General features: G+C 45.1%; 2 protein-coding genes and 1 pseudogene across 4 annotated transcripts; 2 read left to right on the top strand and 1 right to left on the bottom strand.

Annotated features, from left to right (window-relative positions):
- Window positions 1-12,325, bottom strand: part of LOC127052367 (NACHT, LRR and PYD domains-containing protein 12-like) — a 22,103-nt pseudogene extending 9,778 nt beyond the window's left edge.
- A 17,981-nt stretch (window positions 12,326-30,306) lies between these two features.
- On the top strand, window positions 30,307-71,295 carry LOC127051013 (NACHT, LRR and PYD domains-containing protein 3-like). The gene is made up of 12 exons (XM_050952800.1): window positions 30,307-30,589; window positions 33,495-33,527; window positions 34,213-35,974; window positions 37,584-37,673; window positions 43,081-43,251; window positions 47,341-47,511; window positions 50,082-50,255; window positions 55,493-55,663; window positions 57,376-57,546; window positions 65,255-65,425; window positions 67,512-67,682; window positions 70,968-71,295. Exons 1-12 carry the CDS (start codon window positions 30,307-30,309, stop codon window positions 71,056-71,058), a joined length of 3,459 nt encoding a protein of 1,152 aa, XP_050808757.1. The 3' UTR covers window positions 71,059-71,295.
- Window positions 71,296-75,231: 3,936 nt separating this feature from the next.
- LOC127051017 (NACHT, LRR and PYD domains-containing protein 3-like) lies at window positions 75,232-139,622 on the top strand. Of its 3 annotated transcripts, XM_050952803.1 has the most exons (12): window positions 75,232-75,351; window positions 85,898-85,994; window positions 86,553-86,856; window positions 93,529-95,254; window positions 100,820-100,909; window positions 104,958-105,128; window positions 109,482-109,652; window positions 115,707-115,880; window positions 120,159-120,329; window positions 125,050-125,220; window positions 127,019-127,123; window positions 138,654-139,622. In XM_050952803.1, exons 3-12 carry the CDS (start codon window positions 86,574-86,576, stop codon window positions 138,736-138,738), a joined length of 3,147 nt encoding a protein of 1,048 aa, XP_050808760.1. In that variant the 5' UTR covers window positions 75,232-75,351; window positions 85,898-85,994; window positions 86,553-86,573; the 3' UTR covers window positions 138,739-139,622. The 3 variants fall into 3 exon arrangements, with proteins under 3 accessions (XP_050808760.1, XP_050808762.1, XP_050808763.1); XM_050952805.1 differs by lacking the exon at window positions 104,958-105,128; XM_050952806.1 differs by lacking the exon at window positions 125,050-125,220.
- Window positions 139,623-144,179: the final 4,557 nt, after the last annotated feature.

Genomic DNA, 144,179 nt, shown 5'->3' with positions numbered 1-144,179 from the left:
GGACATGGTGGTGGACAGGAAGTGATTGCAAGAGATTGGCTCTGAGCAAGGCTGATGTGATCCCTTGTGTACTGTTGTGAGCATTTGTGTGTGTGGATGTGCAGTGTGATGGAGTGGCAGGTAGCTATGCTGCTGCTGGCAAGGCCAACTTTCTCTAGCATAGATCTAGCCTCAGAGACTGCTAATCCATTCAGCACCCGGCAGAACAACTCGACAGCGAGACCCTGGCCATAGAATTCCTCATCAGAGGGGATCAGAGTGAGCCTTGGATTGGCCATGTTCAGAGCAAAATGCAAGACCATCTTTTTGCCAAAGTCCTTTCCAGTAAGACCACCAAGGTCAGCATGAGATGCAGACAGTGAGGGATGAGAGTGTAAGAAGAGGAGAAAGAGGGGGCTGGAAGTAAAAAGAGACAAGCTGCTATTCCCTTCTCCCACCTCTTCCCCCAAACAATCCCACAACACGAAACCCATCTATGAATTAAGGAGAAGTGAGATCACATCAGGATAGGTGGTTGTTACATGGATTGTTACTCAAGGATACTTACAGGGCTTAGATACCATGATGACAGACATCTTAAAATTCCATACAATGGACAGATCTTCTCTCTAGTCTCCGGAGTCTTTCCTGAGCTCCAACAATTTCTCCTGGCCACACTGCTTACCTCTGTCTCTCTCCCTCATCTCCTCGTATGGTAATTGGGTTAAATGTCATTGAACTGCTAAGGTGACCAATAGCTCTTATGCCAATTCCACACATATTAAATGGAAATTTAAACAAATTCCTAAGTAGTTAGAGGCAGTTGCAAACAGTAGCCATGGTACAGAGACTTGAACTGCTGTAGAATTTCCAGGATAACAGCAGTAACATGGGGATTTTAAAAAGGTTAGTTTCTTACTGTAGTTTCTTTAATTTACAGTTTGGATCCTCCAGTGCTTGGCAGAGCAGGTAAATACTCGATCACTTTGGTTGCCCCCTAAAATGAGAGAACAGAAATTTTCTGCGTTGTTCTCTGCAGACAGATTTTTATTTCCTGAACACTAAAATATCACCTTGGATGTTGTGATCATATACTACACATGAGCTATTTTGCAGTTTCAGTTCATTGCAAATCCCCCAATTAAAAAATGTATCTAGTACATGAAGATGGACCTTAAATGCACAGAGTCAAATAGAATAGGTTTTGCTAAGTGAATGCACCCATTCGTTTTCTGAACCTGTAGTACTCTTGGCCAGATTTACTGGAGATGCACTATCAAGCTATCAACCCCTGCCTCTACTCTGCCAACAATGCCAGCCTTCATTAAGCTTTAATCCAATTCTCTCTCAAATGTTTATCTTCATGTTTTCTCCCACGATGCCTGTATGCATGAGCAGAGCCCACTATAAAAATTCAGACATCCACTACGTTAATTTCCTCCAAATCCCACCTTGAAACTCACCTCTGCTATGAACTGTACAGAACACTCGTTAAATCCAGGCTCCTGGGGTGCTTTCCCCCTGCTTATTACCAATGCTCATTATACTAAACATTATTTCATTGTTACCCATAACAAATGAGAGGACAAGGTAGCTGTTTTTTCATGTGCAAAAACTAAGTTCTTCGGGGCAGGTGCTGTCTTTATTATACTGCTATTGCTTTGCACAATGTGGACCTTCTTTCTAATAGGAACATTCATTTGATTATATTTGAAGTATTCAGAGTATAAGAGTTCACTGGCTGCCTCTCTAGATATATACAATACACCCTCGCGATAATGCCCTTCATATTTCTGATCTTTCAGCTATAACTAACCCAGTCTCTGAATCCCAACTATTGTACAATGCTGTATTTGGGAAAAAAAAAAAAGGCTGTTGTATACACATGCACAATTTTTTTTAATCCAGCATCATATGTTGAACTCAAGAGTAGAAACTAAGGAGTGGGCCCCCACCTAGGCTCCCAGATCCCCAGCCCCACTTTAGCGGGGCTCACAGCCCAGAGCCCCAGCTGCTGCAGGGGCTGACAGTGGACAGTCCGAGCTCTGCAGCCCTGGCTGAATGCACCGAGGTCACCTAAAATCATAGAATCATAGAATATCAGGGTTGGAAGGGACCTCAGGAAATCATCTAGTCCAACCCCCTGCTCAAAGCAGGACCAATCCCCAGACAGATTATTACCCCAGTTCCCTAAATGGCCCTCCTGAGTTTAGCAGGACAATGCTCAAACCACTGAGCTATCCCCCCCGTCCCCAATTATGCTCTGTGGTTGACTCCTAGCCTTAGGTATCATTATGAATAATAATTAATTAATTAAGCTAATGCCTCTATCTAAGGCGACTTCATTAACTTACTCCAGCAGTTTATCTTTCCTTTTGATTGTCCTTTTGCTAGAACAACCCCTTGGCTATAACGAACAAAAGGCTTGGATCCCAACAGGTTCGTTATAGCGAGGATGTACTGTACTCAGGCAGCTAGCCCTCTCTGCCACTTGCCCTGCCACAGCTCAGCTTCGATTTGAATGTGTTAGCGCCATCAGAGCTAGCACGGGTATGGCTACTCAAGCTGGAAGTTACACCTCCTAGCTCCAGTGCAGACCTACTAAGGTACATCTACACCTGGAGCTAGGGGTGTGATTCCCAGCTCGCACAGACATACTCTTGCTAGCTCTCGTTAAGCCAGCAGGCTAAAAATAGTGTAGTCACAGTAGCACTGGCATATTTGTACTATCCTGAGTATAAACTCCCTGTGTCCCGTGGGTATGTACTCGGGCAGCTAGCCCGTGCCACTGTCCAGCAGCCTGTGCTATCACATCTACACTATGATGTTTAGCATGTTAGCTTAATGAGAGCTAGTGAGAGTATGTCTGAATCACATCCCTCACTCCAACTGCAGACGTAGCCTAAGTGAGGAGTTCTCTACCTTTCTTGGGAAATTTTTGACACAAAGCAAGCTCTCTTCCCCCACACAAATCCTTGGTCTCAGCTACACCTCTGTTCATATCCCATACATATAAGATTACAGCAAACATTCAAGTTGCTAAGAGGGCAAGTTGGACAAACAATCAGAAGAAGAAAGGAAGAACATTTTTTGTTAATGCAAACCCAAGAAAGCCTCCATAACTGTACCATAGCTTGCTGAAAGATTAGAATTGCTTTGTGGTGGGTCACTCAACCATTTATTATTTATCAAAACACAGGGGAAAATAATGTTTCATTGGTTAAAGAAAATTTGCATGTTTCTGAGCTCAAATACTTACTGACACAACCACTTTGGTAAGCTATGGAATTCTTCTTCCTCATGGTCTTCAAATCTAAATATACAGTAATGTATAAGAAGTGACTCCAGTTGATGATAATGTTTTACACAAAATGAAAGAATCATTTGATCCATTTGGGTAAATATTTTTTCCCATGTCTCTAAGTTAGTTAAATGTTCCAATGCATTTTTCACAAAGTTTTCTTCTTGGATCTCATACAAATAGTAAAATTCCTCTAGATAGTAACGTTGGTTAATATTTGATGGCAAGGATGAAATAACCCATGTCTTTAAAACTGGCTTAATTTCATGTGATATTTTACATCCAAGTTTTTCATCTTTATCCTTCATTCTGTTTTTATTTAAGAGACCAAACAAGAAGTGCACTGTAATTAAACAACTTGTAGACTGCCCATAGTGTATTAACAGCTCTTTTACGAATCACTGAATCTTTCATTGTTTCTTCATCCTCCTCTAGTACATAGAATAAAGCTGCAAAAAACTCCTGAAATGTTAAGGGAATAAAACTGTAGGCACATTCACAGTCAATGTCTTTTTGAAAAATGTTCTCGTTCAAAAAGAGGGGGAAAGAATCAGGAGTGAAAGTAACTTACAGGCTTACTGGTACTGCTGGAGTCCTGAGGGGGCGTGGCCTCATCCAGAAGAGGCGTGGCCTCTCAAGATTTAAAGGCCCTGGGGAACCAGCTGTGGCTGGGAGACCCAGAGGCTTTAACTTAACCAGGGGCTCCCAGCTGCAGAGGTGGCTGGGAGCCCCCCGGGGCTCAGGGGCAAATTAAAGGGCCCAGGTCTCTGGCTGCCAGGGGAACCTCAAGCTTTGCGGGGCTGGGGCAGGGATTTAAAGGGCCCAGAGCTCCTGCCGCTGAGGGAAGCCCGGAGCCCTTTAAATCCTGGCCCCAGCCCAGCCGCCAGAGCCATGGCTGGGATTCAAAGGGCTCAGGGCTGCCTGCAGCTGCAGGGAGCTTTGAGCCCTTTAAATCTCAGCCGCAGCCAGGATTTAAAGGGCTCTGGGCTGCCCGCAGCGGCGAGGAACTCTGAGCCCTATAAATCCCAGCCCCAGCCCAGCCGCTGGAGCCGCGGCTGGGATTTAAAGGGCTCTGGGCTGCCCGCAGCTGCAGGGAGCTTTGAGCCCTTTAAATCTCAGCTGCGGCCGGGATTTAAAGGGCTCAGGGCTGCCCGCAGCCGCAGGGAGCTCTGAGCCCTTTAAATCTTAGCCGCGGCCAGGATTTAAAGGGCTCAGGGCTGCCCGCAGCCGTGGGCAGCCCAGAGCCCTTTCAATCCCCACCGTTGAAGTCGATGCGGTCCAGCACGGCATACTGGCTCCTGCCGGTACACCGGACCAGACCGGACCGACTTACTTTCACCTCTGACTGTATGTATGTGTATGAATGTGTCACAAATAATACAGCTGCAGCCTGCCACCGACCAGCAGTGACCCCAGCAACGAGCCCCTGTGGGCAGCTGCTTGCAGAGAGCCAGCAGGTGCCGCTGGGCTGGGTCTGTCAAGGAGTAAGTAACCAAGGCAAAAACCACAGCCAGCCAGCCAGCCAGGGAGCCGAGGGTGGGGGGAAGGGGAAGTCATGGGTGAATGAAGGACAACTGGAATAGCTTTCATGAAATATACAAGATATTTAGAGAAAGTTTTGTCAGTTTCAGCCTCTGCACTCTGCAGGCAGGCAGGACAAAACAAAAAGAGATCTGAGATTGTACCCGATGTCCTAAGGACATTTCAGGTGTTTAAATCAATATATTAAGAGGGTGGATTGGAATGAAAACTACTATTTCTTTCAAAGGAGGCACAATAATTTCCCTGAATATTCAGTTTTCCCCTCCAATCTCTCTGTGATTTTGTCTATGGAGGCTATTTGCTTTCCCTGTGAAGCTTTAGTTGCTTTAGCAAAATTGCTTTGCCCAAAATAAACCCTAATCATCACGACACATCTTTCCACCATGTTCTCCATGTTTTTTGTGTTTGTTTTTTTTAAACAGTAACATTTCAAAGAGGATCTGCAAGCAGTTTGGACATCACAACCATGATCCTCTGCTGGGGAAGGAACGGGATAGATTTGAACTTAGAAATCGTTCCTGATTTTTATTGTGTTTAGGAGATCCCCTCATCCCGGGGGCAGAAAAGAACTGCCCCTGCCATAGTCACACCCACCCAACAATAACTGGGAGTGAAATTAACAAGGATGCCAGAAACAGCTTCTAACTCTGGGCACTGAACTGCACAGGGAACAGCTGAGTTTAAACTGTTCTTTTGCTGGCAGCAGCAGCAGGCATCCCAGCCACTGTCCCTACTGTAAGCTAGAGCCTAGAGGAAAACCTCTGCTGGGGGGAGGGGGAAATGGGGAGGAATGCAGAGCCTTGTTTGCAGCCTGGCTGGAGGAGGGGGAGAGAGGAGAGGAGAAACCAATGTGACAGTGAGTTTTCCCCTTCCACCTGCTTTTATTAGCTCTGGATTTAAGCTGTGCAGCCAAATGCTTGTATTTGTTGGGTATATTAGTATTGGAGAGATCCCCTCATCACCCAGGGGCAGAAAAGGATTGCCCCTGCTATGGTCAAACACACCCTCCCCTCGATCCCCTCCCCCCAGCCACTGTGAGTGAAATTAACAAGGATGCCAGAAACCTAGCCCTGGGGGCTGAACCATCAGAAAACAGCTGAGTTTAAACTATTCTTCTACAGGGAGCAGGCTTCTCTCTCCCTCCCTCAGTCAGTCTCCTTTTCTTACCCGTCCTCCGTACCGGCCTGTACCAGCTTACTTTCACCTCTGGAGAGAATCTACCTGATCCAAGCCATACTTTTTGATTTCCTCTTCCTCAAATAGTATCTTCTGCTTCCAGATTCCATCAACAGCCAAGGACCAAAGTCTCCTCAGGCTAGCTTGCATGTGTGGCTTTGAACTGCTGCTGGGAGACTGGACTAAACTGAAAAGATAGAGCAGGTACACTTCAGTGAGTGTTTTTGAAGTTTGTGCAAGATCTTTACCCCTTTCCATCTGTTATTTCAAAACCGTGCAGATGATCCAACATACAATGGGGACAAAGCACATGGTGAGGAGAATTTCATTTTCACATACAAAGTTAAAGGCTGCTGTTGCTTGTTTTTCATCTCTGAAGAATTTGTTGAACTATTCATCCCTGTCTTCCTTGGAAAATCCCAGGATCTCTACATAACGTGGATATTCCAAAAACTGCCTGAGTTCCTCCAGAGCAGTTGGTCTTGTAGTGATTATTAAGTAGCATTCAGAAAGAACTGTTTTCCTAAATAAACTGCTCAGTACGATTTCCACTGGCTTCTTCTCCCAGGGATCAGAACACAAGTTATCTTCTGGCTGATCAAAGGAAAATCTCAGTTCATCGAAACCATCAATTAAGAACAGAAGTTTTTCTGTATTTTCCAGAATGTGTCTAATTCGGCCACTATTATTGGGACAGTGTTTTAAAATCATGTCAGCCATGTTTCCCTGTTTAGTAAGAAGGTTCATTTCCCTACCATTTATGTAGAAAACATAGTCAAACTCCTGATAGAGTCTTCCACCTGCCCAGTCCAACATGATCTTCCTTGCTGTCATTATTTTCCCAGTCCCTGCAGCTCCCAGCAGCACAACAATTTGCGACGTTTGTCCATCTTCGTCAGGTTTAAATAAAGTATCCATAGTAACTGAAGAATGAGCTTGTTCACTCATGATGTCTGCATGTCTCCGTCTCACTGCCATTATTTCATGTTCTCTCTCCTTTTCATGACGATATTTGTTAAAAATAATCAGCTTTGTGTATCTGCTGTTTAGATTCACATTCTCACTAAGACGAGCGTTCCTGTCTTTTATTAGTTGGTACTTTTTTTTAATATGTTTTCTATACTTCACCTGTAGTCTAAGACAGTGACAGGATGCTTTAGAAATTCAGAATAAAGATATATCTACACAATAAAACTTTTAAACAATAGAATGATAGTACCTTAAATGTATTAAACCTCATCATAAAGGACCCCCAAAACTATTTAACTATAGCGTGATCCTGTAACCCTTGCTGAAATTGCCCATGTGAGTAAAGACTGTAGGAATCACTTCACCCACCCCTGAAATACAGCCACCTATAGAATGAACTGTGTTAACACTGCACAGTGTCCCTTGTAACAAATGAGGACACAAAGTAGGGAAGAATGTCACACCATTTAACACAGCAATGAGAATGCAGGTGGGAAGATTGTAAATGCACAAACTAGAGAAGTTGCTCAGGACACAGGGGATTTTAGGAAGTGCTATAACATCTACGACCATAAATGGGGATTTCCAATTTCTGCCTCCCTTAGACGATGGTACCCTGCAGCAGCGTAGGTCCTCCAACACCATCCTCGTGCAATGGTTCTGTACTGACTCATCGAGTAGAGTTCCAATTAATCACCAGCGCCATTCTCTGCAGCACCTGGAATTTTTCCTTGAGGTCCCCCATCCATTTCCTCACCTCCCATCCAGCTTTGCTTAGCTTGAGTGAGCTGAGATGATCGTCAGAGAGGTCATTTGTTATTCTACGAGTAGACAGAATTTAAGTGATCTGTTTTCATGCCTCTAATCATTGCTAATAACAAAACATTTTCTGTTAGAATATCACATACCTTCTGCAGATGTTCCTGGTGTCTGACTGGGACCCAAAGTTGAAAGAGAAATCGCATGTGAGCATCAGTGTAACAGTATCACAGAGTGTGTCATACAAGTGAGAAACCTGGAGATAAGTAATTCCTTCAGGGATCTGGGCTTTAATAAGCTTCCCCAGGAATCCCCAGGAGCAGACAGACAGAATTTCTTCACAGGCATTACTTCAGTGAACTCTGTTAATAATGGCCACCACATACCTTGCTCATTGTTTGGCCATTCTATGTAGCCATTAACACAGGCTTCACTGTCCCCTTTTCTTTAGATGTCTCACGTATTTAATGTGATGCACACACAAAGCTGTCCCCACCCATCCAGGCACTAAGGATAAACTCAGCACTGGTGACACCCTGATGCAGGAAAGCTATTTTTGACCTGTTGGGGTTGAGCAAGAACTGTTCTTAAGGCTGGCATGTTCTATTGATTCTCACCACAAAGGTGAATGTTTCTGAACAGTCTGGTAAAATTCCTTAGCATCAGTTTTGAGAAATCAGATACAAAGGGAAGTTTTTCTACTATAAGAAATTATTCAGCTGCTCATTTAGAACTTGGCAACAAAAACCAGCATGTTAAACAGGTATTTGTTCTCAGTGACACTATGTCCCTTTGCCATGTTTAGATATATTTCGTTTAGAAATAACAAAGGTGTAAGTGCATGCAAGTCATGCACAGTACCCAGTTCTCTAGGCTTGTGTAGATTTTTAAACAAATCATGCACAGAGGTGAAGAACTCTACGTAGATGCACTATAGGGCAACTAGATAATCATCCTAAGTAAAATATTGGCCAGATCCCAGGGTCTAGCTGAGCAAACTGAACTGTTCTAAGTTACACTAGCAGCACTGTACCAGGATTGCTGGAGTTCACTGCAACTCTAGCTATGCCCCTAAAATATGCTGTTGATGGCTATACCAGACCCTCTGAAGCGCCCTCCTGGAGGCCTTGTGGCCCTGCCACACCCCACCCCAGAAAAGGGCACTAGAGAGGGTCCTCTAAGCTGCCTAGAGTGGCTGTGTGGGAGACAGCCAATCAGGGATCAGCAGCCTAGTATAAGAAGAGCTGCAGGGGCAGAGGACATTTAGTTCCTTGCTGGAGCTGGAGATGTGTGACTGGCTGGTGGAGCTGCAGAACCTTGGACCGAGCAGTGCTGCCAAAAGCCAGGGAGAGTGAGAAAGGAGGAATCTGAGCTGGTTGCTGGGACTCCATTAGAAAGGCCCTGAGGTAAGGGTGAAGGTGACATGGGGAAGTGGCCCAGGGAATTAGAGAAGTGGTGTGACATAAAGGGAGATAGTGGATGGCTGCTATCTACAGGGTCCCTGGGCTGGGACCAGGAGTAATGGGCAGGCCTGGGTCCCTCTGTTAGCCACTGGGGGGGTGGCCTGGACATTGAGGCACCACAGAGGGGGAACTGAGCTGCAGTGGCCCAGCTGGAGAGCTGTGATGAGAAAGGCTGAAGACCTTGTCTCCAGGGAGGGAGCCCAGGGGCACTGCTCTATCGCGGAACAGGGATAAAGTGTGAGAGTGCAGGCATGTGCACTTGGCCAAAGAGGTGCTTGCGAGAGATGAGTGTGCCCCATCAATTAACCCTGTGCCAGGGCAGGAATGAGGTGACAGAACTGAGTAGATCAGAGAGATTCCCAGCTGCCTGCTTGAGGCAGCTTTGCACTGCCTAAACAGAGCAGCCAGAGGCATGGCCAAGATCTGGCCTGCTGTGTTTATATAATAAAAGTATTATGAACATGTCCCATGTCCATACATTATGAACCCCAGGGACAATAAGTCAGGAAATACAGCAAGAGATAAAGGGGCCCGTGACAGCAATCCTTAAAATGGGGAAATCCATAGATATGGCAGTAAGAGCAATGCTATTAATAGAGAATCTACCCAGTCCCCTACACTAGAAAAGAACTGTATCCTCGGCTACTTGGACATTTTCAGGCTTCCTTAGGCAGGGCTGGCACTTCCATTTAGGCGGCCTAGGCAATTGCCTAGGGTGCCAGGATTATTGGGGGGTGGCATTTTTCCAGGGGCGGGGGTGGCAGGCGGCTCTAGTGGACCTGCCGCAGGCGTGCCTGCAGAAGGTCCCTGGTCCCGCGGCTATGGTCCCGCGCGCTGGTCCCGCGGCTCAGGTGGACCTGCCACAGGCATTCCTGCGGACAGTCCGCTGCTCCCGCAGCTCCGGTGGACCTCCCACAGGCACGCCTGCGGCAGCTCCACTGGAGCCGCAGACCAGTGGACCGTCCACAGGAATGCTTGTGTCAGGTCCACCTGAGCCGCGGGACCAGTGCGCGGGGCGGCGAAAAGGCCGTGCACCTAGGGTGCTAAAAACACTAGCACCAGTCCTGTCCTTAGGATTTGGAACCTGTTCCCTTTCTTAGTTTGCTGTTGTTCCTTCTGCACCTGTTTCAGGGAATACTGAAGGAGAGAGGCTGAGATGTTGCAGTTACTATAGGTTTTCTTACCTTTCTCTGTGAGCTTCGCAGCAGCATCTCTCCTATTGATGTGGGTGAGAACACAAATAGCTACATTCACTGCACCATCCTCACAATAGAAGGTACACAGCAGATCCACAAGTTTAAACCGAGTGTTGGCCTCCTCCAGCTGACATCTGGGGATATTCTCTCTTCCATCATAATCAATATATGATAATCTGTGTTTAAACCTGTCAAACTCATCTGCCAAGAGGCTTTCCAGTATGTTTAGAAGGCTGTCTCTTAGATTCCTCTCTTTCGCCATCATTGAATATCATACATAATCTGAAAAATGTAGGAGATTAAAACTAAATTCTTCCTTCTTTAATCCCAGACCCAGCATAGCAAGTTTGTAAACAGGAGCTGCCACTCACCGGTATTGTAGGCACAGTACTCACTACTTTACCAGTCAGAGACAGACACCTGCAAGAAATGAAAAGGCAGCAAGAGGCAGATGAATTACTGAACCAAACCACTGCAAAGAGCTGGATAAAACTGACAAAGTCAGAAACTTCTGTGACTCATACTTGGTCATTTTCAGGGATCTTCAAGGTTAGTGAAGAAGGAAGATCAATACAAAACAATTAGAAGGGGGATTTTGACAGAGTCAAATCCTTGAGAGTGCATCTACAGTGCAAAATTATTTGGCAACATTTAGGTACATACATGAATAGCTACCCAGCATGGGTATCAATAGCAGGGTAGAGGGTGAGGCACAGATTAAGCCAGGAGAATAAAGAAACAGCTGAAGAGGGTGGGCCAGGGTAGATACCTCCCTGTTCTCTACCAGGCCAAGAGTTTTAGCAGTGTAGTGTCCCTCTGGCTCCCATTTCTGAAGCACTTCCTCACTGGTGGGAAAGCAGCAGGGAAAGGCTGCCAGCTCCCCACTGCTGGAGCCCTTCCCCTCCACAGTACCAGGGTCTGGCAGTGGGGAGCAGCAGAAGCCCCTCTGCCAGAGCCTTTCACTGGCATGTAGCTACACACTGCATGGTGAACATGATGTGCTTTTCAGTGTGGTACAGTAGAACCTCAGAATTACGAACTGGCCAGTAGGCAATCAGGCAGCATCAAAAACAGTACAGTGTTTAAACATAAACTACTAAAAAAAAAAAAGGGGGGAAAACAGCATTTTTCTTCTGCATAATGAAGTTTCAAAGCTTTATTAAGTCAACGTTCAGTTGTAGACGTTTGGAAGAACCACCGTAATGCTTTGTTCAGCGTTATGAACATTTCAGCGTTACAACAACCTCTGTTCCTGAAGTGTTGGTAACTCTGAGCTTCTCCTGTACATGCCGCCTATGCTAGTGTATAGTGTACGTAGCCAGGAGATCACAGTTGGGGTGACAGATTCTCAGGAAAAGGAGACTACACAGCAATGTACTAGCACACCTCGACTCTGCTTTGTGAGGGTGCTAGCAGGAATCAGCCATTGGAACCGCTGGCATCTTATTGCATTACCAGGTGGATCTCCAGTACACCCCAATCGCTACCCCATGACTGCACCTGTGAACAACACCCCACCTGTTCCCCACAGAGCCTCCAGCCTGTTCTCCAGATCCTTTGCCTGGTGTCAGGGTTGGGGAAAGGATCCCAGGTCCTAGCCACACACCTCTGCACAAACACCAACCCTGCCTGCTAGAGGCTGAGAGTTACCCCCGGAACAGACACCGCACCTAACAATAACATTACCATCATAAATAGCCCAGGCAAAACCAGACCCAGGTCAGGATCTCCCCCAGCACAGAGCAAAACAGCCCCTCCCCTCCCCATGCATGGCTAGACACACACCATCTCCACCTCTCGCCTGTGCTTGCAAGCCGTCTCCCCGCCTTGAGTCAGCCCAACCTGTCAAGGTGTAGGAGGAGCTCAGACTGCAGGTCAGTTACCTGGCTCGGTCCCTGCCAGCTCCAGGCTGGGCATGTGCAGGAGTGACCTGGCTCCAGCAGCTCCCTCCCAGCCCAGGGTTCATTTCTGTTTCTGTTCTCAGCTTCCCACTGGCCTCAGCCCACCCCCGCCTGCTCATTCTCTCAATCCCTTCCACGGCTCAGAGATATCTCTGGTCTTGGCTGCGGCTCAAGAGGGGGAGGGTGCCAGCCAGCCAGGGTGTGCAGAGTTTGGGGGCAGGGAGTGGAGATGGGAAGAGGATGGAGCTGTCCAACCACAGACAGATGTTCTTCCTGCATTCCTGAACGATGACCTTAGGACTTGACAGTTCAATAGATCCACCCTGACACAAGGCTGAAGGTGCTGGCAGCTTGCCCTGTCCTTCTCGGGGCTGTTTGGTGTTGGTATTTCGTCCCGGCTGTACACACTGGCGTGATGCTTAACAATAAGTTGGGGAAAAAAGTTTTATCATCCCTCTCCAGAAAGTTGTCCACATTCAGAGTGACCACTAGGAGGTATAAAAAGAGTTAAGAGTCTGTGTAAACCGGAAATTAATCCAGTCTTGCATTCACTCCAGCCATGGTGTGCTGGGTCTTTCTAATCTTGGGGAAGGGGCGGGAGTCCAGGGTGGTGGAGAATAGCGGCTGAGTAAGGAGGGAAAGGCAGGAGCTATAGAGGAGGAGGACAGGAGCTGGGGGTAGTGGGACAGGCAGGAGGTGAGAGAGTGGAGAGATAAGAGCAGAGGGGAACAAGGAGAGGCTGGGGGCATAGGGTCTGTAACCACTAAAGCACCAGCTCTCCAGAGCTAGAATGGAACCCATTAGCCCTGAGCCTCAATGTTCCTTTGCTGTCTGGCAAATAGCTGTGAAACCCACTGGCAAAGTGTGTGTCTCCATCCCTCGCTAGTGAGAAGGCCACATAGACAATAACAACCTTCTATTGCTACCCGTTACTTCATTAGCTCCAGAGGCTCTGTGCTGTGAATCTAAATATTCCAGCCCTGCTGATAACCCATGCATGGGGTCAATATGATTCCACATGGTAAAACTTTTGATTGTTCAGTTAAAAAAAAACACAACAATGTAGGAAACTACATTAAAAGGCAGATTCAGGTTAGAAAGTCAAGCAGTCAGAAGTTAGAAAATGCCAGACTTAAGGTTGCCCATGCAACCTCGATCAAGCCCCCTTGTGCTTATGCATTAGAATTAATTACATGATCACATGCTATTTTTGTCACAGGATCCCTGTCTCATTCAGTGCAAAGGATAGGTAGCTATTTAATTCTTTTTATCTTCATCATTCACTGGGTGGCCCCATCGTTCATTTACCTCACACCATCCAAACCCTGCTCTGAAGACAGAATGATTAATCTCCTCTTAGGTTTTTATATCATGCCCTCAGCATAGTATCTTTATTCTTCATTAGCATTAATGAATTAATCTTTACAGGACTCCTGGGAGGTGAGGTAAGATAGGATTATTACTCCATTATACATACGAGGAACATATATTAAAGCCCAACTTTTCAAAAGTGCCAACTAATTTTGGGTACCCAATTTGGGAAGCCTACGGCCTGGTTTCTTGGACTAGTTAACATTTTGAAGCACTTTATATGTTCAGAGCAGATCTCTCACTTCTGATATAGTTGTAAGTGCTCAGCACTTCTGCAAAGCAGACCTCAGCTATCTGAAGCTAAGTATACAGACAACAAGGAACAAATGATGGAAAGTTTAGAGTATGTGACTTGCTTTACATCACATAAGAATTCTGTGACTGAGACAGGGAGAACCCAATTCCCTAAGGCAGCATTCAACTGCCTTAGCCACAAGAGATCCTCCTTCCATTTCTTGCAAGTCTTCTTTCACTTCCTGCAATCCCCTGCCCTTTTCCGTAGAGACTGTCCTAACCAGATCAGCCACACCAACACCGGTTCATTCACCTGCACGTCCACCAATGTAATATACGCCATCATATGCCAGCAATGTCCCTCTGCTATGTACATCGGCCAAACTGGACAGTCTCTATGGAAAAGGATAAATTGACACAAATCAGGTATTAGGAATGGCAATATACAAAAACCTGTAGGAGAACACTTCAACCTCCCTGGCCACCCTATAGCAGATCTTAAGGTGGCCATCCTGCAGCAAAAAAACTTCAGGACCAGACTTCAAAGAGAAACTGCTGAGCTTCAGTTCATCTGCAAATTTGACACCATCAGCTCAGGATTAAACAAAGACTGTGAATGGCTTGCCAACTAGAAAACCAGTTTCTCCTCCCTTGGTTTTCACATCTCAACTGCTAGAACAGGGCCTCATCCTCCCTCATAGACTCATAGACTCTAGGACTGGAAGGGACCTCAAGAGGTCATCGAGTCCAGTCCCCTGCCCTCTTGGCAGGACCAAATACTGTCTAGACCATCCCTAATAGACATTTATCTAACCTACTCTTAAATATCTCCAGAGATGGAGATTCCACAACTTCCCTAGGCAATCTATTCCAGTGTTTAACTACTGGAATCCTCCCTGATTGAACTAACCTCGTTATCTCTAGCTTGCTTGCATATATATACCTGCCCCTGGAAATTTCCACTACATGCATCGTCGAAGTGGGTATTCACCCACGAAAGCTCATGCTCCAAAACTTCTGTTAGTCTATAAGGTGCCACAGGATTCTTTGCTGTTTTTATGTAATTAAAGACTGTATCGTAATGTATACACACTAGAAGGGTTTGTTGCACAGCCTAAATTCTGGCATTTTCTAACTTTTAAGTAATTGATTTTCATTGTTAATGGCCTTTTAAAGTAGTTTTTTGGATGCAACTATATTTATCCCTCCACTGTAAAGCCAGGCTGTTTAGCACTGTACCAGACTCCAAAAGTACAGGATTCTGAGGGAGATAAAACAATAACCAGTGCATTTTAGAAACATCTAAAAACTACCTGGGATGAGAATTAGCTGAACTTGGCAGCTGTTTGATGTCATCCGACTCACCATTCACAAGGCATTTCTAGCTCCTGCTGTGCTAATTACTTTTCAGAGAGCCATCTGATCATGCTGAGGGCGTCACTTTAGATTGTTTTATATCCACAGTGCCCTGCAATTACTGTACTCATTATACCAGAGCAAAGTAAGTGTACAGTGGGAGTAAAATGCTCCCCAGTCAGGATGGTGGCTTGTACATGCCCATATAAAGCTCCTAAGGGCTATTTCTCAGTCATTCATTCCCAGACAACAGCTGCTCAAACTCGGAGGCAAATCTTAATATGCAGCAATGTAAGTACATGGGACAGAAAGTAAACTGTGCACATTGGATGGAAACAAACCCTGGCAGACAGTGTACTTTGGTTTCACTCATCTGTTTCTGCATGTGATGTTATCTCAAACAAGGAGTAATTAAACCTCAAGAACAGAGTGGCTTTCTATTTTCTGAGTGATAAGCAACTATTTAGGCAGTGACACTGAGCATGTCATAAGAGATTTGGACATCAGGATGCACCAGTAGTAAAATCTCAGGCAAAACTGTGTGACTTCCAGCAAATGGCTCTACACACTCAGGGTGATATTCTGCTATCTTTACTCATGTTGATTTCAGTTGGGTTATACCACAGCTGTAAAGAATAATAATTGATTTGGCCACCAGCAGATAGGAGCCATAATCAAAAAGAAAAGAAAAAAGAAAATGGCTTCACAACCAAAAATAAAGACAAATGGTGACGAAATCAATGTAAAATAACTGAGTGCTCTTCCTGAATTTCCCACCAGACACCGCTGAGCTGCAATGCTTAACCGCAGTCAGATTCTATAATGAGAAGAAATTTATCTTGAGGACTACACTTTGAAGGATAGAGATTTAAAACGTATTAGGGCAAGTATGACCATTCTCTCAAAGGAACAATTATTTAAGAATGAAAGTGTTTCAGATACTCCATTTTTTCCTATCTACAGCCAAATCTATGCATTTAATACCCATGATGGGAAGGGTTTCCAGAGACCTTTTAAAAAAGTGGGAATTGTAATATCCTGGTTTTTAGGCTCTGAGCCTGAATTTTATAATGTAACCAGTTATTCTGGGTACCTTAGTTTCTGGGTGCCTAAATTTAACTTAAAAATTAGGTTCTTTTCAAGTATCTCCTGTTGGGCACCCAAAATTACCATTCGGTTCTGAAAATCTTAGCCTAAATGTTGGATTTCCAGCTTCTATATACAAAACACAGACATTGACAAGAAGGAAAAAATGTGGCCATGAGTTAAAATGGGGGAACACTGCAGAGAAATCTCTTATGTCCTAGATTTGGAAAAGACCTGCCACCACCTCCTCTGGGTGTTTCTATTGAAGTAACTCACTCTAAGGGTACATCTACACTACGGGATTATTCCGATTTTACATAAACTGGTTTTATAAAACAGATTGTATGAAGTCAAGTGCATGCGGCCACACTAAGCACATTAATTCGGCAGTGTGCGTCCATGGTCCGAGGCTAGCGTCGATTTCCGGAGCGTTGCACTGTGGGTAGCTATTCCGTAGCTATCCCATAGTTCCCGCAGTCTCCCCCGCCCCTTAGAATTCTGGGTTGAGAGCCCAGTGGCTGATGGGGCAAAAATCATTGTCGCGGGTGGTTCTGGGTAAATGTCGTCAGTCATTCCTTCCTCCGGGAAAGCAAGGGCAGACAATCATTTCGCGCCCTTTTTCCCTGGATTGCCCTGGCAGATGCCATAGCACGGCAACCATGGAGCCCGTTCAGCTTTTTTTTTTTTTTTAATAGTCACTGTATGTGTACTGGATGCCACAGACAGAGGCGATACTCCAGCGCTACACAGCAGCATTCATTTGCTTTTGCATGATAGCAGAGATGGTTAGCAGTCGTTCTGTATCGTCTGCTGCCGGTGTAAATTGGCAATGAGATGACGGTTATCTGTCCTTCTGTACTATCTATCTGCTGCTATCATGGGTGCCCCTGGCTGAGATCGGCTGGAGGCGCAAAGGCAAAACTGGGAATGACTCCCCGAGTTAATTCCTCCTTTATGGTTTCTAAAAATAGTCAGTCCTGCCTAGAATATGGGGCAAGTGTACTAGAGAACCAGTGTATCAGAGAGCATAGCTGCTCTGATGCCATTCATGGGGGGTGCCCCTGCAACAACCTCACTCATTGCTTCCCTCCTCCGCCAACCTTCCTGGGCTACCATGGCAGTGTCCCCCCCATTTGTGTCATGAAGTTATAAAGAATGCAGGAATAAGAAACAGTGACTTGTTAGTGAGATAAAATGAGAGGGAGGCAGCCTCCCGGTGCTATGACAGTCCAGGCAGGACATTAAGCGGTGCAGGGGAGAGGAGCCCAGCATGCCGCTGCTATGACAGCCCAGGCAGGACAGAATCTTTTCTTTACACAGGAAAGGGAGGGGGCTGATGGAGCTCAGCCCCCAGTTGCTATGATGAGGACGGTTACCAGCCATTCTGTACCATCTACTGGGAATGACTGAGAATCATTCCTATTTTCACCCAGGTGCCCCCGGCCAGCCTCACCTGAAGTTAGCCAGGAGCACTCACGGGTTGATAACAAGGACGGCTACCAGTCCTACTGCACCATCTGCCACCGAGCAGGAGAGAGGAGTGGATACTGCTCTTCACTGCTGCAGCATCGTGTCTACCAGTAGCATTCAGTAGACATAGGGTGACATTGAAAGGAGTCAAGAAATGATTTCTTTCCCTTTTCTTTCACGTGCGGGTGGGGGAGTAAATTGATGAGATATTCCCTGAACCACGCCAGACAATGTGTTTGAACCTACAGGTATTGGGAGCTCAACCAAGAATGTAAATACTTTTCGGAGACTGCTGGGGACTGGGGGATAGCTGGAGTCCTCAGTACCCCCTCCCTCCCTCCATGAGCATCCATTTGAGTCTCTGGCTTCCCGTTACACTTGTCACACAGCACTGTATAGCCTGGAGATTTTTTTTTCAAAAGCTTTGGCATTTCATCTTCTGTAACGGAACTTTGATAGAACAGATTTGTTTCCCCATACAGCAATCAGATCCAGTATCTCCCGTACGGTCCATGCTGGATCTCTTTTTGGATTTGGGACTGCATTGCCACCCATGCTGATCAGAGTTCCACGCTGGGCAAACAGGAAATGAAAATCAAAATTTCGCAGGGCTTTTCCTGTTTACCTGGCGGCTGCATCCGAGTTCAGATTGCTGTCCAGAGCGGTCACAGTGGTGCACTGTGGGATACCACCCGGAGGCCAATACCATCGATTTGCGGCCACACTAACCCTAATCCGATATGGTAATACCAATTTTAGCACTACTCCTCTCATCGGGGAGGAGTACAGAAACCTATTTAAAGAGCCCTTTACATCGATATAAAGGGCCTCATAGTGTGGACAGGTACAGCGTTAAATCAGTTTAACACTGCTAAAATCGGTTTAAACGCATAGTGTAGACTAGGCCTAAGGTGCTGTTCCAATGACATATCACTACCTCTTAAAAAATTTAAAGCAGTTCCGAGATTTACTAGAGACAGTGTAGAGGGAAGATTCTATTCACAGCATCTGATGGGACATCCATCCTCAGTTTGGTCTTTGAAATCAATGGATCCTGAGTGCCATCGGACCACTTGGTGATATTGCTGTGTCACCTTGTAAAAGGGAAGTGTGCGCTAGGGATAAACTCCTGCCCTCATTGAAGTCAAGGCAAAACTCCCATTGACTTGAGGGGGGCCAGGATTTCACCCTTGAAAACTCTAAGCTTGGGCCTAACATCCTGATTGCAACAATATTCCCCTTAGCCAAATGTTAGTAAAAGAACAATCTTACAGGAGCAGTCTCTTATAGAGCAATTCAGGTGGGAAAAAGAAAGAGAACTGCTACCAGTATAAGTCAGTATGTATGAATGTACGGTTCTGTGTCCTAAACAAATATTAGAGATACAGAACTAATTAGTAAAACATTAACACCGGGGCCCCTGGGCTTGGGGAAATATGTGTGTGGGGTTTGGGGTTTTTTTTGCTATTCACACAACAGACATAATATGAAGGATGGCATGGGCACAGTGTGGTCCAGATAATTATGTTCATTGAATATACACACCACACAAGGCTGTCTGGTTGGGTTCTGGCAGCTTCTAATGCATAGAACGCAGTGAGTGTCTCTAGAGGGTTCACATATTTTTAAAGGGATATTACACTATTATGTACTACATACTCCTCCTCCTTTGATGTACAGGATGTTAAAGTTACAAATACATTTCTGTCAAAACTGCTGTCAGTAAATATGCACTCTGTTACAAATTCAGTCTGAGAGGTAGTTTACGACTTCTCTCTGGATAACACAGGCATCACATGAGTATCTGGGACAGTTTCTGCTCTATCTGGTGCAGCCATATCAGCAACACCTTCCTGTTCTGTCATCGTAGGGTAATCTGTGTAGAAACAAACATGAGGCTCGCTGGTACTAGCACAAGGAGTTTAAATTCTCTCCACACTGGCACTGCTTTGTTAATTTCCTTAATTCAGCCACTATTCAGAAATTGTTTCATTTCCTCTTCAATTCTGTCTGTAAGTGCAGAAACGTTCTGCAATCCCCAGTAGCTTTGGGGATGGGGGATTTTATGGAATTTTCACAATCAGCAAATATTGTGTCTGTGGGTTTAATAGTAGCTGGCCTGCTGTGCAGCGGGTTACACGTTTGAGCCCCCATTACACTCAGTAAAAATGCCACCTTTTCCTCCTCAGTTTATATCATTGGCTATTATACAGTGTTCCAGTCTCTCTAGTCCTCTACTGATCCAGCAAACAAGTCCCTTTCCCACCAACGACCGGTCACTTTTAGCCTTTGTTTCTCCCTAAATAAGTAGTTTACTCTCAGCGCCAGTGGCTGCAGCTTTCTTTCTAGTTTCCCTTCCTTGAGGCCTTTGCAATCACATTCTGTCACTGCAGTCCTGGATTAGGACCCCATCCTGATCACCAGCTGTCTTTTGCTCTTCACACAACATACATAATACGAAGGAACCACATGAGCACAGAGTGGGGGCAAATACCTACACTGATAGAATATACATACCATGCAAGGCCTAGCTATGTGCAGCCTACTGTGGTTCTGGCTGCTTCTAAAATATAGAATACAGTGAGAAGCATTAGAAGGCTCACAAACTATTTAAAGAGATACTACCCTACTCCTGCAACACTACAGTTACATATACATGACTTGGGTGATCTGAACCAAACCTGTTGAGCAGGGCTACGAACCTCTTGTTCACCCCACTCCCTTTTACTGTTTCTTCTAATCCTCTTCCTCAGCACAAGGGCTAGTGGGGCTGTGCTGTCTGGGGCAGGAGGGACGGATAGATTCTGCTTCCTGCTGCCTGCCCCTGGATGATGTGTTGCCTCGAGCATCCATTTTAAAAAAAATAGCCTTTGCGTGATCGCGCTGGAGGAGCTCTCGAGTCTTCAAAGCCATCACTGGGGCAAAAATAGGCAACTTCTGCTGCTCAAGCCTCCTCCAGAGCCTGCCTCCCTCAGGCCTCAAACCTCCTCTGCTCCTCCTCAAAGGCCTCCATAGAGCCACCTTGCTTCCTTCAAATCCCTCCTTGAAACTCTCCTGGGCCATCATGCCTACAAAATCTCAATGGTCAGGCAGATGGTATGTTGTGATCACCTCTTCCACGCTGACCAGCTGGTTTTCTTTTGCTCCCCGTGTCTCTTGCTCTACACTTTTATGCTCTGAACTTCTTGGCCGGTGGCAAAAGAATAGCAAAAGAGGGTCATTGATGTTAAGTGATTTCTGGCTGAAATGAAATAGATGTAATTAAAGGACTGACTCCCAACCAGGACAACTGGTTTATCAGGGGAGATGTTTCCTTGGCAACAGAGTCATCTGGGAAGGGACAGCAGTCACCTTTTGAGGTTGAACAGAGAATCACCTGACAAAGAGGACTGGGAGTTATAAAAATGTCAGAAGCTGTTCTTTTTGGTTTCTTTTCTTGGGTCATTTTTCCCCAGCTCAAGAGAAGGGTGAAGTAACCCAGCATGTTGGAGCCAGGTAAGGCAGAGGACACTATCTTTCTGAACAGAGATGGTCCCCCAAGAACTCCCAAGGGAAGGGTCAGCTGCATTTAGGATGTTTGGTGTGTTCTATATGGTCTGTACTCTCTTGTGCTTTATCTGTTAAATAAAAGAGCAATGGTGTTAGAATCTGTTCTTTGTCTATGTGTGTTACAGGCTTTACACTTCCCTCATGCCTCTTGAGTTAAATTGTACTCCAGAAGGCTCACAGAGGGCATGTTTAAGCTATGGCGGAGTGTGAACGGTCAGCACTGAGCCCAGGACCAGCTAGACAGGGAGTTGCAACACTTCAGTGTACTAGGCAGTGGGTCTGAGCCCCAAGACTGTGCCTAGGGACCTCAAACACTGGGGCTATGTGGGTCCCAAGTCAGGCTCTGGAGGCTAAAAACATGTGGGGACCCAGCAGCTGGGTTCTCTCAGCACTGGCCGAGACAGGCTCTTGACTGGGACCTGCAACAAGGTAACACAAGATAGCTGTGAGCCAAAGCATGGAGGTATTGGTAAGCAAACATGGAGTCATCAAATCATGTTAACAAGGCCCAAGATGTTAAAAAACAGGAGCCTGAAGTGAGGTTCCCTCCAATAAGAGATCTGAGTTTCAAAAATGCTGAGCTCCCATTGACCTCAGCTGCTGACCTCAGAGACTAGACCAGAGTCTTCAAACCTCAACTGCCAGGTCCTTTTTAACTTCTAGGACATGAGATTTAAGATTTCTGCTAACCCTTCCCTAGGGTGTCGTTTCTCCCCCTTCTATTTTCTCTCTGTTCTTTTCCATCCTTTCTGTTTGCTCTATCAGCAGTTTCAGGCTTGGTCAATTTTGGGATTGGCTTGGTTCTATTATATGATTGCTGTAATCAGTTTGGAAGGCTAAAGCAGCCTGAGAATCCCTGCACTGGCGTGAGAGAGAACTAGTGGGAAATAACTAATGCAAACGTCAGCTGAAACTGGAGGAGTGAAGTGAAACCCAAAGGTCGAGTGACCGGTTTATGACCAAGTTGTCCATGTGTCCTGCTTGCAGCACTCTGGAGAAGCAAGATTCATAGAAGTTCCTGTTCTTTTCTATCATTTGCTTAGAGTTAGTAAATCATTAGAAAATAGGGTATTATAGAATCATAGAAATGTGGGGCTAGAAGGGACCTCCCAGCTTGGTGTCATCCACAAATAGTATAAGTATACTCTCCAATCCATTATCCAAGTTATTAATGAAAATACTGAATAATACCGGACCCAGGACAGACTCTTGCAGGACCTCACAAAATACACCCTCCCAGTTTGACAAATAATCATTGATATCCTTAAGTCTTGCCTTTCAACCCATTGTGCACACACCCTATAGTAATTTCAGCTAAACTGCATTTCCCTAATTTGCTTATGAGAATGTCATGTGGGACTGTGTCAAAAACCATACTAAAATCAAGATATCCCATCTACTGCTTTCACCTATCCACTAGGGGAGTAACCTGAAGGAAATTAGGTTGGTTTGGCATGATTTAGCATGGTCTGACATGATGACAAATCTATGCTGGCTGTGTCTTATAAACCTATTATCCTCTAGTGCTTACAAATTAATTGCTTAATCCTTTGTTCCAGTTCCCTGGGATCTTTGTTTCCCCTTTCAAAGATAGGTACTATGTTTCTTTCTTCAGTCCTCTGGGACCTTACCCATCCTCTAGGAATTTTCAAAGATATTTTCTAACAGTTCTTCAGCTACTTCCTTAAGTACACTATGATGGATTTCAGCAGGCCCTGCTGATTTGAATACATCTAACGTATCTAAATATTCTTTAACCCATTCTTTCCCTATTTTGGCTTGTCTCTTGCCCCTTTCTGAATATTAATTATGTTGAGTATCTAGTTACCTCTTTAGTGAAGACTCAAGCAAAATAGTTATTAAACACCTCAGTCTTCTTGATGTTCTCAGTTATTAACTTTCCTTCCTCACTAAGCAGAGGACCTACACTCAGAGCCGTCCCTAGGGTATGGTGAATCGGGGCCACTGCACTGGGCCCTGTGCTTTGAGGGCCCCCATGCTAATCATGAGGAGGTGGGCAGGGAGGTGAGGCAGAGGTGGTCGAGAGAGCGGGGTGAGGAGGTGAATGCGGAGACGAGCAGCAGGAAGCCGGGTGGGGGGGCGGTGAGGAGGAGCCCCCTTACCAGAACCTCCCCCCCAGTGTTTCCCACCGGCCAGCAGGCCCTGCCAGTCAGCACCTCCCCTTGCTCTCATGCCTTTCCCTGCCAGAGATCAGATTTTGCAGAGTCAGGAGGCTTTGAGAGGGATATAATGCACTCAGGGGAGGGGTTGGAACTGGGCGGGGAAGAGGCAGGGTTGGGGGCAAGAGGCGGTGGTGGGATGGGCGGAGTGGTGGTAGGAAGAAGCAGGGTGGGGATGGGGCCTTGGGGGAAGAGGTGGAGTCGGGGGCGGGGTCTGGGCAGAGCTGGGGAGAGTGCCCCCTGACAGATTAGAAACTCACGCCTATGTCCAGGGCCCCGCATCTCCCTAGGGATGGCCCTGCCTACACTTTCCTTCATTTTCTCTTGCTCCTAATGTAATTAAATAACCTCTTTTTGTTGGCTTTTATGTCCCTTGCTAACAAGACTTATTTTATGCCTTAGTCTTTCTGCTTTTGTCCCTACATGCTTGTGTTATTCTTTTGTACTCTTCCTCAGGAATTCATCCAGGTTTCCATGTTTTGCAGGATTCCTTTTTGATTTTCAGGTCATTATGGAGTTCCTGATGGAGCCATATTGGCCTCTTACTGTTCTTTTTATACTTCCTTTGCATCTGGATAGTTTGCAGTTGTGTGTTTTAATATTGTCTCCTTGAGAAACTGCCAGCTCTCCTGAATGTCTTTATCTCTTCGATTTTCTTTCCCTGGGACCATTCCTACCAGTTCTCTAAGTTTGTTAGTGTGCTTTTTTTTTTTAAACTAGTCCTTTATTCTGTGCTCTTACTCCTTCCTTTCCTTAAAATCATGAAATCTGTCATTTCATGATCACTTTCACCCAAATTTCCTTCAACCTTCAGATTCACAACCAGTTGCTCCCTTGTGGTCAGAATCAAGTCTAAAAATGGCTGTCTCCCTGGCTACTTCCTCAACTTTCTGAAACAAAAAGTTGTCCCTCGTACTCATGTTTTGCCATATTATTTTTCTAACAGATGTTTGGGTAGTTAAGGTTTCCTATTACTGCCAGATCTTGTGTTTTGGATGTTTCTATTGCTTGTTCTAGAAATGCCTCATCCACCTCGTCTTCCTGATTTGGTGGTTTATATTAAACCCCTATCATGTTATCACCTCTATTTTTTCCACTTTTACCTTCACCCAGAAACTTTCAACTGGTCTTCCCCTTACCTCCTTCCAGACCTCAGAACAATTGTATATGATCTTGCTGTATAATGCAACACCTCCTTCCCTTTTTCCTACAAATCTAAACTAAAAGTTTCAAGTTACTTTTTTCTGAAATGTTCTGGATTTTCCCCACTTGCTGTTTCATGAGTTTTTCTAGTAGGAAAACAAAATAAAGTGGTGGGGGAGGGGGAAGGAAGACCCAAGGCTACTTTTTCAAACCTTTTTGCTGTTTAACACAATAAGAAAGTGTGATGAAGTAAGTTTCCCCCCCACTTTTTCACATTTTCTTACTGTTTTCCAACCTTAGCAGCCTTTTGTATGACTATAAAAAGGTTGTACAGCAGTTTATGAAGTCTTGGATTTTAGCAATGTGTTGCAGAAAGAGGATAGAACTAGGTAAGAGCTGATAAGTTTAATATTGGTGCAGGTAGCGAGCATATAGATGTGTGGTTGTTGGCCTGTTGTTCTTAGCTCCTCAATGCTTGAGGACAATATTACAATTGAATAGAGCTACTTTAACTATTAAATGATTTTATGTGAGTGTATACATAATATATATAAAATTACTCTTTAAAAAAATTAGCAGCCAGCTAAACCTGTCATGGGTGGGTCATGGGCAGCCAGCCCTAGTAGTCAGAACCAAAGTCCGCAGTCACAAGACAGGAGACAAGAGATGGCTGGGCCGGGACACTGAGGCTGGGTTTCATAGGTTTCAGGTAAGCTATTGCCAGGAGACTGCTAGGTGTAGGCAGCGGCAGCTCCAAGCACCAGCACTCCAAGTGCGTGCCTGGGGCGGCAAGCCGCGGTGGGTAGCCTGCCGGTCCCTGCGAGGGAGGCAGTCAGTAGCTTTCAACGGCTTGCCTGAGGGAGGTCGGCCGGTCCCACGGATTTGGCGGTAATTTGGTGGCGGGTACGCCAAATCTGCGGGACCAGGACCTCCTGCAGACCTGCCGCCGAAGGCAGCCTGCCTCCTGTGCTTGGGGCAGCAAAAAAGCTAGAGCCACCCCTGGGTCGAGGGTTGGAACATGGCTGCTCCTCTGAACCTTGTGGACCTGGGTTCAGGCCCCATGCCAAATTCACACATACAAACCCCTACAAAACAGAGAACTCATCAGTGAAGGGAGGCTTCGTTGTACCATAAAATCCATACATCCCGTCAGCATCTCTCACAGTCAGACCCTGTCCCTCCCTAAGGGACTCGCTTCCACTACACACACATGGATGCCCAGTGAGACACAGAACTCCTCTCACTCTGTAATGCAACTGCTGAACCCCTCCCCTGTTGCCCATATGTGAGGGTACTCCTCAGTCTGTCTATGGAGGCTGGTAGGTTTGGGCCCATAAAGTTCAAAGATTAGTATAAAAAATTAAAAGAAGAATCAGATAGTTTAACATTTCTGTCTGAACCCAAGTCCGGGCAAAAATGAAATTAATTAAACAATATTCGATCCCTGTGGTGTAAGATGTAGTGTGTTGATATTGCTGTGTTGTCAAGGGAAGGCGAATTAGCGGGGAGTAAGTAGGTGGTACATACAATGGATGGTGTGGATATATTCAACTACTCAGTATGGAATGGTGCAGGAGGTGTCTGTCAATCTTAAGACATTTGCTCTGGAATGATGAAGTTCAGTGACCCTTTAAGGTGACTTCACTCTGCATTTTCATACTTCACAATATGTGTTTTAAATGAAACTTTCCTTCATAGGTTTAAAAGGGGAAAAAAATGGAAACACATTCAGTATTCTACTAATAAATTTTACCTTTAAAGTACTGATAGATATTTGCAACGGTAATTCCAGTTGCTGAACTTCTTTTTTTTTTTGTGACTAGGAAAGGGGCAGGGCTGAGTCTAATAATGACTGATTTTAAAGACACTGGAAATGCAGAGCCCATATATAGACTATGAGAGCACTCTCAGATTTCACCAGATTGCAGAGAACAGCTTTCCTCTACTTTAGCATGAAAAAGTTCTAAAAAAAAAAAAAAAAAAAAAAAATCAAGCTAAACAAGCTCTCTTCAGCACCTCAAGGTGAGTCCACAATACATAATATTTTTATTGATCTGTCATATTGCTGTTAGTCAGGTTCTCTGAAGAAATCCAGAGTTTTCTGTGCAGATAGAAAATGGACACACATATAGAGAGCTCTCTGGTCCCTTGTAGAGACAGAGGGGTGTATGTTCAAGATCATATTTTACTGATTTCTCTTGCATGAAAACCTGAAGGGAGAATGTGTGTCATTTGCTCTAGTTTCTGAATCTCTTGTCAGGTCTCTTGTGTTTGTGTGTGGGAAAGTGGCAGAAAGAGACCGGGGGGTGGGGGGGAGGGGAGCAACAGCTCCTTTTGTGTCTGCAAGTGGAAGTTAAAGCTGGGTGAAATATTTCAGCTGAAACCTTTTTTCACCAAAAAATGCAGATCAGTACTGGCCAAATCATTTTTCAAATTGATTTTGACAAATTTTTTTGGTCAGGGGAGGGAGAGAGGAAGCAAAAAATATTTTATTTTATTTTATTTTATTTTATTTTATTTATTTTGGAAAATTTGAAGTGGTTTGTTTAGGCATTTTGGAAACAAAATATTACAACTCTGCATTTAGAAATGTCTTGGTTTTTTAATTCCCATTGATTTTTATTTAAAAGGTTAAAAATGAAGTAAAAAAAGAAGGGTTTTGTTGCATCCAAAACAATTTTGTTTTGATTTTACAGAACTGCCACTACATGAAAAATCAATTATTTGCATCATCCCAAGTGGAGATGAGAGGGGATTTGAGAATCCCAGCTCCACAAGGGAAGGAGAAAGCATTGCCTACTTCACAGCATTTTTCTGTTTGTTGCCCCCAGTCCCACTTATGCCCTTCCACAGAGTTCAAGTTCTCTTATATGGTGAGGGAAAACAGTCCTGGGGTGGGCAGGAGAACTTTTGTGACATTCTTGTATCTTGATTAAAAAGCCTCCTTATTTTGGCCCACAAAATGCTGCCCTCTCTCAGCCACCATTTTGCAAGTGCTTATTGAATAATGACGTGGGGTTTGAACGTTTTCTATTAATATTTTTAGTGGATCAAGAAAATATATAATAATAAAAGCATCTTTGTGACTTTTTTATTGCAACATGTTTTTGGAAATAACACAAAAGAATAAAAGAAAGTTGATATGGGAGAGATAGGACATCATAATCAGAAAGGAAAAACATACAGTAAAAATTATGAAACAGAATAAGAAGTAGGCACCAGAAACAACAAGGAAGCCCAAATTACATCAGGAGAAGACTTTCATATCCATATATAGTTAAGCAAAGTGGTTAAATTCATCTGGTGGCTTCTGGGACATGGGGGATAGTTTTGTTCAGATGCTGAAAAGTGGAGCCAAATTGTTGAGAAATAACTAGGACCCTCATTTCCCTTTTATTAGTAAGATTCTTCATAAAACCAAATGAGCCTGCAGCATTGTTTAATCAAATAATTGTGTCTGGAGACTTGTTCTCTTACTAACATGCAGCTAAGGAGAATTTTGTTACTGTCGGGAGATTAGGCACAAGCTTGGAGTGGGAGTGAAATTCTGGCCCCATTCAAGTCAATGGGAATCTTGCCTTTGACTTCAATGGATCAGAGTTCGTCTGTGGTACATACTCCCCATCACAAGGTGGCACAGTAATATCATAAAGAAGTCCAGCTGCAATCTGGATCCAATGATTTCCAAGATTAAATCAAGGGTGGATATCTAAACATTTGCCACCTTCAGACACTTATCTGAACGGAACTCCCCCTCCCCCCACCCCAGCCCACCTCACCCCACCCCGCTGAGCTGCTTTATTTTAAGAGCTAATGAGGCACCCTTGGAACAGCAGCTTATACTGCATTACTTTCAGAGGAATGCATACAGAGGAAGTGGTGGCTCTTGTAGAAATCTGGGCTCACTCCTCCAGAGAGTTTGCTGAAGTTCTTTTCCCATTTTAATGTAATGCCGCTTTTTCTTTCCATACCAATGTTTGTGCTTTCTATGGAGAAACTGGAAATTACACAATTTAAGATAAGGTTTTCAAGAGTGACTCATAATTCTTGGTGTCCAGCCTGAAACACTGAAAACTGGGGATTTTTCAAGTGCCGAACACTCACCCTCTGAAAATCAGGCCCCTTCAAGGTGTCTCAATTTAGGCATCCCAAGTCACTAGTCACTAATGAAAATCTTGGCCTCAAAGCCAAAAATACAGGATACTACAATTTCCACATTGGTAAAAGGTCTCTAGAAACCCTTCACATCCTGACTATTATGTGCATAGATTCAACTGTAGACAGGGGACAATCGGGGTCGGAAATATTTCCATTCTTAAATACATGACTGTTCTGCTGAGAGAATGGTCACATTTGCCCTAATGGCTTTTTTTTTAAGCTGCTTTTCTTTCAAAGCTTGATCCTCCCTAGAACAAATGTCTCTCTCCCCCCTGTATAATCTGACTTTCTGTGATTAAGCGTTCCAGCACAACAGTGTCTGGGGAAGGGGGTGGGGGTAACTCAGGAAGAGCACTGAGGTTTGCTTAGATTTCTTAGGTTTGCTTAGGTTTTGCTTAGACTGTGGTTTTGCTTAGATTTCTTCACCATTTGTCTCAAATTTCGATTGTTAAACCATTTTCCTTTTTTTTTTCTGTTCATTTTTTATGGCTTCCTTTTGCTGATGGCCAAATTAATGATTCTTTTGCAGCTCTGCTGAAAATTCTATTTAAAAAACTGGCCTCCAATTTTGCCCCAATCAATTAGCGGCTCAGTTTTTGGGACTGCAAATAATCATGGGGTTAAATGTTGGCATTTAGAAGTCTCTCTGATTGGGGGGGCATCGTCAGCAAGTCAGTCAGCAAAGGGCACAGTAGTGCAAAGGAACCTGTTTGTGTGTAATGGTGGCCCCATCTGTCCCTTGGCAGGCTCGGGGCCCGTCTCCTGTTGTGTCTGCAATGATTTGTACCCACAAAACTGCACCTGCTGTGACTGATCACAGGTAGAAAAATTAAGGCTGTTTTTAAACCTGTGACCCTAAGTCTCTAGCTAATAGATTTGATGTAATTAGGTGCATGGGGATAATTCTTATTTAGTTAAGCATTTGTCATATTTTCAATCAGTGGCTTTTCAGGGATCTGACAGACTTTCCTTTGTTCATAAATTCAGTAGGAAGTTTCTAGAGATTTGGTGAACAACAGTTCACCCCCAAAACTTGGTTTAATTTTTAGAGCTATATTCTGTCCCCATTATTCACCCCGAGTATACCTTACCCACATGTAGTCCCACTGAAATCAACCTGAGTAAAGACGGCAGAATATGGCCTGGAACAACTGGGATGTAGTCACACGAGTCTGCCTGAGCATGGGTACAGCATGATGTCCAAACCTCTTATGACACAGTTATGGCCTGTCAGTTAGAGGAGTATGATTATCCCTATTTACAGATGGGAAAATAGAGGCACTGTAAACAAAGTAAGCTGTCCAGTGCTTCATTTGTGAGGAAAACAACTGAGGAGTTATGAGCCCCATGATTTACTCTCATTCGTAGACTACACTTCTGTCCTATACATGGGGAAAATTGCTGTTAAACCCTATTAATTATGAATAACAGGATTTTATTTTGTGTATTAGTTTCCTTTCCTGATACCCAGTGATGGAAAACAGAAGCAGCAGGATCAATGACCTGCTCATACATGCCCTCAACAACCTCTCTCAGGAAGAGTTCAAAGGATTTAAAGACAAATTATCACACTTTGACTTTGAGGGGAAAGGTACCATCCCCCGAGGTCGGCTGGAGAATGCTGATGCAATAGATACGAAGAACCTCCTGATGGCATTCTATGGTGGAGACGCTGCAGTAGATGTGGCCATAGAAGTTTTCAATCAAATCAGTCTCAGAGAAGCTGCTGCTAACCTCAGAGAAGAAAGAGAGAATGGTAAGAAACTTAAAGTTCCTAAAAAACCTGGGAGTCTCCCCAAGGAATCTGCCCTGGGGCAGCAGCAGCAGGAGAAGAAGGAGAAACAGACTGATAGCAGGAATGACACATTCTAAATCCCAGCAGGAAGCCAGGGGAGCTCAGAGCAGAGATGCCCAGAGTGGGCCAGATTCTCTAACCGCTCCACTGCCTTTTTTCCACTCAGTGGACACAAGGGGAGCAGAGTCAGCTGGTAACTCTCCCTCTGAGGAAATCCTCAGGGTGTAGAGCTAACAGAGCGGTGCAGGGGGAGTGTCCTGGACAGCGAGAGGTGTGGAGGCGGAGTGACTGGAATTCATCCCCACCTGGGGGACCATTCCTTGGGGACCAGTGGCAGCTGGTGTGAGTTAGAACATCCCCCAGGTGGCTCTAACCTGTTCTGGGGTTGGGACAGTGAATCAATGATCTGTAATTGGAAACTGATCACAGAAGAGACTCTGACCCAGCATATTCTCACTAAACAGCTGAACAGGACCTTTCTAGGATTCCAGGCAGGAACTTTGTCTTCAAGGCTATATTTAATTAAAGAAACAAATTTAGTAGAATACAACTTGTTGAGTAGCCAGCAAATCTAAGGAGCTGCAGTTTCAAAGGCCTCCAGCTGCTTTTCAATGTCCCACAAGAGAGCGAAGTCCAGTTCATGCAATCAGGGTGGTGCTAGCCTGGGGCATCTATGACACCACTTTCACAGTCCTCGAGACTTGTCTACACTTAAATTATATCAGATTAAGGAAGGTCTGAATTTAAATTGGAGTAGCTGTTTCCGAATAACTCCATGTGTAAGAGTCTGTGCTGCATAACTCCATGAATAAGAGTGCCTTTTTTTCAGTTTAGCTTAATCCACTTTCAACATATTTTAAGCTAACTGGGAGTAAGAGTTTCCACATATAGAGTTGTTATTCCAGAATAACTCCAGATGTAGACAACCCTTCAGACAATGGTTAATGAAGTGCATGGCTGCTTGTACAATCTCACATGTACAGTTTTAAGAGTATAGACCGGCACAGGTGTGTTTAGCTCAGTACCAAATCCCATCTTCAAAGTTAGGTCCTGTAGAATTAGTACGTCCTTTACTCAGTTTCCAGGTGTGGGGAAAAGTGGACCAGATTCAGTCAGTCCATTTGATGTCCAGATTTTTCCAGGCCTTTAAAGAACCAATTCTAAGCTGATGAGACTTGAAATAAGAAAAACATGTAAAGTGCCATTTTAGTTTTTACACCATGCTTGAAAACCTTTCATTTTTGTGTGTAGAGGCCTCTTCAGCACATGGTTTAAAAACCTTTGTCTCAGGCAGGTCTTAATTGACCAATCTTTTGGATGGGAGCCAAACACTCTAGCCAGCTGAGCAGCTATGGCCAGTATCCCACCCTTATATCAACCCTTAAACTGTCTTACATACAACGTACCTGTGACTTGGCTCTGTTTGAATCGTTTGGGGTCTTCTGGTCAGTTCCAGAGTTTCAAACCACAGCTGTGCCCAAGGGCTGGCCTCAGCCTTTGTCTCTGCACTGTCCTTGTGATGACATTCATAATCCATTAGCATGGCTGTGCAGTTCTCATGGCTTGATCGTGGTGTATCAAACACCGGTTGTGCCAAAGGCAGATGTGTTTCTTCGGTTCCCACCATCTCGCTCATATAACATCTCTTTACGAGCTGCTTGGCTATGGGTGGTGGCATGATCCAGTTCAAAGTGCCTCCATCTTTATCCCACAAGCCACTTCAAATGGCACATCATCTTTTTATACAATGGTTGGACAATGCTGCAAAAGCTGTCCCCTTGCACACAGCCTGTGGGTCCAAACTTTATCTCTGACTCATTGCCCGCAGACAAAAAGTATTGCAAAGGCTAGATACCTCCTAGAGTCATAGGGCTAAAAGGGACTGCCAGGGTCATCTAGTCTAACCCCTGTCAAGAGCTAAGAATGACCCTCACTCTTAGCACCTTCTGACAAGACTGACACTGTCAGAAAGAAAACCAGCGGTCTCCTTCTGAAGGGACAGTTTGTGAGCAGGGTGGCCTCTCAGGATGTGCAGGGCTTCTTTTGAAATGTTTTTTCTCTATCAGCCATAATATATTTTCAGTGTGTGCACACATGTATTCAATGTAATTTTTGTATTTTCTTTGTAGTTTTCAGAATAAGCCAAGTAAATAAAGAATGGTATATATTTTCTACTAAACTATTTAAGATATGTAGAAACTTAAGGAAGACCTTTGGTTTGCATTTCCTGCCCCATAATTACTAAACTATAGCTTCCCGTAATATTTCAAGGCTATTTTTATGTATTGAATCCATGTTTAACCCTTTTCATAACATTACTCTCCATTATTGAAAGCACAATAAAAGCCGATACACTTGTACTCCTATATATGGATACCTTAAATTTGGCAAGTGTTACAGTTTAACTGACAAAATAGGCACAGAGTGTGGTAAAAGCAGTCAAAAATGTCATCAACAGTTTTATAGAGAATAGTTTTAAACGAGGCTTGCATGTTGTCTCATAATTAATCAATTTTACTAAAAATATATAGATTATTTGTATCTTGGTTAGTAAATTAGCAGAGAAAAAGTAAAATGGCTATTTCTCACACAGCTAGATTTCTTTTAAGCTAGGACATGTGTTTATTTTCTATAAAATAATGTCCCAATTGTCTAAGCTCGTTAGGGTTGGTGCCATCTTTTTGTTCTGTTTGTACAGCGAGGTCCTGAGCCAAGGCTAGGGTTCTTAGATGCTATGTAGTATCATAGCTAATTAATTCTTACTCCTGCAGAGACCACTGACTGGATGAATTGCCCCATCTTCCTTAATTGCGTGACACACTGTGATTCTGTTACACTAACGTTCATCTGCAATTTTCTCTTTCAGCTTTATGTCCTAAACAAACACCCGGAAGACCAGGTATGTGACATTCTAAAAGAAAATTGTGTTGATTACAGATATTAGATCAGAGCAGCCAGATGTTTACCAGTAGAAATAAGAAATAACACCTCAGACTGTGTAGTCGGGGGAGGCAGTCAGATATCCCACACTTTCGGTTATCTGAACGCCCAGTTATCCAGCTGCCCAGTTATCCGAACATTTCAGATGTCCTGCAGGCCATTCAGATAAATAAAATTCTATTGTATGTGCATGGGAGGTCCTATAGCTTTTACTCACATGACTAATTTCAATGGGACAGGGCCGCCCAGAGGGTTCAGGGGCCTGGGACAAAGCTGGGGGAGCTGCAGTGCTTGTACTCACCCGGCTGCGGTCTGGCTCTTCGGCGGCATTTTGGCGGTGGGGGGCCCTTCAGTTGCTCCGCATCTTCAGCAGCCCTGAAGGGCCCCCCGCTGCCGAAATGCCACCGAAGACCCAGGGCCAGGGTCCAATTGCCCCACTTGCCCCCCCCTTCTGGGCAGCCCTGCAATGGGACTACTTATAATCAGGCCCATAGTTAATTGATTTGGGGATAGTTTATGCTGGAAGTTGCAGTATATGCTTAAAGTAGCATTATTATTGTTTAAACAGCTTAACTGTAACATTAGTGATAAGTCTTTTTTCTGAATTTCTGATTCCATATTTCTAATGCTTCACATCACCTTAGATTACAGGGTGAAATATAGAGAACACATACAAAACAAGTACAGAGTAATAAAAGACTTGAACTCTCGGCTTGGTGAGAATGTGACTCTAAACAGCAGATACACAAAGCTGATTATTGTAAAGAAACATTGTCACAAAAAGGAAAGAGAACATGAAATAATGACCTTGGGATGGAGACATGAAGAAATAATGACTAAGCTAGCTAGTTCTATCACCCTGGGTAATTTATTTAAATGTGATGAAGATGGACAAACACCACAAATTGTTGTGCTGCTGGGAGCGGCAGGGATTGGAAAAACCATGACAGCAAGAAAGATTATGTTTGACTGGGCATCTGGAGAGCTCTATAAGGAAAAGTTTGATTATGCTTTCTACATAAATTGTAGGGAAGTGAACTTTGGCAGTGAGCAAGGAAGAATTGCTGATTTAATTTTAAAGAATTGTCCTAATAAAAATGCACCAGTTGAAGAGATTTTGATAAATCCAGAGAAACTCCTGTTTATAATTGATGGTTTTGATGAACTGAGATTTTCCTTGGATCAGCCAGAAGACAGTCTGTGCTCTGATCCCTGTGAGAAGCAGCCAATGGAAATTACATTGAGCAGTTTAGTTCGGAAAACTGTTCTTCTTGAATCCTATGTAATAATCACTACGAGACCAACGGCTCTGGAGAAACTCAGACAGTGTTTGGAATGTGCACGTTATGCAGAGATCTTAGGGTTTTCTGCAGCTGAGAGGGAGGAATATTTCCACAATTTTTTTGGGAATGAAGAAAAAGCAAGAAAAGCCTTTAACTTTGTCAAAGAACATGAAATGCTCTTCACCTTGTGCTTTGTCCCCATTGCGTGCTGGATCATCTGCACGGTTCTGAAACAACAGATGGAAGCAGGTGAAGATCTTGCACAAACATCCAAAACAATCACTGGTGTGTATATGCTCTATCTTTTCAGTTTGTTAAAGGGTGACAGCAGCAATTCAAAGAAGCACACACCAGCTAACCTAAAGGGACTTTGTTCCTTGGCTGCAGATGGAATCTGGAGGCAGAAAATACTCTTTGGGGAAGAAGAAATCAAAAAGCACGGCTTAGATATATCTGACTCTCTCTTTCTGAATGAGAACATGTTTCAAAAAGATATTGACTGTGAGTGTGTCTACAGCTTCATTCACTTGAGTTTTCAAGAGTTTTTCGCAGCTTTGTTTTATGTGTTGGAGAAAGAAGAAACAACTGTGGAAGGTTCAGAAACTGCTATGAACAATGTGAAAAAATTGTTAGAAAACTATGGAAAATCTAGAAATTACTTAATGTTAACAGTGCGATTCCTGTTTGGTCTCTTAAATGAAGAGAGAATGGAGGACATGGAGAAAAAACTTAGCTGCAAAATTTCTCCCAAAATTAAACCAGAATTACTAGAGTGGGTTAAAACAAAACCAAAAATATCGTCCTTGTCCCTGGAGTCTGAGGAACTGTTCTTGGAGCCTGATGAGGAGTTCTCATCCTTTAAACGTAATGCTGAGATGATTTACCAGCTTGAGGAGTTTCACTGTTTGTATGAAATTCAAGAAGAGAGTTTTGTGCAAAGTGCACTAAATCACTTCACTGAGCTATATCTAGCTGAATATAATTTTACCAAAATGGATCAAGTGGCTCTTTCATTTTGTCTAAAAAACTGTCGTAAGCTGGAGACACTTTATTTAAATCTGTGCACGTTCGGATCTGAAGACCCGAATGAAGATTCCCTACGGCCACCCAAGCAGCCACGTTTGTAAGTAGTGTCTGAGATGGAAACATGCCTACATAATTTCTTAAGTAGAGAGAGAAGGTCATTTAAAACGGAAAGATGGCAACAGTATGAGTGACAAAAGTGTTACGGCTGAACTTCAGATCAGTGGGAGCATCTGGGCAGCCAGGTGACATGTCAATGGGGCATTAAGTACCAAAGCAGCTGATGATTTCAACAGTAAAACTGAAAGGACCTTGTGGAGGGGTGTGTGTGACTTTCTGTTCCCACAGATGGGTTTCCCACTTGTGCGCACTGCTGCCTCCTGTTTCCAAGGAGACCAGGATGATGGCACTGCTCTGGGGCTGCAGAGAGTCACCCTCTCAATCACATTAAAGTGTTCACTGAAAAGGCACAACTGCTGAAGCCAGGTGCCCAAATAGTGACATCCAGGGGAAGGCACAAAAGGGATCTTTAAAATCTAAGTTACCCAAGTTACTAATAAATGCAAGAGGGAAGGGTAAAACAAAAGCATCCTCACACACTTACCCTTTTCTTCACCTCATGTGGAGGGTAAACACTCTTTTCCTTCTCCACCCCTGTAGGCTCTCACCCCCACAGGGGTGCTTCTCCTGACCTAGGCCCAAAACTCCAGGAATGTCCCACTCCCTCCCTTGTCAATCTCTGTCTCAGTAAGGGGATTCACATCATAATCTTGTCTCCTGCCACAGAGATGGGACACCGGGAAAGGGTGCCGGAATCAGGAGAAGGACAATTCACTGAACATGTGCTAACTGATGACAGAAAAAAAATATCTGCCCCATATTATTAGTGCATGCTGCACTTTGCACAAAATAGGTGAGGGCAAGAGTGAGGTGATTATGGGTGGCTGGGAATAGGGAATGCAGAGAGGTTCTGTTGCTTCTGGATTCATGTCTTCAAGCTGGTGGACTTTTACTAGCCCTGAGAAAAACAGTGCAATGCTCGAGTCCATTTTAAGCCCTTCTGTTTTATAGCGGTTCTTATAACATGCTCATCACTATCATCTTAGGGATTGCCAGTAGTGCATTAAGACATGCGACACTATCAGGTGGTGGTTGTTCTCTCATCATCTCCCCAGAGGGAGAAGTGTGTGCAGCAGAGGTGAAAGTAACATAAAAGACTTACCGACTACGGGCCCCTGGAAGGGGCGGGACCTTAGGCAGAAGGGACGGGCCTGGGGGGTCAGCCTCTCCCAGCCAGCCCTTTCATGCTGCCCGGCCTGCACCATCTGGGGCTCTGGAAATGATTTAAAGCACCAGCAGCTGCCTCATTTGCTCTTCCCTGTTGGTGGCCCGGGGTGGGGAAGGGGGAAAGGGACAGTGACGTTAAAGCGCTTTAACTTCCGCTGTGTATGGGTCCACTTCTTACTGGTACACCATACTGGCCTGTACCGGCTCACTTTCACCTCTGATGTGCAGTGTCATGTTTTGTTTGTGTGTGTGTGTGCATGACCATGGGATGGCTCCCTTGTGACTCCCACTCACAGACTCATGGAGTAACTCATATGCAGTGTATGATTACGCCATCCAAGAGGATATTATCATGTTCAGGAAAGAGAATTAAAATCTGTTTCCAGAGATCAACATGGAAAATTTCTATTCTCTCTTTTTAGGGAACAGCATCAGGATGAGCCGACATGTTCGCATATTTACCTGCTCTGTCAAGCATTGAAGGAGCCAAACTGTAAATTAAAGAAACTAAAGTAAGAAGCTGTTTTTTGTCTTTAAAGGCCTCATATATTGTTGTTATCCCAGAAGTTCTACAGCACCGTAGCTCTCTTGACCCTGTCTGCTGTAGTGACTATATAGAATTGTTTAGGTGCTCAGGAATTTAAATTTCCATTTACCGTATACTCCCTATTGCCCAAATAGCTTGGGGGGGACATAGATTTTATATGGATAATTAGGAGTTTGGATAACGAAGAAGCAGGGGCATGTCCCCGCTCATTCACTCCCATGACAGTGGAGCTGTAGAGAGCTCCCTGCACTGCCTCATACACTGATCCCTATAGGAGTAAGGTGTGGTGGCTGGTGGTGTGGTCCTCAGAGTGTAGAGCAGAGAGCCCCAGCCAAGACTGCTCTCCCTTGCCAGCACCACAGCTTTCTTGCACAACACCGCCAGACCCGGGTCACCAGTGGGCAGGATTGAACTGGGGACCTTGGTGCATGAGCCTCTACAGCATGAGCTAAAAGCCAGCTTGCTGTTAACTAAGGCTGTAGAGCAAATTCATTTTATATCTCTCTCTAAGTGGTCTCGGTGACAGAGGATGGGACAGAACAGCACACCCAGGAGGTGTGTGGGTTACATTTGCACCTACAGGAATCACCTGCACGGAAGGCTACAGTTCTGGTGGGACAGAGCAGACTCCTAGTCCGGGTTCTCTGCTGTCACACACCACGGTGTAGGTGGTGCAACCTAGTGGTCCGAGCAGGAGTCTGGCCTAATGGTTGGAGCAGAATCATCCAGACTGACCTGATCTAGAACACAGGCCATCGAACTTCCTCTAGAGCATATCTTTTAGAAAAACATCCAATCTTGATTTTAAAATTGACAGTGAATGGAGAATCCACCATGACCCTTGCTAAATTGTTCCAATGGTTAATTACTTTCTCTTAACATATATGCCACATTTCCAGTCTGAATTTGTCTAGCTTCAGTGTCCAGCCATTGGATCCTATTGTAACTTTCTCTGCTAGATTGAAGAGCCCATTATAAAATATTTGTACCCCATGTAGGTACTTATAGACTGTAATCAAGTCATCCTTTAAACTTATCTTTGTTAAACTAAAATGATTGAGCTATAGGTAATAATTGGAGATATACCAATCTCCTAGAACTGGAAGGGACCTTGAAAGGTCATTGAGTCCAGCCCCCTGCCTTCACTAGCAGGACCAATTTTTGCCCCAGATCCCTAAGTGGCCCCCTTGAGGGCTGAACTCACAACCCTAGGTTTAGCAGGCCAATGCTCAAACCAGCTCTGTGAGGTTATCGCTATAAGGCAGGTTTTCTAATCCTTTAATCATTCTCATGGATCTTCTCTGAACCCTCTCCAATTTATCAATATCTTTCTTCAATTGTGGACACCAGAACTAGACACAATATTACAGAAGTGGTCACACAAGAGTCTCATACAGAGGTAAAATAACCTCTACAGTCCTGCTTGAGATTCCTCTTGATAGGCATCCAAGGATCACATTAGCTCTTTTAACCACAGCGTTGCACTGACAGATCATGTTCAGCTGATTATCAACCACAATCCCCTAATCTTTTTCAGAGTCATTGCTTCCAAGAACAAAGTCTCCCTTTCTATAAATATGATCTACATTCTTTGTTCTAGATGTATACATTTACATTTGGCCATATTAAAACATATATTTGTTTGCTTGCAACCATCTTACCAGGTGATCCACTGTGTATCAGTGACCTGTCCTCTTCATTATTTACCAATTCTCCCAATTTTTGTGTCATCTGCAAACTTTATCAGAAATGATTTTATGTTTTCTTCCAGGTCATTGATAAAAATGTTAAATAGCATAAGGCCAAGAACTGCTCCCCATGAGACCCCACTAGAAATACACCTCAATAATGACTCCTCATTTACAGTTACATTTTAAGACCTATCACTTAGCTAGTTTTTAATCCATTTAATGTGTGCAATGTTAATTTTGTATCATTCTAGTTTTTTAATCAAAATGTCTTGCAGTAGCAAGTGAAATGCCTTGCAGAAGCCTACGTGTATTACATCAGTACTGTTCCTTTATTAGTCAAATCTGTAATCTCATCATAAAGAGATATCAAATTAGTTTGGCAGGACATATTTTTCATAGAACCATACTGACTGTCATTAACTTTATTACCCTTCCATAAATCTTTATTAATCAAGTCCCATATCAGCCACTCCAGTAACTTGCCTGGGATCAGTGTCTGTCTGACAGGCCTATAGTTACTTGGATCATTCCATTTACCCTTTTTAAACATTGGCACAATACTATCTTTCTTCCAGCCTTCTGGAATTCCCAGCTGTTCCAAGACTTACTGAAAATCAACATTAATGGCCCAGTGAGCTCCTTAGTCAGCTCTTTAAAAGCTAGGTGAGCATGGGGGCATGGCTCAACCAGCAAACAAAATAGTGGTTTAATCTAGCTCTCCGCAATAAATGGGGAGAAATTAAAACAATTTAAGAAGATAAAAAGAACTAAGCCAACCTGAATCCACAGATCTGTGCCCTATATATGAATAACGCCTCTTGGAGCCAGTTTTAAAAAGAAGGCTGAAGAAAGCTGGACAGCTCCCAATCCCAGGGAGCAGACTCTGAGGGAGAATAGCCAACTACAGAATCCAGAGCCCTCAGCCTGCAGAATATATTAATAATTACTATGCAAATGGAGAGATGTTGAACTGGACCCTTGTTATCCTGTAAAGAGACAGAGGGTGAGTGCAATAAAACTAATTAAAATTGTACTATTGTCTCTGGGGGAGGAAGTGTGTCATTAGTGGCCATTTTGGAAAGGTCAGACAAATGAACAGGAAGTGTGGTGGCAGCCGTCTTGAGAGAGATGTAACAAGCAGGAAGGAAAGACAAGAAGAAGCTCTAGATGTCTAGGAAAGGAAAGATCTCCTCTTGTACAAACATGTGACTCCCCTAAAACAAAGATATGGCCACAAAAAGTAGTAATGGCCCTTCAGCAAACAAACTATGGAGGCAGGTGGAGAAGGACCAGTCACTAAGGCTGATCTGAAGGACCTGCTCTTAGAAATCAAAGAAATGAATGAGTAGGGTGACCAGATGTCCCATTTTTAAAGGGACAGTCCCATTTTTTGGGACTTTTACTTACTTATATAGGCACCTTTTACGCCCCCCTCCCCGCCCCCTATCCCATTTTTTCACAGTTGCTATCTGGTCACCCTATGAATAAGGAAATGAGGGAAGAGTAATGCAGGCTTACATTAAAGATATAAAATGAAATTAATGCTAAACTAACAGATGTGGAAATAGGATTAAATGAACAATCCAACAGAATTACTACTCTAGACTTAAGAATCCAAATAATTGAAAAAAGAGAACAAGAAATAGAATTGAAGCTGCAAGACATGGAAATTAAAGAATGCAGGAATAACTTAAGGATTAAAGGTTTTCCAAAGGAGAATGAAGGGAGAAATCTGCTGGACACATTGGTCAATATTTTTCATACCATTAAAACTAAGTAATAAAGATGCATTCATACCGAGAGGGCTCACAGATCTTTTTTTTCTGGGCCCTAAGCAGACTCCAGAACAGAGATGGGATTGTCCATCTACACTATTATCAAGACAAGGATAAAATACTGAGGGTTATGAGAAAGAGAGCTGAACCATTGATGATTCTTAATCAGCCCATACAAATGTTCCCAGATCTGGCAACTGCAACCTTTAGAAAGTGAAGAGAATATACTAGGTGTCCACATTTCTTGGAAAGAACAATATAAGATATGAGAAGTTTCCCATTTAGATTAACCTTTAGATGGAAGAGCAGATGTCTGTCTCAGATCCAAAAGAAAGGACACTAGTACTTATGAGTACAGGTGAATCAGCTCAAGAACAATCTGAAGGGGATCAAGGGCATCGGTCCCCCAGGTCGCCAAGAGTCAGTGAGATCAAAGAGAGCCTAAATAGCTTTAAAAGATGCATCATTAAGACAACTGAGCAGACATGAGAGGAGAAGAAAAAGTCCAGATCCCAAAGAACATGATCAATACTGTAAGACATACAATAAATAATGGATATTATATCCATGTGGTTATAATGAAAAAGGGTTAGAGTTAAATGGAAGCTGCATGCAGGATAGTTTACTCTGGGTGGATATAGTATCTGTAATGGTTATAACATTATAGATTTTTTTAATGTTGTGAATTATATTTATATTATATAAACAAAAGTTAATAACAAAATAGCAGGAGACCTAGGTCTGCCTTATTGAAGTAAGTTTGACTTTAAAGTACTCACAAACATTCCAAAATTTACATTAATTGCAAATGGGTCATCTATGGTGGAATATTTTAAGAATAAATGAACTCAAAGATAGCATTATAATCTCAGAATGCCCAGTGTTAAAAAGGTGTTTGATAAGATTATATAAGGCTTGGTTCTTGAAACATTAATGAAAGAAAGAAAAGAAAACCTTCCTCCAATAGGGAGCTAATGTGCAGTTTTATAGCCCCACAGCCCAAGCCCTGCCAGCCTGAGTCGGGTGATCAGGGCCAGCTGCAGCCGTGCCATGGGTCGTTTATTGCACTGTGGACATGCCCTGTAGGCCCAGCCTGTGAGACTTGTCCAGGGAAAGCTCTAGGCATTTTGCCACCCCAAGCATGGCAGGCAGGCTGCCGAAGCTGCGGGACCAGCAGACCCTCCACAGGCATGCTGCCAAAGGCAGCCTGCCTGCTGCCCTCGCGGCGACCAGCAGAGCGTCCCCAGGGGCTTGCTGCCCCAAGCACGCGCTTGGCGTGCTGATGCCTGGAGCTGCCCCTGGACTCGGCTTCCTAGGGAAATTCCAGCCTATTCTAGTCTATGGTCAAGTCCAGAGACAATGGGAGAGGGAGGGAGGACTCAAGAGCTGGCAAAATGGAACCCATCCTTTAGCCCTGAATGTTCAACACTAAGTATCCCATAGATGGAGGTTTGTTTGCTGAGCCCTAAGTAGAAATGATGGAACAGAGAGAAGAATGGGCTCCCCCTCCTCCTCCCCATTCACAGAACTGTAACATACCTTCCAGCAGTGTGTTCATTATTTCCCAGTGAGATTCCTTTTGCTTTTCCTTCCTTTCCCATCCTCTGATCCCTCACTGATAATAGTTTCTTTATTAGGGGGAACCTAAGTGTTTCTGCTCAGGGGATGGAGTTAGGGAACTTTGCCTTTGAATAACTTTTGTATGTGGAACAAAGGATCAGTGAGAGCTACAGGTGCATGTGGATTGAAACCCACAAATGGTCATATGATCCTCAGCATTCACTAGCACAATGCAGTGATTTTATTCCCAGAACAAAGGACTCTTTCTAGGGACACACTGGTACCCACTGAGGAACCGAACAGACAGAGGTGCTCATTTTCCTCTCTGTTTATCTGTCTCCTGCAGGCTTACTAACGGCCATCTCACGGACGCTTGTTATAGGGATCTCTCTTCTGCTCTTAGTACCAAACAGACCCTGACTGAGCTGGACCTGTCAATGAACAACCTGGGAGACTCGGGAGTGAGGTTGCTGTGTGAGGGACTGAACCATCCAACCTGCAAATTGCAGAAATTGGGGTGAGTATTTGCAGGTTTCTTTCTGTAAAGAACTCAGCAGGCCAGGACGATGGTGTGTGACATCAGCTCTTGTAGGAGCACGCAGAGGCTTGAGCATCAGGAGTGTCAGTGGCTCCCCACAGCCTGGTGGCTGATCATTTTTGGAGAATAGAAGATATAAATAAGGATGGTCCCAAACCGGAGCACTAATTCCAAACTCCCTAAAAGTGATCTTCACTGAAATGGATTTTTGAATAAAAATTGAAGCATAATCTCATTTTCTGAGGGAAAAGCCCATTTTAAACACCACTTTATGATCTTTAAAACAATTTTACATATTTTTGCATCTAAGCATCTAAGGCAGAGGTGTGAAACTCACTCAGGGAAGAGGGCTGATTTGTATGGTTAATTGTAGTTTGTGGGCCAGGGTATAAATACAATGTACTTCCTATGATCCACAATAGTCTCCTCCCCTGATAGCAACAATCAAGGGGACAATTTGGGCTTATGTAGTAACATTGTTTTGTTTATTATTTGTTCCACGCTTTCTTGCCACATCCTTTCTCAGTGAGAAAATCTGCTCCCCTTTAAGGCCACTGCATTTTTGCCCTTGGTTTCTCTTCCTACTTCATCCTTCTTTCTGTTTCTCTTCCTCTTGCTGGTGTTTGGGAGTTTGCTCTGTTCCATGTCTCTGCCTTTTCTTCTCTGTAGCAACTTCCAATCTGCAAGCTACTGGGTTTCACTCCCACCCCTGCCTTCCTCTTCCAGCCACCAAAATGATCAGTGATTTAAAGCCCATTGATGATGGTTCAGTGTCAATGTTCACTAAGTTGATACTCCAATCAGATTACCAGGCGACAGGAGAGTTCAGATCTCCGAGTTGTTGTTTCAGGCTGTGTGCCGACTTAGGTAAACATCATTTTAACAGTTACACTGGATTCACATTGAGAAGATGATCTCTGCTGCCATATAGGCTAGAAACTTATTTTGTTTAAATGGCAGCTTAGATTCTGGAGAATCTGAGAATGTCACATGGGCTGCATAAATATATCATGCATGTCAGATCCTCCGGCAGGCTGCATGCCTGGTGCCCTCAGTGTAAGGGGTTCCCAGGTTCCATGGTTGATCTGGGCAAGGTTAAGGAAGTAAAGGGGAAGCCAGTGTGGAGGAAGCTACCTAATGGGGAGGCACTGGCGCTTTACCAGGGGCGGCTCTAGACATTTTGCCGCCCCAAGCACGGTGGCATGCCGCGGGGGGCACTCTGCCGGTCGCTGGTCCCGCGGCTCCGGTAGACATCCCGCAGACTTGCCTGCGGACGGTCCGCTGGTCCCTCAGCTCCATTGAAGCCGCGGCACCAGCGGACTCTCTGCAGGCATGCCTCCGAAGGCATGCTGGGGCCTGGAGCCGCCCCTGGTCCTTTCCCCTTTCAGCTGACAAGGTCTTGGGAAGTTCTTACCCAGTATGATGAGTTGATTTCCTCTTGCTTTTAGATCTTGTTTTTCACAATAAAGCAAGACCCAATGAAAGGGACTTGAAGTGAGTTGTAGCTGGGACTTAATTTTTCCTCACTAGCTGGTGAGTCTGCCCATTGGCTACCACTGTGCCATAGGGAAAGAAGAAACCCTGTATTTGGAATACTCCCTTGGGAAAGGCCAAACTCAGCCTTTGGTGAGCAACATCCAGGCCTCAGTGGACAAGCCTACGCCTATGTCATGATTACAGGGCTAGCTACACCCTGTCCCCTTTCAGGTCTCTCTGAGTGCACCCACCCGGGCCTCTAGTCCTTGCTTCACTCTGGATGGAATCATGCAGCTTCCTCACTCTTAGACTAGGCCCAGGGTAGCAGTCGCCTTAGTGTCCATGGTGATTGCCCTGTGAGTTTGACTGGTTCAGCCAGTACCTGTGTATCCACTGCAATTATCCTGCAGGTCTGAGTGGGTTCGACACCTGCAATTCTTCCCTCCGGGAGTCTGTGACTAGTTAAACCCAGTGGCCAGAACAGCCTTCTGAGAACACAAGTATTGTTTATTTAATAAGAAGAAAGCCTTTTAGGGCAAAAAAGATTTCAAAGCAGCAGAGTCTACATGCATAGCTATCTTCCCCACCTATCACCCCACTCCGTCTCCGCTGGAGGTCCAGGCTGGTCAAGCTTCCTCAGACATGCTAGTAGATTCTGGGGTGTGACCCTCTGTTTCCCTTTGCCTTAGCTCTCGCTCACTATGTGTGTCTCCTTGAGGAAGCATGTCTCCCCTTAAACCCTTCTATGGTCCCCTAGTGTAAAAGTGGAATCTTGTGTCCCAGCAGGAGGGGGAGCCAGTAATACCCAGGCTAATAGTTCTAGCATTGTCCCTTGATGGGTGTGGTGTTAGGTGGTTATCTCAAGCAATCTCCCTCTTCCTGACAGCCCTGCTATTAAGCTGGCAGTACGAAGTTGGTCATGGCAAGTCAGCAGGAGCTAGAGGTGTAGGTGTTTTCTTCTGGAGGTGGGCAGATCTACTGGCGGAAAGTGTGCATTGCTTATTTGCACCTGCTCAAAGCATAGTCAGCCATGCACGCTGCAGGTCATTTTCATCCAGTATGGCCCTCCAGGCAGTTTTAGGAGTGATGGCATCTCGCTGAAGTTTTGGGGGATTTATATGAACCAACGTATATAAATTAGATGAGAATGTGTGGCTAAGGCAGCCACTAAAGATATGGGTGGCTGTGTTCAGCTCTGAAGCAACAAGATGTGCGGGCTGACTCCTGCCCCACACTGCTGCACAATATTCTGCTGGAGCAAACACTAGTGTCAGGACTGAAGTTTGCAGAACATTGGCCTCTGCTCCCCAGGAGGCACAGGAGGTGAACTTTTTTCCTTAAATGAGACTGGTATGTTAGCCTGCAGTCCAGTTTGAGTCCTAAATAAATGACAACTGGTTGGAAAGGAAGTGGATGATCCTCCACACAGAGCGTAAGAGGCTGATTAAGAAGCACTGGTCATGTGCTCCCTGATCAGTTTCCATGCTAAGGTCAGATCCTAGGCTGCTGTCAATCAGCAAAGCTCCACTAACTTCAAAGTAGCTTGTCTGATTTACGCCATCTCAGCATTCGGCCTTGCACTCACTGGAAATTCAGTCGAGGTTTCTTAAGGGAAGTCATTTGGCATCTATAAGTTTCTTCTTAACATTGTGCACTTGTATGTAACAGGTACAATACATCAGGGCTCAGTCATTCTATCCACCCTTTCAGTTCTTCCCAAATGCTCTGCAATTTAACTCCTAAGCTTCTGATCTCTCCCCAGCCACATTCCTTCCATATCATTTAATGAGTTCAACACACACAAATTTTCCACGAGCACCTTTAGGTCACTGTTTATTGCATTGTCTGCTCGGAGCTGTTAAAATTGCACTAACAAAACGGCACTACTCCCAGTGCAGCTGCTAGGGTGTTAAGAACAGACAGTGGCATTTCCCCTAAGAACAGGGCTAGGCATTCCAGTGGCTGAGACTCATGGCAGGCAGTCTGTCCCTGGTAGAAGTGCAATGGTGAAAGACGGTAACAGTTTTCATTGTAGGCCCAGCCTGTGAGACTGCCCTCCCTAGGGAAATTGAGGCCTCCTTTAGTGTGCAGCCAAGCCCAGGCAACACGGAGAGTGAGGAGGGACTTGAGATAAGGCAATACTCACCCCTCCCTGAATATTCAATACTGCGTACCCCATAGATGGCGGCTTGTTTGCGGAGTCCTAAGTAGAAATGATGCAGCAAGAGAGAGAAGAATGGACTGCCCCCATCCGCAAAACTGCAATAGACTTTCCAATGAGGTTCCTTTCCCTCTCTTTTTTCCCCTTCCTGTTCTATCAAGTGCAATAAAGCTTCTTTAGCAGGGGAAACCCAAATGTTTTTGCTCAGGAGATGGAGTTTGGGAACTTTGCCTTAGAAAAATGTTCATGTATGGAACACAGGACCAATGAAAGCTACAGATGCCCAGGACTGAAATTGACACCTGGTCATGTGGTCCTCAGCATACAATACTACAGCTCTGTAATCTTTATTCCCAAATTAAAGGAATCTTCCTAGAAACCCACTGAGACAGAAGCGCTCATTTCCCTCTCTGATTATTTGTCCCCTGCAGGCTTTCTAACTGCCATCTCACGGCCGTGTGTGGTGGGGATCTTTCCTCTCTTCTCAGCACCAAACCCACCCTGATGGAGCTTGATATAGGGGAAAACAACCTGGGGGATTCAGGTGTGCAGCAGCTGTGTGAGGGACTGAAACATCCACACAGCAAACTGCAGAAGCTGCGGTGAGTATTTCTAAGTGTCTCTTCTGAAAAGAACTCAGCAGGGTCTGGGGACCGTGTGTGGTGTCAGCTCTCTGCAGTACAGGGTGAGGCTGAAAGCCGAGCGTCCCTCCAGCCCCTGACATGTCAGTGGCTCCCAACATCCCGATGGCTCCTCGTGTTTGGAAAATGGAACATATAAAGAAAGATGAGCCCAAACTGGAGCCCTAGTTCAACCCTCCCCACCTGAAACTGAGGACTAAGTTGTAGTAATATTCACTAAAAATATAAGTCCAATAACGCTTAAAGCATGATCTCACTCCCTTTGATAACAACCAATTCTTACAATTATCTTTAAAACAACGTTATGTTTACTGTCATTTAAGATGAATGAAAGGACAAGAGGCCTTATAAAGCCTCAGAATCCGAAATCTCTCACAGCCCTGCCTAAGGGAGGGAGGGAGAGAGATTCTGTGTAAGCCCTGGTCTACACTCCGAGTTTAGGTAGAATTTAGCAGAGTTAGATCGATTTAACCCTGCACCCGTCCACATGACGAAGTCATTTTTGTCGACTTAAAGGGCTCTTAAAATCAATTTCTGTACTCCACCCCGACGAGGAGATTAGTGCTGAAATCGACCCTGCTGGGTTGAATTTGGGGTAATGTGGATGCAATTTGACCGTGTTGGCCTCCAGGAGCTATCCCAGAGTGTTCCATTGTGACTGCTCTGGACAGCACTCTCAACTCAGATGCACTGGCCAGGTTGACAGGAAAAGTCCCGTGAACTTTTGAATTTAATTTCCTGTTTGGCCACCATGGCAAGCTGATCAGCACAGATGACCATGGAGTCCCAGAATTGCAAAAGAGCTCTAGCATGGACCGAACAGGAGGTACTGGATCTGATCACTGTATGAGGAGACAAATCCGTGCTATCAGAACTCTGTTCCAAAAGACTAAATCATTAAGCACAGCCAGACACCAGGGTGGCTGGAAGAGCACAGCAGGATGTGCTGCACATCAGAGAAGCTTTGAAAACCAGTTTCACGACCAGGCTATACTGTGAAAGTTCTGTTTGTTTCTCCTTGATGAAAACTCACCCCCTTGGGTCACTCTACTTCCCTGTAAGCCAACTGCCCTCCTGTGATCTCTGCTTGCAGAAGCAATAAAATCATTGTTTCAAATTCATGCATTCTTTATTAATTCATCACACAAATGGGGGGATAACTTCCAAAGTAGCCCAGGAGGGGGTGGGAAGCACAGGGATGGGATAGTTTTAGGGGCACCTCCTACAATGGCATGCAGCTCATCATAGAAGCAGGATGTCTGGGGCTCTGACCCAGAGCAGCCATTTGCCTCTCTGGTTCTTTGGTAGGCTTGCCTGATATTCCAGGCAGGACTGAATCTCCATTAGATAAAACTTAAAGAAGGAAATGACCTGGAGTCACTCCTATTTATGTCCAGGTGCCTCCGACCAACCTCACTGAGGCTGGCCAGGAGCACCCATGTCTGCCCAGGAGCCCCTGACTGACCTCACCGAGGCTGGCCAGGAGGAACCTGGAGACAGCAGCAGACGGTACAATACAGCTGCTAACCATCTTCGCTAACTTGCAAAGGCAAAGAGCTGCTGCTGAGTAGCACTGCAGTACCCTGTCTGCCAGCAGCACCCAGGACACGTACGGTGACAGTGAGCTGAGTGGGCTCCATGCTCAACGCTAGCCTTGGTACTGTGGACTCACTCCGCTGACTTAATGGTCTTAAGTCAGGACACACACAATCAACTATATCAAATTGATTTCTAAAGAATCGACATATTAAATCAACCTAATTTTGTAGTGTAGACATACCCCAAGGGAGGCAGAATTCCTCCTGAACATCCTTTGCCTGCAGGGGAATTTGCCTGCAGCTAATCTCTTCCGGGAGCTGCACCATGTTCTTCTGTTTGTTCAGCTGGCTGTGCTGGCCAGTGAATCGTGGAACTTTATCATGTCCCCTTCTGCTCTGCTCTTGCCTGCTTTGGTGCTACTTTTGCCACCGCGGTGCGGAGAGAAGGGATCAGACCTTTTGCTCAGAGGAATGCAAGGGCTTTGGCTGTGCCCAGCCTCAGTGCAGGGTGCAAGGAGAGGGAGACTTCCTGTGCTTTTCCCTCCCCTTGAGCACCTTGAAATGACTTCATTTTTCCACTCCAGCTCTGAGTCTGCCCAGTGGCTTACAGCCTGCCACAGGGAAAGAGGAAACCCTGTATCTAGAATGCTCCTTTGGGAAAGACCAAACTCAGACTTCGGTGAGCAACATGCTCAATCCTGTATCACAGTTCCAGGGCTAGCTACACCTCTGTCCCCTTTCGGGCCTCTCTGGGTGCACCCACCTCAGGTCCCAGGCCTCCACCTCTCTCTGGTGGAATCATACAATTCTTCCACTCTTAGGCCCACTGAGAGCTAAAGCTGCATGTGGACTGAAATCCTCATGTGGTCCCCAGCATCCACTACTACAGCAGGGTGATTTTATTCCCAGAATACAAGACTCTTTCTAGAACCCCACTGAGGGAACTGGACAGAAATCAGTGCTCATTTCCCTCTCTGATCATGTTTCCCGCAGGTTGATGAATTGTGGTCTGACTGCTGGTTCCTGTGGGAATCTCTCCTCTGTTCTCAGGGCCAAACCGACCCTGACTGAGTTGGATCTTGCGCTGAACAACCTGGGAGAGGCAGGAGGAATGAAGCTGCTGTGTGAGGGACTGAAACATCCTGACTGCAAACTGCAGAAACTGAGGTGAGTATTCACACATCTTCCTGCTGGAAAGAACTCAGCAGGGTGTGCGGAAGATGTCAGGTCCATGAAGGAACATGGAGAGATTGAAAGCTGTGTGTCCCTCCAGCACCTGATGTCTCAGTGGCTCTCAATATCCCTATGGGCTGTTCTGATTGGAGAACAGAATTTATTAATAAAGATCGGTCCAAACTGGAGCAGTAGTTCAAACCCCCCTGAATTTGAGGATTGAGTGATTTCCACTCGCATGTATTTTTTTCAATAAAAATTGAAGCAGGGTCTTTTAAACACCTGTTTAGTCATCTTTAAACAATACTACATTTATTTTGATTTAAAATGAATAAAAACACAAGAGGTCCAAAGAGCTAGGGAGCCTAAATCTCTCTGCTATCTGCCTCAGGGGGAACTGTGGGAGGAATACTGTTTTAGAGAGGAAGAATTTTCCCTGCACATGCAATGCTGACAGACCCTGGTCCTCAGCGGGCAGGATCGAACGGGGGACCTCTGGAGCGCATGAGCCTCTACCTCATGAGCTAAAAGCCAATTGGCTGTTAAGCAGATGCATTAATTGCTTTCTCTTTAAGTGATCTCACAGTGCACTGGATGGGACAAAGCACCACACCCAGAAGGTGTTTGAGTTACATACTTCCCCTAGCTGAGGAAGCATGTCCTGAGCTTCAGAGATGTCCCAGCTGGAATCGCAGATGAGCCCCCACTTGCAGCACTGACAGACACCAGTTGCCAACAGGCAGGATTGAACTGGGGATCTCTGGAGCTTAGTGTATGAAACTCTACCAGCTGACTCTTAGCTAAGGCTATAGAGCAGAGTCATTTTCTCTCTCTCTCTAAGTGGTCCTGGTGCCCCTAGATGGGATAGAACACCACACCCAGGAGGTGTGTGGGTTACACACATCCTTTTCATACCAAGGGGTCCGGGATATTTGTCTGTAGCTAACCCTCTTCAAGAGCCACCATTTGTTCTTCTGTTTGCCCAGCTGCCTGTGTTGGCCAGTGCACTGTGGGATTTTATCATGGCCCCCTTCTGCTCTTCATTGGCTGCTTAGTTGTTTATTTTGCCCCTAAGGGCAAAGAAGGGATCAGACCTTGTGCTCAGGGGAGCGCGAGGCCTGCGACTGAGCAAGGAGAGAGAGAGGTTTCCTGTGCTGTCCCCTCTGTAGCCCGATCTATAGATTATAGAGGAAATATAAATATAATCCCCAGTTATCACTTTGAGGGTTGGCAGTTTTTTGTCCCAAGATCAGACCCAGTATTTATTCAAATCATTATATAATGGGAAACTCCGATGTGCACAGCTGCAACACTCACGCTACAGGAACTTCTCTGTATTTACAAATAGTTTATTAATACATTTAGCTCAGTCACAAACACCTCAGCTCAGGATACTACAGAGTATACATCTGCACATCCATATACTCACGCCATCCCTTGTAGGACAACCTGAAATGTGAGCCATCATAGAATCATAAAACTGGACCTCGAGAGGTCTTCTAGTTCAGTCCCCTGCACTCATGGCAGGACTAAGTATTATCTAGACCATCCCTGACAGATGTTTGTGTGACCTGCTCTTAAAAATCCCCAATGATGGAGATTCCACCAACTCCCTAGGCAATTTAGTCCAGTGCTTAACCTCTCTGACAGTTAGGAAGATTTTCCTAATGTCCAGCCAAAACCTCCTTTGCTGCAATTTAAATCCATTGCTTCTTGTCCTATCCTCAGAGGTTAAGAAGAACAATTTTTCTTCCTCCTCCTTGTAACAACCTTTTATGTACTTGAAAACTGTTAGCATGTCCTCTCTCAGTCTTCTCTTCTCCAGACTAAACAAACCCAGTTTTTTCAATCTTCCCTTTCTAGACCTTTAGTCATTTTTGTTGCTCTTCTCTGGACTTTCTCCAGTTTGTCCACATCTTTCCTGAAATATGGTGCCTAGCACTGGACACAATACACCAGGTGAGGCAGGTGGAAAAATACTCCTGCTAATACAGTCAAACCTCGCAATAACGTGCCCCGCCATAACGTGAAATTGCAAATAACGTGATCATAAGTTGGCTCCCCTTTAAGGCCTAATACCAATAGTCCCCAATGCCCTGGCGCCCACCGGGACATTGATGTGCCCCTGCCTAGTGCCCAGCAGGGGAAAGAAACTGCGGCCCCGCGCCTGCTAGGGACAAAGAACTCCGAGGCTGCAGGCGCCAGTGCTCTCTGTCCCCAGCAGGTGCAGGGCTGCGGCTTCTCTCTGGCTTCAAGAGGAGCCGCGGCCCCACACCTGCTGGGGACAGAGAACTCCAGGGCTGCGTGTTTCTAGTTACTAAGGTAGCAGTGGGTGGTGACTTCTGTCACGTGGCAGGCCATTATCACATTAATCCAAGTTGTGGGACTGGGCAGGGCCAGGAAATAGCAACCAGTTTCTCTCCAGCACTCCTTTGTGTCAGACCCTTAACACCTGGAGGCAGAAGTGAACTGAAAGCTTTCACTGAAAGAAGCCCCTTCAGTCTCTCACTCGGAAAGGGAATTTGGCAGAGATGGCTGCACTTCCAGATTTTCCTGGAAGCAAATGGAGTTTCAGAGAAACCAGTGGGAGTGACCTCCTCCATGCTGCTACAAGTGGGATTGGCAGTGGGAGCAGATGAATGACTCCCCCCCCATACCCCAGAATCCTATTGCTCAGTGACCTCTAACTGGGGTAGAGTGAGTTGCAGCATCACATCCATTTTCTGACACTGACAAACAGGTTTAGGGGGGCCTCTGACATGTTGCTTAAAGGAATTGCCAGGCCCAGCCTGGACACTGGAGGATGATCTGCTGCTGTGACCAAGAAATGGGCGGGGGGCTTGATTTTCTTGGATGGCAGTGGGAGCCTACTGATGGGCAGTTTGTATTGGTGCTCTGTAAGGCTTTGCCCTTTCTCATGAGATCTTCAGGTGAGTTGGAGACCAATCCATCTCAGCCTGGGGTAGCTGCATGAGCATTGGCTGCTGGATTTCAGATCACTGCTACATGTGAGGTTGGAAGTTTGCGACACATCCCAGTGGGAGCACTCAAACTGCTGTGATTAATCAGTCACAATTCTTTTAAAAAATACAGTGATCCAGGCAGCAGTATCTCTTGGGAAAGGCACTTCCGCAGCAGCAAGGTGACATGACTGACCAGTATGTATAGACTACAGGGCTGCCAAATGTAAGATATCTCATCTGACACTCGTTTGGCAACCCTGTCACTCCTGTCCTTACTGCAGATGGAATCCAGTGAAGGCAGGGATTGTAGTTTCTCTTGTCAGTCATTAGAGGTCACTGTTGCTTCATATTTTGGAAGCAGGCAAGGGCAGGGAAGTACTTGCGAAATGTTCCGTAACAGGTAACTTTGTCAAATTGATGATGAACACAGGGCCGCTGTGCCAGGTTATGAAATGTAAATGTTGTATTTGTGCTTTGCTTTTCCTTGGGGAAACATCTTGGTTTTCTGACCTTTAGGGTTTGCCCCTCCTGTTCCTGATGGGGCAGAGGAAACTTAACTGGTTTTCTGAACTTGGAGTATGAGCATGTGCCACTCCACGTTCTGAAAGACTGCGTGCTGGGCAGCAATTGAAGCTACCTGAACACAGGGCTCTGTAAGGGATCAGAGAGGCTGGTCTGGCATTTAAATCTGAACATGGACAGGCCCAGGCTTAGTCTGATCTCCCCTGGGAAAGAGCTCCCCAGCCAGAGCGAGCTGCTGAGAATGCTGTGCCTGTGCCCCTGGGAGTCTGACCTGGGCTTTGTTATCTATAGATCCCCTTGGCAGTGTAGTCAGGGTGGTGGATCACGGGTGGATGAACACTCTCTGTGGCAGCCTCACCATAAACTGTTATGAGTCTTGTAAATCAGGGCTACTGCTAGGGCTTGGAATGATATCCTGAAACTCCTGGGGGTTTTGTACAGCTTGAGGGCCATGGTGTGATATGCTCAGATAATTTGGCTGCTGCACATGGTCTGAGCTGGATTTTGCATGTGACATTTCCCTCCTGTCCCAGAAAAGGAATTCCGGTCTCAAACAGGGGGTTTCAGGAGTGACACCACTGTGTAGATGCTGAAACGTCCCAACTGTAAAATACAAGGATTAGCATCAGCAGCTACTGGCTTCCTTTGTAATTCCCTCCCCAGTCTTCGTTTCCCACACCAATCCATGTATATTTTCATCCATTGATAAATTGTGACTCCTTACATTACATGTCAGGGAGTTTATGGCCAGTGAACTTCCACACTAAGGGCCAGATCTTCTGCTGGTACAAATCAGTATAGCTCCACTGTCTTCTAAGTAGCTTCACTGATTTACATCAGCCATGGATCTGGCCTTGACCATCACTGGGAGTTCCTTTGAGCTTTCTTTAGGGAAGTCGTGAGGCACCTATCGGTCTCTCCCTAGCATTATGAGCCCATATGTAAAACAAACACTAGCTCTGGACTCATTTTATCCCACCTTTTAGCTCTTCCCAAATTCTGATGTCTCTACAGTAACTCCCATGATGCTGCTGTCACAGCAGTGGGGCTGCAATGGTGAAAGACTCACAATTTAATTGTAGGCCCAGCCTGTGAGAATGGGCTCCCTATGAAAATTCCAGCCTTTTTTAGTGTATGGTCAAATCTAGGGAAAATGGGACAGAGATGGGGGGACCTGACACTTAGCAAAACTGAGCCCATTCCTGAATTCTGAATGTTCAGAACTAAGTACTCTATAGAGGCTGGCTCCTTGGCTGAATCCTAAGTAGAAATGAGAGAGGGAAAGAGGACAACAGGCTTCCCACATTTCCTCTGGCCAGAGGCGGCTCTAGGCATTTTGCCGCCCCAAGCACGACAGGCAGGCTGCCTTTGGCAGCTTGCCTGCAGAGGGTGCGCTGAAGCCGTGGGACCAGTGGACCCTCCACAGGCATGCCGCTGAAGGCAGCCTGCCTGCCGCCCTCGCGGCGACTGGCAGAGCGCCCCCAGTGGCTTGCCGTCCCAAGCACATGCTTGGCGTGCTGGGGCCTGGAGCCGCCCCTGCCTCTGGCTCCTCCTTTAGTGTTTCTTCATTAGCAGAAGCTACAGTGCTTATGCTCAGGGGATTGAAATCCTCACATGGTCCTCAGCAACCACTGCTGCAGCTCTGTGATTTTATTCCCGGAATAAAGGAATCTTGCTATAAAAACCCACAGAGAGAACAGGACAGACAGAGGTGCTCATTTCCCTCTGTTTGCGTGTCTCCTGCAGGTTGATGGGTTGCCAGCTCACAGCTGCTTGTTGTGAGGATCTCTCCTCTGTTCTCAGTATCAATCAGACTCTGACCGAGTTGGAGCTGAGGGGGAACCTCCTTAGAGATTCAGGAGTGCAGCTGCTGTGCGAGGGACTGAAGCATGCAAACTGCAAACTGCAGAAACTGGGGTAAGTATTTACAGGTACCTTTTCTGTAAAGAACTCAGCAGGTTGTGTCGATGGTGGGACACTGTCAGCTCCTTGCGAGTACATGGTGAGGCTGACAGCTGAGTAACCCTGCAGTACCGGACCTGTCAGTGGTTCACAACATCTTGATGGACTGTCATGTTTGTAAACTTGAAGTTATAAAGAAAGATGGGCCCAAACTGGAGCTCTACCTCCAAACTCCTCCTCCTCCTCCTCCTCTCTGAACTTGAGGAATAGGTGTTTCACCTGTAATTGAATACATGGCTGGTAGTATCACCTATTGTTAAATTTGCCCGATACTTCCTATTGTAAGTCTCTCTTCAGTTGCTTATAAATTGGCTGAACTCTAACTGCTTGGGTGGAAATTTTCCATACCGGGTGTCTGCTTCAGGCTGAACTTTTTTAGTAAATTTAAGCTCAGCAGAGCAAATGCTCCAAAGAACCAGGTTAGGGTGAACATACATTTTTTTACCAGCCATTTTGCTGAAGAGATCTCGCCCCCCTGCCCATACGTTGGAGCAAGGACTCGACATTTAGCAAGGTGCAGCCTCTTTGTTAAATGTGCCTTTTGCTTTTCCTGTGAAAATCTTCCCAAACGGGCATCTCTGGGCCTTCTTATGCTCTGTCCCAAGCCTACAGACCAGCTTGAGTTATTTGCATCCTCCACAGAGGCTCAAGAGCTGTCCAGTTACACAGCAGGCTCTTATGTGTCCCAGCCGTATGTAGGCATCCCATGCCTGCCTTCCAGCAGGACCTAATAATTATGCAGGGACATTTGCTCTATGGCCATTCAGACTTGGGGAGCAGGGATAAAGCAAGAGGTTTGGGATAAAAGGCTGAGTTGATCTTGACAGAGGGGTCCTCTTTTTTTATTTGACAAATGGCCATGACCTTTTGTCCAAGGGGAGATCCCACCCTGCTGAAGGATTGTTGGGACTGGAACCTGCCTGGGTCTCCACAGAGGTGATGTGCGAGGGGGAGCATTTAAATCCTGTTATTGTTTTCTGTTTTCTCTGTATATTTTTGTCCTTAAATAATTGCACTCTGCTTGGAGAGAGCTGGTTGGTCACTAGTAAACCATTGTTATAGCCTTTGGAAAGAGAGCAAAGTCCAAGGGCTGCACTAATTCAGACCTTCTGGGGATAATCAGAGTGCAACTGCCAGCTGCCACAGCCTAAACCCCTGGTCAGACGGGAATGAGATACGGGTCCCTGCCCAGAGAAAGGCGACAGCTAGAACCCTGAGGGAGTTTTCCTTGAGCAAACTGCAGAGGGAATCAAAGGTGCAGTTACTCTAAAACTCGGACAGACGGGAGTACAAGGGCCATCCTGAATTCTGGTTGGTCAGTGGAAAGGACTACGGACAATGCTTAGAGTGGAAGTCTTTCCCTACCCCTTATTCCTCATTGATCAATGGCGGAGGGTTGGGGCTTGAAATGTCTGGCTCATTCCCAGGGTGGTCCAGTCCAGGTGAAGTGCAAGGAGCAGGGCTTATGCAGAAAGTCCCCCTCAACACTGGATTCTCATTAAACAAGAGGTGGGGCTTGGGGCAGGGTGTGAGGCAGGGCTTCTGGCCCATTCTCAATGCTGAGTGGTCAGGTAGAGAAATGGGTGAGCGGTGCCACCTGTCATAACAGCTGGGGCAAGCCCCATTCACGCTGTGATTGCTTATCTCTGCGTTTCTCTCTCCTGCAGATTGAAGAATTTCCTTCTCACGGATGCTTGCTGTGAGAATCTCGCGGCTGTTCTCAGCATCAGTAACAGCCTGACAGAGCTGGAGCTGGGTATTGACTATCTAAGAGATTCCGGAGTGCAGCTGCTGTGCGAGGGACTGAAACACCCGAACTGCAAACTGCAGAAACTGGGGTAAGTAACATTTGGCCTCCTCTTTGCGTTTACAGGTGTCCTTTGTGTAAAGCTCTTGGCAGGGTGTGTGGCTGGTGTCTGATATCTGCTCCCTGCAGCTACATGGAGATGCTGAGAGATTAGTGTCTCTCCAGCACCTGCGTCATTGGCTCCCAACGTGCACCGGACTGCCCTGCTTGGAAAATGGAAATTTTAAAGTAAAGCAGGGCATAGCCCCCTGGTAATTTGCAAATAAATAGATTATTTTTTTAAACAACTCTTACTAAAGTGCATTTGCTTTACAATAGTGCAGTCTTTCCCCTCAGCTAGCAGACTGTCTTGTAGAGAAGTTTAATGACTTTTGACACCGTGACATATTGATTTAAAATTTATTAAGGCAAAATTGGTTCCAGGAGCCTGAGAATTCTTAACCTCCCAATCTGAGCTGAACTGTCCAGAGTGGTGTCAGCTTCAGCCCTAGCCATGATAGCTCTTGCTTTGAAATTCACAGAGTTGAGGCGGAAGCTTCTCTCGGCTGAGAGGCACCACTAGTTTGGAGAAATACCCCTTGAAGTGCAGCCCTCTGGGAGTGGGGACGAGTGGTCACAGTAACAAACCAGGCAGGTTAGAACAGAGGCCAATGTTGGACTCATTATAAAACACAAAACCCTTTGGGGCAAGCTGTGGTTCCTCCCTTTTCTATTCCAGTACATGTCTGCCCGGTGGTTCTTCTTTCATGACTGAACTTCAAACCTGGTGTGGGGTGCTCCTGGGGAACTCCCGGGACTTTGAGCCAGATTTTCAGAATTACTCAGAACCCAGCAGCTCCGATTATTACTGTTCTGCCCATGTTTTCCAAAGACCTGCATGTTGGATGCTGAGATCTCTTGAAAAGCTGCAAAAGCACAAGCAGAGTGAACGGCAAAATCAGCCTCCCAGTTAAGGCCCATCATTGGAGTTTGGGGCTAGTGCCACTGACCCCTAATGCAGGGATCCTCATTCCCTCCCAAAAACATCAGATCCAAGCCTGGAGGGCTGAGCTGCTTCCATCCCAATCTCTCCCCTTCAGCCATCCAGGGAAGCCTCAGAGCTCTGCCTGTCTATGTGTAGATCGATGGGACTCAGCTCAGGGCTAGTTGATTTCTCCTTTCAGTCTCACCATCAGTGCCTCTTCCTTATCTTCACTCTTGAGGATAAGGTGCCACTCTCCACTACACAGCCTGCAGAAAAGAGAATCCACCAGCTGCTATCAAAACCCCTCCTCTCTGTAGGGAAAGAAGACATCTGTTAGTGGTTTTTCTTCCATTTCCCCCTTTCACTTTCCTTCCCTCCCCCTTGCTTTGGGAGCCTTCCGCTCAGGACACCTGCAGCCTCCTGTCTCCTTCTGAGGATCAAAACCTACGGATCACTGGTGCCTCTCATCTGTGTGGCCCTACAAAGAGTCCTGCCCCTTTTATCCCTCATAGGTTAGAAGAGGGTTGGGAATGAGTCTTTCACAGATGGTGTCATGGGGGGCAGTGATACCACATGGTCCGACAGCTCAGGAATGTGATGGTACCTCATCTGCCCCCAATTCAGCTCCATTTTAATTGCTTGGCTGAGCCTGGAACTATGACATTCCCACTTCACCAGGGGAAACATCTTTGGGTTTCAAACAATAAAATATACCTACATTACAACTGTCAGAAGCCCTGACTCTAAGCCCCAGGCTGGGCGAAGCTGCCATCTGTCAATGCCTCATCCTGGGGTATGGCTACACTTGCAGCTTTACAGCGCTGGGAGTTAAACCTGTCTTCGTACAGCTGAGTAGGGAAAGCGCTGCAGTCTGTCCACACTGACAGCTACCAGCGCACTGTCGTGGCCACATTTGCAGCATCTGCAGCGGCATTGGAAGCAGTGCATTGTAGGCAGCTATCCCAGCATTCAAGTGGCTGCAACGTGCTTTTCAAAAGCGGGGTGTGTGTGTATGTGTGTGGAGTGGAGTGTGACAGGGAGTGTGGGGGAGAGAGAGAGTGGATTTTTGGAGCTGACACTCTGTCAGCAGCTGCCTTGTAAGTTCCAACCCCCTCCCCCACCCCTCTCTCACTCACTGAAAGCAAACAACAGCTGATAAGCAGCCTCCCCGAAACAGACCCCCGCTCCCTCCCTCCTGCACGCCGTGCCACTTCTCTCCTCAAGCCCCCTCTCTTCAAGCAAACACTAGCTGTGGGCATTCCAAAGGGAGCCCCATTCCTGCCTCTGCTCATTCACTGCAAACAGTAGCTGCGTTTGTTTTTTTGATAAGCAGCTTCGGGAGCCCGGAGTTCACAACAAAATAAAGAGAGTCATCACGACAAAACAAAGAGAGTAATCTTTACTTAAAAGCATTATGGGAAGCTTCCGGAGGTCAGTCACAGCGTACTAAGATTATGCCCTGTTTACACTGGCACCCCAGCGCTGCAGCAGCAGTGCTATACTCTTTATTCCTCTCATCGAGGTGGAGTACAGCCAGCGCTGTAGCCAGGGAGATACAGCGCTGTATGGGCCTTGCCAGTGTGGACGGGGAGTAAGTTACAGCGCTGTAAAGCCACCACCAGCGCTGTAACTCTCAAGTGTAGCCAAAGCCCTGGTCTCTGATCTCCGAGTGAGTTCCCTCTTCCCTTTCACACTATGCTCCCATTTCACTGTCTCTTTCTTTCCTCTCATTCCCTCTCCCCCACCCCCCCCCAATGGGCTTGCTATAGGATACTGACCTTTCTGAAAGTGCATCAGCCCAACCCTTTGTCTTTCATATTCAGTGTAAAATTAACCTTTGGACACTACAGCTCCCTGATCCTCAAAACCACAGCTTGTCTGGTGGGCGATTCATAGGCCTCATGCATGAGGCCGGCTCCAGGGTTTTTGCTGTCCCAAGCAACGAAAAGAAAAAAAAAGCCGTGATCATGATCTGTAGCTCTACCTTGCCGCTTCAGTCTTTGGCAGTAATTCAGCGGTTGGTCCTTCGCTCCGAGAGGGAGTGAGGGACCTGCTGCCAAATTGCCACCGAAGACCCGGATGTGCCGCCCCTCACCGTTGGCTTCCCCAATCAGCTGCTTGCTAGGCTGGTGCCTGGAGCCGGCCCTGCTCATGCACTAGATTTGTATTGTTTGAGGTTTCAATTGGTTTTTTGAATGAGCGAACCACAAGCAATGCAATGTGTCCAACTAGCCATGGCTGAATGGACTCAGGCTTTGCCCTCCATACTGGCACTGTCTTACCCAAAAGTATTGGAGCTAAAACAGTGCATCTGTCCTCATGCATATAAATTAGAAGGCCAGAAGGGACCTTGTGACAGCTAGTCTGATCTGTATAACACAGGCCAGAGAACTTCTGTGAATTAATTTCTGTTTGAACTAGAGCGTCTCTTTTAGAGAAAAGGTTCAATCCAAACCCAACCACAAGAGGAATGGTCCCACAAACAAACCCTTAAAAACAAGAAACAATCCCATTTAAATATTGTCACCCCTCACACAACACATTCACCACTTCCACTGACTGACTCTGCTCCTTCGTAAGTCCAGCGCACACATCACATTCCTCACAACCGCACTATAATGTGAACCTTCACTCTGACCTTGGGAGCATGTGTGTCTGCTGGACACCTGTGCCTTCACATTTCAGAGGACGGCATCATTTGCAATGCAGGTCTGTCGCATCTTATGTGCATTTAACATGCACAATTTCAACTTTACGCGGTCAGCAAAAACAAAAACAAAAAAAGAGAAAAATAACAATTTTAATACTATACGTGTAGTGCAGGCGATTCTGCCTGCCATTACACTCAATGTAATTTTGACTATACGTGATTTTTGCTTTACGTGCTGACTGCGGAACATAACCCCAGTGTAAGATGCGACGGACCTGTAGCTGAGACAAAGCTAGTACCTTGGTTTCTCTCTCAGAGGAACTCCCAGGACTGTAGAGGGATGAGGATCCATTTGAATGGTGTGAGGGATGAGAGTTGGCTTGGTACTTATCTTCTGGCCTGTTCTCTGTGAGGCTGGGAGGGCAGGAGGTGCTGGCCTGCCTATGCTCCTCAGAGGCAGGAAGGAGCTGACTGCAACAGCTGGTTGTGAATTCCCCCCCACACACATACACGAAAATTCACAAAAATGGACATTTCTATGCACAAAGTCATTTTCCATTTAAAAAAAAGTTTCAGTGGAGAATTTTCAGCCAGCTCTGCTTGCTGCAGTACTGAGAGCTTCCAAAGCTGCTTTGCCCACTGGCAGCTCCGGTGCCAGATGGCCTGACTGGGACAGGGACTTCACAAGTTGAGCCACTGTTTCATTGTAGCCCTAACTCATGAGGGGGCTGTGCCCCATGTGTAGAGGACAACAGGGAGACCTGGCTTATCCTATACCACTCTCTAGTTTGGCTGCAGGCTCTTATCTACAGCTTGGGCATGCGGGCCCTTGAGGTCCTGGCTCTGAGAGAGCCGCACCATCAGAGCATTCATGGCTCCTCTTCTCTCCTCTCTCAGCCATGAACAGAGAGTTAAAGGAGGAAAGACGGACTGCCCTCAAAACGATCCCTGTTGTGGAAGAGATCTGTGGCCAGAGCAGATGCAAGACTGGCTCAGAAAACCCCCTGGCCAAAAGGGAGTCTGCTCATTGCTATTTTTATAATTTAATATAGTGTACTTCAGTTTAGAGTCATTTGTATGAGCCTCCAATGGAATCCAATTTAAAAAGATCTAGAGACTCTGACACAAAGAGGAGATTCCTGGTGTGCCAATTACCCAGGAGTGGAGGCAGAGAATTCTGGGAGCTCCACAAAGGGGTGGTTCTAGTCTCTGGCAGGCTGTCAAATTTTGGCCATCTCTAACCAGCAGGAAAAAAGGGAACACCCACAGTCCATGGGTGGGATGAGCTATCAGTCTGCCAGTTTTCTGTCCATTTCATATGTGTTATATTGATTTTTGTACAGTGTTATTTTTAATCAAAGTGCGATGTGCTAATCAAGTTTCTTGCAGAAGTCTAAGTACACTATCTCAGTAGTTGCCTTTATCAACCAGACTCAGAATCTCCAAGACTAGTGTCAGGTCTTGTCAAACAAACCCGTTTTCCATGAACTACATTGACTGCCATTATTGATACTCAATCCTTTACCTCTTTATTACTTGATCCATCTCTGCTGTTCCATTATTTTTTTCTGGGTTGATGGGAGGCCAAATGGACTATAATTCTCAGTTCTTTCCATTTGTCATTTTAAAATATCAGCATAGCATTAGCTTTCTTTCAGTCCTCTGGAACTTCCTCAGTTGCTCAAGATTTATTTAACATCAACAGTCCAGAAAGCTCCTCAGCCAATTATTATTGGGAAAAAAACTGGTGCAGTAAAGACCTTCTGATTTACAATTATTTAACTCTGAGATGTTGTTTAATCCTCTTTAGATAGCATTGGAACAGAAAATATGTTATCACCATTATGTGTTATGAATAAATCCTCCAGCTTCCTGGAAAAAAAATGGGTTTGTTTAGTTTGGAGAAGAGAAGACTGAGAGGGGACATGATAACAGTTTTCAAGTGCATAAAAGATTGTTGCAAGGAGAAGAGAGAAAAATTATTCTGCTTAACCTCTGAGGATATGACAAGAAGCAATGGACTTAAATTGCAGCAATTCCAGCAAGGGCAGGTTAGGTTGGACATTAGGAAATTTTTTCTATCTGTCAGGGTAGTTAAGCACTGGAATAAATTGACTAGGGAGGTTGTGGAATTGGAGACTTTTAAGAGCAAGTTAGTTCAGGGGTAGCCAACCTGAGCCTGAGAAGGAGCCAGAATTGACCAATGAACTTTGTCAAAGAGCCACAGTAAAATGTCAGCAGCCCCTCATCAGCAGAGCCAGGGTTGAGCAGTGAGCACATTGGAAAGTTGGCACCTGTAGTTCCAGCCCTGGAGTCAGTGCCTATACAAGGAGCCGCATATTAACTTCTGAAAAGCCACCCCTGGGTTAGACAAATACCAGTCAGGTATGGTCTTAGTCCTACCATGAGCGCAAGGGACTGGACTAGATGACTTCTTGAGGTCCCTTCTAGTCCTATGACTCTAATTCCTGTCAGCTACAAAACAAAAGTAGATATTTAATATTTCTGCCTTTTCTGCACCATTGTTGACAATTTTACTATCTCCATCTAGAAATGGACCTACACTATTGTTAGGATTACTTTTGTTCCAGATATATTAAAAAAAATTCTTTTAATTATTGTTAACCATATTGTCCGTAGATGCTTTTGCTGTTGAGACTTTTAGCTTCACTTATCAATTGCCTGCATGTCTTAATTTCTGATTTATATTAATTGCCATTAACCTGTCTTTTATCCTCTCCTATCCTTACTAAATAGGTTGTAGTCATTAATTTAAACATTCTAATCATGTGAATCCTCCCATAGGTTCTGGTAATACCAACTACGACAGAATTTCTCGTGTGAGCATTTCCAATTCCTCCTATTTATTACCCAGACTCCTATCAGTGGTACATAGAGAACTAAGGAATTTCCTTCATGTCATCTTGAGTGTCCCAGAATGACCCAGTAATATATTCTGTGGTCAATAACAGGATTCTTTTATATGTAGCAACTTCAAGGGTTCAGCCATGGAGGTTAACTACAGACTTCCCATAGCAATTCAATAGGCCAAGAAACACGCTCCCTTTAGAGGGAGTTTTTGATTGTGGAGGCTGCATACCAGCATGCAGTGAGATCATGTGTCCCAGGCCTGGAACCTTACAAGGAGCACAAGTCGGATTCACTGTGAATTCCTTCATTTTATAAGTATTGTGAACCCCACCTCTAGCCTTTGTAAGTGATTCTGATACAGGCAAGGGAAGAAAGTCATTCATTACAGACCCAGAAAGTCTCTTGGGAAACAGGGAACCCAGTTGTGCTAAACAGGTGGGCTGGGAGCGGGGTCTGTTCTGTTATCAGTAATATACGTAGCCTAGAGTTTGGCTGTGAGGAAAAAATGTCATCTGTCTTCCAGTTTGGAAGGGGTTTGGCTCCCACATGCCCTGGCTGATGGGGTACATGGTCACTGCAGGGTTAACCTGGGCTGTTACCAAGGTTTTAGCCCTAACTCCTTTACTGTCCACAGACAAAAGCTTTGACCCAGGTTTGGAAGTTCTGTAAGCCTTGTCTAGCTTATCTGACTAGGGCAGGGGTGCCCAAACGTGACTTGAGTGTGGCTTAGCAGTGTGGACACTCAACACCCATGCTTGGCTAACCTGGGTTCCCAGAACTAGACATTCAGAGCTGGGGTAACTGCAGTGATGATATAGGTGTAGTTTTAGGCACTGGGGAATGTTCTGGGGGAGGCAGAGGAGCTCACACAGCAGCTTTAGATTGAATTAGCATAAGCGGAAAGGAGCTTGAGTACAAGCACTGGGAAGGGGTTTGAACTATTACTCAGTGCCTGTTAGGATTCTTGAGCCCATTACAAACACCCCTGCAGTCTGCTGCCCTCCCTTCAGCTCATCTGAACATTCCCTTGTGGAACACAAGGGTGACTGACAGAGCCAGGGGCATGTGGACAGGAATCCACACAGGGGTTATGGGTGCCACCAGTCCCACAGCCTCCTGCTAGAGCCCTGTTACTGGTCTCTTCTGAATGAATCTTGCCTTTCCAGACGGACACTGACATGAGTGAAAGAATTGCCACAAACAGGAGGGAAATGATATCTCGTTTCCTTCTCTGTGTGTTTCTGTCTTCTGCAGGTTGTGGGGTTGTGATCTCACAGCTGATTGTTGTGGGGATCTCTCCTCTGCTCTCAGCACTAGCCAGTACTTGACAGAGCTGGAACTGGGGTATAATGAACTGGGAGATGCCGGAGTGCAGCTGCTGTGTGAAGGAGTGAAGCATCCAAACTGCAAACTGCAGAAACTAGGGTAAGTAGCAGCTGGTTTCTCTGTGCCTATTGACATTGTACTATTGTGATTTCAGCTCTTTTTCTACTAGAATCGCAGTACTACGATGAATGCATCAACAACCCTTAAAAAACACCTACTGTCTTCCCAAGGAGTCAGAAAGAGACCCACTGCTATGTAGATTTATCACCTCGTATTAGATGAGAAGTTGGATCACACAGCCACTCTACATGCACCATAAATGCAGTGTATTTTACTGAAGATCCTTCGACTAATTTACTCACTGTGTGTGAATGAGAACACAGTTATAGGAGACTTCACAATTTGACTAGAATAACCCTCTGTCATTCAAATCTTTTACCTTCATTGTAATAAACAAATCCTAGGACAAACCTACCAACCAAAGAAAGAGGAAGAAGAGAAGCAGGAAAGGACAAAAAGACAAAGAAATTCAGTAGAAATAATCATCAGCTGGGGACTGTCTATGGGAGCAGCCAGGGTACTTTGTCCTTCACCAAGCTCTTCCTCAGCCTGCCCCCTCTCTCTAGGCAGCAGTTCTCATCGAGGTTGACAGCACTGTAGGTCCCATTAGCTCACCCTGGAACTTCCACTCTAGCCAATGACTGACCAGTGTCAAACCTCCCATTCCTGAGCAAGTTCAAAGAGAAGCTAGGAAAAGGTCAACTACAAGCTCCACCTGACCGAAGCCAACTTTCCAACCCAGCACAGTCTAGATTCAGGCTAGGATATGGAATTGGTGCTGCTTTAATGGAACTGATGGATGCTCTTCTCCTGTCACTGGATAGAGAATAGAGAATGAAAGGCTTAAAGACTATGTGCTGCAAGAGGATTGTGCCACATCAACCACATCCAGAATGCCTGGATCATCTAACTGGCCCAAAGCTACAAAGATGGTCCCTGAGATGGAGCAATCGTGAAATGACACCTATCAAGGTGAAGGCCTGTCACAAGGCACTTCTCCAGCTGTCCAGTGTGCAGCTCTGCCCAGTTTTCACAGCCTCTCCATTACAAACACATAGTTTGTTACCTTTCCATCACATGTGCCTTTAATCCTCTGTTTTCAGACAGGGCAGTGTATAGCACAGTTACACACCAGGAGAAGCCTGCTCCACAGTTTCTCTCCTCCACCCAGGCCAGTTTACATAGCAGCAATGTTTTCATTTGCTTAAACTGAAGGGAACCAGAGTCCTGACAATAAATGAGCTTGTGACTTATTCCCCAGGTGTTTCCTTCTGTGTAGGGAGGGATTCCCTATCCCACTAGAAATACACCTACATCCTACCCACCCAGTTCTATTCTTGGCTGACCATCCCTTCATGGAAGACAGGGTAACTGCTATAACTGAGCACGCGGAAAGGAATCTACTCACTACCAAAGCATCCTGAGTAGCAACGGGCTACATGTCAAACCATTCAGAGAGTGAAGCTGGTGCACATACAGTGACTTGCTTACTGAGCAGAACATCTCGTGGTGAGCACGTGATCCAGTGGTCTGGGATCTGCAATGGCTGACAGCTGATCTATGGGTGGAGTTTAAGGTGTTGGTTTTGAGCCTATGAGTTATAAAGATCTAAATGGCCTGTTGGATCACTTCTTCCCATGCCGCTGCCATCAGCTTGGACACCTGAGTTGGATTCCCCCTTGTTGTAAAGGAGAGGGGCCACTGGCAGGGCGTTTTGGAACTTACTTCCCTCCTTGGCACAAAATTGCCTGAATCTGATGACCACTTGGGCATGTTGTAAAAGACATTTGTTGGATTAGGGTTTTGGGTTTGCTGAGGGTAACTAAGGGATGCCTCCCAGAGCAATGAAGGGATAGGAAAGAGGTTTTTTTTTTTGTGGCTGGCTGAGTTCCTGTTTGAATATTTATTTTAATGTTGTTGGAGTTTTGCTGTAGTGTTGATTATGCCTTAGGAGCTTGGGACTTTTTATAGGGGTATTTTGATGAGGTTTTAAATAGAAATAGCTGATTTGTCTCTAATGTCTCTGAATTCAGAATCTCTTTAGAGATACACACTGGTATCAAGGAGGGAAACACAAGTGTTGTAAACAAGTAGCCCTTTTCATTTCTGTATCTGTCTGCTGCAGGTTGGAGCATTGCAGTCTAACCGCTGCTTGTTGTGGTGATGTCTCCTCTGCGCTAAGCATGAACCAGCACCTGACCGAGCTAGATATAGGGAGAAACAAACTGGGAGATCCAGGAGTGAAGCTGTTGTGTCAGGGACTGAAACATCCTAACTGCAAACTACACAAAATAAGGTAAGTACCAGCTGGTTTCCTTTAGTCTGTGCCTGTTAACATGGTGGTGTTGTGAGTTACACTCCATTTACCAGGATCATAGTACCTTGCATGGAACCCAGCCATGGACCAGCATCACTCTGCTCCTGAGACAAAGAACAGAGACCCACTGACGTCTTCACTAGTCACATTTTGCTAGTTAAATAATTGAATAATGGAGTTGTGAATTCAACCTTCGACACTTGTTAAGCAGAGCATGGATTGGCATGGACTCCGCTGGCACAGGGTAATCCTTTGGTGGTGCGAAGCAGATATAGCCAACTCTGTGCCACTCAATCCTGCCTCAACTGAAGGGGTCTTCAGGAGCATGGAGGACCTATGTAAAGGGCAAGGTGGGCAGAACATGCTCCACCAGATCTTAGGCGGTCACAGCAGCTGGGGTAATTTTAGAGCAGCCCTGAGATGTCTCTCAGTTAAACCAGAGTTCATTCTGTCCCAGCATCAGCGTAGGGGAAAGGTCAATTAGAGCCTAGTTCTTCACTTCCAAATCACCTCAGTGGTGCTGAATATAAACTTGGTGCAGCTGGGGACAGAGCCTAGTGGCTTCTAGCAACCCCGAAATGCAGCATATCTTGATGTTACGAGCACAATGACTTTACTCACTAAGGCAATAATAACAACTCCATATATGCACACGCTGCCCTCAACTCCAGCTGTTACTCCTGCTCTCCCAGAAGGGCTGGAAAGAAAATAAAATGAATGCTCATTCTGTAACAGAGCAGCATTCTGTCACATAGAGCGATCTGATGAGCATATTACTGTATATTTCTCTAAACAAAAGCTCGCTGTTGGAATTGTTTTCTCTCTGCTATTTCCATACACCTGCTAAAACTTCCCAAATAAATAGTTTTAAAAATTGACCCACCCTGTTCTCCAAAACTGGCTGCAAACAAGAAATGTGAATAAATAACATCAACATAATGTGTTTACCCCTGCTCATCACCAGTCATGTCAGGCCCCATCCGCAGTGTCACCCCAGCTACTGATAACACAGCCCAGCCAGCAAATGTGTCATTGGGAGCCAGCTGTGGCCTGGCCCCTGGTGCCCCTTCTGGCCCATCCTTCTCATGGCAGATAATTAAGGGCCGGTCAGTGGCCTGAGCTCAGCCCCGTTATCTCTGATCTCCTTGGGGTCCCTCTGCATTGTCTTCCTGTGTCACCCAGCCTTAGCAATTGTCTCTCCCCTTCTGCTTTTAGGCTGCTACCCACCCTCTCTGGTGTACTGGTGCTGCTGCTCCCAGCCCCTGCCAGCCACAGCCTGAGTTACCATATGCCCCAGGGTTACCCTACACACCACCCAAGCTCCCCCCTACTCCTTGCCGCTCCAAACCCCTTGTAAGGATTAAGGGGCTATAGGGAGGTGGGATGGTGGGTCTGTGAGAAGTGAATGTACCAACTGGAGGCAGGAATGGGCAGGAGAGTGGAACTGTGGAGGCCAGACCCCTAATCTGGGCCTAGTATATGGGGAAAGGGGCTTTAAACATTCATTTGCAGTATAGGAGCCTCAGAGAGGTGTGAATGGCCCATTCTTCTCAATGGAGTGTTCTTAGCTGAATGAGAACAGCCCAGGGAGATGAAACAATAGGGATGAGGGGTGTGAACTGCTCCATCCATTTGGGTGGGTGTTCTCATTCTCCCTCCTGTGGTTTCAGCTCTTGTGGGCCTGTGCCATGCAGTCAGCAAGCCTGGTCTCAGCTCCCTATTCTGGTCTCATTTCATCTCTTGCTGTCTGTAGTCAGAGGTACTAATGCTTATGTAGTGCAGTAACCCTTGAAATATTTCTAAACTGGTCATTGGTCCTGTTCAATAGCTAAACTCAGGGGCAGGCCATGCTATCAATTTCATGAAGGCCAGAGCCTTAGATTTTTCCCTAGCACTGCACCACAAGAGTTACAAGCTCAGTTTACAGGGCTGCGTATCAGGAACCTCTTGACAAAATGACCCAACAACTTGCTTTTCTTTGATAACACTGAGTCCCATTGTTTAGGAAAGAGGGGAAGAGCTTGAGTCCTGATTCCATCACCCTAACGGCATACCAGAATCTTTCATCTTCCCTCTAGTTAATTAATGCTATTTTTCCTTGAACAATACTCCTACAATACTATGGGATTCTGCATGTAGAATTTAGAGCAACTTAAAATATTGCTCTTACACCAGAAATGTTGGTCTCTGGGCAAAACAAACCTCTGTAGAACATGAATAACATGTACATCACACGTTGGCTGAAAGCTGCCAATGGCAGGGCATTCCGCAGCCATGGGTGCTACTTTGATTCAAAAGCCACAGCAAGTCTTCTTGAGCCACCAGTTACTGCACAGCAGGATGCCAGCAAAGCTTCTGATTAGCAGTGGAGCCCTACATTTGCCACAGTCACTTTGGGCTGACCCAGGTTGAGGTTCCAAACTTTATCTTCAATAACTTCTTAAATATTGCTTCCCAAAGGGGCAGCGGGTGGGGTGCATTAGCTGAGAGAAATTGGTATAAATTTGGGGAGGGTCAGAGCCAAAGTTTGAGCCGCTGGTGTGGGGAAAAAAAGTTATAAAAAATGTCTGATTCTTCTATCTAATGACATTGTTGGAGGCCATATCTCAGGAACTTCTTTCTCAGATGACCCCAGATTTGAACCTCTAGCCCCTTCCTGCCCTGGCTCCCCATGACAGACAGTAATGTTCAAGACAATCCAAGTAAGCATGCGAGTGATAGAGCACTTAGAAAAGCCATCTGCAGCCCCACAACAGCAGCTGCAAACTCAACCCCTTCAAGGACTCTGTTACTGAAGCCTGTGGGGAGGGGGTGTGAGGAGCCCCTGCAGCAATGAGTGGGGAGATCAGGCTGCTTCCATGGAGAGATTCTATGTGCTGGATTTTGCAGCCCCTGCTCCCTGTGAGCACTGAGTAGCCCCACAGCAATAAATGGGACTGTCTGTGTCAGTAAGTGCTCCCCGCCCTGAGCAAGGGCTGCACAATCCAGCCCCTTATATGCAGAAAGAACATTGCTGTCCCTGTCCAGAGCTCACAGGGTGAGTGAGGTGTAGGGGGAGCAGGCCAGGCTACAAACTGCACCAGCACGTCTCCTCCCCTCCCCCAAAGAAAAGGTATCTGCTGGCGGTGAGCTCAGCAGGCTGGGCAGTGACAGTGACACAGATCCTGTGGGTGCAGCGCATGGTGCTTCATAGAGGCAGTGGCTCAAATTTTGTGTCTGCAGAGAGAATTAACACGTCCTTTTCCTTCCCTGTTTTCTCCACAGCTTGGGCTATCAGAGTGTAACTGAAGAAACACAGGAAGAGCTGGATGCTGTGAAAGACATAAAACCTGATCTGGTCATAGAGATATGGTAGGGCTGGTGAGAGAGAGCCACTGAACCAGCGAGGCTCTGACCTGGCTGCCCTGCCACTAGCTGAGGAAGTGGGCTGTGGGGAGGGGGACCCCTGCTCCTTTTAAGGAGGACCCCAGCAACATATTTCAGCATCTGTGGTAGGGGGCTGAGTAGAGATTGTCAGGCCCAGCCCTCTTGCCTGAGGGTGAGAGGCTCAGGAGTAGGAGCTGGATTTGCTCCATGCTTGGTCTGACCTCGGAGGGGGTAGTTGGTTTGTGGGGGGAGGGAGTGGGAGGGAGGATGCAGTTCAGGGCCCAAGCGAGGGATGTGGGATCATGGGAAATCTGATAACCTCCCTTTTCAGTCTCTCTACGTGCAGAAGGGAGACTCAAGAACCATCCTCGGATCCAGAGGGGAATTGTCACTCTGTTACAACAGCTCAGTCAGTGTTGTTTGTGTATTTATAATAGTATTGTAGTTTTACACAATTCCACAGCAACTGAGCTGGCATTTTCCATATTACATCTCCAGTGTTTTTGTCCTGGATGTACATTTCTGTGTCAGTTTTGTTGAGTCCAATAAAGATCATGAACCAAGAAATAATGCCATCCTTTAGAGTTTGTATTTCTTGCCATAGTTTCTGCTAATGCACAAGAATTCTCCAGGCCTAGGAGAGCCCTCATGGATGGTTCCTCAGACCCCTTTTCCCCCCATGGTTCCTCTTTCTTATCCATTATGATCAACACCTTCAGAAGCTTGTGCAGGCAAAATCAGAATGATTTTTAATTTTTCTGGGCTTTTGTCAGAAAGATGGTGTAGGTGACTCCTAAAAACCTTGAATGGCCAGTTGAGAGCAGAGATCAAAGGTGCAGGACAGGGAGAGGGTCAAGTTTATTGCCGAGTCTTGGCATTTTCAAAAGCCTTATAGTCCCATGTGCCCAAACAGAAGCTACTACTTTAGTGATACCTGAGGGCTTGGCTACACTCGAAATTCCAAAGCGCTCCCATGGCAGCGCTTTGAAGTGCGAGTGTGGTCGCGGCGCTGCAGGTACTCCACCTCCTTGTGGGGATTACCTTACAGCTGTGGGAGCTGTGCTCCCAGCTCTGGGGCACTGTTTACACTGGCACTTTACAGCGCTGTAACTTGCTGCGCTCAGGGGGGTGTTTTTTACCACCCCTGAGCAAGAAAGTTGCAGCGCTGTAAAGCACCAGTGTAGCCAAGGCCTTTAGCAACAACCTTCTACAGCAATAGTCCCTGTTCAACTAGCTCTCTCCCAATTCTGGCTGCTCTTTCACTGGCCATGTAATCATCCCTCTCTTCTCTTGCCCCCCCCCCCCCCCGGCCTGAACTACCCCCTTCAGCTGATGAATGGCTGAAGGATTCACTCTTGCTTTCCACAAAGTAATACCTAAAACAAGAGGCTGTCAGGAAGGTTTAAAATCAACGTAGTCGCTAGTTGTTGTTCCTTGTAGAAGTGCTTCGGCAGCAACTGCAGGCACTAATTAGAGCCAGAGTTAGATGATAGAGGGCAAAGAGCTTAAGTGTCTTTCACAGACACACCCTGCAGGGCATTTAACAAGTGTTTTAGGATCTGAAGGCAAACTATGACCTTCATAAACTTTAGAGAGTGTGTTTGTCCCAAGTCCATGTGTGAGAACACCCTCCTCTTTCTTCTTTTTTTTTCTCTTTCATGCTGCTTCATTACTTATAGCTGTAATTATTAAACAAACAGCCTTTTAAATGGCTTGCACCAGTATCAGTAAATACTTACTAGCAGACGGGCCATTCATGCCACTTCCTGAAGCTGTGCCAACCACTGTATCTTGGGGATGGAGAGGGCACCCCCAGGAAGACTGGCTGCCTCTTGAAGCAAGGCCAGTGAACTCTGGGAGAGAGGCTTGTCAAAGCTTTACTGGATTCTAAAGGCTGGGGCAGAGAACCTCTGCATTATCCATCACTGGACCGACACAAAGGAGTAGAGCTCTTGCAAGCTGAGAAAGTCGGGCCCTTCAGCCAAGGGGATTGAAGTCCCTGGGAACAGAACATTGGTGAGAAATTTGCTTAGGCAACAATCTTCCATTTAGAAAGACAAGGGAAACCTGTACATTATATTTCTTGAGGAAGGTCTTGACTGAGAACGAGAATGGTCTGGAAAGGAAAAGATTTGGTAAGAAATCAACCTTGAACCAAGACTGTAGCTTGCTGAGTTAAGCCATAGCCACTAGAAAGCGTATTTCGCTTTTGTTTGTTTGTAACCCTTTCTGCCTTTATTCCTTCTACTATTCATTGCTCAACTTGTGACTTTTGTTTAATAAACTGCTTTACTTTTAATGTAAACCAACCTAGTGCTGTGTTTGAACTGAAGTGGTTGCTAACTCCAATTAAAATGCTAAGCTGTGCGTTTTGTCTCTTTAGAGGAGCAAATGAATCTTGTTGTTCCTCCGAATGGTCCAGGAAAGGGCTGGACATTGCAGAGCAGATGGTTTGCGGGGAAATCGCAACTGGCAGTATGCTTGGGGTCACTCCTGCATAAGGTGATAGAGATGAGAGTGGGCAGGCTGCTGGGATCAGGATGCTCACCCGGGGCTGCATGCTACCCTAGACACGCAGGGGACTGCATGCTTGTCTGGCTGATGGTATCTGGGCTGTGAGCCACAGCGGCGGAGCACTTAAGGCACCCAGAGTTAGGGGGCAGGCAGTGACACAACCACTCATTGCTCTGGATTGCACCCCAGAATGTCATAGTGCAGAACTGGCTACTGTGCACCAATGGGTGGGTGATGTTTAAACAGTGGCCAGTCTCCTTCACAGCTAATTTAAGCCAATCACCATCATGAACAGCCCTCTGTGTAGTCCTCACCCTGCTGTGGATCCCACCCTGCACGTGATGGTTACAAAGGGTTTGATCAAGGCAGCTGCAGCGTGGGAAGCAAGTTCATTTGCTCTGTGTTGTACCATGATTGCTGCATTTTGTTTCCTTCAACTTTTATTAGGGAGGTAAGAACACAGTTTTATGGAGCTAAACTCTGCTGTCCGTTCCACCCATGTAAATCTGGAGTGACTGAAATCAGTGGGGTTAAAATAGTGTAAATTGGGAGTAACTGTGCTCAAAATATGACCCATTGACCAGAGTGCAGGGAGGTCATCGCCTCTTTTGAGGGAGTCTTGATAGTGGATTTTTGGTGCTATGTTATTTTGTTAATTTATTAATATTAATCACCAAACATTTTAATTGTTGTCCAAAACCAAGATAAAGACGTAGGTTTTACCTACAATAGTGAAGGAGCTCAACAGCAGAGTCATTTGAGAGCCTGTATGTATTAAAATGAGGCTGTTTCCTTTTCTTTTAAAGTGTTTGGGCAAAGCACAATTCCAGTGTCTCCCCACTCCTCAGCTGTCCCATGATGTCTGTAGAGGTTAGCCCCAAATGTTTAAACTTGGCCAATAGAAGTTAGGCACCTAAATCCATATTTTGGCACCTAATTAAAAGTGGCCTGACTTTTCAAAAGCCGTTCCCCGGTACTGTCAGCTACAAACATTCAAAAAGTCAGGAGTCAAGCCCCCCAAATCATGAGATTTTAAACAAGAAATACATTTGTGATTCTTTTCATTTGTCTTCTGTTTTCTGAGGCTTTAGGCTTCGCTGTGGTCACGTTTTCAGACTGTTCTCCACAACCAGGAGGGTTGAAAACATGTTTTATAAATGGAAGCTGAGAGTCTCCTGTAACTTCAGGACTCCAGGAGCTGAGGGTATAAGAAAAATACCAAATACCAGGAGACTCCCCGATTAAAATCTCTAGAGTTGGCAATACTGGTTCCCACTCACTTCAGAGTGACTTGTAAGTGCTCAGCGACTCTGCAAACCTGGGCACTTTTATTTCGGTACCTAATTCTTGCCACCACTGAACATTTTGGCCTAAATATCTGCAAGGGGTAAATGTGAGCAAATTAGATGAGAACAGTTTACAGTTCATGGCAGAACTTGCTGATCTCTGCAGAACTAGGTCATCTATATTGTTAATGTTCTCTTTTGCTGGACGTTTACTAGGCAGTTGTTTCAAGGGTAAGGCTTTTCGCTGCACTGTTTGTTCTGGCGCTGTAGGGAGAAAACAGTCCTGTGTCTTTAAACAGGGAAGGGGAGGAGAAAGGAGGCTAGTTCTGAACTGAGACAGAGGGACAGGAAATAGGCAAGGAAGTCCTGCCGGGGATTACATTTAGGGAGTGGAACTTCTGGAATTTTATCAGCTTGTGGGGATTTGCCCACTCGAGAGGAAGAAAAGCTGATTATCATCCCAACGCAGCCAGTGCTGTAGGGTGAGCTCAGCATGCAAAATATTTCACTTGGCTGAAATCATGTCAGAGCAGGTTTTTTTTTGTCTTATAAAGATCAGCAACCTCTCCTCTTGCGAGAAAGGGGTGGGGGAGGTGCATCTCTGCTGGGGTCTCTAGAGTCCCTCCTGCAGGGGAGCAGAGGAGGTCTCAGGACTGCAGTCTTTCCTAAGTGTCTGAACCACAAAGGAGAGGACTGGTCTGCCATTCCCTCTGCTTTCCTGCTGTCTGCTTTCAGCAGCTGCGTGTGAGGGAGATGGAAACTGAGGAGGAACTTGGGTGGGGCATGAGACAGGAGAGAGAGTGAGTGTGTGTGTGTGTGTGTGACAGAAATGAAGAGTGAGTCCGAGTATAAGGTACGGGCTATAGATCAGAACTGTCCCATGGGGAGGCACACACCCCTCCTGCCCCCTTCCATCATCAGGAACAGATGAGGAAACCACAGGAGCCACTAGCCTGCTGTAGGGCACAGAGTGGCCATGAGGGAGGCTGGGGGCTCTCTCCCTTTGCCAGGTGGAGACCCATTCCCAGTCCTACTTCAGCTGTTTTGAGACATCAGAGACTGGAACTGCTGAGGGCATCCTGTGGCTGTTCTTCCCCCAGGTTGCCCACAGGCTGTAAGAGGAGGAGGGTATCTTGGGCAGAGAAGGCAGATTTGGGAACTGGTGCTGAGGAGGGTGTTGCTAAGGAGGTTGTTTAGGGTGGAAGTAGAAACCAAAGAAGGAGCTAACCAAGGTGCCCTCCTTTTCCCCAATCCCAAATCTGGATTTAAAATGTCCTTTGCTGGAAATTCAGGCAGCTATGAGACAGAGATCCAAAACCCCCACAGGAAAATTACTCTGTGAATTACACAGCATAGATCACATGCCGTGACATCTATGGACACTGTAATATTAACAACTATTGAACAAAGTACACACCAGCCTTAACTTCTGTTTATCCCAGTTTGTTTACACACATTACAGTCAGTGCATGGACTACGTAAGACAGGATTTAAAAACAATTCATGTATATTTCAGCCATTTTGGGGTAGAGACTTTGGTTTATGTCTACGTCTCTGAGGCTCCACTGAAGGAGCTACGTTATGTTATGGCCGGTGACCATGTGTCACTGTTACTTGGGTTGTGTTTCTTGGTGTGCCAATGGGCAGGGCCGGCACTTCCATTAGGTGACCCTAGGTGGTCGCCTAGGGTGCCAGGATTCAGGGGGCAGCATTTTGTGCACTCCCCACAGGGTGTATGGGAGCTTCCGGTTCCGCTCCTGTCGCGCCGCCGAAGAAGGACTTCCTGCCGACGTGCTGCGGAAAACAGCGGCAGGCAATTGAGCAGCTCAGGGTTCTTCTTTGGCGGCGTGATGGGAGCGGAACCAGAAGCTCCCAAGCACCCCATGGGGAGCGCACAAAATGCTGCCCCCCGAATTCTGCCTAGGACGCCAGAAACCCTGGCGCCGCTCCTGCCAATGGGCTGCTGCTCTTGGGGGTGGGGAGTGGATCAAAGGGGGATGTTTTTTGGTTTCATAAATTCATAGACTTTTAAGGCCAGAGGGGACCATTAATCATCTGGTCTGACACCATTTGTTTGATTAAAGCAAATCTTCCAGAGAGGTCTCCAGCCTTGATCTGAAGACTGCAGGAGATGGAGAATCCACCACTTCATTTGGTAGCTTGTTCCAATGGTTAATCACCCTTGCTGTGAGACACTTGTGCCTTATTTCTAACTTGAATGTATCTGGCTTCAGTTTCCAACTGGTTCTTGCCATGATTTTGTCTGCTCTGTTATGCAAGTATTTTCTGTGTGGAGTCAACTTTGGGAGAGAGGGAGCTCTGTGGTCAGCCTGAGAGTTTGCTCTCTGCCGTGGACTTGGATTGAAGTCTGTTCTCTGGGAACTAGGTGTTGGTGCTGGGCTGAGATTCCTGGAAGAAGGGTTTGCCCCACCTTTTGTGTGACCATCTCATGCCAGGACTGGTATGCATGTGAAAATAAAACAAGTTACACTTAAAGTGCATCCAGATTTTGCATCACTGTCTTCTTCTCTATTTTAAACTGACCTGCAAGATCCTGGACATCTGCTACCTTTTAGCAGAGAGATGATGCTGGTATCTGAATTTGGACACTGGTGTCAGAAGTTGGAGCAAGAATAACAACATAAGTCTGGATTATATTTCAAATCCGCACATGAAGAGAAATCATTATGGACCATTACTGATTTAATCAGTTCAGTGACAAGGTTTGGGAGGAGAAATCCAGCCCCCAAATCAAGGTGCAAGGCTGCTGTGCAGCCCTCTGAATCTATGTACTGAGCTAGTCCACAGTCCACTCATAATCGTTGCACAAGGGCTACTCAATCAGCATGTACAAGGTTTAATGTAAGGGGGAATGGGAGGGAACTAAAAACAGAGGGCGGGCTCCCCCTTCTTGGCTGGTGAGCTGATTCTCCTCCTGTTTCAATATACTTTAGCTTCTGTACATCAGAATCTCTCAGAAGTTGGAATGTATATGCCTGCCTGGGATGGGTCTGCTAAACAAGAGACTGATTCCCATCTTCCCCTGCACATCCCCTTCCTCCTGGTTTGCAAGGAAACACCCAGAGGGAACTGCATACAGAGTGTTGCAGCAGAACATAGGGCATTGCTGTGAAGCAGGATGTGATTGTCACACGTGTAGCCGGGACAAGATCTGTGTGAGACGTATGGGGAAGACCAGAGGCTGAGCAAGGAGCTAGGGCAGATAGGTCCCAGTGGGAGATCCTGGCCTGAAAAGCTGCAGGTTTCTATTTGCTTGAATGGAGCCTGGGCTGCTGTGGGGAGGGCTCCCCAGGCACTAGGCCTGAAGAACCCTAAATCTAAAGTGGACTGTCCCAGGGACCCAAACAAGAACTACCATTGCTCACTTTGAACTATTCAAGCCTTTGTAGCTAGGGTATTTGTAGCCTTTCCCTTTCTTGCCAGCCCCGTAAAATACCCCTTCGCTTAGCCATGTGTCTGAGTGGATATCAGGACCCACCGGGGCTAGCACCTACAAGGCCCAGATGCTGAAGTGCCTACTGTTCTTGCCTCCAAGTTGTGGTACACCTGGCACGCAACTGGCCTTCAGTGGGTTGGAGTACCCCAGCGCTTAGCAGTTGTAATAACTACATGCTAGTGTAAACGTAGCCGGCTTTTAGGTGGAAAGTGCTGGAAGGCCAGGGCTATATTTTCTAGCTCCCTGTCTTTAAGGTTTGGAACGATGCTGAGAGGTCAGGAGGACACAGCTGGGATGAGCAGGATGTGGTCACAGTGGCATTTGATGCTTCTTGGAGATGCTCCAGCAGAGGGGCCTGTGAAAGTTCTTCATTTGTTTGCTGGAGCCTGAAAAAAGTTGGATAAAATGCTCCAGTTTGAAACAGCACCTGGTCTGGGAGTGTAACCCATCAATACAAACTTACTGTCCCTGCTACTGCCTCCCACCACAGAGCCCTCTTCATGGTGTGCCTATGTGTGGCTGTGGGAACTCAGCTAGCAGATGCCAGTGCAGGCTTAGCTGGGGCAGAAGGTAACTCTCCTCCTAGGAAAGCTCTTGGTCCTGAGATACGTTGGTGACACGTTGGGGGTATTTCTAATGGGGTTCTGCGGGGATCCATTCTAGGCCTGACGTTCAATATTTTCATCAATGACTTTGGAAGTGAATATAAAATCACTGCTGATCAATCTTTGGCCCATCTGCAAATTTTTAAAGTGGTGAATAATGATGAAGACAAGGCAGTCACACAGAGCGATCTGGGTTACTTGGTAAGCTACGTCCATTGAAGCAAAGGGCATTTTAATACAGCCAAATGCCAGTTCACACATTGTGGATCAAAGAGTGCAGCCATGCCTACAAAATGGGGGTGAAGGTCTGTATCCTGAAAGCAGTGACTCTGAGAAGGGTTTAGGGATCATAGAGAACAGGCAACTCCACTTGAGCTCCCAGGGCAGTGCTGTAGCAAAAAGGGCTAATGTGAGTCTTGGATGTCTGAACAGGGAGATGATTTTAACTCTGTTTGTGGTACTGGTGAGACTGATACTAGAATATTGTGCACAGTTCTGCTGTCCATACTTTTAAGAGGATGTTGAAAATTTGGAGAGGAGTCAGAGGGAGAGCCATAAAAATGATTTGAGGGTTCAGCGTATTTTGCTTAATTGAACAGATCAAGAGGTGACTTGATTATGGTGTTTAAAGTACCTTCATGGAGAGAAAATATCAGGCATTAAAGGACTCTAAACTAGCTCCAGAAAGCATAACAAAAACAAGTGGCTAGAAGTTAAAGCCAGACAAATTTAAAGGAGAAATAAGGCACACATTTCTAACAGGGAAGGCGAGTAACCATTGGAACAAGGTGATAAAGTTCCTTAACAGTAGGCCTCTATGGGCTCGGTTGGGGCCTGGGTCCAGTAGAACTCCCCAGGCTAGGGTTAGGGTTACCAAAGGTAGGGATTCCTTGGATCAGGTTAGGCCTGGGGCTGGTAGGACTCCCCAAGCTAGGGTTCTGGTTGCCATGGGAGGAGGTCCCTGGACTACAGTTAGGAATGCGGCTAGTAGGAATCCCCAGACTAGGGCTAAATTTACTACAGCTAGGGCTGTCTGGAGTAGGGTTCAGGCATCTATGTATAGGCCTCTCCAGGCTAGGTTTATGCTTGTGGTGAGTAGGGCTTCCCAAGCTAGGATTAGGGTGACCAAAAAGTAAGGCTCCCTGGAGTCAGTTTAGGCCTGGTGTTGGTAGGAATCTTGGTCTTAGGGTTAGGATGAACTAGTCTAGGGGTCCTTGGAATCAGCTAACACGTTAGACTGTTAGGGATCCTTGGTCTGGGTTAGGGTTATGAAAGGTAGGGCTCCCTGGGATAGCATTAGGGTAAATAACGGTAGACCTCGCCAGGCTAAATTTGGGCATGGGCCCAGTAGGGCTTTCCAGGCTACTAAGAGTAGGGATCCTTGGGCTAGGATTAGGTCTGGCGCCTGTAGGGCTTCCTGGGCTAGGGTTAGGGCTACTAACAGTAGGCATCTCCACAGTTGGTTTAGGTCTGTGGTCAGTAGGGCTGTCAGTGTTAGGGTTATATGGATTAGGGATTGGGTCCCATAGGGATCCTCTGGATAGGGTAAGATTAAAAAGCACCTGGCTCCCTAGATTATAGTTGGGGTTACTAAGTGGTTCCCCGGGGTAGGATTAGGTTCCTAAAGCTAAAGATCCCTGGGCTACCTTTAGGCCTTTGGCCAATAGGGATCGTCAATCTAGGGTTATGGTTACAAACAGTAGGCCTGTAAGGGTAGGTTAGGGCTGGAATCACCAGTGCTCCCCTGATTAGGGCTACTAAGGGTAGGGCTCTCTGTGCTAAGGTTTGACCTGTGGCTAATAGGTCTCTGCGGACTAGGTTTAGCATTACTAAGGGTTGGGCTCTGGGCTATTGTTAGGCTTAGAAAGAGTAGGTCTCTCTGGACCAGGGCTGATAGGGTTCCCCAGGCTAGAGCTGGGTTACAAGGGATAGGTTTCACTAGACCAGGGTTATTCCTGTGGCTGGTAGAGCTCCTCATGCTAGGGTTAGGCCTCGGTGGATAGCAGGGGGGCTGGGGTTTGGGTTAGAAAGGCTCCCAGAGCCAGACTTGGGCCTGGATCTAGTAGGGCTCTTCAGTTTAGTGTTACCAAGTATAAGGTTCTCTGGGCTAGGATTAGTTCTCAGACTGGTCGGGCTCCCTGAGCTAGGGTCAGGGACACAAAGTGTAGGGCTCCCCACTCTAGGGTTAGGCTTGGAGCCAGTCTGGCTCCCTGAGTTAGGTTTATGGTTGGAAAGGATAGGGCCTCCCAGCTGGGGTTAGGTCTGGGAGCTGTACGGTTTCCCGGGCTAGTGTTAAGGTTATGGGGATAGAGCTCTACGAGCTAACGTTAGGCCTCAGGCTGGTAGAGCATCCCATGATACGGTTAGGCTTATAAAGGGTACGGCTCCCCCAGCTAGGGTTAGGCCAGCATATGAGGTGGCAAAGTGCTTTATCTATCCAATTAGAGATGCCAATGACATGGGTTTGGGGTAAGCCCCTTCCTTCCCTCAGAGACAAGTGCCTAAGTCGGGCTTCAGGGAGGCGCCTAGCTCTGCTTAGAGATCCACAAATGGGAGACAGGCAGTTCAGGCACCTGAGATCTTTCTTGGGGGAGTTAGTTAGGTGCCTGCCTTGCTCTATGTAAAACAGCCGGAGGAGGAAGTCGTGCTAGTGGTGCTGTCTATCTCATAACTTTTAGGATAGTGGTTAGAGCTGAGATATGGGAGACCCAGGTTCCTTTCCACTCTCTTTGTGAGAGGGGGAGTAAAGATTTGAACAGTGTGTCCCATCTGTCAGGAGAACACTCTAAGTACTGAGCTATGGGATATTCTGAGAGGGCTTTCTTTCTCTTTCTCTCTCCTCTTGAAGCTGTTCCACTGAGGATAAATAATGAGTGATTTGACCAGGGGGATTGGGACTGGGAGTCTCCAGTCTCCTAGGTGGGTGCCCTAACCACAGAGCCATCCACAGTTGCTCTCTCTGGCCCAATGACTGTTCCACTGTCGATACATACTTACATAGTCAATAGTGATTTTGGGTGTCCAATTTGAGACATTTGACAAGATCCTAATTTTCAGAAAGTGCTACCCTCTGAAAATCAGGACCCTTTAATGTCTCCCAATTTAGGCTTTCAAAAATCACTGGTTACTTTGAAAATCTTGTCCTCAAAGCCTGAAAAAAAAGGAATATTACAATTACCTTTTACAAAAAAGGAAATTGTATCTAGAAACCCTTCACATCCTGAGTACTGAGTGCAGATTCAGCTGTAGACAGGGCAGAACAGAGTGTCTGAAATCGTACTGTTGTTAAATAATTGACTGTTCTGATGAGAGGATGGTCATGTTTACTCTAATGTGCTTTAAATTGCCTTCCTTTCTTTCAAAGCTTGGTCCTCAATGGAATACATTTCTCTCCCAATATAATCTGATTTTCTCTGGCTAAACATGGCAGCAGTGTCTGCTGTTGTCTGTAAGACCCTGACCTCATTTGTGGCAGAAGCTGGAATTTGTATTGTGAATGAGGCAGTTTATTATAAGAAGAGAAGAGATGGTGTCATGGTTAAGGCAGCTGCATATTGTCCTGGAAAGCTAGATTATATCCCTGCCACTGCCAGAATTTCTTCTTGAGGCCAGCAAGTCATTTTAAATCAAAGTGCTCACAGCTGGCCATAAATTGTGTGTTCGTCATTTTCTGGGTGTCCAGCATGAGGCACCTGGACCAGATTTACAGAAGTGCTCGGCGCTCACAATTACATCTGAAGTCGACTGGAGCTGTACTTTGAATGCATGAAGTGCTGGACAATGCTCTGTACTTTTGAAAAATCAGGCCCTAGGTGTCCCAAGATGAACAACCAAAATTAATGGACACTCCTGACAGTCTAATCTCCCTGTGCTTCAGTTCCCCAGTTGTAAAATGAGGGCAATAATAACCCTTCACCGCACCAGGAAATTGCAAAGATAAATTAATTCATGTCGGTTAATTCCTCAGATACAAAGTTGGGAGCACCATAGAAACATCCAGAAAGAAATTAATTCTGAATGGGGAGTGTTGCATAAGGCCTGAGGTCACACATTGATTCAGGAGGATAAAAAGAAATACTAACTGGCTGCCCATTCACTGAATGAGGCACTGGTACCGTGGAAAGCCTAAAGACTGTATCGTGGTGCACTTGCCCAAGGGGGCAGGATTCAGGTGGCACAGTCAGCCTTTGTTCTGGCATTTCCTAATTTTTGGTTGCTTGAGTCTGCAACCTTAATGTTCTTTAACATAGGTTTTTTTGAGGTAGAAGAGCCATTTCTGAAGGAGATGTCCTGGGGAGTTTGTCTGGACTAATGGCTGCAGTAGGAGACTAAGCTGAGAGAGGGACCATAGCATCCATGTCATTTTTCTCAACAGATGGATGTCTCTAGGGCAACACTTATGATATTCACTCTGTGTGCAGGGCTGATGCAAGCAAATCTAGGGCCCCCTGTGATCCCACTCATTTAGGGACATATATATAGTGGGTGAAAGACCATATTCAAAGAGTAGTTATCGATGGCTTGCTGTCAAACTGGGTGGGTGAATCATAGGAGTCAGTCCTGGGTCCAGTACCAGTTAATATTTTCATTAATGACTTGGATGATGAAGTGCCTTATGAAATCTGTGGATGACACCATGGCTGGGTTGAGAGCACTTTGGAGGACTGGATTAGAGTTCAAAATCACTGTGCCAATTTGGAGAATTCATCTGAAATCAACAAGATGAAATTCAGTAAAGAGAAACACAAAGTACTACACTTAGGAAGGATAAATCAAATGCACGGCTACAAAATGGGAAATGACTGGCTACGTGGTAATGCTGCTGGATTTGGGGGTTACAGTGGAGCACAAATTGCATATCAGTCAACAATGTGATGCAGCTGAGAAAAAGGCTGTTTCTGGGGTGTATTAACAGCAATGTCATATGCAAACCATGAAGGAGGTAACTGTTCTGCTGTACTTGGCACTGGTGAGGCTTCAGATGGAGTCCTGTGAACAGCTGCGGGTGCCACATTTTAGGAAGGATGTGGATAAACCGGAGAGATTCCAGAGGAGAGCTACAAAAATGATAGGTCAGGTTTTCTAAACCTTTTATGAGGAAAGGTTAAAAAAACTCTGCATGTTTCAGACTGGTCTGTGCTGAAAAATTAGGATGACCCAGCTACATTGCGTAGGGGTATGACAAATCCACACCCCTGAGTAATGTAGTTAAGCCGACATAACCTCAGATATAGACCAGCACTAGCTCAACAAAAGAATTCTTCCATCGACCTAGCTGTCCTCTCTCAGGGAGGTGGATTTACTACAGCGACAGGAGACTCCTCTAGTCATTGTAGATAGTGTTTAAACTGAAGCACTGCAGCTGTGCCACTGTATAATTTTAACTGTAGATGTAGTCTTGGTCTTGAGAAAAGAAGGCTAGGGGAAGGGGGGCATCTGATAACAATCTTCAAATTGTTAAGGGCTGTTATAAAGAGGGCAGAGATCAATTGTACTCCCTGTCCACTGAAGGTAGGACAGGTAATAATGGGCTTAATCTGCAGCAAGGGAGATTTAGGTTAGATATTGGGAAAAGCTCTCTAACTGTAAGGGTTGTTAAACTCTGGAATAGCTTCCAGGGGAGGTTGTGGAATCCTTGTCATTGGAGGCTTTGAAGAACAGATCAGACAAATGCTTGCAGGAATGGTCTAGGTTTGTTGGTCTTGCCTCAGTGCAGGGGGCTGGACTAGATGATCTCTCAAGATCCCTTTGCAGCCCTACATTTGTATGATTCTATGATATGGGCCACCTTGTTGCATTCTTCTCAGACCCTGGATCGTTTCCAAGACATGAACAGTCCTTTGGCCAGATCCGCAGCTGGTGTCAATGAGGGTGGGTTCATTGACATCCACAGAGCTGCGCTGACCTGCGTCTACAGAGGATCTGGTCCGTTGTCATAAAACCAGGCAGAAACCACCCTCTGTATTTCCATCTTAAAAGGACTGGAGCTAGCGGATCCTTTGTCACTATTTTTCTCATTTCTCTGCTGAAATGAACGGCTGATATCCCATTTCCACTTTTCCATTGGGACATGGGCTTCAGGGAGCTGCAAACGAATACAACAAACATGAGAAATTCTCAAAATAATAACACAGAGCCTCAAATGGTGCCAGGTATGGGGGTATGAGTCAGCGGGGTGGGGGCTTTGCACCCTCAGTGGAGCTGCTTATTTGATCTTCGAGGGAATAAAGAGGATTGCCCTAGAAAGATAGCGGTGATAAAGAATCTCACAGGGGTTCATCACAGATGCCTCCTCCCTTCCTCCATTTATCAAGCAGCAATTTCCTCCTGAGTCACTGTGAATGTGACTTGAAAAACTGTTTCAGGTTCACTTTTTCAGCTTATGATATTCCTGGCCCATGAAGGTCCACTTCTGCTTCCTTTATTTTTTTCCAACCTTCTCTTTCTCGTGATGTTTTAAAATTAAAAATAGTGGCAATGTTCCACCTCAGAAAAACACAGGTGAGAAGGACTTAAGCCCCCACCATCTGTGGAGATCATTGTTATTTGAATATTGAGCAAATACTCAATCATTCTCTTTTTGTATGTTGTTTCTTTTGATTAGACTTGCTACCTGCTTGGTTAAAGCTACTACATTATTTTCTCCCAACACAGAATATGAAGGAGGTGAAAAGAGATGAACAAGTCCATGGAGTTTGTGGTGTCAATAGATCACCGAAAAAGTTGTGCCAGTTGTTGATGCCAAAGGGGTGTAGCTAAAAGACAAATTTCCAGAAGGAATAAAAACCAAGAAAAGGTTTTATATCTATAAAAAATCACCAGGAAGGTTTAGACCCTTACTTACTGTCCTATGAGGACTGTTCTAGAAATTCAAAAAGCTTTGAAGATTAGCTTTAACTGGAGATGCTTTTGTTTCTCTTTGTTGTGGAAATAAACTTTGAGCAAATTTCCTGTTCTTCTTTCTAGCTGCCCTGTGCATCTGTGGTTGAGCATCAAGAAGATTAAGAGGATCAGCTCTAATTAGGGACGTCAGATGTTGTTTGTAGTAGCTTTCTGGTGAATGGTAAGTAAGTCACTCTCTTGGGATGGGCTAATTTTGATCAGAACTAGTTAGTTTATAGGTTCAGGTTATAGGGCCTGGTCACTGTCAGAAATGACTACAGCTACCTTTTACCTGGTATGCTCTGCTATGCAGAAAACCTCCTGAGGTCATCACAAGCTAGCACTGGGTCTCAGTACATGGAACCTGATTCCCCAGGGCTGTGATGTGCAGTTCCAGAGTGATTGTTTTCTGAAATGTAATTAATTTAGGGCATCCCAACCTTGCATTTTGAAATTCATTTGGGTGATAATTACTATTGTTGTTATTATAGCACCTTTCATCCTAAAACCTCAACAGGCTTTACCAATGCTGGCTAAGCTGCACAACAGCCCTGTGAGTTAGAGGACTATGATTATCCCTGTTCTACAGATGGAGAGACTGAGGCACAGAGAGACCAAGTCCAGTGAGTCATTTATGAGGAAAAGCACCCAGGAGTTATGATCTACTCTGGCCACTGGATTGCACTTGTTTTCTCTACTGTATTACTTATTAATAAATGGACTTTTCATTATATTTTAGTTCATTTCCTGATATCCAGTGATGGGAAACCAAAGCAGCAGAATCAGTGACCTGCTTGTACATGCCCTCAACAACCTTACTCAGGGAGACTTCAAAAGATTTAAAGACAAACTATCATACTCTGCCCTTAAGGGGAGAGGTAACATCCCTCGAGATTGTCTGGACAATGCCAACAGGATAGATACTAAGAACCTCCTGATGAAATTCTATGGTGGAGAGGCTGCAGTAGATGTAACCATAGATGTTTTCACTCAGATCAATCTCCGAGATTCTGCTGCTAAACTCAGAGAAGGAAAAGAGAAAGGTAAGAAATCTATAGTCACTTTAAAACCTGGAAGTCTCCTCCTGGAATATGCCCCAGACCAGCAGCAATAGGAGCAGAAGGAGAAACAACAAGCTGATGGCACAAATGCCAAATTCTAAATCTCGGCAGGAAGCCAGGGGACACTAAGCATGGATGCCAGTGGTGAGCCAGATGCTCTGACCTACTCCACTCCCTTTTCAACACAGAGCTGTCATGAAGGGAGCAGACATGGCCTGTATCTCTCCATCTGAGGATACCTTCAGTGTGGGGGACTTCCCAGTGGGTGGACAGCCAATATAGTGGTGCAGAGGGAGTGTCATGGGCGGAAGGTGGTGAGGAGGAGGAGTAACTAGAGTGTGTCCCCAGCTGCGAGACTGTTCCTGGGGGGCCACTGGCAGTTGGTGTAAATTAGAACAGCCCTCAGGCTTCTCTGTTTGAGGATCTGTCACTGGAAAATGATCCTGGTCTACTATATTATCACCAAACAGCTGATGGGCCCCATGGGACCTTTCTGGGGTTCCAGGCACAAACTTTATCTCCAAGGCTATTTTTCATTAAAGAAACAAATTCAGTGCAATACAAACATCCAAGGAGCCAGCAAACCTGGAGAGCTGCAGTTCCAAAGGCTCCAGGCTGCTTTGCAGTGTCTCACAGAAGGGTAATAGCCAGTGCCAGTGGGGAGCCACTCTATAGTGGAGCAGTGTTAAAATCCATGTGCTCAGTGAGGGAGCTAAACTCAACCCTGTTACAGTCATTCCTGTTCCACTTCCCTGCATCCTGTGGTGCCAGTGGAGCTCAGCTGGGTTGGTTCTGCCCGGGGTCCCTGGAATGGAAGCTCCGGGGCTGGCAGTGGGGCTCTCCCTGGAGGCCTTTGGAATTCACTGCCCTGGACAGTCCCCCGGGGGAGAATTTAGCAGCCTCCAGAGCACAATGCAGGGAGCATTTTGTTGGTTTTGTCTGTGAGCTCTGTCAGGCAGGATTTGTCTTTTTTTTATGTGTGCACACAGAACCTAGTACAATGGGGCCCTGATCACCGATTGGGGCTCTAGATCCTACCAGAACATAGTAATTAATATACTATAGGTTTTAGTTTACTTTTAACCAGCATCTGCTAATAACTAAGTTCGGGGAATAAAATATCCTCTTCCCACCACACAAGAGATAACATAAATTGTTTTCAAACTTATTTTTGTAAAATAACATCTGATTGGGCAATGAGCATTATATGAGTAATTGAATATAGTAAATACTCTATTACCCTCCAAACCAGTAGTTCCATCTTAATAGTAATGGTCCCAAATAAAAATCCCTCTGCTGCCCTCTGTGTCTGTCTTAGTTCCCTAGGTTCGGAAAAGCTCTCGTGAGCATCTAGTCCAGCTCCTGTGCTAGGGCAGAATTGACATGGGCCTTTTAATTGTTCAGCCTAATCTGTTTAGAAACATGACTGCTTGGAAGGAGACTCGCTCTCTTTAGAAATGCACCTGAATGCCTCTGCCCCAATTTACGTTGTTCTGTTTTCCTGATGATGTAGTCTGTTCATTATGCAGAGTGCAGGCCAATCCTGAGCAGAATCAGGCAGAGAGAGGTCACACAAACACAACCCCTCTTGCTGTATTCCACAAACAGAACTTCATAAAGTGGCTGATAACTACATGGGAAATTACCTAAGTACATCGGGTTCTGGCTTTTTCATTTGTATTCTTTGCTGGAACAAATACCTTTCCAGATCATACTTTTAGCACCGGGTTTCCTTATTATTTTCTAGTCTAGGGAATATCATGAATTCAGCAGTAAGGCTACCTACTGCCAAAGGCAACAGATTTCAATGGTGACTGTGGTAATAACACTAGAGGTGAAGATCATTCCCTAGGGTTTAATGGGCAGCAGCCAGCATCAGTCCCCAGGACATTGCTGCTGAAATACTTTAAGACAAAACAAGACAAATGCACACAAAGGGGGGAGAAAAGTGTAGCAAAGGGAAAATGCAGTCCCTGTCTCTGGTGCTGACTTTCACTTCCAGCATCACTGCTGGAGACTCACAGGCTCAGCACATGATCTGATCAGTCACTCTAAGACCCGGAAATTTTTTACCAGGGTCAGGATGTTTAAGGCATTGCCTTTATTTCCCCCTGTGGTTTGGACTCACAGCAATGTTCTAAAAGATGGAGTCATCTTGGCTGGCGAAGCCAGGAACTTACTAGACAGTAGGTGTCAAGGTTCCTTCCCCACTCTGAACTTTAGGGTACAGATGTGGGGACCTGCATGGACACTTCTAAGCTTAATTACTAGCTTAGATCTGGTATCGCTGCCACCCCCCCCCAAGTACCACCTTTTTCCCTGGGTAGTTTTGAGGGACTTCACCAATTCCCTGGTGAACACAGATCCAAACCCCTTGGATCTTAAAACAGGGAGAAATTAACCATCCCCCCTCCTTTTTCCCACCAACTCCTGGTGGATCCAGATCCCCCCCTTTGGATCTAAAAACAAGGAAAAAAATCAATCAAGTATTAAGAAAAAGGCTTTTTTTTTTTTAATTAAATAAAAGAAAGGTAAAAGAAAATCCTCTGGGAGTGATTAGCATACCAGCTACTCTTACAGACAACAGATTCCAAACACAGAGGATGTTCCCCTGGGCAAAACTTAGTTACGCAAAAAAATACCCAAATACCCAATTTTGATAATTCCCTTAATGATACCAAGACAAGTTACAAAGAAAATAAACATAAACCTAAGAGGCTGGTTCCTTGATCTTTTTCACTCTGACTGAAACTGAAACTCTAAACAAGGGAAAACTTCCCTGCTTCCTTTTGAAACATCTTGTTCCCCCATTGGTTCCTCTGGTCAGGTGTCAGCTAGGCTAGGTGAACTTCTTAACCCTTTACAGGTAAAAGAGGCATTAACCCTTAACTCTCTGTTTATGACACGCCCCCTAAATCTCAGAAAGTGTTGAACCACACTGGCAGTGATTTCTTCCTAGAACCAGAAGCGGCGCCAGGGTTTTTGGCGCCCTAGGCGGGGGTCCTTCCGCGCCCCCAGTCGTTGGCGGCAATTCTGCAGTGGGGGGGTCCTTCTACGCTCTCGGTCTTCGGGACACTTCAGCGGCGGGTCCCAGAGTGATTGAAGACCTGCCGCAGAATTGCCGCTGAAGACCCAAAGCGCGGAAGGACCCCCCGCCGCTGAATTGCCGAGGATGGCAAAATGCTTTCCCCCCAAATCCTGGTGCCCTAGGTGACCACCTAGGTTGCCTAAATGGAAGCGCCAGCCCTGCCTAGAACTTTAGAATAAACAGATTAATAAAACACATGCACCTTTACATATACTACTAATTATGTAAAACTACAAGATTTTTCACATTTTAAGGACAATTTAACCATTCAACTCTGGGAAACTTTCATGGGAGAGTGCATCAGCTACTTTGTTAGAACTCCTGAAATTTGTTGAATTTCAAAATCAAAATTTTGGAGAGCTGAACTCCATCGAAGAAGTTTTTTGTTGTTTCCCTTGGCAGTATGAAGCCACTTTAGTGCAGCATGGTCGGTTTGTAACTGGAAACGCTGTTCCCAAATGTATGGGCTTAGCTTTTCTAGGGCGTACACAATGGCGTAGCATTCTTTTTCACTGATTGACCAGTGGCTTTCCCTCTCAGACAGTTTCTTGCTGAGAAACACGACAGGATGGAATTTTTGATCTGGTCCTTTCTGCATTAAAACTGCTCCTACACCACGCTCAGATGCATTTGTGGTTACTAGGAATGGTTTGTCAAAGTCTGGGGCCCTTAGCACAGGGTCAGACATGAGTGTCTCTTTAAGCTGGTTAAAGGCCTTTTGACACTCATCAGTCCACTTAACTGCATTTGGCTGTGTCTTTCTGGTCAGGTCTGTTAGTGGGGCAGTGATTTGGCTGTAGTGTGGTACAAATCGCCTGTAATATCTGGCCAAGCCTAAGAAGGATTGGACCTGTTTCTTTCAATTTGGGACAGGCCACTTTGGGATAGCATCCACCTTGGCCTGTAGGGGATTTATCGTTCCTTGACCCACCTGGTGTCCAAGGTAAGACACTCTGTTTTGGCCTATTTGACACTTTTTAGCCTTAACAGTTAATCCTGCCTGCCTGATGCGCTTGAAGACTTTTTTCAGGTGGTTCAGGTGTTCTGCCCATGAATCAGAAAAAATGGCCATATCATCGAGGTAGGCAACTGCATATTCTCCCAGTCCTGCTAGGAGACCATTTACAAGTCTTTGGAAGGCGGTGGGTGCATTTCGCAGCCCAAAGGGAAGCACATTAAATTCATACACCCCTGCATGGGTGATGAACGCTGACCTTTTCTTGGCGGGTTCATCTAGCGGTACTTGCCAGTACCCCTTGGTTAAGTATAATGTAGAGATGAACTGGGCACATCCCCATTTCTCCAATAGCTCATCGGTGCATTGCATTGGATAGTTGTTGGGATGAGTTACAGCATTTAGCTTACAGTAGTCTATGCAAAAGCGTATTTCCCCATCTGGTTTGGGTTCCAGAACCACTGGAGATGCCCATGTACTGTTAGAGAGGCGGATTATACCCATCTGTAGCATGCTCTGGATCTCCCATTCTATAGCAGTTTGGGCATGAGGAGACACTCGGTAGGGTGGCGTTCTAAATGGGTGAGCATTACCTGTGTCAATGGAGTGGTATGCCTGTTCGGTCCATCCTGGGGTGGCTAGAACATTGGTGCAAAGCTAGTGCACAGCTCCTTGATCTGCTGTCACTGCAGACGTCCAAGGGTCGCGGAGAGGTTAACCTCTTCCACGCCACCGTCACTTTTTCCTTTGTAGTAGACACCTTCAGGCCACTCAGCGTCATCTCCTCCCTGGGCTGTAAATTGACAAACCTTTAATTCTCTGGAATAAAAGAGCTTTAGAGAATTAACATGGTACACTTTAGGTTTTAGGATTGAGGTTGGGAATGCTATGAGATAGTTAACAGCTCCCAGGCGCTCTTGGACCGTGAATGGCCCTTCCCATGATGCTTCCATCTTATGGGCCTGTAGCGCCTTCAAGACCATAACCTGGTACCCTACTTTGAAGGAACGCTCTCTGGTATGTTTATCATACCAGGCCTTTTGCTCTTCCTGAGCATCCTTTAGGTTTTCTTTAGCAAGGCCTAAAGAGTGTCAGAGGGTGTTTTGTAGGTTGCTTACAAAGTCTAGAATGTTAGTTCCTGGAGAAGGCGTAAACCCCTCCCATTGCTGCTTCACCAACTGTAATGGCCCCTTAACCTCATGGCCATACACAAGTTAGAATGGTGAAAACCCTAAACTGGGATGTGGTACAGCCCTGTAGGCAAAAAGCAACTGTTGCAACACTAGGTCCCAATCATTGGAGTATTCATTTACGAATTTACGTATCATGGCCCCCAAAGTTCCATTAAACCTCTCCACCAGGCCATCAGTTTGAAGGTGGTAAGGGATGGCAACCAAGTGATTCACCCCATGAGCTTCCCACAGATTTTTCATGGTCCTTGCCAGGAAATTAGTTCCCGAATCTGTAAGGATGTCGGAGGGCCAATCTACCCTGGCAAAAATGTCTGCTAAGGCCTAGCACACAGTTTTAGCCCTGGTGTTGCTTTGAGCTACTGCTTCCGGCCATTGGGTAGCAAAATCCATGAAAGTCAGTATGTACTGCTTTCCTCTGGGGGTCTCATTTGGGTCCCTCTCTCTGGCTCAGTCTGGTCAGGATGGCTTTCAGGCCCAGGATGATGAAGCTCCAATGGTGTCATGGTGGTTCACTGCAAATGACAAGGATGGCAGCCATAATGGAAAGATCAATATGTCCCACTGGCCTGTTTAGTGACAGCCCTCTGACCCAAGATAAAGATGCTCAAAACGGGGAGCAACCTAATGCCAGCAAAATCAGCTGACCACAATTCCATTTGGCCATTTCAGTTATAAATACTTCCTCCAATGTCTAGAGTCTCTGTTATGCCAACCTGTCCTTTACCAGGAGCTTTTCAGCACCAGCCTTCTGGACCGTAAACACTCCAGTTGTACCAACGATTCTATTTTCAGCTGGCTTACTTTTATAAACAATTCTATATAATGGGCTGAGTGGGACTCTTGTTACCTCTGGCAACTTCTAATACAGATGTGGGCACAACATCTCTTTGGGTCAGCACTGAGCCAATGCACCAGCCTGGTGCCAGAGGATGTTCTGCTGCTAGGGACACCATCTCCTAAGCAAAGAAGATAACTGGAGACATCCAATTGTGGTAAATAAAGACATAATGACATCTTTATTCAAACTCAAGTGCCTTGGGCAATTTCTAGTTTATAAAGTTACGTTTTCTCCACCTAAATTTCCAGCACTGTTTCACTTGCACTTTGTACATTAACTTGTTGTATAGTGTTGCTATGCACTGATAAACAGTTGCCAGGTTTCTCCCAAGAAGTGGCTGCATTACAGTGGGAGGTAAAGTGATCACCACAGTCCTTTCTCACACAAATCATTTCAGTGGGGCAATTTTATCGGAGTTAAAGCTGCAGAATCAGGCCCATAGTTAACTGATTTCTAGATTCTTTGAGGATAGGTGCAATATCAGTTTCAGGTACCATTATTATTTGTTTTGTTGTAACTGATCAAGTCTTTTCTCTGAGCTTCTGGTTCAATATTTCTAATGCATCATGTACTGATTTAGGTTACAGGAAGAAGTATAAAGAAGATGTTAAAAACAAGTATGAAGTCATACAAAACATGACAAGCCTTACTACTGACAATGTGATTCTAAACAGAAGATATCCGAAGCTGATTATTCTAGATGACCCTCTTCATGCAAAGGAGAGAGAACATGAAATAATGGCCATGAGTAGGAGAGACAAAGAAATCAAGACTAAACCAGCTTGGTCTGTAGTTACGATAGACACCCTATTTACATGTGATAAACAAGGACAAACACCACAAATTGTTGTGCTGCTGGGAGCTGCAGGAATTGGGAAAACAATGACAACAAGAAAGATCATGTGCGATTGGGCAGCTGGAGAACTCTATAAGAAAAAATTTGATTATGTTTTCTACATAAACTGCAGAGAAACAAACCTTACTGAGCAGGGAAGTGTGGTTGACATGATTTTAAAAAATTGGCCTAATACAAATGCACCAGTTAATGAGATTTTGATGAAGCCAGAAAAACTCTTATTCATAATTGATGGTTTTGATGAACTGAGATTCTCTTTTGATCAGACAGAAAATCTGTGCTCTGATCCCTGGGAGAAGAAGCCAATGGAAATCATACTGAGCAGTTTATTCAGGAAAATGATTCTTCCCCAATCCTACTTGCTGATCACCTCAAGACCGACTGCTCTGGAGAAACTCTTGCAGTGTTTGGAATGTTCACATTATGCAGAGATCCTGGGCTTTTCTGAAGCTGACAGGAAAGAATATTTCCACAAGTTCTTTGGAAACAAGAAACAAGCAAGACAAGCGTTACAATTTGTGAAAGCAAATGACATTCTCTTCACTATGTGCTTTATTCCCATCATGTGTTGGATCATCTGCACTGTTGTGAAACAACAGCTTGAAAAAGGTGAGGATCTTGCACAAACTTCAAAGTCAGTCACTGGAGTGTACATGCTCTACATTTCCAGTTTAGTTAAGCCCCTCAGCAGCAATTCGAAGCAACACATGCAAGCTAACCTGAGGGGACTTTGTTCTTTAGCGGCTTATGGCATCTGGAAACGGAAGATACTGTTTGAGGAAGCAGAACTCAAGAAATTTGGCTTAAATCAAGCTGACTCTTTTCCCCTGTCTTTGAATAAGAACATTTTTCAAAAAGACATTGACTGTGTGAATGCCTACAGCTTCATTCACTTAAGCTTTCAGGAGTTTTTTGCAGCTTTGTTTTATGTGCTGGAGGAAGATGAAGAAACAATGGAAGATTCAGAGACTCCCAAGAAAGATATGAAAACATTATTAGAAAACTATGGAAACTCTAGAAATTACTTAATGTTAACAGTGCGATTCCTGTTTGGTCTCTTAAATGAAGAAATAATGCAAATCATGGAGGAAAAATTTTCCTGTAAAATTTCACCAAAAATTAAGCCAGATTTGCTGAAGTGGGTTCAAACAAACCAACAAAAATATTTACCTTTGTCCAATGTGTATCAGGAGACATGTCGTATTTATAACCTTGAGGAGTTTCACTGCATGTTTGAGATGTATGAAGAAAACTTTGTGAAAAGTGCATTGGATCATGTCGTTGCACTAACGTTAGATTCAAATAAACTTACCCAAATGGATCAAATGGCTTTTTCATTCTGTGTAAAAAACTGTCATAGACTGCAGTCACTTTGCATATCTTACTGTACATTTGCTTTTGGAGACCATGGGGAAGATGTGCTTCCAAGACGACAGAAGTGGCTATATCAGTAAGTATCTCCTGAGTTCAGAAATCTGTAGTTTAATTAACAGATGAAACATTATTTTTCTTGCGTCTTGATAACTTTGCAAAGTCCATCATTGTGGCGCAACAACACTACAAAGAAACAGGGAATGTCCATGCTCCTAGTGTAAAACTATGTTCTCCTCAATAAGGCATAAAAAATAAGTCATGATCTTTTTCAGATTCTCTTTATCCAAACTCATCTGTCCTTCCTGTTCTAAATTTCACTAAACACTGAATTTCAAGGACAGGCGTTTCTGCGTATACTCAGTGAATGTCTGAGAAAGAACGTCAAGTATCAGAGGGGTAGCCGTATTAGTCTGGATTCTTTGCTGTTAGTCTATAAGGTGCCACAGGATTCTTTGCTGTTAGTCTATAAGGTGCCACAAGATTCTTTGCTGAGAAAGAACGATCACCTTGCAGAACAGAACTCCCATAAACCCCTGCCTTTACACACAGTAGCTGGGTAGAACTAGTTTCTGATTTCCAGGTTGATGGTGGAAATTGCTCTTTCGTAGTTTGGGTGCTGTCCTCAGAGTTCTCAGTGCCCAGGAGCTGTTGGGACCAAATGACAGTGAGTTGCTCTGTCCTTGTCTGTCGTTTTAGAGTGGTGTTCTCAGACTACTACAGTTGATTTGAGCAGTACCCTCATTGGCACTGCGTGCTGTAGGCATTCATCTCTGCTTTAAATCTAGTTGAACCACTTCAAGCAAAACTACAAGCTTTCAATATTGCTATGAAATGGCCAAAGTGCAGAACAGCCCATAGTCAGTCTGTGCAGCACCTCAGCATACAACAGTCTGAGAACGGACCCCCAAGACTGTGAAGAAAATGTCCTATGCTACTAAGAGGTTATCTATTCTATACCAATGAAGCTGTATTGGTAGAGTTCATCACTATAACACTGCCGGTGTAGAATCATAGATACAGAGAGCTGGAAGGGATCTTTAGGGGTCATCTAGTCCCTGTGCTGAGGCAGGACCAAATAAACCTAGGACCATCCCTGACAGGTGTTTGTCCAACCTCTCCTTGGAAACTTCCAGGATCTGTCACCCATTTCTGCACAATCAGTACAACATCATGCTTTTTTTCTCTTTTTTTAACTGAAAGTGCCACCAAATACCCAGTAGCCTAGGGGAAAGTGCACTGAGATAGCAGCTAAGAGCACAGGAGTCCTAATCTCCATCTTCTACTGGCTGCTCTAACAAAGGCCCTTAGGGGAGGTGAACTATCACTCGTCCATTTCACAGCTAAGATAACTGACGTTGGACAAGGCCAAAGCTGGCAGAGCTGGGCGTGGAACCCAGTAAGATGACAGACACTCATCTGCTTTGCAGGTGAAATGGGCCAAAATCTCTCCTTGTGTAATGCATGTCCACACAGCATAGATGTTTGTGCTCTCCAGAGACTATGACACATAGAAGTTTGAATCGGTTAGTGCCTCTGTGATAACAGTAGTGATACTTTAGGTCAAGGGTAGTTAATTATTTTTTGTCAATGTCCAAATTTCCCGGTCTAGGTCCAGACTCCAGAGAAAATAATAAAAAGTATAATGATAATATATAAATAAAAAGATTTTCAGAAAGCCTTTGACAAGGTCCCTCATCAAAGGCTCTTAAGCAAAGTAAGCTGTCAGGGGATAAGAGGGAAGGTCCTCTCATGGATTGGCAACTGATTAAAAGATAGGAAACAAAGGGTAGGAATGAATAGTCAGTTTTCAGAATAGAAAGAGGTAAATAGTGGTGTCCCCCAGGGGTGTGTACTGGGACCAGTCTTGGTCAACATATTCATAAATGACCTGGAAAAGAGGGTAAAGAGTGAGGTGCCAAAATTTTGCAGATGATACAAAACTACTCATGATAGTTAAGTCCCAGGCAGACTGTGAAGAACTACAAAAGGATCTCTCAAAACTAGGTGACTGGACAACAAAATGACAGATGAAATTCAATGTTGATAAATGCAAAGTAATGCACATTGGAAAACATAATCCCAATGATACATATAAAATGATGGGGTATAAATTAGCTGTTACCACTTAAGAAAGAGATCTTGGAGTCATTGTAGATAGTTCTCTGAAAATATCTACTCAATGTGCAAGGGCAGTCAAAAAAGCGAACAGAATGTTGGGAATCATTAAGAAAGGGATAGATAATAAGACAGAAGATATCATATTGCCTCTGTATAAGTCCTTGGTATGCCCACATCTTGAATACTATATGCAGATGTGGTTGCCCAATCTCAAAAAAGATGTATTGGAATTGGAAAAGGTTCAGAAAAGGGCAACAAAACATGATTAGGGATATAGAGTGTCTTCTGTATGAGGAGAGATTAATAAGACTGGGACTTTTCAGCTTGGAAAAGAGATTACTAAGTGGGGATATGATTGGGGTCTATAAAATCATGAATAGTGTGGAGAAGGTGAATAGGGAAGTGCTGTTTACTCCTTCTCATAACACAAGAACTAGGGGTCACCAAATGAAATTAATAGGCAGCAGGTTTAAAACAAACAAAAGGAAGTATTTTTTTTCACACAACGCGCAGTCAACCTGTGGAACTCCTTGCTAGAGGATGTTGTGAAGGCCAAGACTATAACAAGGTTCAAATAAGAACTAGATAAGTTCATGGAGGATAGATCCATCAATGGCTATTAGCCAGGATGGGCAGGGATGGTGTTCCTAGCCTTTGTTTGCCAGAAGCTGGGAATGGGTGACAGGAAATGAATTACTCGACGATGACCTGTTCTGTTCATTCCCTCTGGGGCACCTGGCATTAGTGACTGTCGGAAGACAGGATCTTGGGCCAGATGGACCTTTGGTCTAACCCAGTATGGCCATTCTTATGTTCTTATATTCAAAAGCATCTGGCCGTCCAGATTTGGCAGGCAGTCTGGCTATTGACTACCACTGCTTTAGGTCAAGTGGTACAAGCTCATGTTTTCAGAGAGAAATTACAGGTTTGCTCCCAGCAGACACCCAAAAAACAGGTGTTGTTGTACTTATATTTGCTGTACCTAAGTAGACTATAGTAGACCCAGACCCAGGAACAGAACCCAGTCTAACAACCCTGCCCTGCAGTGTTCTAGTGCTAATTCACACTTGGCTGCCGAGCTCTCTCTAACCATTCCTCATAGATAGGCTTGGCAGAATTTAATTTTTATCTTTGTATAGTTTTGATGGATAATATCAATGTTTATTTGTAAGCTTTTAAAATGTTCATCAGTTTAACTTTTCAGAGTTGCACAAATTATGTGTTTTAAGCATATATATATATATATATTTTTAGATTTTGATCAATTTAAATGTTCAGAGTTATGGGAGTTATGAGAAGGGAGTTAGACAATAATTATTTAATGACAATAGATGGTGAGATTCAAAAAGTTAAACCTGTCTAACCGTTGAAGCACAAATTGTTAAAATCACATATCAAAATCTACAGAGTAAATATCTTTAAATCAAACTCTGCAGCATTTTTCTTATTTGCATTTCTGTAAATTTCTATTATTATTGATGGAAATATTTTTCATCGGTTTGTGTGCATATGGTGAAATCAGTGTTGTTGTAGCAGTGTTGGTTCCAGGATATGAGAAAGACAAGGTGGGTGAGGTAATATGTTTTATTAGACCAACTTCTGTTGATGGAAGGGACAAGCTTTGACCTTCACGCAGCACCTCACATCTGGGGAAGGTAGCCAGAGTATTATAGCTGAAATACAAGCGGGGACAGATTGTCAAGCATAAGGGGTTCACATATGTTATAAGAGACACTTCAAATGAAATGGGCAATTAACAGCCCTGACGTCGTAGGACGGAGGTGGGTTAATAGGAGTAGAGTGTGTTACAAATTATTTTAATGACCGATATAACGAGGGTGAAATTGATGTTTACTGACATTTACTGTTAAAAATCTAATCCTTCTATAAGCCTACCCATAGGAGTTAATGGTATTTCTTCCCCAAGAGTTTTTTTCCCTAGAACTGAGGTGGTAGAGGTCTGGGCTGTGAATCTTAAGGTTCTAATCGAGTGATACCCCATATGGGAGAAAAATGTAAGTTAGTGTTAGGATCCTGGATTAATTGTTGAAATGATTTTTCTGTTGCAAAATATGATATTTGGAGCTGAATTTGGGATGTTGTTTATAATTATTTGCTGTATCTTAAGTGTATTTTGGTTAACAGGTGTTGTCCCTTAGAGAACAGGGTGGGGCATTTTGTAGGGTTTGTCTGAAGGACACTGAGAGCAGCATGTAGAAGATGTTGCTGGTGTATGCAGAAAGTGGGAGTCTCTGCCTTGCCAGCACCAGAAAGGTCATAGGTTGATTTAATAAAAATTTCTTTCCAGAAAACAAGCTTAGATCTATTGATGCAAAGTGCCATATGAGAGCTAGGTACTGTTTTATTGAAAGGGAAATAGACCTGAGGAGAAGGGAGAGCTTGAGGAGACAGGTGAGGGAAGGAGTGAGAATGGCACAAAGATGCTGGAGCAAATAGAGGAATAGAAGGAGGAGAGCAGAGCCAATGACTGTGCCACCCAAAATATCAAATCTGTATCATGTTTCAGAAAGACCTGCTTATTAGAGCTAGGCTAATGATTAATAATTGTCTCTTTTCCCCCCACAGATTGTTTGAACAATATACGTGTTAAAATGTATTAGTTCAAAATTATTCATTTTGACTGGACCCACGGGTCATCTCACAGGTTTCTGTTCTGTTAATGGATGAGCATAAACATTAGAACCAGAATTCCAATATGAAGCTCAGGATTACAAATTCTGATTCTTCTTCCATGCAAACATTTTGTAACATTCATGGTTTCAGCTGCATTCCCATCTGTAAACTTGTTTGCTAGAATATTTGTAGAACATGAACAGTAAAGCTGTATGAACACAATAGAAATAAATTTACTTTAAAGTTCAACAGAATATTCTTTAATTTTTGCACTGTTTCCCCTGAACTATTTCTTAGGGAGATGCTGCCTTAAAATTAACTTGCCCTATTGTACTCTTTGGGGTCAGGAACTAATAAACCACCATTTCTAGTTACTTATAGGGATGCAAATTCACAAAGTGTAACACCAGTTACCCAATACCGAGTGATAGCCAACATACGTAAAATTATAAACAAATACTCGGATTATTGACTTTTATTTTTATGGGTAAATTAACACTCCTGGGTAAATAAAATAGGAATGAACGTGTTTATCTCCAGAAATGATGCAACAATTACTGCCCAACATGAAAACATGTAAACATTGGTGACACTCCCATTCGTCGGAGTCCTTAGAATTTCATTTAACTGCTCAAAGGACCAGCATCACAGAAGTCCAAAAAATGAATGGATTACGCTTAGTAGAACCTGTTCTATTTGACTGTATCTAAAGTACATCGTAGTGTGCTATACATACATTGTTTGGGGGTATTTTCAGTGAACTGAAACTGTAGAGTAACTCATACATGGTGTATGATCACGCCATACAAAGGGCATCAGAGAACAAAGAAATAGAATTAAAGTCTGTCCCGAGATGACAACATGGAACAGTTCTAGTCTCTCTTTTTAGGATACAGCACTGGAATGAGCCGAAGCATTCGCCTATTTATCTGCTCTGTCAAGTTTTGAAGGATCCAAACTGTAAATTAAAGAAACTAGAGTAAGTAGCTGTATTTTTCTCCATTTAATTATCCCATTATTATTGATGTTATCACGGAAATTCTACATCAGTGCAGCACTCTTTGCCGGGGCAGGTGTAATGACCATCTATAACTGTCTAGCTGCTAAGGAATCTGTTTAAATTTCCCTTCAGTTTCCATGGCGTTGCTTTAGTTTCAGCGTCGCAGTTTAATGACATTTAACCCAGCTGCCAACTAACAGGGGTGCAGGAGAGACTGAGATAAGCCGTGTGTCCAGGGGAAATTACTTGACGTCAGAGAAGACTCAAAAGGTGAGAAAGATGATTTGAGGTATTTTAATCTTAGGTATTTCTAAAGTGCTTGTTATCAGGGTATCTAATCCCTGTCCATGTCTATATATTTAATATTCATGTATCCCCATCTGATCTAACTTCTCCCTGATTCAAATGTGGGGTGTTTTGGAGGGGTAGGATTTTCATCTCCTTTTCTATCTCTGTCCCCTCCCAACCCCATCTTTTTTTTTTTCTGTTTCTTTCTTTTTCTTCATTTTACTCTCTCATCTCTCACCATCTCACACCGACTCTGGTGGTGTTACTAGGAAACAGACCATCTTGCATTTTGCTCGGGACATGGCTAGGCCAAGGCTCAGTCTGATCCCCTCTGACAAGGGGTTCTAGTTGTGGAAAACACTCTGCTCCTACACCCAAGAGTCTGAACCTGGGCTCCTCCAGCTGGATTGTCTCTGTGGTGCACAGCTGTTTCACAGAGTGATAAGGGGATAAGCAGTCTCTGAGACTGTCTATGCTAGAGAATAGCATCAGTGCATCTTCCTAACACACCTGTAACACTGCACATCCACACGCATGCATGCTTACAACAGTGCACAATGGATGACATCACCTTTTATGTTTAACCTTGCTCAAAGCCAATGCAATGGCATCATGGCCACTACCATGTCCCTCTGCACTGTATCAGCACAAGGACTGGCAAAGCAGCTGCAGTGGGACAATGAGTCTCCTCCCACTGCAGTTCCACACTGCTGCTGCCCATCCGTTTGTGACAGCTTTGACAGCTCGGCGTTATTGAGCTCAACATAGGAGTGTTTGGGTAAAATTCAATAGCCAGTGCACACAGCAGGTCAGACCAAATGATCTAATGGTCCCTTCTGGCCTTACACTCTATGAAACTGGCCCCGTCAGCTGTCAAGCAGCTCGCTGGAGCAAGTCAGAAAACCTCTTAATTTTGATAAAAATGGACAAACTGTTTTCTTTTCCAGCCAGCTCTGCCACTTGTACCTCTGCTTCATGCCATCCCTAGAGGAGCTGAGGGGAGACTGCCAGGTCTCTGCTCGGCCTGTCCCCAAGGCCATCCCCAGCCATCAGATTAACAAAGATGTAGCACTGCATTTCTCATTCGAATGTTTGAATTTCAAAAACGTGTCAACTTAAAAAAAACCCCACAAAAACCGCTCTGTGTTTGCTTACTCCTGTCATAGGTCTCACCCCCACTCTGAACTTTAGGGTACAGATGTGGGGACCTGCATGAACACCTCTAAGCTTAACTACCAGCTTAGATCTGGTCTCGCTGCCACCATCCAGATTTTTGAGTTATTTGGAGAACTCTGTCTTCCCCCAAAAAACCTTCCCCTCCCTGGGTAGCCTTGAGAGACTTCTCCACCAAGTCCCTAGTGAACACTGATCCAAATCCCTTGTATCTTAAAACAAGGAGAATTTAACTATCCTCCTTCCTTTCCCCCACCAATTCCTGGTGAGTCCAGATCCAATCCCCTTGGATCTTAAAAAACAGGGAAATATCTCTCAGCTTTTCTGGCCCATTAGAGGGTGGGAATGGAAATAGAAAAGGAATAGATCCCCAAAGAGGGAATGTGGATGGGGCATGTAAGGGTCTCAGAAAGCACCCTGGTCAGAGGCAGCACTAGAGGGATAATGGACATTTCCTGTCCCTGGGTTCTGGGGAACTTCAGCATGGGCCTTGTTCTCCATTCGGGAACGTAACTAGGCTGGAGCTAAGGCTCCCTTGCTGCCCCATTTCATTTTCCCCGTGTGTTGCATTGATGCTTTAGAATGCAGAGATGTAACAGGGGGCAAGTTTTTGGGGAGAAGAAGGAAAACTAGCACTGGCACCACATACCGCTCATATCAGTTCTGCCAGCCTTGATCCCCAAAGGTTAGTACCCCAGGTGCTCAGGTTTAGCCCGTGCATCAAAGAATCTCATTTCTGTGAATGCCTCCTCATGGTCAAACATCCCCAAACCTTCCTCACAGGACTGATCCCTGAGCCGTGTGTGGAACTGAGTTATTGTGTCATGCTTCACCCTTCTTCTCCAGGGATTGGAAATATTCCACTGACGATCACCCAAGCCTCCACTTCTTTGAACATCTTCAGCAGCCAAACTTAGCTGTCCTTGGTGTCTTCTAGCAGGAGCCTGGCATTATCATTTGTCCCGACATGTAGGACAATCTGTGGATTTTTTTTTTACCACGCCTATCAGGCTCCATTTCAGCCTCAGGTCCATATCTCATATCCTTGCTCCTGGCAGATAGCACACTCTTCTGTTCTCTGGAGCTGCTCTGGTGACAGGCCTGTCAGTCCTTTCTAGTAAGGAACCCTTAATCACATAGACCTTCCTCTTCCTGGTATTGTTGTGAATCCCAGGATCCCTCCCATTTGTTGTTCTTTCTATCAGCATATCATTCTAACCTATGTTCTCTTATAGTCCCCTCATCCTTCCTAGAGCTCTGATCCAAAGGTATCTCCATCATCTCTTCCCCTCTTCTGCCAGGACTACTCCTTCTTCCTTGTCACCTCATATTCTCATTGCTTCCCCTCCTCGCCTTCATTAGCTGCATCTTCCTCTGCCTTGTTCTTGTGGTCAGATTTTTCCAAGAGTCACTCTCTTGTCTAGCAGACACTTTTCAGATCCTCTTGTTCAGCAGGTGTCTGCAAATCTTGAGTTGTGTGTGCAGCTTCCTCTCTTCCATCACGTCTTCAAATCCCCATCTGAACTCCATCATCTCTAGCTGCATCTCTGCTCCTCCGATCTTCTCTACCATGAACGCTACCAGGCAACAGTTCTTACACAATTCACTTCTGTCAGGTACCGACTCATGGATGCTATACATTCCGTAGCTTCTGCACTCAGACGTCTTGGTCTCCTCTCCTGTTTAGGTCATCTCTCTTGCTGCCTCAGTAGCCATCATTTTCTTCTTTTCCTAGTCCTTAGCCTAAAAAAAAAAAAAGGCAGACAGATTTCCCTGTTTGCTATTTGTTATTTACATTGTAGCCTTGCTCTGAACACTGCAAATTTCCCACATCGCACTACTGCTGGTGTAGCTCTCTGGGTTGCAGTAATGGCTTTTGGCATTTTTTCTAAGCAGGGTCAGAGGACATACTGGTTACTAATGCTGGCAGACAGTCTTCCACCAGGGGAGCTGCACTGATGAAAGGCTAGGCCTACAGTGAAAATGTAGTTACAATCCGTCAGATTGGCCTCACTAGAGAAATTCCAGCCTTTTCTAGTGTCCCAGGGGTACTAGGAGAGGAAAGTGGAGCTTGAGACTTGGCATAACTGTGAATGTTCAATACTACACAGTCCATGGATGGTGGTTTGTTTTCTGAGTGCTAAGTAGAAATGATGTAGCAAGAGAGAAGAACGGGTTCCCCCCATCCACAAAACTGTAATATACTTTCCAGTGCAGCAGCAGTTCATTATTTCCCATTGAGATTCCTTTCCTCCATTGCTTTCCACTCCTTTGACTCCTCCTTTATGATCATGCTTTTTTTTAGTAGGAGAAGCCCAAGTGTTTCTGCTCAGGGGATGGAGTTTGGGAATGTTAGCTTAGAATAACATGTATGCGATCAATGAGAGCTACAGATGCATGTGGATTGAAATCCACCCATAGTATTGTGTCCTTAGCATCCACTACTACAGCGCTGTGATTTTATTCCCAGAATAAAGGAATCTTTGTAGATAGCCACTGGTACCCACTGAGGGAACTGGATAGACAGAAGTACTACTTTCCCCTTCTGTTTATCTGTCTCCTGCAGGCTTGTGAATTGCTCTCTGACAGCCGCTTGTTGCAGGGATCTCTCCTCTGTTCTCAATACCAAAACAACCCTGACAGAATTGGACCTGTCATATAAAGTCCTGGGAAACTCAGGAATTAAACTGCTGTGTGAAGGACTGAAACATCCAAACTGCAAAGTGCAGAAACTGAGGTGAATGTTTATAGGTTTCTTTGAAGCAAAGAACTCAGCAGGGTGTGAGGATGGTGTAAAATGTCCGCTCCCTTTCAGGAACATAGGTGAGTGTCCCTCCAGCCCCTGACATGTCTGTTACTCATAACAGCCTGAGAGCTGGTCTTATTTGGAGAATGGAAATAGAGAGAGGTCCAAATTGGAGCACTAATAACAGTTCCCCCCTGCACTTGAGGAATAAGTGTTAGATATAAAACAACACCTCTCCCCCCAACCCCCCGGCACCCTATGTTAAAAGAGCATTAAGGTTGCAAAGTCAAGCACAGAAGTTAAGGAATGCCGAACTTAAAGTTGCCTGGGTAACCTTAATTCAGCTGCCCTGTGCATATGCATTACAATGCAATCTTTAATTACACAACCACATACTATTTGTTCCAGAAGAGCCCTGCCTCATACAGTGCACAGAATGGAGAGTGCTCACTGAATCAGCAGCTGTTCACTATTCTGTTTTATCCTCATTGTAGCACTGGCAGTCCGGGCAGTTGAAGGTGGGGTTGGAAGTGAAGCAGTGGCTCTTGGTCTCCTACAGGAGGCTGCCCTTGCAGCATGGTGGTGTTACAGGAAGCTCTGCATAGTCAGGGTGTTGGCCGACTCACAGTCCGATGCCTGTCTCAAACATGCTGCAGTGCTTGGCTTCACTCCTCTTCAGTTAATGCTCCTGGCTGGTGTTCTCATCTGCCTCTCCATCCATCATGCTGTGCAGCTGCAGCTTTGAGATCTCCAAAGGTCAGGCCAGAGCTGTGCTGCTCCTCTGTGCCCTCAGCAGGAGTCACCACCTTCTCCTCCTCCGAGGGGGCTCTCAGGGGAGACAGGTTAGCCTTCTTTGTACCCCCTCAGTTGCTCCTTCTGCATCTGAGTGGGCATCACCCCCTGCCACCTTCTCCTCCTTGGGAGGCTTCTACACATCTGTCTTAAGCATCTCCAGAGGTGGCAAAAGGAGAGTAAAGTATAAGCCAAGAGGAGTCAGGAACATCCTCCATTGTCCCAGAGGTCTGTGTGCTGAGGGGGATGGGGGATGTCAGTGGGTAGCAGTCCCTCCCAGAGCGTGGTGCTGGGCTATGGAAATGAGGAGACATTCTAGGTTGACAGAGTGATTGACAGTCCTGAATAATTCAGTGGGGTGTGACTTAGTGGTTGCTGTGGCAGAGGAGAAGGAGGATCCGTTGGCCTCTTTCATGGGCAATGAGCAGATGTGAAGAATTCTTTGTGCAGATATTTCTTTCTTCTTAAATTTCCCCCCAACACTGACACTTGGGTTCCGTTCCTTCCTGCTTCATCTGTCCCAAGTAAGACAAACAACAGAGCTTTGTGAGGGCCATAGAGGGGAGGAGTGTTTCAGAAACCAAGTGTTGATGGCAGTGGTCAGTCAATGATTGTGATGTCTCGCTGCTACTTCTAGGCCTTGCCTACTTGGTAGGGGATCAGTGTTTGGTTTGCAGTAACTTAATTCAGATTAAGTTACAGCAAATTAAGGCCACTTTCTTCATAAGAGCGTAAGAACATAAGAATGGCCATACCCGGTCAGACCAGAGGTCCATCTAGCCCAGTATCCTGTCTACTGACAGTGGCCAATGCCAGGTGCCTCAGAGGGAGTGAACCTAACAGGTAATGATTAAGTGATCTCTCTCCTGCCATCCATCTCCACCCTCTGACAAACAGAGGCTAGGGACATCATTCCTTACCCATTGTGGCTAATAGCCATTAACGAACTTAACCTGCATGCATTTATCCAGTTCTTTTTTAAATGCTGTTATAGTCCTAGCCTTCACAACCTCCTCAGGCAAGGAGTTCCACAGCTTGACCATGCGCTATGTGAAGAAGAACTTCCTTTTATTTGTTTTAAACCTTCTGCCTATTAATTTCATTTGGTGACCCCTAGTTCTTGTATTATGGGAATAAGTAATAACTTTTCCTTATCTACTTTCTCCACATCACTCACAATTTTATATACCTCTATCATATCCCCCCTTAGTGTCCTCTTTTCCAAGCTGAAAAGTCCTAGCCTCTTTAATCTCTCCTCATATGGGATCCTCTCCAAACCCCTAATCATTTTAGTTGCCCTTCTCTGAACCTTTTCTAGTGCCAGTATATCTTTTTTGCGATGAGGCAACCACATCTGTACGCACTATTCAAGATGTGGGCGTACCATCAATTTATATAAGGGCAATAATATATTCTCTGTTTTATTAATGAATGTGAGCAGTCAAATGGAGGTTTGACATGCTTTAATTTATGTGCATTGATGCCATGCCTTTTTAATTGATTTAGGTCTCACAGTCAAGCTAAAGAAATCAAACCTAATTCTGACAGCATCAATAGAATTCATCAGGGTGATCTTGGTCTCCAGAGTTGCAAATGTCTTTCTCCTTTAAGAGAGATTTCAGAACATCTGTCAACTAATATCTCAGATTGAGATTTGCCCTCGAAACTCATAAGGGTCTATCTTTGACTGTTAGACCACATAGTCTCAAGTACTTACACGACAGCCTTTGCAAGACTCAAGCTAAGGCTGTTACAATCACAGATCGAATCAGTATTTCACCCAAGCATTCACAACATGGGAAGAAGGGTTAAAATACCCCAAGGGGTTCTTTTGTCTCTTCAGTGGCAGCTAATCCCTAACAATATATGTCAAGGAATTCCATTTCAAACTCCAGTCCTTGCCAAGACTCCCATCACCAATGCATGCAGACAAGGGAGCTCACTTAGTTCAGTTGCAGACTCATGGTTTTGGGTCAGTAATGGATTCAGTGATCCACTTAAATGTCTTGGAGCCGAGGGCTATCCATTTAGCATACAGGTCCTTTCTCACAGTTGCAAAGGGCCTGTCAATACAGATCTTAGTGGACTATTGTACTATCAAGAGACAGAGTGAGCAAGATCAGACTCTTTATCAAGAATCCATACTGCTCTGGGAATGATGCATTCTGCATCAACTCAATATCATAGTATGACTTCTCCTGGTAGGTGTAATGTCCTGATGGATCAGCCAATCAGGATGAGCACATCATCTCATGAGTGGACATTAAAAGGTACAATCCTTCAGCTAGTCTCCCGTGAATGGGGATTTCTTCAGATAGATCTTTTTGCCATCAAAGACAAGTACCCACTATTTTGTTCCCAGGTAGGAAGGAGCTTGATGTCAGAAGTGGTCTGTTCTTCTGAATAGAAGAAGGTATTTTAGAAATTCACCCAGATGATTTTTTGTAGCCCATGATAGTAAAGTCAAAGAGAGATCGATTTCTTCACAGAGACTGTCTAAATGGATTTTTGACTGTAACAGTACAGCTTATCAAATTTAATAAACTAGATCATCCTGCACATTTAATGAGAGCTCTGTCTTCTTCAGCAGCATGTTTCAATGAAGTACTTTTAGTAGAAATGTATAGAGCAGCAGTGTGGTCTTCAGTCCAACCAAACATTACTCATTGGTGGCAGCATGATTGCAGATGTCCAGATTGGCAGAGCACTTCTCCGGTCCTTATTCAGATGAACTCTTGACTCAGACCTCCAGATCAACCAACTTGCTGGGTGATCACTATGAGTGGGATCCACATGCACAAAGATTTGAAGAAGAAAGAACAGTGACATACCTTACAGGAACTGTGATTTTTTTTGAGAGGTTCTGTGCCTGTGGATCTCATGACCTGTCCTCCATCCCCGTAGCTCAGAGTTGTCCCCTGTTGAATCTGAGCCTTAAAGGAACCGAGGCATGGGGTAGCTTCACCCTTTATGCACTCAAGAGGGGGAACGTGAGGTTATCCAGAGTGCATGCATGACCCCAATGGACGCTGATAAAGAGGACTTTCTGAACTTCTGCACAGAGGGTGCACGCACACAATGAGTGGCATTCACAGGCACAGAACATCTTGACGAATCAGTTGCTGTAAGGTAAGAAACCATTCTTTTTACCTTGAGCATTTTGATGTCAACACAGATTATGTTATTTCCCTCCTCCATTCTCAGGAACGATGGACTTTCATGCCCACCTATCATTCCCAACTAGGTGCCTCAGCCCTGTATTGTCTGATGTATGATCATGTTGCCATCTCTTGCGATTTTATCACAAATCTCTTGTAGTGATGGAAGGGGCTATGCAGGGGTCAGTTTTGGTGGCTAGGGACAGTGCTTCGGGAGGGAGCTTTACTCCAAACTGTATTTCCCATTGGTCAATGGCAGAGGTTTGGGGTTTGAAATGTCTGGGCCATTCTTGATGCTGAATAGTCAGGCAGAGGGGCTGCTGGGCAGGTCCGCCTATCAGAACAGTTCCATTCATGCCTTGATCACTCTTCTCTGCATTGCTCTCTCCTGCAGAGTGCAATATTGCTGCATTACAGGTGCTGCCTGTGGGGATCTCGCTGCTGTTCTCAGAACCAACCAGAGCCTGACAGAGCTGAACCTGAATGGTAATCCTTTGGGGGATTCCGGAGTGCAGCGGCTGTGTGAGGGACTGAAACATCCCAGCTGCAAATTGCAAAGACTGTGGTAAGTAACATTTGGCTTCTTCTGGATTTACAGGTGTCCTCTATGTAAAGTGCTTGACAGGGTGTGTTGCTGGTGTTTGATGACTGCTCCCTGCAGCTACGTGGAGAAGATGAAAGTCAAGTGTTTTTACAGCACCCGCATCAATGACTCATAATGTGCACCCAGCCTACCCTGTTCGGAAGATGGGTATTGTAAGTAAATCTGGACCCACACTGGACAGCTGGCTCTCCAGCCCCTGGTCGTTGCAGAATATATATGTTTAGGGTACGGAAGGGAGGGTAGGGGTGTAAATATTTTAAACAAGTTTTTGTGATTTTTTTTCTTTAAGAGAGTCCATAAAAAATACAAAAAGGAAGATCCACATGCAGCTTGTATGTGTTCCCAAATACCATATGAGGTCACCAAAAAGTTAAGCAATTTTACAACTCATTGAAGCTGGACAAATACATGATAATGCTACCTGGATATAACACATTACGGTGGAGGTTACATTAATAAAATAGACGTAGATAATTAGAAGAGGGAATGAGGGAAAGGGAAAAGGCAGGGATGGTTAGATACAATGAAAGTCTGGCACACTTCGTGCAGTCTCAGCCTTTATCCAAACTTATCCAGAACAGATACGTTAGCAAATGTCTTAGCTGTAAGTTGTGTCACTCTGCTGAGAGTGGCAGGTCATAGCACTGCTGTAGCCGCAGAAAAGGAGCAAAGCCCTCATCATTGACTAATTGGGAAGCCCGTACAATGCCCCTGCTCAGCCAGTTCTTCCAACATACAGATTTGCATCTAATTTGCAAGTCCGGATTTCCCCATAGAGACGCCTTGCATGAAGGTGAGGATTAAATGAGTACCTCTTATCTAAGACAGCCCAGACGGCGTGTGTGGCCACCACGGTGAGCACCCTATTTTTCTCCATTAGACAAGGAGTCCTGCAGAGGGGACTGAGTACAATAACACAAGTTCAGTTTCCACCCATAGGGATCTAAAGGCATTAGCATACTGGAGCTAACCTGACATCTGTGACCTGAGAAAAGCAAAATAGTAATTTTGTAGATCTAGGAGACTAACCTCACCCCCTCTCTGTAAGGAACTGAAGTTTTTAAAATGATAATCATGGTCATTGGCCAGGGCCCCAAAGGAAGGCGCTAAAGATGAGGCCAGGGCCCCAAAGGAAGGCGCTATTAGATATTTAAAAAAACAGACATGATGGGGCGAGTCCCAGAACTGGTTAGTTTGTGTAGCTCAGCGACTCTTGCTGGTTTTCTCTTCCACTCCCCTGGCCTGTAGATGGTGCTGCTGCATCCCCCGGCTTCTACGAACCTTTTCATGATGTCTGGCAAGGAGGAGGGCTTTCTCTCTCTCACTTCCAGTGTGTGCAGTGTCAAACTACTGGGCACTAAGGACCCCCAGCAGCAAGACGTGGCGACATGCTGGGTTTTCTTCTGGCACCAATTTTTAAAAGTGGAATTGGCATCCTCCAGTTCCTACAATGGAGCAGGAGGCTGGCCACTCCTGCCATCCAGTGATCTCTTCCGTAGATTTGGTGCTAAGCGAAAACACAGACCTTGTATAATCCGCAAACGAACTGTTCATACTGATCTGTCTGGGCCATTCATCAAATGTTTCATTAACTCCCCAACACAAATGAAGAAGCAAAGGCGATTTATTACTGATAAATACAGTGTAAATAAATCCTTTCTGCAGATGGTTCACTCCCATCAGATGAATTTGGAGTGTGGTCCACCGTGAACTCCCCTGCTGGGGAACTTCACATTGTAATTTGAGGAGAATTGATATACGTTTTCCAAACATTAATAAAATACAATCTTGGAACAGATGAGAATGTGGAGAAGTACGTTAGTCACAGTCACTGGATAGGTTTGTGTGTTCAAGCAGAGCAGACGACAATAGAGAAGTAAACTTGGTGTAAAACAGAAGAGGTGCTCAATTCACTGCAGGCTGTTTAAAAATCTTTCTGCTTCTAGTGGCTTTTGAAGCAGAGGTACTTCCTCACCAATCCTGACAAGGAACTGAATTGGAAACTTCATAAAATATTTAAGCCCTCACTGCTTGAAGTTCCCTAGCCTTTCTAAAGGCTAGGCTTGAAAAATCGTTGTCTTATTTCATGGTGTCCCCCAAAACAGTGTGTTATCAGGAGCTAGCTGCAGTATTTTCTTTTATAATGAATTTGAGAAGTTTAACAATCAGTGCATGAGGTTTGGCTCTCGGGGCCATCTCAGAGGTCCCTGGTTCCTAAGATCTTTCACGATCAAATTCAAAATCATCCAGCAGGCTGAGTGCGTATATAAGGAGCAGGGGGACAAATTCTAGGGATTTGCCTTGCTCAGCTCCTTTAGGTACCTCTACACTTCTCAGATTATTATGGTGTGAGCTCCACTTGAGGTCTGCCAGCTTACATTCTGCAGAGGATATGCCTTCTCTGTATCTGAGCCAAGAGCCCCTGTACGAGATCCTCCACTGCTGATATTCTCCTTCAGCTTCATTCATCAGTCCCATTTAGTGCTTTCAGAGAGGAATCAGCTGAGGTAACAGTCAAGTGCATAGTCATCATTGTGGCCTTGATTTCTAATGTGTCTGTAGACGCTTTTTTCAGCAGGGCTATAATAGATTCAGTGCGCTTGTTGGCAGCCTTCTTGATGGAGTGGGAGGGGGGCATCTCCATTTTCCTCATCTTTTGGCCACTGGCAAAGCCCACAGTAGTCACATCACTGCCTATTGGCATTTAAAAGGCTTGGAGTACCTGTTCCTTTATTGGGGGAGGAGGGTTCAGGTGCGAGTTCCCAATGCTGGATGGAAATGGATGCAGAGGATGGCTTTGGAGCACCAGAGATTTGCTCCACCGTGCCAAACAGTACCCCCTAGATCCCTAAAACCCCCAATTATTAATAATTATTTATGTAACCCTTCTGCCCCTCTGAGTTGGCAGCAACAAGGGCCGGGTTCAGTATCCAGAGGTTCCGTTTCAATAACCCAATGCCAAACCAGCTCGAGCCCCCACCCAGTGACCTGGGAAAATCTTACACACACCCCTAGGCGCCTCAAAGAGGCAATGCTTCCCCTCTCGCAAGCACAGAGTCTCGGTGTAGCAGAAAAGATTTAATACATTAGATAAACAACAAACACTAAATTGGTAAAAACACCTCTACTAGAGTTCATAGACCAAACCGTGAGCAAAGACCCACCCCAGGAAATTGGGCTGTGTCCTCTTTCCTGGGCTCTTGAGTCCAGCAACCCCCAAATCACCCACAGTCCCAAAAGTCTCTGTCCTGGGTCAGTGCAGCCCAAAGTTCGAGAGTCTATCTGCAGGTCTCCCCCCCCAGCCTGGTAGAAAGGGGCACCTTACGTGGTCCGGGGCGAACTGCCCTGCCTCTCTGTGGGTTCTGCTCCCGCCTTCTCCACGAACTGCTGCGCTTTACCAGCCGCTCCACTCTGCTCCTCCAGCCATTCTCAGAAACTGCTCCGCTCCGCCAGCTGCTCTGCTCCACCAGCTGTCCTGTGAGCTGCTCCAGTTGTCCCTGCAAACTGCTCAGCTCTGCGGGCCGCTCACAGCTACTCCGCTCTGCCAGTCGCTCCGCTGCCACCAGCTGTCCCGTGATCCGCTCCAGCCGTCCCCACAAACTGCTCCACTCCGCCAGCGGCTCTGTTCCACAGTATAGCTTTGGGCTCCCCACTAGTTAGCACTGTACTCAGTGCTCTCAGCTCAGTGATTTTAGCTCTTTAGTGATTTTCAGCTCTTAGTGATTCCAGCTCATAGTAGGGGAGCCCCAGTGCTAGTGCACCATTAGCCCAAAGTGATTTCAGCTCAGTAACCTGTAATTAAATTCTTAAGGGAATTAAAAAAAACAACTCTGACATTCCACAGTGGAGAGTGGAGGAGGTGCAACTGGTGCTTCTGGCTCCACAAGGAGACTACACCACCAGGCACAGATACCTGTCCCCAGCCTCTCTCAGTTCTCTGGGTTTTGGAACCCATGTCCCATGTCTAGCCAGTACCACCCAACTGAGGGTGAGCAATTTGTCACCAAGCAGTCCCACAGCTTGGCAGTCTGGGATAGGGTGGGCGTGCCTATGCAAATACACTCTCTCACATTCTTTCCACCAGATGTCAGGGTAGAGCTTATCCTGACTCTGCTTACATTTAAAAGAGCTCACTCTTAACCTTCAGCTACCAGCCTATTTTACAGATCACTATACTAACTTTTGATACTTTGATCTTTCCATGTAAAACTAATAAAAATAAAAGAGGTCTCAGGACTCCTAAGGATTCTAAACCTCCCTGTCTGAGCTGAAATACTCAATTTGGGCTTTAGCTTCAGCCCCAACCACGGTGGCTCCTGTGAGTCCCTCAGTGCCAGCTGGCAGAGGGCACATCATGCCGTAACTCACATCAGACCTGACACACTCACTGTCCTTTCTCACTGTTGTCAGAATCTGTATCTAGAAGGCGTCATGTAAGGGATCATATGTAAACTGGGGACACGTTTGTCATTAGTATTATTGTGTGATGTATGTGCCGTCGGTGTATAAAGAATTATAGAGGTGTGCTGGAAGTATGGTCTTAAAATGCGTTTGGCAGACAGTGGGTAAGCCCAGTCTGTCCTAGACAAAAGAATGTTGTTTCACCTGCTTGACTGTCTCTCCAATGTAAATTGAGCAAGGTGAGGTCAGTACGTTTAATATAGAAGGTAGACAAAACCATCAAACTAGCAAGTTGAGGGTAGGGTGTAGCGGCCATGGCCTCTTAACAATCCCAGCAGAGGATGGAGGCTGTATCCCCAGGAAGCCTTCCTGGCTTTCGAAAAAGAGACAGTGGACTTTGGGAAATGGGATGCATAAGCAGAAACAGCCAGCCATTTTCGCATTCATCACCTGAAGGACATGAGGTCAGAGCTCTTGAAATCTAAGGAAAGATGGATCCTTCAACCAAGGAGGTTGAAGTCTCTAGGAACTGAGAAACCATAAAGCTCTGTGAGGCTCATGCAGGGGAGGTGGTACTCTGCCATCAAGACATGGGTTATAGTGGTCAGTCAATGACTGTGATAGCTCACTGGTTCTTCAACTCCTTGCTTGCTTGGTAGGGCACCATTATTTTGTGAATATAGCTGAGTCTGTGAGCTTGTGGGGACAGGCCACCATGGCCAGAACTTTTGCCTGGAGATGAGGAGAGTTCTGCTTTCCATTTTATGGAAAGGATGGTCTGATTGGGATAGGATAACAATTGTTGCTTATGTCGACGTTCATTTTGAAGATCGGGTACAGGGTGTAACCAGCTTTATGTGTACAGGCCCAGAGACTCTGTGTGACAATCATTGGGTGAAAAGGGTAGACAAGATTAGATATATTGTTGATGTAAATGCCAAAGTCTCCAAGGATGGTAATTCTTGAGAACTCCATCACCATATCAGGCAGTGTCTCTGCCAGCTTCTCTGGAAAACCTGTGCTGTCTGAATGCTAGTGTTGATTTTATCATTAATCTCTGAAATGAAGTAGATACACTGAAAAGTCAGGGGAAGAGGTGGGGGTGGTTTTGGAGAAGAAGTCTTAACCTAAACCTTATTCCTCATAAACCTGATGGCTGAGGTTTGGAGCTTGAAATGTCTGATTTATTCTTAATGCTGATAAATCAAGGGTGATGAGCAAGCAGTGGGGCTGAATCAGGAAGTCCCACCCACCACTGGCTTCTCATTGGACAAGGGGTGGGGCTTGGGCAGGGCCTAGTGTAATATGCATGGATTCTTTTGAAGAAGACTTAGACAAAACTGAGAGAGATGGTTACTTATTAGAAGCAAAGCATGGGCCATTTCCAAAGTGAGATTGCTCTCTCTCTCTCTCTCTTTCTCTTTCTGAACCTGCATGTGCTGCCAAGCATGGCTGTCTAAAAAATATCCTCACAGCTAGAACTGGACTCTTGGCCCAATTTCAATGCTGATTGGTCGGGAGAGGGGGCTGGTGGGCAAGGCCACTTGTCAGAACAGCTGTGACGAGCGCAATTCACATGCTGATTGCTCTGTCTGGATTTCGTCTCTTGTGCAGGTTGGAAGACTGTCATCTCAAAGACACTTGTGGTAGGGATCTTGCTGCTGTTCTCAGAACCAAACAGAGCCTCACAGAGTTGGAGATGTGTCGTAATTATGATCTGAGAGAGACTGCAGTGCAACAGCTGTGTGAGGGACTGAAACATCCAAACTGCAAATTACAGAGATTGATGTAAGTAACATTTGGCCACCTCTGTGCATTTACTGATGTCCTTTGTTTAAAGCACTCACTCATGGCAGTGGCTTGTGTCTGATCCCTTTACTGTGTCTCCAGCACTTGTGTCAGTGGCTCACACCATGCATCAGCCTGCCTTGTTTGGGGATTGTAAGTAAAGCTGAGCCCACACCAGACAGCTGGCCCCACAGTCCCAATTTTTGGGGGATAAATAGTTTTTCTTTTCTTTTAAATAACCCTTAATAAAATGCATGTATTAAAAAGCTCATTCTTACCTTTTAGCGAACACCCATTTTATAGCTATTTAAATGACTATTGACACTCTGACAATTTAATTTAAAACAACTAAGAGAAAAAGAGGGCTTGGCCTTCTGGCTGTTCTGACCCCCACCCGTCCATTTCAGCTTCAGCTCCAGCTGCAGTGACTCGTGCCTTTGACATTCGAGCTGCTCTCAGCAGAGAGACAGCACCAGTGTGAAGACAGACCCTTTGAAGTGCAGCCCAGTGGGAATGGGGATGTGTGTGTTTATGGTTACAGATAGGGCAGGCCAGAACGAGTGCCCATGTTAGACTTGCAAGAGACCATGGATTCATGGTTTACTAGGCTCTCAAAGTGCTCCTTCCAGCGTTGTTTAATGGCTGCATTCTACTTGAGGAGAGTGTAGCCATTCTGAGAATGTAAGGGGGTCGGGCCTTTGGAGCTTGGCCCATATATAGTTTTTGTTGCTTGAGAGAAGCTTTTCACGTCATCCTGGTCTACAAAACCCTGGATCTCGGAGGTCTTCTCTTGATGTCAGATAGCCGACTTTGGCTTTAAGCAGGTGATAGGCCTCATGTTTTCGTTTGTTAGAAGAATCATTTGCCAGTTACAAAATGCAGTTCCTTTCTGTTGAATTAATGCTAGGATTTCCTCATTGTTTTCATCAAACCAGTTTTGGTGCCGATGAGTGGAATATCCTATGGTTTCAGCACATGCATTGTGAATGGTGTTTTTAAGTTGATTTCAGTGCTCTTGAATGTTAGTGATGTTGTCTGGCATGTTAGAGAGTTTCTCAAACAGATATTTCTGGAACATATCGCAGCTGGCTTGGTCTTGACGTGCTTTGATGTTGTACTGCTTTTGCTAAGTCTTTGGGTGTTTGCGATGTGGTGGAGCGAGCTGCAGGTACATGACAGATCTTACTAATCAATGGTCTGTCCAACAGTGATTGGTACCTCTCATAGCTTGTGTTATATGAACGTCGGTATAGTCTCGGGTTCTGACTATAACATAGTCAAGGAGGCGCCAGTATTTGGAACAAGAATGTTTCCAGGTGGTCTTAAATTTGTTACTCTACCTGAAGATGGTATTTGTGATGAGCAGGTCATGTGCCATGCATTTGCTGAGGAGGGTTTACATTTACCTCCCCTTCTTTGCCTATTGTGCCGCTCCAGAGTTGGGAATCCCGTCCAACTCCGGCATTGAAATCTCCCAGGAGGATGAGTTTGTCTGACTTAAGTGTGGCTGTGAGGACTGCATCGAGGGCACGATAAAACTACTCCTTATTGTCTTCCTCATCACTGAGTGTTGGGGCATATATGCTGATGACCCTGGCCTATTGGTTGTTGCTAAGCTTGAGCTGAAGAGTCAAGAGATGCTCTTGATCCCCATAGGAAGCTCCAAAAGCTGACGGGCGATCTTATTTTTTGATGGCAAAGCCAATCCCATGAATGTCTCTCTCTTCAGATGGCTTTCCTTTCCAAAAGAAGGTGCAGCCACCTCCATCCTCTTTTAATTGACCCTCACTGGCCCAGCGGGTCTCACTAAGAGCTGCAATGTCAGTGTTGAGTCTTGCCAGTTCTTTGGCAATTATGGCAGTTCTTCTTTCTGGGCATTCACTGTGCCGAGAGACCACAAGGGTGCGGACATTCCAGGCGGCGAAATTCATTGTCATATCTCTTGTTTCAGCCTCGGAGTTGAGTGATCCCACTGGATCTGACAATCCAGTCAGAAGAGTGTGAGACAGCCTATGTTTGGGGCACTTTTTCTAGCTCCCTTCTCACTTGGAGTGAGCAAGGGGGATCCTGAAAAGGCCTGCACAGTCACAGCCACTGCTGCCGAAATGCACTTCTGTCTCAACCAAGCACAAAACAGCCATCACACGGCTGCCGCCTGCATGCAGATTTGTGACTAAAGACTCTGAGATCACTGCTCCTGTCTTCACCACCACTTGTCCATCGCCGCAGGACTTTGTGCAGGTGTGAACCCGTTGGCAGAGGCCTGTGTGTGAAATCTTTTAACGTGGGGAAAACAGTGCACAGGCAGTAACCACACAAAACCTGACAGGAGGAAAACTCTGACACCGTTGGGGTCCTTTGAAGTTTGGACCACGGTTAGGAGCCGCGCCTCAGACTTGCTTGCCAAGGGGACCCTACCAGGAGTGTAAAAGCTCTGGACGATATAGCTCTGTGGGTCTTTAGCCCACGCAAATCTCTCCACCGCTACAAGGTTTCAGTCCATCAGAGTGGTTATATGGGAATACTTCCCCGCTTGCAAGCCCTGAATCTGTGAATAAACCAAAGCAAACTTTTATTAAAGGAGGGGGGAACACACAGCAACAATGACTCAAAACTATGCAAAACATTAACCCCACCCCTACTATTGGAGGCAGTAGTCCTTTCCCTCAATTCCCTACTTTTGGGAGAGCTTGCCAACATAACCCATAGGCTAGGGGTTAGGGCAGGGAGGAGGGAGACCTGGATTCTAGTCTCTGCTCCAGAGTGGGGCTTCAAACTAGGGTCTCCCACAGACCCAGGTGAGTGTCCTACCCACTGGTCTAAAGGCTGTAAGAAAGCCTCTAGTTCCCCCTTCAGCGTGGTGAATCTAGCCCTGAAAAAAAAAGTTGGCCAAAACTGTTCAGCAAATCTGTGCCAAATTCATGAATAGTTTTGGGTCGCCCCAAAACTGTATCTTTTGGTGAATAGACTATTCACCCCAAAAACTTCAGCCAGCTCTAGTTATTATCCCCATTTCACTGATGAGGGAAGTTGAGGCTCAGAGATCTTAACTGAGTGTCCCAAGAAGTCCCAATAATACATTCCATGACCCAGGCCCAGGCTTTCTTCATATGTAGCAACTTAACCTCCATGGCTAAACCCTTTATTAACTAGAAACTCCCACAATAATTCACCAAGCCAAGAAACATGCCATTCAGATGTGCTTTCTTTGTGGAGCCAGCACAACAACATGCAGTTTATCTGGGGGATCACTTACTTGGTCCCTAAGATAATGTGTTCCAGCTATGTAACATATTAACTGTGAGTCCCTTCATTTTACAACCTCTGTAAACACTCCCTCTAGCATCTGTAAGTGGGTCTGATACAGGGAGGGGAGGAAGGTCTTTTCTTGCACACCCAGACGTGGGAGCAGGGAACCCAGCTGTGCTAAACAGATGGGCTGGGAGTATGGTGGGATCAAGGGTTTTATCATCAGCCATACGCATAGCTGGGAGTCTGACTGGGGCCATGGCTACACTGGCACTTTACAGTGCTGCAACTTTCGCGCTCAGGGGTGTGAAAAAACACCCCCCTGAGCGCTGCAAGATACAGCACTGTAAAGCCTCAGTGTAATCAGTGCTGCAGCGCTGGGAGGGCGGTTCCCAGTGCTGCAAGCTACACCCGTAAGGGATGTGGTTTACGTGCAGCGCTGGGAGAGCTCTCTCCCAGCACTGGCGCTGCGACTACACTCACACTTCGCGCTTTGAAATTTCAAGTGTAGCCATACTCTGGGAGAGAACTAATGTAACTCATCTTCCAGTTGGAAAGGAGTTTGGCTCTCACAGGCATGGCTGATAGTTCTAGACACTGGGGAATGGTTTGGGGAAGGCAGGGGAGCTTTTACAGAAGCTTTAGATTTCATTTGCATAAGCAGAAAGGAACCAGAATACCAGCGCTGGGAAAGGGTTTGCACTGTTCCTCTGTGCCTGGTGTTAGTATTCTCCAGATCATTACAACCGCTCCTCCCCCCTGCACACACACACTCTGCTTCCTTCCCTTCAGCTCATCTGAACATTCCCTTGGCTAACACGGAGTGACTGACAGAGCCAGGGTAAATGGACAGGAATCCACATAGGGGCCTTTGGTACCGACATTCCGCAGCTTCCTGCTGGAGCCCTGTGACTGGTCTCTTCTAAATGAACCGTCCTTTCCACACAGATGCTGGTATCAGTGAGAGAACTGCTACAAATAGGGAGGAAACAAGTGATTATCTTCCTTGTTGTTTTCTATCTCCTACAGTCTGAACCGCTGCAAGCTCACTGACGCTTGTTGTGGGGCTCTCTCTTCGGTTCTCAGCACCAGCCAGACCCTGACAGAGCTTGTCTTGGGGTATAACGAAGTGGGAGATCCAGGAGTGCAGCTGCTGTGTGAGGGACTGAAACATCCCAACTGCAGACTGCAGATATTAAAGTAAGTAGCAGCTGGCTCCCTTTAGTCTGTGCCTCTGAACGTTGCGCTACTGTGATTTCAGTGCTTACTACTAGGGTCACAGCCCTGCGGTGAATGCTCCACCATTCAAATCCTTTACCACCATCACAAGAACTAACCTTGGGACAAAGCCTAGCAACTAGACAAAGAAACATGGGAGAAAAAAAGTGGGGTGGGGAGGGAAGGAAGCAGGAAAGAACAAGAGAAGCTTTCACAATTATTTAAATTTTGGCTGTGTAGATTTCAGGAGCGAGTTATTTCCCCAAGTCTCTTCTTTGGGTCTTGACATAAAGATAACATGGCTGCCATGTCCCTCCCCGTAGAATTTCAATGTCCCCAGAACTGGAGCACTGGAATCCTCTTTCCTGCATAGGCTGGACAGAACCCCCACCCCCCGTTCTCCAGAATGAGCTGTAAAAATAAATGAACAAATAAAATAAATATCACTGTGCTTCCCCCAGGAAGGACCTGACCTCCTCATGTGCTCTCAGGGCAGGTCCAGACTAGAGCTTTAAATCGATTTTAAGAGCTCTAAATCGATTTAAAGCTGTAACCGTCCACACTACAGAGTGCATAAAATCGATTTTAAGGGTCCCTAAAATCGATTTTGGAACTCCATCTAAACGAGAGGAGTAACCCCAAAATCGATTTCTTAAAATCGATTTTATGATAGTGTGGACGGACACCGAAGTTAATGGCCTCCGGGACGTATCCCACAGTGCTCTAGTGGCCGCTCTACACAGGTAAAGGTACTCTTCTGCTGGCCAGGTAAACAGGAAAAGCCCCGGGAACTTTGAAATTCCATTTCCTGCTTGCACAGCGTGGTTTGCTCTCGCGTTCCCCGGACCACCCAGCAAACCGCAGGGAAGGAGACCTGCTTGTTCGGGGAACGCGAGAGCAAACCGGGAAAGGAGACCAGCTTCGCCGCGGTTTGCTCTCGCGTTCCCCGAACCACCCAGCAAACCGCAGGGAAGGAGACCTGCTTGTTCGGGGAACGCAGAGCAAACCGGGGAAGGAGACCAGCTTCGCCGCGGTTTGCTCTCGCGTTCCCCGGACCCCCCTGCAAACAGCAGGGAAGGAGACCTGCTTGCTCGGGGTTCGGGGAACGCGAGAGCAAACCGGGGAAGGAGACCAGCTTCGCCGCGGTTTGCTCTCGCGTTCCCCGAACCACCCTGCAAACTGCAGGGAAGGAGACCTGCTTGCTCGGGGTTCGGGGAACGCGAGAGCAAACCGGGGAAGGAGACCAGCTTCGCCACGGTTTGCTCTCGCGTTCCCCGAACCACCCTGCAAACCGCAGGGAAGGAGACCTGCTTGCTCGGGGTTCGGGGAACGCGAAAGCAAACCGGGGAAGGAGACCAGCTTCGCCGCGGTTTGCTCTCGCGTTCCCCGAACCACCCAGCAAACCGCAGGGAAGGAGACCTGCTTGTTCGGGGAACGCAGAGCAAACCGGGGAAGGAGACCAGCTTCGCCGCGGTTTGCTCTCGCGTTCCCCGAACCACCCAGCGCGAACTGACTGTGTGCCATTTACAGGAAGGGGGGGAGGTGAAGCTGTACCCAGAACCACCCAGGACGGGGACTTTGATCCCATCATGCACTGGGCTAGTAACCCATAATTCCAAAGGGCAGGGACCCGTGCAGGAACTGTGGGATAGGTACCCAGAGTGCAACGCTCAAGCAAAAGATGGACGCCAGGGAAAATGGACGCTCAACATCGATGTAAGTACCTCTAGTGTGGATGCACAAAATCGATTTTATAAAACCTGCTTTATAAAATCGATTTTAAGCACATCGATTTTAGGCTGTAGTCTGGACGTGGGCTCAGAGGGAGCTTCAGGGCAAACCTGCAGCACCAACATGGCTGAGATCTCAGGCCCTTCCAAGAATCTGTTACTGAGAGCCTGGTGTGGAGGCAGCAGGGGAAGCATGTGGGGCAGAACGTTGGTCCTAGCACTGAGAGATACAGTCCTGCTGCTATCATGGAGACATTCCTCACATGAAGGAAATTACTAATCAATAACCTGGGTTCAAACTGTTGCCTTTGGTTATGGGGGGTGGGGGCAGAAAGGAAAGGGCCTGTTCTACTACTCCCATCCCCCACCATTCATTGCACACAGGTGAAAAGCATTTTCTCCAAGTGTGATCCACAGAGGAGTGCAAATAACAGAATGTGGATCCTGGCAGACACAGAGGATATTACAATAGTCCAATTAGGAAAGCCCCAGGCTCTGAGCGGCTCTGCTGCCCTCAGTCAGTCCCTCACACTCTGAATTTTTTTGACTAGTTTAGATGCCTCTAGACCTATTTTCACCTGCTCCCCAATCGTGTAAGGGAGTCTGAGCTGATCTCTCCAAACCAAGTAGCCAGAAGACAATGTAAAGTCAGGTAAGGGGGAGGGATAGTTTACACCTTTCTACACGCCCCTTCCCCCTCCCCCCCCAATTAGTTGCTTTCCTTCCTCAAGTCCTCTGATCTGGTCCCTGGGTTACAGCAGGCCTGATTCAGTTTGACTCCCTTATGCTCAGTTGGATTCACTGAGCCACATTCAGAATTGAATTGGAAAGGGGGAGGGTCACATGTGGGTAAGTGTGTGGGAGGGAGTGTAAAGGGAGTCTGAGCTAGTGGGACAGCCGTGCTGAGGGGAATGGAGGAAGGGAGAAGTTACAGCACAGAGGAGCGAACTCCTATTCAGAACTTTAGAAAATGCTCTGACCTCATCAGCATCCGAAAGCATGACCCAGCTATGTCTGCAGCTGACACCTCCCTGCAGTTTTTCCCCCAAGGCCACATGGTGAGGCGAGGGAGGACGCTGCATGAGTACTAGTGCCTCCCCAGGAGTGCATCCTCCATGTGCAGTTCTGAGCCTAGAGTGCTGTGGGAGAGGGGTGGACCTCACCAGGCACCATTTAACTTCCTCCCACACAGTTCTCCTCCAGCTGCTCCCACCGGCTTGAGTCTCAGCGTATGTCTACGCTGCATGCACACACAGAAACCTGGGTCCTTTTCTTGGGTTAACTACCCTGCATTAGTGAACTCAGATTAAAACAGCAGTGAAGACATGGCTGCTAACTCATTTTAGCAGCTCGAGTTAAAGCCCAGGCTGCCCTGTACACTTCAAGATGCTAACCTAAATTAAAAGCAGAGTTGCTGTGTTTTCACTTCTGTTTTAACCTGGCACAGCTAACCTGAGTTAAACATGCTTTTTTTTTTTGCTGTGTAGACATACCCTGCAATAGCTGTGAGACACATGCTTGCCAGTGGGTTTAATCTCCCTCTAGTGCCTGATCCACATAGAGGATAGCAGCCTACTGCTGTTACCATTTAGTCCGTAGGCTCAAGTGATAGCGCTCTGTGGGGAGTTCTAAAGGTGAGAACACTGATGATGGCCCAGCTTGGCTGTCAGTTATGATTCCATGTAATGGATTTACTCTGTTCAGGATTTTTTTTTTTGGTTAGGAAATTACATTAAACCTGTTAAAGGACTGTTACCGTTGCTAAGTCAAACATTTAAATGAGGAAATCTCAGACTTAAGGTTGCCCATGAAAAAGGAATTTGACACCCCGCTTCCCCCTCCCCTTCTCCCAGGCATGTGCATTATGATGCGATCTTTAATGATATGCTTTCATGCTATGAGGCAGAGGTCCTGTGGAAGGAAGTCAGTGGACAGAACTCTGTGGATGAATCAGGGTTGTGTAGTGAATGAGGCCATTGTCTGTAGGACCACTGCCTCGTGTTGCAGAAGTGAGAAGGTGGGTAGAGAATGAGGCTGAGTATTACAGGAAGAGAAAGGAGGATTAAGCAACTGAATGATGCCCTGGACTCTGCTCCCTGCCTCTGCCATGGAGTGTCTGTGTGGTGCTGGGCAAATCACCTAAACCAAAATGTTCATAGTTAGCCACTTTCTGGGTGCCAAACTGAGACCCTGGGGCCTGATTTGCAGAAATGCTGAGCACTCATGACTGCAACTGAGGAGCTGTGCTTCGAACATGTAATGTGCTTTTAAAATGTTAAGGACTCTGGAAGACCAGGGTCTAGGGGGTCTCGTGTACCCAGAACTAGTGGACATTTTTTAGCTTAATGTCTCTGTACCTCAGCTCCCCGCCTAGAAAGTGAGGATGATAATACCACCTAATGTCCTGGAGTGTTGTGAAGATAAATAATCCATTAGGGTTTGTGAAGCACTTGGATACTATGGTGAGAGCACCTGAGAGAGGCCCAGGAAAAATTAATATTTCTGTATTTGATATTGAATTAAGGTCTGGGACCACAAAGTGAATGATGCAGGTAAAAAGAAATTTTGCATGGCTGCTCCTTTAGAGTGCACCATCTGCCCTGTCTGCTGGATCAGGCAAGGAGCTATAGAAAAAATAGTATCTGGTCATGTAACTATAGATTGTCATAATGCATACAAACAAGGGGGCTGAATTTCGGTCGCAAGGGAAACCTAAGTCTAGCATTCCCTATATTTTTGAGTGCTTGACTTTGCCGCCTCAGAGTTCTTATAACATAGTTTCTGTTGTTGTTCTTGATGTAATTATATATTTTAAAGCTTTCTATAGATGTCTTTATTATTTAAACTAAAATCAATATTTGTCTTTGAACTAAAATCACTTTAGAGATACACACTGGTATCAAGGAGGGGAAATGCAAAAAATGGGGCAGAAACAAGTAGTTCTGCTTTCTGTAAATATCTGTCTCCTGCAGTTTGTCTCTCTGTCAGCTCACAGCAGCTTGTTGTGGGGATCTCGCCTCTGCTCTCAGCACTAACCAGACCCTGACAGAGCTAAATATAGGGGGCCACTCATTGGGGGCTTCAGGAGTGCAGCTGCTGTGTGAGGGGCTGAAACATCCAAACTGCAAACTGCAGAAACTAGGGTAAGTAAAGTGTGTGCCTGTTAACAGTGCAATGCTGTGAGTTACTCTTTATACCAGGATCACAACATCCTACAGGGCAATCTCGTCTTAACCCTGGCAACCCTTGGAGGAGGGGAGGGCTATTCATGGTGGGTGGTCTGAAGCGTCATGAAGGTCTGTCTGATCATATTTAATGGATCAAGCAGTCTCTAAGGTGGTCCTTAGGTTTTATACCCTTTTCAGGGATTGTTGGAGGGGGCTGCCCTCTTCTCTTCCTATTTGACACTTGCCAATAGGCATCAGGTTTCTGCTGCTCCAGTTTCTCTGGTACTTCTGTCCACGCCCAGTAGCTGGTGATGGTATGTAATAAAGGGTTTGTGAGTTCTTTCTCATCAGAGGATATTTAAGTTTCATTAATTTCAAAGATCATTTTCTATATTGACCCACACTGTTAATGAAAATTCCCCTAGTTAAGCAGTTCTGTTAATATTCCAAAGCTACACACACATCAGATGCTTAGCCCTGTCAGTATTTTTTTCTCTGGCTATAGTATTTGTATCAGTATTTCAGAGTGGTTTCATCACAGTATTTCAGAGTGCAACAACCAGTCAAAAGAAAAACAAACATTTTACAATTCCTCTGAATTGAGTTGACATGTTTTGTATATTCTCTATATCTGGCACATTTTATTTCATAGCTGTTGGGGCTTACAGTGGAATAAAAGACAAAAAATAAAAGGAATAAAACAGATTATCCACATGTAGGGGGGACTGTATCTGATTCACAAGGCAGATAAAAGTGCAGTTTGTAACTTGGGGTGAAAATGCATTTTGGATTCTTAGTTTTTCAGGAAGTTTGACTTATGGAATCTTCAGTTCAAGTAGATCAAGCAGTGGCTCTAACCAGTTTAAATTTACAGTGTCCAGTCTTATCTCTGATCTACTTCACTATGATTTGATTGTGTCCCATGAGTTAATATGTCACACTTTACATGCTCTTTCCTGTAAACAAGTTTAAACTCTTTAGCTACACTGAAGAAGCAATTTCATTCATGTGTAAATTTATAAAATATTTTCTGTGTTCCTCAGTTAACTTACCTTTGTCAATTTCTTTAAGCTAATATATCTATAAACTTAGGCAAAAGGAAGGAAATTTTTGTAAACATTCCCATTTTACCCCTGGGAGAGTTCAGAGTCTAGTTTCAGCTTATCTGGCTTTCTATAGCCAACCTATCTGACACCTTGAAAATGGAATATCGGCCTTCTATTGTCCTGGTTTCTAGGTGGAGTTAGAATTGGAATAGGCACTCTTTTGGGGTAAACTGAGGTAGCTGTCAGCAAGTTTTTCTGTGTTAGGATGGGGAAAGCATTCATCAACTCTTGGTTTGGAAATGAGATGTGATCATAGTGGTTAATAATTCCTAATATATTCCAGGCATATTTAGTGCCCATGTACATAATCCGTGAACCACGCCTTTCACTCCAGATTGTTCTAGAAGATGGGAGTATCCAGTAATTAGGGCCGGTGCAACCATTTAGGCGACCTAGGTGATCGCCTAGGGTGCTAGGATTTGGGGGGCGGCATTTTCTTTGGCAGCGACCACAGCGGCCGGATCTTTAGGCAGAGAGAGCTGGGGCAGGGGGGCGTGGGGAGGGCCTCCTGCAGCAAGTAAGCTGATTGGCGCCGTAAGCCTGGGAGGCGGGAGAAGTGAAGCAGTGACGGCATGCTCAGGGAGGAGGCGGAACAGGGGTGAGCTGACAGCAGTGAATGGAGTAAAAATAAGCATTGTTTCCTCATGGTCTATATTTGGTTCCTGCAGATTGTGGAGTTATGACATCATAGCCGATCTTAATGCAGGAGATTCAAGAGCGATGGTACTATGTCGTGGCATGACGTTTGTAGGCTGTGATCTTCGGAACTTGTTGTAAGTTACTACTGGGTCCCTTTAATTTGTGTTTACTCAGGGTCATGATTAAGGACATTTTACTTGAATCACAGTGTTTCTTTCCATGCCCCTTAACCCAAGAACTGGCTGTTATTTTTTCCCCACTGCTTTGGTGATAGGCTGCAGTTTGCTATTTGAAAAGCTGAATAACATAGTGGCGTTCAGTACATACTAAAGGCAGTATTTTGTCCTATTAGAACGGCACGTTATTTTATTCAGTAGGAAAGACTGAAAACAGAAGTCTGGGATTCTTTCACAATTTAATTAATGGAACCCTCCAGTACTCAGATAATGTACAACCATTACCACGATTGATCCCGGGACAAAGACTGGCAGACAAACAAAAGAGACAGAGAAAGGAAGAGTGAAAGGACACAAAGAAAAGTACTAAAGTACCATTCATGATCCGCACAAAAACCCAGCCAAATATTTTAAATGTACAGATAATAGTGAGGCCTGGCTTCCATCTAAAACTTGGGCTGATCTACCTACATTGCTCAGGGTGAGAAAAAATCACATTCCTGAAAGACATAGTTAAGCAAATCTAAGTCCCAGTATAGAATTCTTCCATTGACCTAGCTACCAGCCACGGCAGCTCCAGGCACCAGTGCTCCAAGCCCTGCTCCACTTTAAGTATCTTGTCTAGCTCCCTGCAGCCAGGCTCTTCTCCCTCTACAAGCAGAGGGAGACTGCTGAGCTTCTGGCTCCCAGCTTCTTTATAGGGCCAGCTGGGCTTTGACTGGGGCATGGCCCAGCTGCAGCTGCTTCCCCCAATCAATCCAGCTCTTTCCTTCCACAACCCCAGCCCTCTACAGAGCTGGCTGTAACTCTTCCCAGGCAGGAGTGGGTGACCACCCTGCTACATTCCCCTTAGGCCAGGTCTACACTACCCACTGGATTGGTGGGTGGCAATTGATCTATCAGGGGTCGATTTATTGCGTGTAGTCTAGATGCAATAAATCAATCCCTGAGCACTCTCCCGTCAACTCCTATACTCCAGCGCTGCGAGAGGTGCAAGAGGAGTTGACGGAGAAGTGGCAGCAGTTGACTCACCTCCGTGAAGACACCACAGTAAATTGATCTAGGTATGTCGACTTCAGCTATGCTATTCTTGTAGCTGAAGTTGCATATCTTAGATCAATCGATTTCCCCCCAACCCCCAAGTGTAGACCAGGCCTTAGACTTGCTTCCCATGAGATTTTACCTACCAACTCCCTGAGTTTGCTAAAGTCTGCTTTCTTGAAATCCATTATCTTTATTGTGCTGTTCTCCCTCCTACCATTCCTTAGAATCATGAACTCTACCATTTCGTGATCACTTTCACCCAAGTTGCCTTCCACTTTCAAATTCTCAACCAGTTCCTCCCTATTTGTCAAAATCAACTCTAGAACAGCCTCTCCCCTACTAGCTTTCTCCACCTTCTGAAATAAAAAATTGTCTCCAATACATTTCAAGAACTTGGATAATCTGTGCCCTGCTGTGTTATTTTCCCAACAGATGTCTGGGTAGTTGAAGTCCCCCATCACCACCAAGTCCTGTGCTTCGAATGATTTTGTTAGTTGTTTAAAAAAAGCCTCATCCACCTCTTTTTTCTGGTCTCGTGGTATGTACTAGACCCCTACCATGACATCACCCTTGTTTTTTATCCCTTTTATATTTATCCAGAGACTTTCAACAAGTCTGTCTCTTATTTCTATCTCAACCTCAGTCCAAGTATATGCATTTTTAATATATAAGGCAACACCTCCTCCCTTTTTTTCCTGCCTGTGCCTCCTGAGCAAGCTGTATCCTTCTATATCAATATTCCAGTCATGCATATTATCCCACCAAGTCCCCGTGAAGCCAACTATTTTATAGTTGTGTTTATTTACTAGCATTTCGAGTTTTTCCTGCTTATTCCCCATACTTCTCGCATTAGTATACAGACATCTAAGATACTGATTTGATCCCCGCGCCCCAGTTCTGACTTATCTCTCCCTTATTTCTGCTATAATAGCCCTTTTTCCCCCCAGATTCTATCCCTTTCTTAATGATGCCTAAAATTCTGTTTGGTTTTTTGACTGCCGCTGCACGTTGAGTGGATGTTTTCAGAGAACTATCCACAGTGACTGCAAGATCTCTTTCTTGAGTGTTAACAGCTAATTTATATGCCATCATTTTATATGTATAGTTGGGATTATGTTTTCCAGTATGCATTACTTTGCATTTATCAACACTGAATTTAATCTGCCATTTTATTGCCCAGTCATCTAGTTTTGAGAGATCTTTTTGTAGCTCTTCACAGTCTGCCTGGGACTTAACTATCTTGAGTAGTTTTGTATCATCTGCAGATTTTGCCACCTCACTGTATACCTCTTTTTCCTGATCATATATGAATATGTTGAATAGGACTGGTCCCAGTACAAACCCCTGGGGGACACCACTATATACCTCTCTCCATTCTGAAAAACTGATAATTTATTCCTACCCTTTTTTCCCTATCTTTTAACCAGTTACCAATCCATGAGAGGACCTTCCCTCTTAACCCATGACAGCTCACTTTGCTTAAGTGCCTTTGGTGAGGGACCTTGTCAAAGGCTTTCTGAAAATCTAAGTACACTATATCCACTGGATCCCCCCTGTCCATATGCTTGTTGACCCCCTCAAAGAATTCTAGTAGATTGAAGAGGCATAATTTCCTTTTACAAGAACCATGTTAACTCTTCCCTAACAAATTATGTTCATCTGCATGTCTGATAATTTTGTTCTTTACTATAGTTTCAACCAGTTTACCCGGTACTGAAGTCAGGCTTACCTGCCTGTAATTGCCAAGATCCCTTCTGGAGCCCTTTTAAAAAATTGGAGTCACATTAGCTATCCTTCAGTCATCTGGTACAGAAGCTGATTTAAATGATAGGCTACAGACTACAGTTAGTAGTTCTGCAATTTCACATTTGAGTTCCTTCAGAACTCTTGGGTGAATGCCTGTGATGGAGTAGGGGCTGTCTGCATGGGCGATGGGAGAGCAGGGGAGGACTTTAGGGGATGGACTATACCAGAGCCTGTAACCTGAGCTAGGCAAGGGGGTGGGAGGTCAACACTTTTGCTCGGGAAGCTAGACAAAGGAAGGGGCCGGCAGGAGGGGATTAGTTTCAGTTTTGTTTTGGGGTTGTGTGAGTGGAATTCAGGGTATCCTAAGCTGGGATCCAAGCACCCTGAAACTCCAGAAGGCAGAGGCGTAGCGACCGCCCTCCATACCCTCCGACCGGAGGGGTCCCCGCAAGGAAGGGGGCCCCTAAAAGTGGCAAAAAAAATGTAAGGTATAACTAGGTAAGTGACATTTATTGACGCTATTGCACAATCCATGTCGGTTTTACTGACAAAACAGTGAAGTCATTATGATACATCATAATGCTATTGGCTACATCAGTTGTCTGTTGGTCAGTTTCGAATTTTAGTTGGACCCATTCAAAGAATGTGTATTTGCGTTCATAATGGCAGTCGGCGGATAAATGTTATTAATTTAGTTGCTTAGTTTTTTATCGTTTCCAACGCAGAAGCATGCTTTGTGATGTCTAAGAGAATGTATAAGAGTGGAGCTAGTAAACGAAAGGCAGCAAAAGATGCCGAGAAGGAACTTGAGAAAATTCCAAAGTCATCAACGTATTTTGTGCTGCAATCCAACGTACAGGTACAGGCAGATGAAACGGACAGCGCTAGCAGCGACGAATCGTATCCAGAAGTATCCAGAAGTGCTTCAAGTGAGGTCGAAGGTAAAGCCAGTTGTTCTACCAAACAAACTGTGACAGATATTCCAGCTGCTGCCGGGAAAGAAGTATCTGAATCTGAACCACTGACTGATGATCCAGGAGATTGGCCGTCTATAATATCAGACAGGCAAGTGTGTGACATTGTTGCACGTGGCCCACCGCAGCAGAATGAAAGTTATGAATTTCCATTTAACGAGGAAAGACGGAGGTTCACAAATACTCATTTCTATCGAACCATGGCAAATGGCGAGAAAATAAGACGTTCATGGTTAATGTACTCAGTTCAGAAAGATGCCATTTTTTGTTTTTGTTGTAAATTATTTGGCACTGGCGACATACGCTACGTCGTGGAACATCTGCTTGGAAAGCACTGTCAAAAAGACTTCAGCAGCATGAAACAGGCAAAGGTCATCAAGACTGTATGGTGAAATGGTTTGACCTTCGGTCAGGCATAGTAAACCGTACATCTATTGACCAACTCGAATTGCAGGCTTTTCTGAAAGAAAGAGATTTCTGGAGAAATGTTGTCAAACGCATAGTTGATGTCGTTATTTTCTTGTCCGAAAGAAACTTGGCATTTCGAGGAAGTAATGAAAAGCTCGACGATCCTTCGAATGGCAACTTTTTGGGACTGTTTGAGTTGCTTGCAAAGTATGATACTGTCCTCAGCGAACTTTTACAGAGGATTAAGAAGGCAGAGACATATGTTCAGTACCTCAGTCCACAGATCCAAAACGAGCTGATTCAACTTGTTGCCGGTAACATTCAAGAGGCCAACATAGCGCAGCTTAAAAAAGCAAAATATTATTCAGTTATTTTGGACTGTACTCCCGACGTGTCACATGAAGAACAGATGTCTGTGGTGTTATGCTTTGTTGAATGCAACGGTGAAGGTGGTGTCAACATTCGTGAAGCGTTTGTTGGTTTTCTTAATGTTCATGATACAGCTGGCGAGGGCTTATTGGAAGCATTTCTTGAAAAGGCAAACAACTTAGGAATAGACATTGCTGACATGAGAGGCCAAGCTTATGATAACGGCGCAAATATGAGAGGAAAGAATAAAGGAGTTCAAGCTCGCATGCTAGAAATAAATGACCGTGCCTTGTATGTACCATGTGGAGCTCACACTTGGAATCTTGAGATCTCAGACGCGGCAAAGTCATCGAAATATGCCGTTGACTTTTTCGGTCTGATTAACAGAATATACGTTATCTTTTCTTCTTCACCTTCACGTTGGGATATACTTCAAGAACATATGCCAATATCTGTTAAAGGGTTATCGGACACTCGTTGGGAGTCGAGAATTGATGTTGTGAAGCCATTGCGTTATCACCTTGAAGAATTGTGCAATGCTTTGTCATCTTTGCGAGAATATGCACTCCAAAAGAAAGATGGCAATACAGCAACAGAAGCCGGTGTGCTTTTAGACCATGTTACTACATGGCCTTTTGTTCTGACTGTGTACATGTGGTACGATATACTATTTCCCGTCAATAAAACCAGCAAATTAATTCAGTCACCAGATGTGTCAATTGACGTACTGCAGGCAGAAGTCGATGCTACAATGAAGTTTTTGGAAGACTATCGAAATACAGATATAACTCTGTGGTCACAAATGCACGTGAAATAGCAGAGCACATGAGTATTGAGCAGGTGTTTCCAGAAACCAGGGTGCGACGTAAGAAGGGAATGTTTGATTACGAACGTGCTGATGATTCGAGTCGTCTTTCTGCCGAAGAAAAATTCAAATCGCAGTTCTTTCTTGTTCTCACTGATCAGGCCATATCTTCTGTTTCGTCGCGATTTGACCAACTCGTGGAGTGGTATAAATTGTTTGGATTTCTGTACAACGCTAACAGCCTGAAGCAGTGTCACAGAGAAAATGAACTAGAGAATCACAGCAAAAATTTTGAAAGAAAAATGGGAGACATTGATGCCAACGAGCTCATAATGGAATTGAATCCTTTTATTTATGTCATCGAGAAAGAGAGAGGACTTGTCACGGCAAACAATTTTTTAACATACATATACAAGAACAGCCTTCAGGAGATATATCCGAATCTTTGCATTTGCATCAGAATTCATCTGACCGCACCAGTTACTGTCACTGGTGCTGAAAGGAGCTTCAGCAGAATGAAACTGATCAAGAATATCCTGTGCTCAACCATGACAGATGACAGGCTTTCTGCGCTTACAGTTATCTCAATCGAAAACAAGATTGCCAGATCTCTGGCTATGACGCATTGATTAACCAATTTGTGGAGAACAAGGCTCGAAAGAAGCACTTTGCGTAAATACGGAATACATGTACACTGTAGGCCTATGTATACATAATATGAACCCTGTATATTGTATAAAATAAATACTGCATTCCAATTTCTGCATTGTAAGGGGCTCCGGACATATGTTCGGTGGGGGCCATGTTCTTTGTTGCTACGGCCCTGCCAGAAGGACTCGATTGAGGGGTCCTGTCTGTGCCTGCAAGCTCTGCTGTAACCTGCGTTCTTGTTGTCCAATAAACCTTCTGTTTTACTGGCTGGCTGAGAGTCACTGTGAGTCCCAGGAAGAGGGGTGCAGGACCGGACCCCCCCCGCACTCCGTGACAATGCCATCTGGTCCTGGTGACTTCCTACTGTTTAGTTTATCTATTTGTTCCAAAACGTCCTCTAATGACACCTCAATCTGGGACAGTGCCTTATATTTGTCACCTACAGAGAATGGCTCAGGTTTATAGACTCATAGACTCTAGGACTGGAAGGGACCTCGAGAGGTCATCGAGTCCAGTCCCCTGCCCTCATGGCAGGACCAAATACTGTCTAGACCATCCCTAATAGATATTTATCTAACCTACTCTTAAATATCTCCAGAGATGGAGATTCCACAACTTCCCTAGGCAATCTATTCCAGTGTTTAACTACCCTGACAGTTAGGAACTTTTTTCCTAATGTCCAACCTAAATCTCCCTTGCTGCAGTTTAAGCCCATTGCTTCTTGTTCTATCATTGGAGGCTAAGGTGAACAAGTTTTCTCCGTCCTCCTGATGACACCCTTTTAGATACCTGAAAACTGCTATCATGTCCCCTCTCAGTCTTCTCTTTTCCAAACTAAACAAACCCAATTCCTTCAGCCTTCCTTCATAGGTCATGTTCTCATTAATCATTCTTGTTGCTCTTCTCTGGACCCTCTCCAATTTCTCCACATCTTTCTTGAAATGCAGTGCCCAGAACTGGACACAATACTCCAGTTGAGGCCTAACCAGTGCAGAGTAAAGCGGAAGGATGACTTCTCGTGTCTTGTTTACAACACACCTGTTAATGCATCCCAGAATCATGTTTGCTTTTTTTGCAACGGTATCACACTGTTGACACATATTAAGCTTGTGGTCCACTATGACCCCTAGATCTCTTTCTGCCATACTCCTTCCTAGACAGTCTCTTCCCATTCTGTATGTGTGAAACTGATTGTTCCTTCCTAAGTGGAGCACTTTGCATTTATCTTTATTGAACTTCATCCTGTTTACCTCAGACCATTTTTCCAATTTGTCCAGATCATTTTGAATTTTGACCCTGTCCTCCAAAGCAGTTGCAATCCCTCCCAGTTTGGTATCGTCTGCAAACTTAATAAGCGTACTTTCTATGCCAACATCTAAATCGTTGATGAAGATATTGAACAGAGCCAGTCCCAAAACAGACGCCTGCAGAACCCCACTTGTTATACCTTTCCAGCAGGATTGGGAGCCATTAATAACTACTCTCTGAGTACGGTTATCCAGCCAGTTATGCACCCACCTTATAGTAGCCCCATCTAAATTGTACTTTCCTAGTTTATCTATAAGAATATCATGCGAGACCATATCAAATGCCTTACTAAAGTCTAGGTATATCACATCCACCGCTTCTCCCTTATCCACAAGGCTCATTATCCTATCAAAGAATGTTATCAGATTAGTTTGACACGATTTGTTCTTTACAAATCCATGCTGGCTATTCCCTATCACCTTACCACCTTCCAAGTGTTTGCAGATGATTTCTTTAATTACTTGCTCCATTATCTTCCCTGGCACAGAAGTTAAACTAACTGGTCTGGGTTGTTTTTATTTCCCTTTTTATAGGTGGGCACTATATTTGCCCTTTTCCAGTCTTCTGGAATCTCCCCCGTCTCCCATGATTTCCCAAAGATAATAGCTAGAGGCTCAGATACCTCCTCTATTAACTCCTTGAGTATTCTAGGATGCATTTCATCAGGCCCTGGTGACTTGCAGGCATCTAACTTTTCTAAGTGATTTTTTACTTGCTCTTTTTTTATTTTATCTTCTAAACCTACCCTCTTCCCGTAAGCATTCACTGTATTAGACATTCCTTCAGACTTCTCAGTGAAGACCGAAACAAAGAAGTCATTAAGCATCTCTGCCATTTCCAAGTCTCCCATTACTGTTTCCCCCTCCTCACTGAGCAGTGGGCCTACCCTGTCCTTGGTCTTCCTCTTGCTTCTAATGTATTGATAAAAAGTCTTCTTGTTTCCCTTTATTCCCATAGCTAGTTTGAGCTCATTTTGTGCCTTTGCCTTTCTAATCTTGCCTCTGCATTCCTGTGTTATTTGCCTATATTCGTCCTTTGTAATCTGACCTAGTTTCCATTTTTTATATGACGCCTTTTTATTTTGTAGGTCATGCAAGATCTCGTGGTTAAGCCAAGGTGGTCTTTTGCCACATTTTCTATCTTTCCTAACCATCCGAATAGCTTGCTTTTGGGCCCTTAATAGCGTCCCTTTGAAAAACTGCCAACTCTCCTCAGTTGTTTTTCCCCTCAGTCTTGATTCCCAGGGGACCTTACCTATCAGCTCTCTGAGCTTACCAAAATCCGCCTTCCTGAAATCCATTGTCTCTATTTTGCTGTACTCCCTTCTACCCTTCCTTAGAATTGCAAACTCTATGATTTCATGATCACTTTTACCCAAGCTTCCTTCTGCTTTCAAATTCTCAACGAGTTCCTCCCTATTTGTTAAAATGAAGTCTAGAACAGCTTCCCCCCTAGTAGCTTTTTCAACTTTCTGAAATAAAAAGTTGTCTGCAATGCAGTCCAGGAACTTATTGTATAGTCTGTGCCCCGCGGTGTTATTTTCCCAACATATATCTGGATAGTTGAAGTCCCCCATCACCACCAAATCTTGGGCTTTGGATGATTTTGTTAGTTGTTTGAAAAAAGCCTCATCCACCTCTTCCACCTGATTAGGTGGCCTGTAGTAGACTCCCAGCACGACATCACCTGTGTTTTTTACCCCTTTTAGCCTAACCCAGAGACTCTCAACACTTCCATCTCCTATGTCCATCTCCACCTCAGTCCAAGTGTGTACATTTTTAATATATAAGGCATCACCTCCTCCCTTTTTCCCCTGTCTATCCTTCCTGAGCAAACTATACCCATCCACACCAACATTCCAGTCATGTGTATTATCCCACCAAGTTTCAGTAATGCCAACAATGTCATAGTTGTATTTATTCATTAGCACTTCCAGTTCTTCCTGCTTATTACCCATACTTCTTGCATTTGTATATAGGCATGTAAGATACTGGTTTGATCTTGCCTCCCAGCTTTGTCCTGACCCTCCTTTCTCTCTGCCATTATAGCCCATGCTCCCTCCTGTTTCCGACCCATCTCCCAGGTCTTTTTCCCCACTTACCTGTGGGGTTTGCTCACTTGTCCCCGTCGAACCTAGTTTAAAGCCCTCCTTACTAGGTTAGCCAGTCTGTGCGCAAATAAGGCCTTTCCCCTCCTCGAAAGGTGAACGCCATCTCTGCCTAGCAGTCCTTCCTCGAATAGCATCCCGTGATCGAGGAAGCCAAAGCCCTCCTGGCAACACCATCTTCGCAGCCAGGCATTCACCTCCACGATGTATCTGTCTCTGCTCGGGCCCCTACCTTCGACAGGAAGAATCTAAGAGAATACCACCTGCGCTCCAAACTCCTTAACCCCTACTCCCAGAGCCCTGTAGTCACTCTTGATCTGCTCAGTGTCACACCTCACAGTATCATTTGTGCCCACATGGATGAGTAGCATGGGGTAGTAGTCAGAAGGCCGGATAATCCTCGACAATGCCTCTGTAACATCTCGGATACGGGCCTTGGGAATCTCGCTCACATCCTCAGCTGTGAAGACCGATGCAAAGAATTCATTTAGTGTCTCTGCAATGGCTTTATCATTCTTGAGTGCTTCTTTAGCATCTCGATTGTCCAATGGTCCCACTGATTGTTTAGCAGGCTTCCTGCTTCTGATGTACTTAAAATTTTTGCTATTACTTTTTGAATCTTTGGCTAGCTGTTCTTCAAATTCATTTTTGGCCTTCCTAGTTATATTTTTACACTTCATTTGCCAGAGTTTATGCTCCTTTCTATTTTCCTCACTAGGATTTAACTTCTACAGTACCTTTTAAAGGATGCCTTTTTGCCTCTCACTTCTTCTTTTGCTTTGTTGTCTAGCTACAGTGGCTCTTTTTTGGTTCTCTTGTTATGTTTTTAATTTGGGCTATACATTTAAGTTGAACCTCTATTATGGTGTCTTTAAAAAGTTTCCATGCTGCTTGCAGGGATTTTACTTTTGGTGCTGTACCTTTTTAATTTCTGTTTCACTAACTTCCTCATTTTTGTCTAGTCTCCCTTTCTGAAATTAAATGCTACAGTATTGGGCTGCTGTGGTGTTTTTCCCACCACAGGGATGTTAAATTTAATTATATTATGGTCACTATTACGAAGCGGTCCAGCTATATTCACCTCTTGGACAAGATCCTCAGTGCGAAAGGATACCACAAAACGATCTGGAAGGAGGGTCCCAACTGTGGGATCGTTTCACTTTGCTCCAGGTGGATGTTCTCCTCCCTGAGACTTTCATCCTCCTCAACAGCACAGAGACTGTCAAACTGGGGGTGGGACCATTCTACTGTGTCCCGAAAAGTCTCATCTATGTAGCTCTCTGTCTCCCTTAGCTCCTCCAGCTCAGCCACCCTTCTTGCACCAAATGCACACATATGCCACCTGCCCATAGAGCAGGTAATCATACATGCTGCATTGGGTGCAATAAACTGGATAGCCCCCATTCTGTTGCCGGACTTCTGCCTGCATTACTTTTTTACTTCCGAAGCTCATTCCTTTGTTGGTGTTTTGTTTTTATCAGGTGGTGTTTATAGCTTAAAATTTAGAGAATGTTAAGTTTATCTAGCTCTCCCCGCACTTGCCCTGGAGAACTCCCTTGCAAAACTCCCTTGCCACTCCTGTTCACTAGCACCACTGGTCATAAGCGAGTGAGCAAGCTTTTTAAAGCCCTGGTCTTCCTGAGTAGCCCCGCCCCCTAGTTAAGGGTTGATGGGTGCTGAAGGACTTAGGGATCAAAGCCTTGTTAAGAAGCTCTCAGCCTTGCCTAGCAGGCTGCTATGCTCAGCACACACCCCTTCAGCCCACGGTCCCCCAAACAAACAGACCACACGGAATATTTCAATCAAGCGGGAAGCACACCACAAACACATGCACTATAGACAACAAACTTACCCCAAGGGTCACATAATTGCTCCTCCTTCACCTGGAGAACTCCCTTGCAAAACTCCTCTCATCGCTTAGGAACGGGCTTTTTAAAGTTGGAAAGGTTTTCCTGATATCTAACCTAAATCTCCCCTGCTGCAGATTAAGCCCATTACTTCTTATCCTACCTTCAGTTAATATGCATCATGTCTGCATTGAGAATTAACACTTTTCTTTCTTGCTTTTCCCCACAGAGTGAACTGTTTCGATATAAGCAAAGAGAAACATCCAGAGCTGTACGCTGTGAAAAAGATAAAACCTGAGCTATACATATGGTAGGTCAGTGATACTCAGACCTCAGTGGTTCAGGAGCCAAATATTTAGTTTGCATACACACACACACACACACACACACACACACACACTCATATACTCACTGCAAATAAATTAATAACTTAGTGCAAGTTGATAACTTCATTGATTAATAACATAGTAAAAGCATCCTGATTGGTTAATGACTTAAATTGGTTAATAATTAAATCATCCAGTGTTTTAATATCACGTGCTGCAAAAAGCCACAGGAGACACATCAAAGAGACAGTTGCAGCTCCTGAGCCACAGTCCAAGTATCACTGTGGTAGGTTGATCAGTGGCAGCCATTGCACCAAGGTGTCTCTGGCTTGGCTGCCCTGCCACTCGTTAGGACAGCAGCTGGAGCAGGGGACCCATGCCTCACCCCCAGTGACTCCAGCAGCTTATTTCAGCATCTGGGTGTTAAGATAAGTTCCTGTCTGCATCCTAAAAGACTTGCCCATACCGGTATTGCCCTGGCCTCTTCCTTTGTCAGTCAGTGTTAAAGGCATTCTGAACTATATGCATTTCCTCACCTTTTGGGGGCGAAGCTAGACTTTCAGGCACCTGCTCCCCTACTTGGTGTAAACTTTGCTTGTACCAATCAGAAACGAACACACACAGTTTTTGGGCCCCGTCCCCTATGACACTTCTATGATGTCATAGTGGGTATTTTAGGCTGATCTGCCATGTGCAGGCAGAAGAGGAGAAAGAAAAACGAATCCTGTGTACCTTGTGCACACCCGTAACCGAGCCTGATCACCTCGAAGCCTCTCTCAGCTCACGTGTTTTAAGCAGAGTTTCTACGTTTGCCGGTCGTTATGAGTTGGTTTGTATTCGTAAGTATTGGTTATTACTAAATGCTGCATCTGTGTTTAATAAATATTGTTTACTGCATCTTTGTTTATAAATATTGTTTAATAGTAAATACTTTAGCCATTGTATGTTTTAAGTTCCATTAACCCTATTAGCTAATCATATGCTGCTCCCCTACCCCTTGTAACTATCCCCAATAAAACTTTTAATTAACTAATTTTAGTTATGTGCGTGCCTGCAGTTTGCATCGTGACCCAGACCCTCCTTGCATCCCTTACCTATACAGTCTATTGCCACGTGCAGCCTGGTATATAACAGCTCTGCATTTTTCTTTCGCCCCTAAAAGTACGTGGCAATCTACATGGCATCACGAACAGGATGCACGGAGGTTGGGCCATGACCGTGGCACACTGCAGATCGCGCAGATAATGAAACTGAACAGTTCCAACATTTGCAGTTTCACCTTCTTACTAGCCAAAATTCGACTAATCCAAAAATAGAATGGATCTGTTCTCTGGGCTCGGGCAAAACTCTAAAAGGTTATACTGTACCATTAACCCTGGCAGATATGGGATGCCTCCTTCGGTGCCACCCGAGCTTTAGGAGTCAGCCAGCCGATTGTTCCCTGCAGCCTCAGTGCACGGAGACTGTGGAAAACCTCGGTGCTGCAGATCCCTCTCAACTTTGGAGAGAATGTAGCCGCATTGTTAAAAAATCTGGAGGCACCGTTTCCAAATTAATTCCCCCACCTCGGGTAATACCTGCTGATCCGGCACATAAATTATTATGCCAAATGATAAAAGAATTAAATTTGATTAAGAAAACCAAAAAATTGCGACCCGATGAATATAAATCTGAGGATGTTTCCACCATCCTGTTTAGCATGATATGCAAGGCCCTCGATCTGTGTTCTGTCCTCCATGGAGGCACAATGTCTGCAGCTAAACAGGCAGCCCCAGGCTCTCCTAAAGGTAATAATGAGAAGAAGACAGAAAAGGTAGAGCCCATCACTCCCCCCCCCTCCACCAAAGTCCCTCTCGGAAAATTTTGCCACCCCCATATGAAGCTCCTAAAACTCCTCTGTATCCAGCTCTGCCAACAGCCCCAGAATTTGCAGAATCTGAAACCGTAGCAGAAGCTTTGCCTATTGCAAAAACTAAAACTAAAATAGATGCACAAACAGGCAACACCACGCAGGTTACTGAACTGCGAACACGTACTAAGGCCGAACTTAAAGAGTTTTTAAAGGAAACGCAACGAAAAGCCGACGAGGCACCCATAGTTTGGGTCGGGCGGCTAGCCTTAGAACACGGAGCAGAATTGGTGGACCGCGAGGAGGCTGGCACCTTAGCCAAAACGGCCAATTGGGCACGAGGCTTCCCGGGTCACCCTTTATTAAATAATCGCATTTGGCCACTTACCACCCCGGCAGCTGCCATTTTAGCAATGAAAGGCAGTTTTAAAGGATTATATATCCCTCCGGGAACTTTAGTTACTCCACACGATCTAATATGGGCAATTGCAGGAGCTTCCTGGGGTAGAGAGTTAGGTAGAGATTGTCAACGCCAGCCCTCCTGCCTGAGTGGGTGAGACTCAGGAATAGGAGCTGGATTTGCTCCATGCTTGGTCTGACCTTGGAGGTAGCAGGACAGGGGCCAGGACCTAGGAGAGGGGGAGATGTGGGATCATGAGATGGAGGAGTCTGGGAACCTTCCATTTCAGTCTCTGTGAGTTCATTAGGGAAACTCAGGAACCATCTTTAGATCCAGAGGGAAATTGTCATTCTGTTCTGATAGCTCAGTCACTGTTTGGGTCTTTACAAAGGGTTTGCAGTTTTACACGATTCCACAGCTATTAAGTCAGTATTATTTGTATCTATCTGCAACACTTGTTTATCCTGGATGTACATTGCTTTGTATCAGCTTTGCAGGAGTCCAATAAAGATCATGAATCAAGAAATATTGTTCCACTTTAAAGTTTGTGTTTCTTGCCATTGTGTGTGCTAAAGCACAAGAATCCTCCTGTTCTCCAGAACTAGGGGAGTTCTCAGAGGTGTTAGCCTGGCATTTTTTCATGGTTTCTGTTTCTTATCCATGACAACCAATACTTTCAGCACTTTATGTGGGCAAAATTTAATGTCTTTGGGTGCTCCTTGCTTTTTCATAAAGTTCTAAACTAGTTCACATACTGTGACTACATAGATGAAAATCCATTACCCTCTGAGTGGGCACTTGTGTTCTCAGGGCGGTGCAAGGATATTTTGCGCCCTAGGCGAAACTTCCACCTTGCGCCCCCCCAACCTCCCACGAGCATTGCTTATTAAAAACTTTCAAAAATGAATGCTCCATAATGTGGCATTGTTCATTAGAATTAATACACATTCGGCTTGAAAAATTATTAATTTAATTATTTAGTCTACATATTTAATGAAAATAAATTAATAACCTGACAGTGTTGACATTGTTATTGTTTTCACTTTGCACAACATAGCCTGGATCTTAAAATAAATCACATACATTATACACAATACACTGTCACAGAGTAACATGTTATAATTTAGAATTTATTTTTCCGCGCTTTCAGTTTAGCAAATTTAGAAGCAAGTTCCTCCAAGTCAATGCTGCGAGCAATGTCATGTTGTATTGACAAGGTAGATGCAACAAAGACTTGTTGGGCTAACATTGATGTTCACAAGTATGTTTTTATTAACTTGAGGTTCGAGAAGTTTCGTTCACCACTGGCCACAGAAACTGGGAGAGTCAAGAGGATGCCAAGAGCAATAACTGTGCTGGGGACACTATCTGTCAGTTTATTTGTGCATATGAAGTTCGATATATCTTGCAGTGATGCACTCTTTTGGACTCGTCGTGCAATAGCTTGCAATCCACTGCACAAGTCAAAGGCATCAATATCTTTGGGTTCACCATGTTGCAAAGCTTGCTGCAGATTCAAGCAATGTTCCATATTTTGCTTTGGTGTTGTATTTTGAAAACTGTAAACATCACATAGCAAGCCAAATACTGAACTAATTTGCTGCATCAACGTGAATCTTTCTTCAGCTGAAGTATTGCTGTGTTGATGACTGCAAAGTAAAAGTACATTCAACTCCTCCGCAAGTTCACCTGCATCTACCAATGTTTTCTCAAAGTCTGCGTCACTTCTGCGGCCTACGAGAAACTTCTTGGTTTCTCCAAGTTGATTAATGGCGTCACTTATGTTGAATTATTTCGCCTGAAGTTGTTTGCTAGTCATGTTGATCTCAAACAATATGTTATACCACACAACAAGAGAAATAAGAAACTTGAAACTAGAAATGGCTTTTGCAAGATCCTTTGCATCAACTCATGAGGTATTGCCAGATGATCCTGTTAGAGTAGTGTCATCATAGATCTCTATTAGAGCATCATGGATGTCACTAAGCTGATAGAGAAGAGGTTTCAAGGCATCAGTTTGACTTTCCCATCTTGTTTCACTCAATGGTTTAACCGTGAGATTAGATACATGGTGTGATAGAACTTCCCAGTGATGTGTAGAAACTGAGAAATACACATAAACATGTTGAACTAAATCAAAGAAGGCAGTTGCCTCCAAGCAACACTTTGCAGCATCATTAACAACCAAATTCAATGAACGTGCACTGCGAGGAACGAAAAAGGCTCATGGATTAATATCCAAAATTCTTCACTGGACACCATTTTCTTTCCCTTTCATATTGCTCCCATTATTGTACCCTTGACCATGCATGTTTTCTATAGGCAATGACATCTCTTCTAACTGGTGAAGAATAGTTTCTGTCATAATAGTTGGGGATTTCAATTATCCCCATATTGACTGGGAACATTTCACTTCAGGATGAAATGCAGAGATAAAATTTCTCAATACTTTAAATGACTGCTTCATGGAGCAGCTGGTATGGGAACCCCCAAGGGGAGAGGCAACTCTAGATTTAAGCCTGAGTGGAGCGCAGGAGCTTGTCCAAGAGGTAACTATAGCAGGACCGCTTGGAAATAGTGACCCTAATACAATAGCATTCAACATCCCTGTGGTGGGAAGAACATCTCAACAGCCCAACACTGTGGCATTTAATTTCAAAAGGGGGAACTATGCAAAAATGAGGGGGTTAGTTAAACAGAAGTTAAAAGGTACAGTGACTAAAGTGAAATCCCTGCAAGCTGCATGGGTGCTTTTTAAAGACACCATAATAGAGGCCCATCTTCAATGTATACCCCAAATTAAGAAACACAGTAAAAGAACTAAAAAAAGAGCCACCGTGGCTTAACAACCATGTAAAAGAAGTAGTGAGAGATAAAAAGGCTTCCTTTAAAAAGTGGAAGTCAAATCCCAGTGAGGCAAATAGAAAGGAGCATAAACACTGCCAAATTAAGTGCAAGAGTGTCACAAGAAAAGTCAAAGAGGAGTTTGAAGAACAGCTAGCCAAAAACTCCAGTGGGGCCCCTTGATGATCGAGATACAAAAGGAGCGCTTAAAGACAATAAAGTAATTGCGGAGAAGCTAAATGGATTCTTTGCTTCAGTCTTCATGGCTGAGGATGTTAGGGAGATTCCCAAACCTGATCTGGCTTTTGTAGGTGACAAATCTGTGGAACTGTCACA

This window comes from Gopherus flavomarginatus, chromosome 5 (assembly GCF_025201925.1).
Source record: "Gopherus flavomarginatus isolate rGopFla2 chromosome 5, rGopFla2.mat.asm, whole genome shotgun sequence".
In the NCBI taxonomy this organism is placed as follows: Eukaryota; Metazoa; Chordata; order Testudines; family Testudinidae; genus Gopherus; species Gopherus flavomarginatus.
This window is presented reverse-complemented; position numbering and strand designations above follow the sequence as displayed.

Coding starts and splice junctions, on each gene's coding strand:
- LOC127051017 (XM_050952803.1), top strand. CDS start 86,574: ATGGGAAACCAAAGCAGCAGAATCAGTGACCTGCTTGTACATGCCCTC. Junction 115,881..120,158: donor TGCAAATTACAGAGATTGAT/GTAAGTAACATT, acceptor TATCTCCTACAG/TCTGAACCGCTGCAAGCTCA. Junction 120,330..125,049: donor TGCAGACTGCAGATATTAAA/GTAAGTAGCAGC, acceptor TGTCTCCTGCAG/TTTGTCTCTCTGTCAGCTCA.
- LOC127051013 (XM_050952800.1), top strand. CDS start 30,307: ATGGAAAACAGAAGCAGCAGGATCAATGACCTGCTCATACATGCCCTC. Junction 50,256..55,492: donor TGCAAACTGCAGAAACTGAG/GTGAGTATTCAC, acceptor TGTCTCCTGCAG/GTTGATGGGTTGCCAGCTCA. Junction 57,547..65,254: donor TGCAAACTGCAGAAACTGGG/GTAAGTAACATT, acceptor TGTCTTCTGCAG/GTTGTGGGGTTGTGATCTCA.